Source organism: Mercurialis annua, linkage group LG1-X, assembly GCF_937616625.2.
Source record: "Mercurialis annua linkage group LG1-X, ddMerAnnu1.2, whole genome shotgun sequence".
Taxonomy (NCBI): Eukaryota; Viridiplantae; Streptophyta; class Magnoliopsida; order Malpighiales; family Euphorbiaceae; genus Mercurialis; species Mercurialis annua.
The window spans coordinates 2,808,757-2,948,111 of NC_065570.1; the positions used below are offsets into that span (position 1 = coordinate 2,808,757).

At 33.8% G+C, this 139,355-nt stretch overlaps 8 protein-coding genes, 1 long non-coding RNA gene and 1 other non-coding gene across 13 annotated transcripts; 4 read left to right on the forward strand and 6 right to left on the reverse strand.

Annotated features, from left to right (window-relative positions):
- The first annotated feature begins 4,703 nt into the window (after positions 1–4,703).
- LOC126678772 (uncharacterized) lies at positions 4,704–10,400 on the forward strand. Its single transcript, XM_056104258.1, has 7 exons — positions 4,704–5,148; positions 5,209–5,750; positions 5,902–6,038; positions 6,146–8,380; positions 8,495–9,206; positions 9,504–9,977; positions 10,035–10,400. The coding sequence occupies exons 1-7, from the start codon at positions 4,704–4,706 to the stop codon at positions 10,398–10,400; spliced, it is 4,911 nt and encodes a 1,636-aa protein (XP_055960233.1).
- A 24,550-nt stretch (positions 10,401–34,950) lies between these two features.
- LOC126677743 (F-box/kelch-repeat protein At1g67480-like) lies at positions 34,951–36,085 on the reverse strand. The gene has a single exon (XM_050372547.1). It carries the CDS (start codon positions 36,043–36,045, stop codon positions 34,951–34,953), a length of 1,095 nt encoding a protein of 364 aa, XP_050228504.1. The 5' UTR covers positions 36,046–36,085.
- A 10,019-nt stretch (positions 36,086–46,104) lies between these two features.
- LOC126665657 (protein GID8 homolog) lies at positions 46,105–49,028 on the reverse strand. The gene is made up of 7 exons (XM_050358511.2): positions 48,828–49,028; positions 48,655–48,729; positions 48,079–48,238; positions 47,846–47,952; positions 47,309–47,440; positions 46,945–47,101; positions 46,105–46,437 (listed from the first exon to the last, which is right to left on the reverse strand). Exons 2-7 carry the CDS (start codon positions 48,694–48,696, stop codon positions 46,316–46,318), a joined length of 720 nt encoding a protein of 239 aa, XP_050214468.1. The 5' UTR covers positions 48,697–48,729; positions 48,828–49,028; the 3' UTR covers positions 46,105–46,315.
- Positions 49,029–53,098: 4,070 nt separating this feature from the next.
- LOC126682645 (helicase-like transcription factor CHR28) lies at positions 53,099–62,999 on the forward strand. 2 transcript variants are annotated; one of them, XM_050378387.2, is made up of 12 exons: positions 53,099–53,517; positions 54,061–54,148; positions 54,279–54,698; positions 54,835–56,012; positions 56,963–57,034; positions 57,817–57,894; positions 57,989–58,898; positions 59,396–59,526; positions 59,701–59,922; positions 60,866–61,414; positions 61,531–61,740; positions 62,483–62,999. In XM_050378387.2, the coding sequence occupies exons 1-12, from the start codon at positions 53,374–53,376 to the stop codon at positions 62,585–62,587; spliced, it is 4,107 nt and encodes a 1,368-aa protein (XP_050234344.1). In that variant the 5' UTR covers positions 53,099–53,373; the 3' UTR covers positions 62,588–62,999. The 2 variants fall into 2 exon arrangements, with proteins under 2 accessions (XP_050234344.1, XP_050234352.1); XM_050378395.2 differs by having other exon boundaries at positions 54,287–54,698.
- Positions 63,000–63,748: 749 nt separating this feature from the next.
- Positions 63,749–63,820, forward strand: TRNAQ-CUG (transfer RNA glutamine (anticodon CUG)). Its single transcript has one exon. It is a non-coding gene; the product is annotated as a tRNA-Gln (tRNA).
- A 298-nt stretch (positions 63,821–64,118) lies between these two features.
- On the reverse strand, positions 64,119–65,108 carry LOC126679198 (caffeoylshikimate esterase). The gene has a single exon (XM_050374177.2). The coding sequence runs from the start codon at positions 65,106–65,108 to the stop codon at positions 64,170–64,172; it is 939 nt and encodes a 312-aa protein (XP_050230134.1). The 3' UTR covers positions 64,119–64,169.
- Positions 65,109–65,220: 112 nt separating this feature from the next.
- On the forward strand, positions 65,221–73,765 carry LOC126679183 (serine carboxypeptidase-like 31). Of its 3 annotated transcripts, XM_050374169.2 has the most exons (12): positions 65,221–65,311; positions 67,394–67,486; positions 69,484–69,717; positions 70,453–70,560; positions 70,723–70,818; positions 70,931–71,023; positions 71,214–71,296; positions 71,374–71,661; positions 71,777–71,907; positions 72,940–73,035; positions 73,243–73,348; positions 73,422–73,765. In XM_050374169.2, exons 2-12 carry the CDS (start codon positions 67,480–67,482, stop codon positions 73,572–73,574), a joined length of 1,395 nt encoding a protein of 464 aa, XP_050230126.1. In that variant the 5' UTR covers positions 65,221–65,311; positions 67,394–67,479; the 3' UTR covers positions 73,575–73,765. The 3 variants fall into 3 exon arrangements, with proteins under 3 accessions (XP_050230126.1, XP_055961378.1, XP_050230118.1); XM_056105403.1 differs by lacking the exon at positions 69,484–69,717; XM_050374161.2 differs by lacking the exons at positions 65,221–65,311; positions 67,394–67,486 and having other exon boundaries at positions 68,644–69,717.
- A 141-nt stretch (positions 73,766–73,906) lies between these two features.
- On the reverse strand, positions 73,907–93,371 carry LOC126679178 ((E,E)-geranyllinalool synthase-like). The gene is made up of 12 exons (XM_050374146.1): positions 93,053–93,371; positions 87,849–87,978; positions 87,437–87,696; positions 86,373–86,496; positions 86,123–86,250; positions 85,815–86,044; positions 83,569–83,684; positions 76,355–76,453; positions 76,045–76,260; positions 75,426–75,558; positions 74,777–75,022; positions 73,907–74,415 (listed from the first exon to the last, which is right to left on the reverse strand). Exons 1-12 carry the CDS (start codon positions 93,369–93,371, stop codon positions 73,921–73,923), a joined length of 2,496 nt encoding a protein of 831 aa, XP_050230103.1. The 3' UTR covers positions 73,907–73,920.
- A 16,442-nt stretch (positions 93,372–109,813) lies between these two features.
- LOC126679167 ((E,E)-geranyllinalool synthase-like) lies at positions 109,814–122,511 on the reverse strand. The gene is made up of 12 exons (XM_050374124.1): positions 122,156–122,511; positions 116,298–116,487; positions 115,156–115,373; positions 114,710–114,833; positions 114,513–114,628; positions 114,187–114,416; positions 113,542–113,657; positions 112,948–113,046; positions 112,653–112,868; positions 112,133–112,265; positions 110,853–111,098; positions 109,814–110,600 (listed from the first exon to the last, which is right to left on the reverse strand). The coding sequence occupies exons 1-12, from the start codon at positions 122,472–122,474 to the stop codon at positions 110,109–110,111; spliced, it is 2,499 nt and encodes an 832-aa protein (XP_050230081.1). The 5' UTR covers positions 122,475–122,511; the 3' UTR covers positions 109,814–110,108.
- A 12,530-nt stretch (positions 122,512–135,041) lies between these two features.
- Positions 135,042–135,630, reverse strand: LOC126681999 (uncharacterized). Its single transcript, XR_007641399.2, has 4 exons — positions 135,553–135,630; positions 135,385–135,401; positions 135,200–135,240; positions 135,042–135,096 (listed from the first exon to the last, which is right to left on the reverse strand). It is a non-coding gene; the product is annotated as an uncharacterized LOC126681999 (long non-coding RNA).
- Between the last annotated feature and the right edge of the window lie 3,725 nt (positions 135,631–139,355).

A 139,355-nucleotide genomic window follows, 5' to 3' on the forward strand; every position in this document is an offset into this window, starting at 1 on the left:
AAGATCGCCAAAGCACTCAAAAAACTAAAATCTGAAGAGTTGGACATAGACGATCTCAGGTTGAAAGGATCCCCCCTCTCGCCCGAGATCATGGAGGAAACCATCCCACACAGCATGAAGCTACCGATCCTGCCAACTTTCAATGGGGAAGGAGACCCTCGAGACCATACATCTAGATTCACAGCGACCATGGGGCTACTCAGCATATCAGACGCCATTCTCTGCAGGGTTTCCCCTACCACACTCACGGGCACGGCCCAGAGATGGTATAACAAATTAAAACCAGGCTCAATCAAAAGCTTCGCTTCGCTCTCAACAGAGTTCCTCAATAGATATCTCACAAACATCCCAGCAAAAACCACTACTAGCATCCTAAGATCCTGCATCCAAGAAGAAGGAGAAACCCTACGAAGCTACATCGAACGATTCAACAAGCAAGCTATGAAGATTGACAACCTGAACGTCGACATGGCGACAGAAGCATTGCGAGAAGGGACGCGATTCGGAAAACTGGTGGACAAGCTACTAGTCAATAAGCCCACGACTTTCTCGAACTTAATGGGCATAGCCCAGAAATACTTCGAGCTAGACGAAGGGCGAAGGGCGATCCGTGGAAAGGAAGCAAAAGGAAAAGAGTCAAAAGAGAAATCCAGAGAAAAGACCAAGTCCAAACCAGATGACAGAAGAGGAAGGACAGAGGAGAACAGACGATTCGCCCCCCAGACAAGATATGAACCGAGATATGATCCCAGAGATGACGAGAATAACTTCACTCCGCTAAACACCAGCAGAACTAATGTCCTCATGTGGATCAAAGAAAATGTCAAAAATGTGGTATGGCCACCAAAGATGAAAGCAGAGATAAGAGACACCAGAAAATACTGCAAATTTCACGACGACTACGGACATGAAACGGATAGCTGTAGAGACTTAAAGGTCGAGATCGAAAGGATGATCGACACAGGCGAGCTGAGGAAATTTGTGGCCCGAAAAGAGAAGAGCAATGACAAAGGAGAAAAAAGAAGCAGAGAAGACAAGCCAAAAGAGAAAGAAGACGAACGCCCATCCAAAATAATGGGAACCATACACATGATTAATGGAGGAGGACATAGCAGCTCCACGATCAGGAGAAAGCAGAGGAAAGAAGTGATGAACATAAGAGAAACTCACATGCCACCGGTGATCTTTGATGTAGAAGACTATGAATACGTCAAAGCACCCACAACGATGCTTTGGTAGTAACTACTATCATTGAAAATTAGAACATGGAGCGAATCCTAATCGACGAAGGAAGCGCGGTAAACCTTATGACAAACGCAGCATACAAAATGCTTAGAGGAACGGCGTCAAGGCTACGCCGAGTCCCAATTCCGCTATCAGGACTCGGTGGCCCCTCCATAACTCCACTGGGAGCAGTCACCTTGGAAGTAATAATCGGCCCAGAAAGAGGAATCAACAAGAAATTCATGTCATTATTTAACATAGTAGACATGGAATTAACATACAACGCCATCCTAGGAAGACCATTCCTCCATGATTCGGCGGCAGTGACTAGCATAAGAGCGCTGGCAATGAAAGTACCAACTGAAAAAGGAGTAGTGACGCTGAGAGGAGACCAAGGAATAGCCAAGAAATGCTATGACGAGTCAGTAGTGGATCTCCAAGAGAACAAGACCGAAAAGAAGGAAGAATAGGAAAGGAAAATGACCCATCATCGGTAACGACTTCATGTCTTACCAGATGGCGTCAAATCTATCTTTAATATTATGTATGCCGTCTTTTTATCAATAAAAGTTCAATTTTCCTACTATATGATTAGTCAGACAAACCAATAAAGAAATAAAAATCAATAACAGCCACGAATGATTAAATCAAAGATGAAAGATGAAAAAATAAGTTAAAGATCAAACTCAAGAAAGGCAAAATCACCAAACAAGGCGAATCAACACGAAAGGGCTGATAGCCAAGAAAATGAGTTTAAATTAACTCAAGGCAAATCGCCAAACAAGGCAAATCGCCACAAAAGGCGGATAGCCAAGAAAAACGAGTTTAAATTAACTCAGAAAAGGCAAATCGCCAAAAAAGAGTTTAGATTAACTCGAAATAAAAACAAAAATAAAAGAGTTTAGATTAACTCTATAAAAAAAAAAAGCAACGCCAAGAACAGGGTTTAGAATAACCCTCGAGGCAAGACAAGTACATAAACAAAAAACTGATATAAGGCAAAAGCGCACTTTCGAAGAAGCACGAAGAAAATATATTCATAAATTGCGAATTACGAAAATACAATAAAAAGAAAAACTACTGGACACGGTCCTTAGATATCTTGACAAGAAGGTCACGAGCGATGGCCTGGGGATCCAACCCATTAACTCCAGAAAGATCAATATTAGGATTCTGCTCCAGAAGTTTCCTCCCAATCGCAAGGTGATACTCGCTTATCAAAGCAGAATAAAAAGCCTTCGTATTCAGTAAACGGATGTGAAGACCTTCAACCTCCGACCTTAGCTTATCCCTCTCCCCACCAACAAGGGTATTGATCCGAATAAACTCCTCAATCTCTTGAGTCAAGTCATTGGTTTTCTTCTCGATTACTTTGACTTGGCGATCGTTAATCGCATCCTGCGCCTTAAGTTGCGCCAAAAGGGAATCATGCTCTTCCAAAGATGCCTTCAACTTCGCCCTTTCAGACTCGGAAGTCGCCAAAAGAGAAGATAGACGCTCGACCTCCTCCTCAGCACACTGGCGGCGGTCATTCAATACCAAAACAGATTGAAGAGCCTACAACACCAAAAATAGATCAATAAGGAAACAACAGAATCAAAAAAATATTATATTCAAGAAAGAAAACACTTACAGAGAAACCATGAAAACAAGCCAGATCGGAAAGCTCCTGACCCAGCCTAGAACAAAACCATGTGACATCATCAGGAATCGCCAAGGTTCGGATATATTCCGCCAACACTCTAGGATTCAGCAAACTAGCGGGATCCTGACCTTCGACCCACTGTGATAGGAGTAAAATACTCCTATCTACTAGGGGATTCTAAGGCACTTTTATGCTATTTTCAGAGTGTTTTAAGATGAATTGAGAACCTTATTACGTGTTTTACCTTTTCAGGGCATTTGAGTGTTTTAGAGCGGTTTTGGCTAAAGGAAGCGAAAGAATCGTCAAGAAAGCAAGGAAGCGAAATCTTGGAGAAGCTAGAAGCTTGTCTCGTTCGAGACAGACACTAGGAGAAGTGTCTCGATCGAGACAAGGCCAAGAAAAGGAGCAGTAGCTTTTGGAGAAGCTTGTCTCGATCGAGACACACTCTTTAATGAATGTCTCGATCGAGACAAGGGATATGATGTGGGCTCAGATTTCGAATTTTGAAGAATCAAGACTTAGGCCCACTTCCTTATTTGGCTAAACACCCATGTAATAGGATGTCTTTTATTTCCTCTTTGGGAGTACTATATAACCCCTTTTATCTCTATTTTTAGGTCATTACCTCATTATTGTAAGAATCAACTAAAAGTAGAGAGAATTTCCTTTTGCTCTAGAGAATATTTCTAGTTTTTAGTGTTCTTGATACATTTCCAGATTTTGGGATTTATACCCACTTTAATGCAAGTTCTTATGATTCAATCTTCATTATCTTGTTTATGTTGGTGTTCTACTTTCTAATCAAGGTAATCTATCCTATTTCCATTATGCTTATTAGTCATTACCTTGTGATTAATGTTAGATTAAGTATGGTTGGCTAAACTCCTTGTTTGGGGGTTGTTAATTTAGGTTGTTAGTTGATTGGATTGGGTTTGTGATTGGCTTGTGTTTGTTTTGGCTATGTGCTCTTAATGCCTAGGTTAGTGTGATCTATTAACCTAGGATTTTGGTATAATTAATTAGGCGAGGGTCAATTAATTAGACGGAATTGATTAGTCATGAACCTAGGACCTAATCACGCGAGAGCGGTTTAAGAATTAGGCGGTCTTTTAAGTTTGCTTGATTAATTGTAATTTGCCAGTTTAGTCGATAACTAATTATGCTAGGGCAATTTAGTTATCGGTTGATTAGTTTATTGCAATTTTCCTAGTTTTAGACTCGAGAGAGCGGAACTTAGGGTTTTCGAATAGCTTGACCCAAAACCGGCGCCATCCTACAATCCCGACTCTAAGATACTATCAATTTAAGCTAGCAACCCTTCAACTTACCTTTATTATTGTTTCAAACTTTAAGATAATTAGTTGATTGTTTGGTTGTTATCGATAGATTAATTATTGTTTACCTTATTTTTAGTCCGTAGTTATTAAATCCAAATCATTTGTTGTTGCTTTCCGAATTGGAATTCAAGATCCGTGTTCGTTCATTTTAAACCCCTTGTCTTCGTGGGATCGATTCCGTACTTACGGATTTACTACGAGTTGGGTTTATTCTCAACAAGTTTTTGGCGCCGTTGCCGGGGACAAGGTTGCGTTTAATTGATTGAAAGTATTTTGAAATTCGGTCGAGTTAGCCTTATTTTCTATTTTTACTTTTTGTTGTTCATCTTGCGTGTTTTCGTGATTTACGCTCGGTTCTCTTGTCTTTGTTGTGTGTAGGAATCTACCCTTCGTGTATGCATAATACACGACGTGCTAATCTTCCACTAGAACCTTTCCAAGAGGATCTCGGTAGTTACGAAAGAGGCGTGAGAAGAAGAGCCCGAATTCCTTTAGTTATGGAGGGTGACGGACATGATTATGAGATAGAAGAAGGATTCAATCCTCTAGTGGATGAAGGGGAACAACAATATCCACCCCCTCCTCCACTTGAGAATGTGAATCAACAAAGGCAACAAGAGCGACCAAGGGATATTCGCCCTCGGGTGCAACCGCAAGTGCAAAATCAACCGAGGCAAACTTTGGGCGAGTTCTTCTTGCCGGATGTGGATAATGCCACGTTCGGATGTTTTGCTATGCCGGTTCAAGCGGCGACCTTTGAGATCAAGCCGAGTACTATCCAACTCTTGGAGAACCGTTGTGCTTTCTTTGGGTTGAAGCATGAGGACCCAAATGCCCATATAGCCAAGTTCTTGGGGGTCCTTAACACGTTCAAGCTTCATGGGATAACCGCGGACCAAATCAAGCTCCGGATGTTCCCTTTCTCTTTGAGGGATAAAGCTAGTTTGTGGCTTCAATCTCTACCCAATGAATCGATCCATACTTGGCGGGAGTTGGCTTAAGCTTTCCTTAACAAGTACTTTCCACATGGGAAGACAACAAAGCTAACCAAAGACATTCTTGAGTTTGTGCAATTCGACGGGGAGTCGCTCTATGAAGCTTGGGAGCGCTTTAAGGATCTACAAAGGAGTGTTCCCCATCATAAGCTTAACAAGGAGCATGTGATTCAAATTTTCTATGATGCAACGAATATCACCACTAGAGCCACTATTGATGCGGCTTCGGGGGGGTCTTTGATGCAAAAGACATATGAAGAGGCTCTTGAGTTGGTAGAAAAGTTGGCCATGGTTAGTAGCACATGGGGGCCCATGGATAGAAGAGCATCGGCTACTCAAAAGTCGGTAATGACGCTTGACCAAGTTAGAGAGATGGAAGCTATCAAGGAGAAAAATGTTTCACTTCAAGCGCAAGTGGATGCCTTAAGGAAACAAGTTGCCCCAAGAAATGCTCCGGTGGCCTATGTCCAAGTAGGATGCGAGTTTTGTGGGGATCTCAACCACTCGGGAGGCGAATGCCTAGTTACGGGGCAAAGTATGAGTGAGCAAGTGAACTACATCGGGGGTCAAAGGCAAGCCAATGATCCTTATTCCAACACTTATAACCCCGGATGGAGGAATCATCCAAATTTTGGGTGGAGAAATCAAGAGGGGCAAGGCAATGCTCAAGGGTCAAATCAAGCGGGTTCAAACTTTCAAGGTCACAATAGACCTCCACAACAACAAGGTCCCTACCAAGGAAATCCAAACCATGGGAACAACTATGGTGGTAGACCGCAACACCCTCCCGGTTTTCAACAACCACGGAACACGGATGAGGGAAATGTGCTTGCCAAGGTACTTGAGAAATTGGAAAAAATGGAGCAACGGGAGAAGAACCAAGCTTCCACTATTCATCATTTGGAAACTCAAATTTCTCAAATGGCAATTTCGCTTCAAGGTAGACCTCAAGGGGGATTGCCATCCACTACGGAAAACAATCCAAGAGAGCATCTTAAAGCGGTAGAGCTCCGAAGCGGGAGGAATCTTGAGAAGGCCAATGGGAAGAAGCATGTTGTAGAGGAGGATGAGCCTCAAGTGGTGATTGATGTCGCTAGCTCTAGTCAAGAACTACCTAATGCTAGTGCGGAGGTGGTTACTAACATCGAGGAAGCATATGTGAGACCTCCACCACCTCCACCCTTTGTTCCGAAAGTACCATTTCCAAGCCGGCTAAGGAAGGCACCGGACAACCGAAAGTTCCATAAGTTCCTTGAGGTTTTCAAGAAACTTCAAATCAACCTTAGTTTGGCGGATGCTCTAAGAGAGATGCCCCAATACGCGAAGTTCTTGAAGGACATCATCATGAATAAGCGTAGTTGGGAGCAAGGCGGAACAATACCCCTCACGGAGAATTGTAGTTCTATAATTCAAAGCAACCTACCAACAAAGCTAAAGGATCCAGGGAGTTTCACTATTCCTTGCACCATTGGAAATACTAATGCTATAAATTGTTTATGTGATCTTGGTGCAAGTATTAATTTGATGCCTTTGTTTCTTTTTAGGTCCTTATTTGGTGAACAACCGGTGAAGCATACCTCGATGGTGCTACAACTAGCCGATCACTCTCTCAAGAAGCCGTATGGGATAGTAGAAGATGTGCTTGTTAAGGTGGATAAATTCATCTTTCCGGTGGATTTTGTAATCTTGGACTACGCGGTGGATAAAGAGTGTCCTATGATCCTTGGCCGCCCATTCATGAACACCGGGCGTGCTCTTATTGATGTGCATGCCGGAAAGCTTACCTTGAGAATTGATGAGGAAACAGTGGAGTTTGATATGAGGAGGGTGATGCGGAACACCATCGAGGAAGAAGAGTGCATGAGGGTTGATTTGTTGGATAATCTTGTGGAAGATCAATTGAAAGAGAATGTGGAAGTCATCAACCAAGGAGTTTCACGGAATTTGGAAGAGTTTGACCACTGCAAGGGGTGTCTCGATCGAGACAGCCACCCAGAAAACTGTCTCAATCGAGACACATGTAGCACAAAAGCTACTGCCCCAAAATTTGGCCTAGTCTCGATTGAGACAGGGGTGTCTCGATCGAGACAAGGGAAAATCACTCCTTGTCTCGTTTTGGACCCCTCTGTCTCGAAAGAGACAAGCTGTAATGGGGAAATTACTGATTTTTCTCGAGTTTCAAAGGTTGTCTTCCATTCCGATGACATTGAGGGTGAGTATTCCGAAGAAGAGGAGCCAAGGCCGGAAATCTTGATAAAAGAAGGAGGAGTGACACCCCCATCTTCCGAGGTGCCACCAATTGTTGAAATGAAGCCGTTACCACTTCACCTCCGATATGCATTTGTGGGAGAAAACAGAACGCTCCCCATCATCATCTCCGATAAGCTTTCAAAAGAGCAAGAGAAAAGGGTTGTTCAAGTAGTGAAGAGTCATGTGTTGGCCATGGGATGGCAAATTTCCGACATCCGAGGGATAAGCCCTCAAGTTGTGATGCACAAGATTCATCTTGAAGACGAGTCGAAGAGATCAACTCAAAGGCAAAGGAGATTGAATCCAAATATGAAGGAAGTTGTGCACAAAGAGATTGTCAAGCTCCTCGACGCCGGGATAATCTACCCTATTTCGGATAGTGGGTGGGTTAGCCCGATTCAATGCGTGCCTAAAAAGGGAGGTATAACGGTGGTGGAAAATGACAAGGGAGAGCAAATCTCCACAAGAACGGTGACCGGTTGGAGAGTATGCATTGATTATCGAAAGCTCAACGCGGAAACCCGAAAAGATCACTTTCCGCTACCATTTATCGATCAAATGTTGGAGAGAGTAGCGGGTCACAAGTTTTACTGTTTCCTCGACGGGTACTCCGGATACAACCAAATATTAATTCTCCCGGAAGACCAAGAGAAGACGACCTTCACATGCCCCTACGGTACCTTCGCATACCGCCGGATGCCTTTTGGTCTATGCAACGCACCCGCTACATTCCAAAGATGCATGACCTCAATCTTCAATGATATGATTGAAGATATTATGGAGGTGTTTATGGATGACTTTTCCGTCTTTGGGGATTCTTTTGACAAGTGCTTGGTGAATCTTGAACGCGTATTGAAACGGTGTGAGGAAGCAAATTTGGTACTTAATTGGGAGAAGTGCCATTTCATGGTTGAAGAAGGTATTGTGCTCGGGCACAAGATTTCCGAGAAAGGTATTGAGGTGGATAGAGCTAAGACGGAGGTAATCGAGAGGTTGGTTGCCCCGATCACGGTGAAGGGAGTCCGGGCATTTTTAGGCCATGCGGGTTTTTACCGGCGATTCATTAAGGACTTCTCATCTATTGCAAGACCGTTGACGAATCTCCTAGTGAAGGATGCCCCATTTGAGTTCACAAGGGAGTGTTGTGAGGCGTTTGGGAAATTGAAGGAAGCACTTGTGACCGCTCCGATCATTTCAACTCCGGATTGGAGTTTACCTTTTGAGCTCATGTGCGATGCAAGTGACCAAGCTCTAGGGTGTGTGTTGGGGCAACGTAAGGAGAAGCGAGTCCATGTGATTTATTATGCTAGTAGAACTTTGGCGGGGGCTCAATTGAACTACACCACCACGGAAAAAGAGATGCTCGCCGTGGTTTTTGCTCTTGATAAATTCCGGTCTTATCTACTTGGGGCCAAGACTATTGTTTTTACCGACCACGCGGCATTGAGGCATCTTTTCGCCAAGCAAGATGCAAAGCCTCGCCTAATCCGATGGATCCTATTGATGCAAGAATTTGATATTGAAATCCGGGATAAAAAGGGAACGGAAAATGTGGTTGCGGACCATCTATCAAGGCTTGAGAACCCGGAAGCAATCCCAATTGGAGTGGAGATTAATGAACAATTCCCGGATGAAATGTTGATGGTGATCTCGGAAGTCGATACACCTTGGTATGCGGATATTGCAAACTACCTATCTTCGAATATCATGCCTCCGGATCTATCCCATCATCAAAGAAAGAAATTTTTAAGCGCTGTGAAACGATTTTTGTGGGATGAACCTTACCTATTCAAGGTATGTGGGGATGGGATGATTCGGAGGTGCGTTCCATTGAAGGAAATGATGCCAATCTTGAGCCATTGTCATGAAGCGGATTATGCCGGGCACTATGGGTCATCTAGAACCGCCGCAAGGGTTCTTGAGAGTGGGTTCTTTTGGCCGACCCTATTTCGTGATGCCAAGGACTTTGTAGGGCATTGTGACCGTTGCCAAAGGGTTGGAAACATTTCAAAACGGGATGAGATGCCATTGACCTCCATTCAAGAAGTGGAGATATTTGATGTTTGGGGGATAGACTTCATGGGGCCCTTTCCAATGTCTCACGGGAAGCTCTTCATCTTGGTATGTGTGGATTACGTGTCCAAATGGGTAGAAGCGGAGGCTTTGCCTACAAACGACGCCAAGGTTGTCCTAAGTTTTCTCAAGCATCTCGTGAATCGTTTTGGCACACCAAGAGTCATCATAAGCGATGGGGGGTCTCATTTTTGCAACCGGCAATTTGACGCCTTAATGAAGAAGTACAACGTACATCATCGAGTTGCAACTCCGTATCATCCCCAAACTAGCGGCCAAGTCGAGGTGTCCAACCGTGAGTTGAAAAGAATATTGGAAAAGACGGTGAATGGGTCTCGAAAGGATTGGTCCTTAAAGTTAGACGATGCTTTGTGGGCATACCGGACGGCTTTTAAAACACCGCTTGGTATGTCTCCTTTTCGAATTGTCTACGGAAAGGCGTGCCACTTACCGGTGGAATTAGAGCACAAGGCTTATTGGGCCATCAAAAAGTTGAATTATGATTTCAAGGCGGCGGGTGAGAAGCGCATGTTACAACTCAATGAGTTGGATGAAATCCGATTCAATGCTTATGAGAATGCTAAGCTCTATAAGGAGAAAACAAAGCGGTGGCATGATGCTCACATCTCACCCAAGACTTTTGAGGTAGGAGCCTTTGTGTTGCTCTACAATTCAAGGTTGAGATTGTTCCCGGGAAAATTAAAATCTCGGTGGAGTGGGCCTTTCAAGATTCGGCATATAGCAAACCATGGAGCTTTAGAGTTGGAAAACCAAAAGGGGGAAACGTTTAAGGTCAACGGACACCGTTGCAAGCCCTACTTGGGACCTTTGACGGATCAAATAAGCAAACAAGTCTATCTAGCCCCTCCTTCGTAAGTCTCATGTGATGGAGCGGTCGAGCTTTCGACCGAAAACAAGCGCACTCGGGAGGCAATCCCGAGAGGTTCGATTTTTAATCCTTGTCTTTTCATTTTTTTTTAGTCAATTAATTTTAGTAGTTTAGTTGTTATTTTTTTTAATTTTTTTCGTTGGATTTTATGCCGGGTGTGTTGTTTGTGTTGTGTAGGCTAAGAAAAGAAAAAATCGAATTCCACTCATGTATGGGTGTCTCGATCGAGACAGTCATTAAAAGAGCTGTCTCGATCGAGACAAGAGCAGAAAAAGAGGCAGTAGCTTTTGAGCTACTAGTGTCTCGATCGAGACACACACTTACCCAGGTGTCTCGATCGAGACAATCATTAAAGGGGGGAGGATTAATTTTGTCAAACACAACCACATGGATTGATGAGGTGGCACGATCCTAGCCATTCTTGAGAAACACAAAAGACATGGATTAATGAAGTGGCAACATCTTGGGCTTCCATTTTGAAATTGAAATTTTTCCATAAAAGCTCACCCACCACTTCATCTTCTCCATCTATCTTAGCCATTTTTAGAAAAATTAAAGCTTCTTCATCTCTCCTCCAAGAAAATTCGGCCACCCTATAACCACCACCAAACTTCAAACAAAATACGTTTTCGGATACCCTTTTCGCCACTCTCACTATGGCTCGATCCGGTAAGACCGTTAAGGAAGCCTCCACCGCACCCACCAATGCCGCCACAAGTTCAAACCCTCCCGTTCAAGAACAACCAAGGCCCAAGAGAGCTACTCGGAAGCAATCCGCCTCCGGTGCAAGAGTATTCGGACCTAACACTCCCGAGGCTCTAACAAGACGATTTGAAACTCCATTTCAATGCCGCTCGGTAAAAGAGGGGGAGAGGTACGAAAATCTCCATTCTATGGGCATTGCCAAGCCATTTAAGATTGATTGGAAGGCTATGAAGGAATTGGGGATTGAAGCGGATGTTAAACGGCACTTGGATGTCTTGGGATTGCGTCGCTTGGCGGAAATGCCGCATGATTATGTGGAGGAACTAACTTATGAGGTTTTCTCTACAATTAAAGTGGCGGGCGAACCGGGAGATTTTATGTTTCGGATGAGAGGAGCGGACTACTATGTTGATGCGAACACTTTGAAGACGACATTTGAAATGAGGGAGACGGGATTGACTAGTATGCCGGACGAGTTTGATGCGGATGCCGTTTGGAAGGAATTGTCGGATGAGGACTTCTATGATCCTCACACATCCAAGGTGAACGAGGTTAAGGACACCGCTATTGTGGTGGTCCTAAAGTGGTACGGACATTCGTTCATGGGACGCAATGAGTATTCAAAAGTGGCGAAGGAGGACTTGCTTGCTTTAAATTCAATTTTGCATCCGGAGAATGAAGACATTCGGCTCAACACCGCTTTCCGTTTGAAGCATATGTTATTGGAGGTCCCGGCTAGCAAAACGAAGAAAGTGGGGTTTGGATGGATGATTTTACACCTTTTGAGAACTTGGGATCGCGGCCTCACAAATGAAGACTTGAGTCCGTGGGTAATTCACACTCCGAGGCGCCTTGGGATAGATCATTTGAAATCGGCTTCGTATGTGCACGAGGGTGCGGTGGTCCCCTATTACAAACGTGCGAGTTGGATTAATAGACATGGAACCGATGCGGCGTTAAGAGCGGAGTTTCCAAATGCGGGACAAGAAGCGGATCAACCGATTGCTAGGCCGGTGAAGGAGCGTGTGAGGAGGAAAGGAAAGGAGAAAGTGGGTGGAACATCTCAACCCGAGCAAGCCCCCGAGGGGCCCGAACCCGAGCTAGGGGGGGGCCATGGTCGACCTATGACCATCGCTTCAATGAATTGGCGGAGGAAAATCGCCGGGCTTGGGAGGAGCAAAGATTGATGTTAGAGCGCATGGAAGCGGCGCAAAGGCGTGGAATGGCGAGACTCGAATACAAGCAAGAGCGCTTGAGAGCAAAGATGGACCGCCAAGATGAAAATTTCCGCAATTATGTGAATGGCTCGGGAATCATTTGGATTGACACTCCACCTCAATCTCCCGCCACCCCGGACTTCGACTAGCGAGATTTGCTTTTTCTAACTCTCTCATTACAATTTCTTGCTTTATTTTATATTTCTATGCTTTAGGGACTAAGCTAGAAATAGTGTGAGGAGGGTTATGAAATTGTATCTCGCTTTATCTTTATTGCTTTATGTTTGTGTGTTTTCTTTATGTTTGAGTCTAATTGTAGGATGTTTGAGTCGCCTCCACTAAACTCTTGTACCAAGCTTGAAATGTTGATTGTTTAAGATTAGTGAATTTGGCAATATCTTGAGTAGCATCAACTTTTACTATCTCTTGTACTTAAATGTCATAATGCATTTGTCTAGCTTAAACAACTATTCTTAATGCTTGCTTAATGAAATATGATGGGCATGACATGTTGCGAAGAGATCGAAAAAAATTGACCTTTAGTTGTTGATTCTTGAAAATGATAGCTTAGCTTAATACGGATGCATGATGTGCGAAATTGTGAAAAATTTGTGTTGCCATAATTTGGGCATAATTGGCATGAAAACATAGGGATTGAACAATAGGCATAACACCACATTTTTGTTATTGAGTTATTTCGAGCCTACTTGTCTTTGTGAGTGTTACTTTGTCCGGAATTCCTAGAATTTGCTCGGTGTCCATTCAAAATTGCATTGTTGAGTGATTGATAATTAAATGATTATGGCATTAGGTGTAACCATTCTAGAGACCGCTTAAAAAGCCTACCTTAAACCTTTAGATAGCCAATTTTGAGCTTAGACCTTTGTTGATATTACCATGTTAACAACACAATCCCATTCTTAATTTTCCACTTTCATTCACCCAACTTGACTTGACAACTAGTGTGAGGAGGAGAGGGTAATAGCTTGATGAACATAAAGAAGAGTGAACTTGAACTAAAAGTGAAATTAGTGCCTAAGAAAGAAAAAGAAAGATACAAAAAAAAAAAAATATATGCAAGGGAAAGAAAGATCCAAAAAGAGAAAGATAGAAAAGAAATAAAGGCATGAGATTGAGTTAAGCGTTCAAAAAGAGTTCAAAAATGTAAAAAGTCCAAGCTAGCCCAAGTTCTTATTAATGTTTTAACTAGTTTCAAGTCAAGTTTTAGCCTAAAGTATCAACTTTGATCTACCCTGGCCACGTTGCAACCCGTGCAAGCCCATAAGATAATTGTTGATCACCGAGCTAAGTAGTGGAGTTTAGGACTATGAGCAAACCTATGGGAATTCCGTGTTTGTGTGCTTAAATTTCTTATCCAAACACTTGTGTGTTAGAGTGATACCTAGTGAGGATTTTGATGCCTAGGTTCAATTTTTTATGTTCGATTTGCCATAGCTTGCCCAATATTTTGTTAACCAAATATTCGCATGTCCCGTAGATGATGGCGACAACTTGACTATTCGAGATTGACCATAGACTAATGCGATTGTATTCTCTTTGTCTTCGAAATATGTCATGATAATTGAAGTGCTCATTTGTTTGCATTGTCTCTAGTTGTTGATGTTAGACATTTGCATTTGTGCATTCTTGATGTGGAGATTGATTGTTGATGCTTGTTCATTATTGCCAAGTTGCTAAGAGTGAGTTGTGGTTTGATGCATTTCTTGCTTGAGGACAAGCAAGGTTTAGTGTGAGGAGGTTTGATAGGAGTAAAATACTCCTATCTACTAGGGGATTCTAAGGCACTTTTATGCTATTTTCAGAGTGTTTTAAGATGAATTGAGAACCTTATTACGTGTTTTACCTTTTCAGGGCATTTGAGTGTTTTAGAGCGGTTTTGGCTAAAGGAAGCGAAAGAATCGTCAAGAAAGCAAGGAAGCGAAATCTTGGAGAAGCTAGAAGCTTGTCTCGTTCGAGACAGACACTAGGAGAAGTGTCTCGATCGAGACAAGGCCAAGAAAAGGAGCAGTAGCTTTTGGAGAAGCTTGTCTCGATCGAGACACACTCTTTAATGAATGTCTCGATCGAGACAAGGGATATGATGTGGGCTCAGATTTCGAATTTTGAAGAATCAAGACTTAGGTCCACTTCCTTATTTGGCTAAACACCCATGTAATAGGATGTCTTTTATTTCCTCTTTGGGAGTACTATATAACCCCTTTTATCTCTATTTTTAGGTCATTACCTCATTATTGTAAGAATCAACTAAAAGTAGAGAGAATTTCCTTTTGCTCTAGAGAATATTTCTAGTTTTTAGTGTTCTTGATACATTTCCAGATTTTGGGATTTATACACACTTTAATGCAAGTTCTTATGATTCAATCTTCATTATCTTGTTTATGTTGGTGTTCTACTTTCTAATCAAGGTAATCTATCCTATTTCCATTATGCTTATTAGTCATTACCTTGTGATTAATGTTAGATTAAGTATGGTTGGCTAAACTCCTTGTTTGGGGGTTGTTAATTTAGGTTGTTAGTTGATTGGATTGGGTTTGTGATTGGCTTGTGTTTGTTTTGGCTATGTGCTCTTAATGCCTAGGTTAGTGTGATCTATTAACCTAGGATTTTGGTATAATTAATTAGGCGAGGGTCAATTAATTAGACGGAATTGATTAGTCATGAACCTAGGACCTAATCACGCGAGAGCGGTTTAAGAATTAGGCGGTCTTTTAAGTTTGCTTGATTAATTGTAATTTGCCAGTTTAGTCGATAACTAATTATGCTAGGGCAATTTAGTTATCGGTTGATTAGTTTATTGCAATTTTCCTAGTTTTAGACTCGAGAGAGCGGAACTTAGGGTTTTCGAATAGCTTGACCCAAAACCGGCGCCATCCTACAATCCCGACTCTAAGATACTATCAATTTAAGCTAGCAACCCTTCAACTTACCTTTATTATTGTTTCAAACTTTAAGATAATTAGTTGATTGTTTGGTTGTTATCGATAGATTAATTATTGTTTACCTTATTTTTAGTCCGTAGTTATTAAATCCAAATCATTTGTTGTTGCTTTCCGAATTGGAATTCAAGATCCGTGTTCGTTCATTTTAAACCCCTTGTCTTCGTGGGATCGATTCCGTACTTACGGATTTACTACGAGTTGGGTTTATTCTCAAGGCTACGCCGAGTCCCAATTCCGCTATCAGGACTCGGTGGCCCCTCCATAACTCCACTGGGAGCAGTCACCTTGGAAGTAATAATCGGCCCAGAAAGAGGAATCAACAAGAAATTCATGTCATTATTTAACATAGTAGACATGGAATTAACATACAACGCCATCCTAGGAAGACCTTTCCTCCATGATTCGGCGGCAGTGACTAGCATAAGAGCGCTGGCAATGAAAGTACCAACTGAAAAAGGAGTAGTGACGCTGAGAGGAGACCAAGGAATAGCCAAGAAATGCTATGACGAGTCAGTAGTGGATCTCCAAGAGAACAAGACCGAAAAGAAGGAAGAATAGGAAAGGAAAATGACCCATCATCGGTAACGACTTCATGTCTTACCAGATGGCGTCAAATCTATCTTTAATATTATGTATGCCGTCTTTTTATCAATAAAAGTTCAATTTTCCTACTATATGATTAGTCAGACAAACCAATAAAGAAATAAAAATCAATAACAGCCACGAATGATTAAATCAAAGATGAAAGATGAAAAAATAAGTTAAAGATCAAACTCAAGAAAGGCAAAATCACCAAACAAGGCGAATAAACACGAAAGGGCTGATAGCCAAGAAAATGAGTTTAAATTAACTCAAGGCAAATCGCCAAACAAGGCAAATCGCCACAAAAGGCGGATAGCCAAGAAAAACGAGTTTAAATTAACTCAGAAAAGGCAAATCGCCAAAAAAGAGTTTAGATTAACTCGAAATAAAAACAAAAATAAAAGAGTTTAGATTAACTCTATAAAAAAAAAAAAGCAACGCCAAGAACAGGGTTTAGAATAACCCTCGAGGCAAGACAAGTACATAAACAAAAAACTGATATAAGGCAAAAGCGCACTTTCGAAGAAGCACGAAGAAAATATATTCATAAATTGCGAATTACGAAAATACAATAAAAAGAAAAACTACTGGACACGGTCCTTAGATATCTTGACAAGAAGGTCACGAGCGATGGCCTGGGGATCCAACCCATTAACTCCAGAAAGATCAATATTAGGATTCTGCTCCAGAAGTTTCCTCCCAATCGCAAGGTGATACTCGCTTATCAAAGCAGAATAAAAAGCCTTCGTATTCAGTAAACGGATGTGAAGACCTTCAACCTCCGACCTTAGCTTATCCCTCTCCCCACCAACAAGGGTATTGATCCGAATAAACTCCTCAATCTCTTGAGTCAAGTCATTGGTTTTCTTCTCGATCACTTTGACTTGGCGATCGTTAATCGCATCCTGCGCCTTAAGTTGCGCCAAAAGGGAATCATGCTCTTCCAAAGATGCCTTCAACTTCGCCCTTTCAGACTCGGAAGTCGCCAAAAGAGAAGATAGACGCTCGACCTCCTCCTCAGCACACTGGCGGCGGTCATTCAATACCAAAACAGATTGAAGAGCCTACAACACCAAAAATAGATCAATAAGGAAACAACAGAATCAAAAAAATATTATATTCAAGAAAGAAAACACTTACAGAGAAACCATGAAAACAAGCCAGATCGGAAAGCTCCTGACCCAGCCTAGAACAAAACCATGTGACATCATCAGGAATCGCCAAGGTTCGGATATATTCCGCCAACACTCTAGGATTCAGCAAACTAGTGGGATCCTGACCTTCGACCCACTGCACCAAATCCGGGGCAGAAGAAGAGCTTCCAGGAAGACTCTCCCTCGATGGAGAACCATCGCCAACTCGACGTCTCTTCCTAGACGAAGAATCCAGGTTTCGACCCAAGGAAATCTCTCCCGAATCAGCAACAACCAGCCCATCTGAATTCACATCCCCAACTCCCCCCGAGACAGTAAATGATGCTAGAGGGGGAGGTAGCAATGGAACCGCCTTGTCACCTACTGGATCAGCCAAGTCATCATCATCTACAACAATAACCTCATCACCCGCAGGCAACGCTACCTCGACAGGAGCGATCGGAACATCAGCAGGAACTACATCCACATCAACGTCGTCAGGAATAATGTTGGCGATGTGAGCGTCAGGACCGCCCATCGGGACGTCCAAATCTACTTGAAATCCGGAAAGGAAATCGTCAGAAGAAGAAGACATCCTACAAAAGAAACATCAAAAAGAACTTAAGCAAATTAATATATCTTGAATAAAGGAGTAGCAAAGATCCCCCAAGCCTCGAGGAGGATCCTCCAAAGGAAACCATCGATGCCGAAGATGACTATTAACCAAGACATCTAAAACAGGACGCTGAATAGCACCATAGAAAGAAATGTCGAGAGCAAGTGTTGACTCAGATAAACTTAAAGGAGACGGACAACTCTGAACTTGGTGAGAAGAAAAACCATCTGAAAAATGAAGAAAAGCAAATTTATGGTAAACAATAAAGAAACGCCTCCGCCAGCGACTGGTTAGGCAAGGAAGATAAATACGAGATCACCCTTCTCTACCAAGGGCGAAAACGAAGCAACCATCGCACTTTCTAAAGTCTACGAAATAATACAACACGTTAAGAGAAGGGGCACAACCCTGAAGCCTACACGCCTCCGAAAAGGCGAGCACTACTTTAATCGTACCAGGATAAAGCTGTCCCAGAGCAACCTTTAAATCCCTGCACACTTCTACTAAAAACGAGTCTAAAGGAAACCTAAGACCAGCAGCAAACTGCTCCTCGAAAAGAACCGCCCTACAAGAAGAACCCGGAGAATCGGAGGCAGCCATATCGGCACCAGGTAATATTATCCTATAATCGAAAGGAAATCTATACTTAAAATAGATATCTAAGACTTCACTCCTACGAAGCTTTGATCTGGTAAAAGCCATAGTAGCGCATGCATCTTCCACTCGACTAAGAGGCATCCTAGAACAGGAAATCACAAATATAAATACAGAATAAAGATCAAACAAGAAATATATTGAAGAACACATTGAAGAACACATTGAAGAACACCAAGAACAGAAAAGGAATTTCCAGAACAACGATCATGAAGTACATATACAAGTAAGAAAACCATATTAACATCCAAGTATCAAAAAGGGAACAATACCTGAAGATCTGGATAAAACAAGTCACGAAGAGCCAAATGATCAGACAAAGAACGAAGAGGAAATAGTTGCAGAAATAAGAACAAATTCGAAAAGCAAGTGAGAGGGAAAAGAAGAAATGCAAAGAGATTAAATATGAAGAGTTTTGAATAAATCATTAATCGTTAAATCATTAAATGTTGACACGTGGCAACGCAGAACCTTACTAAAGAAGAAACGTCACCCACAAACATATGAAACGACTCGCCCGGAATACAAAGCGACTCGCCCGTATAAGAGGACTCAGCTCCAAAAGAGCTAAAATCCACTAAGGCATGAATACCAATTACTTCAGCTCACTTGCGGGGGGACTAATGATGGATACCGAATCCTATAGTAAATATAATGGAGCCGAGTCACAGGAGATCCACTCTCAGGTGATACCGGACTCCCCCTGAAGATCCGAAGATATGAAGGAGATGCCGAATCCCTTAAGATTCGGTGATATGCCAATAAAGACCGAATCCCACATGATCCGCCCAAAGCGCGTTAGGTCCGGGATTCGGGTAATCGACTAAGAATGGAAGTATTGTCTTATTCGGACATAAACACTATATATGGAAGGATAAGCTCTACTTTAGGAAGATAAGACTATTTAGGAAGACGTTCCTAAATAGGACTCTTATCAGATTAAGGTAGATCACGACAAATCAGGAGAATCCCTACGATATTGCCGAATCCCTACAAAGTAGGATTCACCTGCCTAATACGACTCTACAAGGTATATTCGACTACTATAAAAGGAGCACGAGGTATGCCTAAAATCACAATTACATTCATATACACAAAACGCTTCTCAAAGCTCTAAAATGACTTTAGCATCGGAGAGTTAATCGGACAACCACCGTCCGGTTAGCTTCTACCTTGTTTTGCAGGTCTTACTCACCGGTTCAGAAGGCAGACTCCATCAATACATACCTGTAATATCCCGTAAAATTTTAAATTTATTTTTGTAATTTCCGACGTGGTTCCGGATGTATTTTGAGGGGTATTTGAAGTTTCGTAAATTTTTTGTGGTTCGATTCATTTTTGGTTCGGTTAAAAAAAAAAAAAAAAAAGATTTTCTTCTTGGGTTGTGGTTCAACCGAAGTGGTTGAACCACTTCTGGTTAACTCAGGTCTCAACCGAGACCTGAGTTATTTTTGTGATTCTCGTTCGAGAATCCAAGGATTCTCGAACGAGAATCCATTTTCAGGCCTAGTCCCGTTCGGGACCAGGCCCTTTCTCGAACGGGACCAGGCCAATTTTGGCCATTCCCGTTCGGGAACAGGTCTGCATTTTTGACCCCTTCGCCCAGCCCGCTTCGTACTCATTTTCGACCCATCTACTCTCGATATTTAAAGTCGACTTCTTAACAGAAAATCTTCACCACTCATCACTGAAACCCTAGCCGTTTTCCGCTTGTCATTTCGCTGAGTATCGAACCTGTTATCACCTGCCAAAGATCGCTGTCCGGTAAGTTTTCTGATTCCTTGGATTTCCAGATTTTGTTCTTGAACGACATTACGTAATTTGGTTCGTTCTCTCTCGTTTCTAGATCGAAATCAGAACCGTTTGATTCCAGACGATCTAGACTCACGTATCTACGTTTTCCTACCTCAATTTCGCTGAACGGTACGCCGTCGATCTCGTTTCAATCGCCGTACGGTTTCCGTTTTCTGTTTTGCCTATTGTCTGTTCTTGGTTTTATGTTTCTGCCGAGTCCTTGTGTGAGTTTTGGATTTGGTTTTTGCTTAGTTTTGGTTATAAATCCTTTGGGTCTTTATTAGTTTAAGCTTTCGATTTGTTTCAGTCCATCATTCTGAGTTTATTCTTCGTAAGTTTGGATCGGTTTCTGCCGTATGTAACATGTGGTTTTGTTCTTCTTTTGATTGGAAAATGCCGTGGTTGTGTAGTAGTTAAATGGTGTGATGTTTATGATTTGGTTTTAATGTAAAATTCATTTTGAATTTGGAAAACTTAAAGGTTCATAATCTATGTTTTTGGTTTCTGTTTTGGTTTGGGCATGGCGGGTCTACTGGTGGTTTGAATTAGGAAGATGATTGGCTAAATAATCATTTAAATCACCAAAGACTTTAACTTAAATCAAATAAATCCTTAATGTAAACTTTACTTAATATCTTGTATTTTATTTTGATTTACAAATTAAATATTGAAAACGATAATTATTATAAATTTTAGTTAATATAATTACTCGGGTAATTATATTGCCTACAAACGTCGTTTTGTAAAAAGTTGGCTAAATTACAATTTAGCCCCTGAACTTAATTCTATAACTTAATTAAGTGGATTTTTGATTTATAACTTTGTACCTTGTATTAATTGTAAATAAAAGTAATTAATTTGATTTTTGGAAATCAAATTGGTTAAAGTGCAATTTAGCCCCTAATTGGCAAAAGTACCATTTAGTCCCTGCTTGGTTAAAGTATGATTTAGTCCCTAAACTTTTATTAACTTAAAATGATTAAGTTTTTGATTATAACTTGGGTTACTTAGAATTGAAGTTATTGAGTTCCGCTTTTAAAATGGTTTATTATTTTATGGAATTATTTTATAAATATAAACTCGGGTTTATTTTTGATAAACGTTTTGAGTCGGATTAGACTTGGGTCATCCGACAAGTGAGGTTAGCTTGGTAGTTATTGGTAACTCGGCAAACCCACTATTTGTAATTTATTGATTATTTAAAGTTATTAAATAATATTTATAAATTGGATTTTAAAGTGAGAACTCAATAGACTTATATTAAATGGGCTTTATTACCTTTTGGATATATTTGAGTTACTTTGGATTGTTTATTTACTACGTGTTAATTGTGCTAGTCTTATGTGGTGTCTAGTACTCTCTAGAGTTAGGGTCTGATTTTAATAATTATGTTATTTGTCTAGACTCGTCTACTGTTCGTGCTTCAGAGGCGAATCAGAGTTAGTTGCTTGCCGGTATTTCACGTGGATTAGCAAGCAGTGAGTTTATATTTACTATTTACCGCTTTATTAAGTAAATTGTTATTTTAATATTAAATATATATACTGTACGTATATTTCGAACTGTTTTTATATTATGGCTCTTAGTTGGAACGTGCTACCTAATGGGCATCATTAGGACTGCGTGCGCACCGGTATTGATCTGGGTAAGGTATATATGGAAATGTGGTAACTCGGTGTGAGCATAGCTCTCGGGACCAGGTAGAGTAACTCGGTGTAGCTCAGCTCTCGGGACTCTGGTATAAGTGTGGTCAGTGGTAACTCGGTGTAGCTCAGCTCTCGGGACCAGACCTATTGGATTATGATTATTATTTAGAATTGTGGATTAGGGTTCCAACTATTATCTGTAATATCGTTATTAAATGTTTTAAACGTTTTAAAGGTTTTCCACTTAATAAATGTAAATAGTGGTATGAACTCATCTCAGTATATCTGACCCCGTTGTTTTCCCAATTTTCCCCAGGGTTATGATCTGAGAGAGTCTGGTGATCTCCGCATTTACTTTTCCTCGGAGGTTTCCTTTTATTTTAGTAAAACAGTGAAACTATTTTATTCTTAGACCGCAGTAGTAACTAGACGTCTTTGTTATTATTATATATTTTGTCGGATTGGTTCGACTGGTTATATTGCTTTGGCATGTTATATTATTTATATTGGTTTATGATAAATCTATTTTAGACTCAGAATTTAATAAGCATGTTATATTAACTGTTGATTATTATAACTGCTAGTTTAGGTTGAAGTCTCGGTTGCCCCCGAGCATTGGTTTTCTGCAGGTTTATGTGTTTATGAATTAATTGAAAGGCTAGCTACGGGTTTCGGTACTACATTACCCATACCCTAGCGCCGGTCACGATTCATGAAAACGGGTCGTGACAAACTTGGTATCAGAGCTTTGGTTTCAAACCAAGGCCAATTGCTTGCTATGTGTTTACTCTGTTAAGTATGGTTGTGTCTTAGGAACTACTGCGGATATAGGATTCTGTCATGTCTTTAAAAACGTCATCTTTTGATTTTAAAACATTCTGCCTACACCAATAGGATTGCGTCGAGTCAGTCATTATTTGTTGATTTGATGTTTTTAATTGTTAATGCTATTTCACTTGGGTGAGTATTTTATTGCTGTTGATTTCTCGGGAAATCCTAATTATTAATTGTTTTGTTTCATACTTGGGTATGAATTATGTGTTATTTATATTGCTTTTGTTCGATCCTTAGGATATGGACAATGTTGTTCGTACTCGTGCTCGTGCTGCGGCAGAGCAAGAAGCTGTGGCTGATGATGCGATTTCCATGGAAGTCGATCAGAACGTACCACCAGTTCCGGCCGATGCTGGACGTGGTAGAGGTAGAGGTGCTGGCAGAGGTAGAGGTAGAGGCAGAGGAGCTGGTGCTGGTAGAGGTGGAGCTGGAGAACGTGGTGCGGCAGGCGTTCAGGCACCGGATGTGCAGCAGGCACCGAACGTGCAGCAAGCACCAGGGGTGCAGCAGGCACCAAATATGCAAGCGTTCGACTTCACTACTTTCTTGGCTGGCGTTGTCGAAATGCAGAATAATCAGGCTCTACTGCAGAATCAGTGTAATATACTGGGTCAGTTAGCGCAGCAACAGCAACCTCAGGCTGGTGTTGTAGCTGGTGTTGGTGGACTTGCTGGTGTCGGTCACATTCCGACGGACAGAGAGTTGGTGATGATCTACTTGAAGTTGAATCCGACTTCTTTTGATGGTACTGGTGATGCTCTTGACTTTTTGGAGGAATTTGAGTACAACAGTCAGAGGATTCAAGCGTCTGATCGTCAATCAGTGATGCTTGTGGAAATGTCGCTGAAGGGTCCAGCTAAGGATTGGTATTGCGATAACATCAGGCCAGTTATGGATACTTTGCCTTGGGCTGATTTTGTGATCAGGTTTAGAGGTTACTATCTACCCTTCTCTGTTACTGAGAGTTTCAGAGAAAAGCTGCTCACTTTGAAGAAGGGGGATAGATCGGTGACAGACTACACTACTGAGTTTGTACGTTTGGGGCGGTTTGCTACAGATCTACAGGGTGATCAAGAGCGAGTGAACGACCGTTATATTAGGGGTTTAGGCTCGGAGTTTCTCCCTTTGCTGATAGGGACAAACATGGAGTTTGCCCGGTTAGTGGATAGTGCGCGGCGGATGGAGAATTCGATGGTTCAGTTTGGGACGATCTCTGACCCTTTCCAGAATCAGAAGGGAAAGAGTGACGTTCCTAGTGGGGGGCAGCAGGCCCCAGTGCAGCATGGTAGTGGGAACTACTACAGTGGCTCTTCTCAGGCCAACAGGGGGAGTCGACGGACTCACAACAAAGGGAGGCATAGTGCTAGGAGTGCTCCGTACAGTTCTAGTAGCAGTGGGAGCAACCGTGGTTCAGGACGCGGGTACAGTGGTGGATCAAACATTCCGTTCTGCCAGAATTGCAGACGTAGGCATTATGGTCAGTGCCAGTTAGCTCCTGGAGGTTGTTTCACTTGTGGCCAGCCGGGTCATTTTTCTAGGGAGTGTCCGACATCTGGGCAGCAGATGTCTAACTCCAGTGTGGCGCAGTCATCTTATCAGCAGCAGAGACCTGCGTTTACACAGTCTGTAGGGTACTCTCAACCTGCAGCATCTTTTGGTGGCCAGCGGGGCCGTGGTTCTGGTGGCAGAGGTTTTGGTGGCCGTGGTAACGGCGGTAGAGGTTCCAACGGTTATGGTACTGGTCAGAGTTCGCAGCAGCAGCCGCAGGGTCAGGCCAGAGTGTTCGCACTTACTCCTCAGGATGCGCGTGCATCAAACGCTGTGGTGCAAGGTACCATCCCGATTTCTTTTACTGATGCTTTGGTATTATTTGATGCGGGTGCGACCCATTCGTTTGTTTCTACTTGTTTTGCTGGGAAATTGGGTAGAGCACCATCTGTTTTGAGTGAACCTCTAGCTGTGTCTACGCCTATGTCTGAAGGTGTAGTAGTGGACGTCGTCTATCCTTCTTGTCCTGTGGTTATTCAGGGTAGAGAATTATGTGCTGATTTGATTGTACTTGACGTTCTTTCTTTTGATGTTATCTTGGGGATGGACTGGTTGTCACGCCATTATGCTTCTATTGACTGTCGAGGGAAGTCAGTTGAGTTCAGGATTCCAGGTGGTCTACCTTTTTCCTTTCAGGGAGAAAAGGCAGAGACACCTAAGAATCTGATTTCCGCCATCAAGGCGAAGCGGATGTTAGGCAAGGGTTGTCAGGGTTTTCTTGCTGTGGTTCGTGATTTGGAGACTAGTAGTGGTGATATGCATAGTGTTCCGATAGTGAATGAGTTCACTGATGTGTTTCCAGAAGAATTGCCTGGATTACCACCTGATCGTGATATTGAGTTTTGCATTGATGTGGTTTCTGGTACAGCTCCGATTTCGATACCGCCGTATCGGATGGCTCCTGCAGAGCTGAAGGAGTTGAAGGACCAGTTACAAGAGTTGTTGGATAGCGGGTTCATCAGACCGAGTACTTCTCCGTGGGGTGCTCCAGTTCTGTTTGTAAAGAAGAAAGACGGTTCCTTTCGGCTCTGTATCGACTACAGACAGTTGAATAAGGCTACTGTCAAGAACAGATATCCTCTTCCTCGCATCGATGATTTGTTTGACCAGTTGCAGGGTGCGAAGTGTTTTTCCAAAATTGATTTGAGGTCTGGGTATCATCAGCTACGGATCCGTGATGCAGATGTGCCTAAGACTGCTTTTCGGACTCGTTACGGACATTTTGAGTTTCTGGTTATGTCCTTTGGTCTGACGAACGCACCAGCAGCGTTTATGGATATGATGAACAGAGTGTTCAAGCCGTTTTTGGATCAATTTGTTATCGTCTTCATTGATGACATTTTGATCTATTCTCGGAGTGAGGAGGAGCATGCTTACCATTTGAGGACTATACTACAGACGTTGCGTGAGCATCAGTTGTACGCTAAGTTCTCAAAATGTGAGTTCTGGTTGGATCAGGTTACCTTTCTAGGACACGTGGTGTCGAAAGATGGGATCAAGGTTGATCCGAAGAAGATTGAGGCGGTCATGGATTGGCAAAGGCCAAGGTCAGTTACCGAGATCAGAAGTTTTCTGGGTTTAGCTGGTTACTATCGTCGGTTCGTGCAAGATTTCTCCAGAATATCTGCACCTTTGACTAAACTGACACAGAAGGGTGTCAAGTTTGAGTGGACTGACAAGTGCGAGGCGAGCTTTGAGAAGCTCAAAGAGATTTTGACTACAGCTCCGGTTTTGGCATTGCCTTCTGGCATTGATGGTTTCACAGTGTATTGTGATGCGTCTCGGATTGGTTTGGGTTGCGTTCTGATGCAACATGGACAGGTGATTGCCTATGCTTCCAGACAGTTGAAGAAGCATGAGGTGAATTACCCTACTCATGATTTAGAGTTGGCAGCTGTGGTTTTTGCGCTGAAAATCTGGAGACATTATTTGTATGGTTCTACTTGTGAGATTTTCACTGATCATAAGAGTTTGAAGTATATCTTTGATCAGAGAGAATTGAACTTGAGACAGAGGAGGTGGTTAGAGTTGCTGAAAGACTACGACTGTACTATTCAGTACCATCCTGGTAAGGCTAATGTGGTAGCCGATGCGTTGAGTCGCAAGTCTTCAGGCAGTTTGGCTCATATTTCTGAGATTGGGCGTAGACCCATGGTTAGAGAGTGGCACAGTTTGATAGCTTCAGGCTTTGGATTTCAGATTTCTCAAACTGGTTGTTTGTTGGCACAGTTGCAAGTGCAACCCGTTTTGATTGATCGGATCAAAGCTTTACAAGCTGAGGATCCACAGTTGAAACGGATTATTGAGGAGATCCAACAGGACAGTAATTCTGAGTTTACTTTTGTGGATGGTGTTCTGAGACATGGTTCGAGATTGTGTGTTCCGGATTCAGATGGTTTGAGGGACCAGATCTTGGAAGAAGCGCACAAGTCTGCTTATAGTGTTCATCCGGGTTCTACTAAGATGTACCATGATCTTAAGGGTACCTACTGGTGGAGCGGGATGAAGAAGGATGTCGCTGAGTATGTTTCTAAGTGTCTGACGTGCCAGCAGGTGAAGCTGGAGCATCAGAGACCATTTGGCTATTTGCAACCACTACCTATTCCAGAGTGGAAGTGGGAGCGGATTGCTATGGATTTTGTGGTTGGTTTACCACGTACTCGACAGGGATACGATTCCATCTGGGTGATAGTTGACCGTATGACCAAGTCAGCTCATTTCCTTCCGATTAAGGTTTCGTATACTGCTTCGAGGTTGGCTCAGTTGTACATCGACAGGATTGTCAGTTTGCATGGTGTACCGGTTTCCATTGTTTCAGACAGAGGTTCTGTGTTTACTTCGAGGTTTTGGAAGGCGTTACAGGAATCCTTGGGTTCTCGGTTGGATTTCAGTACAGCTTTTCATCTTCAGACTGACGGTCAGTCTGAGAGGACTATTCAGACGTTGGAGGATATGCTCAGGATGTGTGTTCTCGATTTTCAGGGTAGCTGGGATACTCATTTGCCGTTGATTGAGTTTTCCTATAACAACAGTTATCATGCGAGTATCGAGATGGCGCCGTATGAGGCTTTGTACGGGCGCAAGTGTAGATCTCCTATCTGTTGGGAGGAGGTCGGAGAGCGTAAACTCTCGGGAGCGGAGATCATTCAGATTACCTCAGAGAAGGTACCGTTGATTAAGCGGAGGTTAGAGACTGCTTTTAGTCGGCATAAGAGTTATGCTGATCCGAAGAGGAAAGACGTTGAGTTCCAGGTTGGTGATTTCGTATTTCTTCGGGTTTCGCCTATGAAAGGCGTGGTTCGTTTTGGTGTCAAGGGAAAGTTGGCACCGAGGTATATTGGTCCTTATGAGATTTCGGAGAGGATTGGAGCTGTGGCTTATCGTCTGGTTCTACCGCCAGATATGTCGTTAGTACATCCTGTGTTTCACATTTCTATGTTGAGAAAGTGCGTTTCTGATCCTTCGCACGTGATTGTGCCTCAGAGTGTTGAGATTGACCAGGAGCTGTCCTATGAGGAACAGCCAGTTGAGATTGTTGATACGCAGGTGCGTAAATTGCGGAACAAAGAGATTCCGATGGTCAAAGTTCTCTAGCGCAATCATTCTGTAGAGGAGTGTACTTGGGAGACCGAGTTGGATATGCGGAATCGCTATCCTTTTCTATTTCCGTGAGGTACAATATTTTGATTTCTGTGACTTTTATGATTTTTACTTGTTACGTGTTGTTCTGATGGTAATTGCTTATCGTGTTTAATTCGAGGACGAATTTTTAATTAGTTGGGGAGAATGTAATATCCCGTAAAATTTTAAATTTATTTTTGTAATTTCCGACGTGGTTCCGGATGTATTTTGAGGGGTATTTGAAGTTTCGTAAATTTTTTGTGGTTCGATTCATTTTTGGTTCGGTTAAAAAAAAAAAAAAAAAGATTTTCTTCTTGGGTTGTGGTTCAACCGAAGTGGTTGAACCACTTCTGGTTAACTCAGGTCTCAACCGAGACCTGAGTTATTTTTGTGAGGCCCTTTCTCGAACGGGACCAGGCCAATTTTGGCCATTCCCGTTCGGGAACAGGTCTGCATTTTTGACCCCTTCGCCCAGCCCGCTTCGTACTCATTTTCGACCCATCTACTCTCGATATTTAAAGTCGACTTCTTAACAGAAAATCTTCACCACTCATCACTGAAACCCTAGCCGTTTTCCGCTTGTCATTTCGCTGAGTATCGAACCTGTTATCACCTGCCAAAGATCGCTGTCCGGTAAGTTTTCTGATTCCTTGGATTTCCAGATTTTGTTCTTGAACGACATTACGTAATTTGGTTCGTTCTCTCTCGTTTCTAGATCGAAATCAGAACCGTTTGATTCCAGACGATCTAGACTCACGTATCTACGTTTCCCTACCTCAATTTCGCTGAACGGTACGCCGTCGATCTCGTTTCAATCGCCGTACGGTTTCCGTTTTCTGTTTTGCCTATTGTCTGTTCTTGGTTTTATGTTTCTGCCGAGTCCTTGTGTGAGTTTTGGATTTGGTTTTTGCTTAGTTTTGGTTATAAATCCTTTGGGTCTTTATTAGTTTAAGCTTTCGATTTGTTTCAGTCCATCATTCTGAGTTTATTCTTCGTAAGTTTGGATCGGTTTCTGCCGTATGTAACATGTGGTTTTGTTCTTCTTTTGATTGGAAAATGCCGTGGTTGTGTAGTAGTTAAATGGTGTGATGTTTATGATTTGGTTTTAATGTAAAATTCATTTTGAATTTGGAAAACTTAAAGGTTCATAATCTATGTTTTTGGTTTCTGTTTTGGTTTGGGCATGGCGGGTCTACTGGTGGTTTGAATTAGGAAGATGATTGGCTAAATAATCATTTAAATCACCAAAGACTTTAACTTAAATCAAATAAATCCTTAATGTAAACTTTACTTAATATCTTGTATTTTATTTTGATTTACAAATTAAATATTGAAAACGATAATTATTATAAATTTTAGTTAATATAATTACTCGGGTAATTATATTGCCTACAAACGTCGTTTTGTAAAAAGTTGGCTAAATTACAATTTAGCCCCTGAACTTAATTCTATAACTTAATTAAGTGGATTTTTGATTTATAACTTTGTACCTTGTATTAATTGTAAATAAAAGTAATTAATTTGATTTTTGGAAATCAAATTGGTTAAAGTGCAATTTAGCCCCTAATTGGCAAAAGTACCATTTAGTCCCTGCTTGGTTAAAGTATGATTTAGTCCCTAAACTTTTATTAACTTAAAATGATTAAGTTTTTGATTATAACTTGGGTTACTTAGAATTGAAGTTATTGAGTTCCGCTTTTAAAATGGTTTATTATTTTATGGAATTATTTTATAAATATAAACTCGGGTTTATTTTTGATAAACGTTTTGAGTCGGATTAGACTTGGGTCATCCGACAAGTGAGGTTAGCTTGGTAGTTATTGGTAACTCGGCAAACCCACTATTTGTAATTTATTGATTATTTAAAGTTATTAAATAATATTTATAAATTGGATTTTAAAGTGAGAACTCAATAGACTTATATTAAATGGGCTTTATTACCTTTTGGATATATTTGAGTTACTTTGGATTGTTTATTTACTACGTGTTAATTGTGCTAGTCTTATGTGGTGTCTAGTACTCTCTAGAGTTAGGGTCTGATTTTAATAATTATGTTATTTGTCTAGACTCGTCTACTGTTCGTGCTTCAGAGGCGAATCAGAGTTAGTTTCTTGCCGGTATTTCACGTGGATTAGCAAGCAGTGAGTTTATATTTACTATTTACCGCTTTATTAAGTAAATTGTTATTTTAATATTAAATATATATACTGTACGTATATTTCGAACTGTTTTTATATTATGGCTCTTAGTTGGAACGTGCTACCTAATGGGCATCATTAGGACTGCGTGCGCACCGGTATTGATCTGGGTAAGGTATATATGGAAATGTGGTAACTCGGTGTGAGCATAGCTCTCGGGACCAGGTAGAGTAACTCGGTGTAGCTCAGCTCTCGGGACTCTGGTATAAGTGTGGTCAGTGGTAACTCGGTGTAGCTCAGCTCTCGGGACCAGACCTATTGGATTATGATTATTATTTAGAATTGTGGATTAGGGTTCCAACTATTATCTGTAATATCGTTATTAAATGTTTTAAACGTTTTAAAGGTTTTCCACTTAATAAATGTAAATAGTGGTATGAACTCATCTCAGTATATCTGACCCCGTTGTTTTCCCAATTTTTCCCAGGGTTATGATCTGAGAGAGTCTGGTGATCTCCGCATTTACTTTTCCTCGGAGGTTTCCTTTTATTTTAGTAAAACAGTGAAACTATTTTATTCTTAGACCGCAGTAGTAACTAGACGTCTTTGTTATTATTATATATTTTGTCGGATTGGTTCGACTGGTTATATTGCTTTGGCATGTTATATTATTTATATTGGTTTATGATAAATCTATTTTAGACTCAGAATTTAATAAGCATGTTATATTAACTGTTGATTATTATAACTGCTAGTTTAGGTTGAAGTCTCGGTTGCCCCCGAGCATTGGTTTTCTGCAGGTTTATGTGTTTATGAATTAATTGAAAGGCTAGCTACGGGTTTCGGTACTACATTACCCATACCCTAGCGCCGGTCACGATTCATGAAAACGGGTCGTGACAATACCAAACACTGGTTTAATGTACGAATAATATATAATAATATATTAGAAATATATCTATTAAAATATTTTTAAAAATGTATATTATATATAAATTATGTATCAATGATGTATCTATTTAAGTATGTTTAAAATATGTATCTACCATGTGTAAATTATGTATCAGCGATATATCAATTAAGTACATTTAAAAAATTATATATATGTATAAAAATTATTCATAATAAAACTTACAAAAGATTATTAAAAAAAAAAGAAAAGAGGATTGAACGATCAAATATGTACCAAAAATATATCAGAGATGTAATAAATATGTGTGAGAGATGTATCAAATATGTATCAAATATATATCAGAATAATGTATTATATATGTATCAGAGACGTGTCAAATGTGGGGCCTTTTTGTTGTTTTCTTGTAATTTTCTCTATATACATTAAGGGGTAAAGATATAAACATCATATATAAATTATGCATCAACAATGCATCCATTTAATACATTTTAAAAATGTACCTATCATGTATAAATTATATATCAGTGATGTATCTATTAAGTAGATCTAAATAATGTATCTATCATTTATTTGTAGCATAAAATGAACACTGATAATAAATAGATGAAAAATGTATCAAAAATGTATCTATCATATATAAAATATGTATAAGAGATGTATAAATATAAAACCGGACCGATCGAATTAGTCGATTGATTCAATTACAATCTATCGAAAATTTAAATTATGTATTAACGATGTATCTATTTAAATACATTTAAAAAATGTATTAGAAAGATATTTATTAAGTATATTTAAAAATATATATATTATACATAAATTATGTATGAACGAGGTATCTATTTAAATACATTTAAAAATACATCTATCGTGTATAAATTATGTATCAACGATGTATCACATATGTATCCGAGATGTATCACATACTTTAAATTACATATATGTTTATAAGATTTTCTAAATATAAAAACGAATCAATTAATCAGTCAATTTAATTAATGTATCAAATATATATCTATCATGTATAAATTGTGTATCATAGATGTATCAAAAATATATTCGAATTACAATTAAATGTAGTCGATTAGAATTTAATAAGCAATAGAAAATAACATTAGCAGCAATAACATATTCAAAATGCACTATCTATCAAAAATTAAAAATTTAAACTCAATTCATTAAAAATAAAATTGAAGATGTATCGAAAATGTATTGCAGATATAACAGAAATGTATCAGAGATGTATCCGCTCTATTAAAAAACTTTCTAACGCCGGTCTCGATTTAAGATTTTGAAAAATAAAATAAAATAAATTCATCTTGCAAGAACTATAACATTAGAGGTATTATACTCATTTAACCGAATAAAAATTACAAACAAAAGTGAAATGAATTTAAAAAATTTATATATAAATAAAATAAAAATAAAAATAAAAATTTATTTTTTCAAGTGCCTTGTTTTATATTTGATTTTTTTACGTTAATTAATTTCACCGCATTATTATTATTATTTAAACTTAATTTTTGTAGTAATTTAATTTTTATAATTGTTTTTTGAACTTACTTTTTATAGTAACTTAATTTTTCTTAATTCAAAAATAATTAGTGAAGTGTATCAATATATCACACATATATTTATTAATAAATATATCATATGAGTGGAGCTTGTTTGGGGAAGTAGAAGAACAACTGTTGAGGCCGTTGTTTTTTGTTTTTAGTGCAAGTGAAATATAACAATTATTTAAGAAAGACAAATAAACATAGCAATAAAAGACGCTTATTAAGTTAGGAAGACAAATAAATTTAGTGAATACGTATAAGCTTGAAATAAAGTGGTGGTGGTTGAAAAGAAATAAGGAAAAGTAGTATTTAAGAAAGAAAAATGGTAATAAAGTAAACAATCTTATTAAAATTGCATTATATGAAATGTGGGGTCTTTTTTCTTACTTTCTTGTTATTTTTTCAAAGTTTTATCATTACTTTGGTATAGAGACAAGAAGGATTACTAATTCTTCTAAAAAAAATATGAATCAAATTCAATTAAAATTATGAATATATATTTTTAGTATTTACAATTAAACTATCATTTTTTTTGAATATTTTTCCGCCAAAATGATATATCCATATATGTGACCAAATTATAACATAAATATCTATAAACAAAATTTTAACAATTTGATTTGTCAATTTTATAAATCGTGACAAATATATCCGAAAAATAAATAAAAATGATGATGGGTCTAATTAATATAAATAAAATAACAGTCTCTTAATTTATTTATAACTAATTAGTTCATAATTAAAAAAACAAAATTAAAATTTATCTATTTTATTTGATGAAAACTTATATATTGGAATATATCTCCTTCTCCTATTATGATTAAAGGTTTATATCTTTAGAAGTTTTTATTTGATTAGAACTATTCTAATTATATATATATATATATATATATATATATATATATATATATATATATATATATATATATATATATGCTTGTAATCAATCTATCATCATTCGATTCAATAATATATTTTCTCTTCTCTAATTATTTCACATGGTATCAGAGCAAAATTGATCCTTGATTTACGCACATATCTTACTATTTTAGGGAGGTGATTTTGGTCACACCTCTTTTAATTTTTTATTTTTTATTATATATTAATGTTTTGTATTCTTCTTCTTTTAATTTTTATACTCTATATGGACAAGGAAGATGTCGCCGCCGCCATACTCGCCGCCGCCACACTTCAAGTCTCCAATGATATTTTTTTTATATGTTACTAGTTTATTGTTGTTTTTTATTTTTTTTTCTTTTTTTCTACTTTATATGGAAAAGAAAGATGTTGCCGCCGCCGCCATACTTGCCGCCGCCGCACTTCAAGTCTCCATGTTATCTTCACCCTTCGAATCACTCGGGTCTTAAAATTAGCCCGGTGGCTCAGAAAGGCAAAAAACTACGAAGAATATTCTTCTACCAATTATTAATTGGGACCGACGCAAGTCCTTAAACTGCAAATATTGAAGGAGACCATCAAGTCTTAAAACTGAAATTGTTACTTGGGACCGACGCAAGTCCTTAAATTGCAAACATTAAAGAAGACCATCAAGTCTTAAAACTGAAAATTATCGAATGGCCTAAACACAAGTTTAGTCTTATTAATGGTCGAATTGTTACTATGTTACTATCCAAGTTGGGCATGATCGATCCTCATGCTCCAACTTAAGGGGGAGTATTGGAATATATCTCCTTCTCATATTATGATTAAAGGTTTATATCTTTAGAAGTTCTTATTTGATTAGAACTATTCTAATTATATATATACATATATATATATATATATATATATATATACATATATATATATATATACATACATATATATATATATACATACATATATATATATATATACATACATATATATATATATATATATATATATATATATATATATATATATATATATATATATGCTTGTAATCAATCTATCATCATTCGATTTAATAATATATTTTCTCTTCTCTAATTATTTCACATATACTATTAGTTAATTTGTTTTATTATTAGAAAAAAAAAAAGTTACTAATATTCTCTCCAAAAAATGGACTATTTCATTATCGAAATAACTAGGATATAAAACTGCATTTTATTTTTATTAATTAAACTTTTTATCGTTTTGTTTGCTTTTTGAATATAATTGTCTTAATTTGAAAAATTGTCCGACAAAAGTGTCAAAGTTATCTTAGATGATAAAAATTGTCAATATAGTCATAGTGTTGGAAATACACATTTATTTTACCTTTTATTATTTGAACTATTTATTAAAAATTCAATCAAGGGTTACTAATATGGACGTTGAAATCCTCATTAACATATCTTTCATTTTTGAGTTCCTCATTTTCGGGTTTTAGCGTAACACAATAACATCAGTTCATCAAAATTTCAATTAGTATTTAAAAAAAATAAAAGCTTGTATTTTAAATTGTATGTGAAAAAATCGAGTTGAAATGGTAAAACAAAACATATATACTATATCGTGATTTTCTTTGTATTTAACTCTAAAACATTATTTATGGTTTTCAATTTGAGTTTCGATTGGAATCAAATAAAAACAAAACAAAACTCCTACCAAAATTTAGTTTATATCTTGTGCAAAATTAAGTTTATATTAATCATGCAATTTGAACAACACAGCAATGGCTACAAAGAACTTTCTCATCATCTTCTTCCACAGGCTCAAAACTTCTCCAAGCATCACTCTTTGCTGATGTGTCAAAACTATGTACCGTTGAGATCATACGTGGCATTTCTTCGGTCATCCGATAACCCGACAAGAAATATAAGTGGCTCCCAATTGGAGCCATAGTCAAATATAATTGCTGAGTTGGTGGCCAATTTCTTGAATTTGCATCTGATGTGGAAATTGGAAAATTTAGGGTTTGTAAATGTGAACCATCAACCACATCCCACATATTAAGCTTCCCATCATATGCTTCAATATGACCTTTCCATGCTTTAAGACAATCCCCTGAGCTAAATAACCTTCCACCCACGGCTAATATTTGATTAGGTGGCACATCTAATTGCCACATCCCCACCACAATTTGCCACCTCCCTGTCCGCGTGTCGTACACTTCAGCGGAGCTACGTTCCATTATAAACGGCTCCGTTTTATCCGAATCCGCCCTACTTGTAAAACCCCCTACCACATGAATCTTACCTTGAAATGTTACACCAACACATTTGTACCTTAATGTGCTCATGCTAGGTAGGTCGGTCCATACGTCACTAATTGGATCGTATACTTCAGCACTCGAAGTTCCTCGAGCACTGTCCAAATTAGACTTTCCGCCCGCGACATAAATTTTATTTTCGCATACAGTGCAGGCAAAATCGTAACGAGGTACACTAATGGACGCGCAATCAAACCATTCGTTTAGTAGAGCATTGTACCGAATAACGTTTGACCGTACTTCAATTTCACTGGATTCGTGAGACTGTGATATTTTCTTGTAGCACAATCTTCCACCGATTATATAAATTGAATTACCCAATGAAACCATTACAAAATCTTTCAAAACATGATTTTCGGCTAGACCCGGGATTTGGCTAAGGTGACTCCATGAATTGTTTGACGGATCATAACATTCTATCCAATTGGACATATTCTTGTGACAAAACGAGGCACATACTCGGAAATTCGACAAGGAAAACTCCGGTAACGGTGGCGGCGACGGTGTTTCCCGGGGAGAAGGTAGGGCACCCATTGGACAGTTGGGGATTTTATTTTTCTGAATTGGGATAGAGATTAAGATCAAATGGGAATTGAGAGTTACGGAGAAATATAGTATATAAAGAAGGTAAAGTAGAGAAAATAACAAAATGGCTGTTTTTGTTTGTGGGATAGACCAAGTAGATTATTAAAATTGGAGATTAAATCTAGGATTTAAGTCGTTGTTGATCATTGATAAAATAACTTGAAATGGTATAATTTTTGTGGTAATTGTCTCTTGCATTGTCACTTTTTTGGGTGAAAGCAAAGTTCAATCGGAGAATTCAAGGCTGAATTAGTGAAAACAAATCAGATTCTAGCTTTTGGAAGTTGGAATTTTCGTTGGTAAGAAGAAAATAGAAAATTGTATCAATTGTAGAACTTTTTTGAATCTATAATTTCAGTGTATGCATTTTAATTTTAATTTTAAATTGAGATTTCAGCTTTTATAGAATATAACAAACAAATTTAGAGCAAAATGAAGTTAGCCCACGATCATAACTCGTTTGACAAAAATATTATAATTTTAAAATTTTATCAAAACAATCTATCATTTTTCTAAATGTTATAAAATATATTCATACTTAATTTGAAGCTAACATAACATAAAGTTACATATGCTAAATAAAAAAAGCTTTATACATGTGGATATATTATATGGCGCTATGTCGGCTTTCAACAAATTGTGGGTATTATTTTGCGAAAATCGAACAAATAATTGATCTAACTGACAAAATCAAATCAAAAATTTGTTTTGGTATAGATGATAGACTTGTCTATATAATATTAAATTAGTAAATAATATGAATACATTTTTTTTTAATCTTGTTAGTAGTTCAATAATAAAAAAATGACTAAAAATATTTTTTTAAAAATGTTAGAGCATCTCCAATGCAATGCTAAAATGGAGTGCTAATGCTATAATTTATCATTAAATCTTAAAATACAACTCCAATGCAATGCTATAGTTTGTGGTAAATTTAGCATATGCTATATCACGCGCTAAATTTAGCAAATATTATAGCATATGCTGAACTACAACAACCAATATCATTTTTTTATTAATTACAATTTTATCACAGTTTGTTTTTTTTTTGCATTTATTATTTTAATATTTTTTTATCTTTTTATTTTTTTCATTTTAAATTTTGTGCTTCAATTTAATTTTCCGGACTCGATTTAATTTTTTAATAGTAGACCATATATCAATATAATAAAAAAAATTATATAATTTATTTTTATATAGTTCATCGATTCTCTTAATTATTTCTTTTAAAAAGCTCATTATTATATCAAAACAAATTACATTAACTTTTGTTTAAAAAATTATCAAATAATTAAAAAATAATAAAATATTAGAAATTAATAAAATTCAGAGATAATTATCTTAATAAATAATTATAACACTTATTTTCAACTTTGTGCATTGGAGGAAAAATTAGAATGCTATGCTATTTATAGCATTTCACCACTTTTTCATGCTAAATTTAGCATAAAAAATAACACTCCATTGGAGATGCTGCACTATTCAATTACGGTAGACAAATTACTTTTTAATTTAAATATTTTTACTTCATATCATTGTGATTAAATTTTTTTATATTTCAATTTAAAATATTTGTTGTAATTTTGTGTCTTAATTTTTGTGTTTTTTTAAAATTCAAATTTTACGTGCTAAACTTTTAAAATAAGGCCCGACTTCGAAAAAGCATTAAAAAAAGTAGTAGCATGTGAGTGAAAAAAGGTGGCATAGGGAGGAAATCCAAATGAGATACTTGGCCATGTTATGAAACACCTATGCAACACTTTTGCTCCGATTCAGCACAACACAAGTTCGGCTCTTGGGTTCCTTTATCAAGAAATATGTACCTTTTTACTCCTGTTCATTCATACTAGTATTAAATTAATTCCATTTTTATACCAACATGTTACCTCCTTGGATCTCTCCTCCTTTTTTACTTTTCTTTCTTTTTAGTTAATTTTTTTAACATTCCTAGGAATCAGTGTGTAAAAATCCAACCAACTCAAATAACCGAACCAAACAAAAAAAATTTGATTCGATTTGAAATTATAGAAAAATATCTAGTAAAGGTTCAATCTGTTTTGAACTGGTGACTCGAGGTCAACTAACTCCCTCTTGTCCATTTTGATTCAGTGAAAACAGTACTCTCTAATTTTTAAATCAATTAAAAAAAACTTGTACAATTCATCAAAAATAAATTGTACAATATGAACATTTTTTAATCAAAATGAATCCGATTTTTCTTTAATTAAATATAGTTCTTCATTGATCAAAATACCTAAAAATGGATTATTCGATCTCGAGTCACAAAATTATACACAAAAAAAAGCCATTTATTCTAAAAATATGAGTTTTTGGTTTGATTTAAACTTTACTTATCAATTAAAATTGAACTAATTGATTTAGTTTGATTTAAAATATTTGTTTGAAATCAGTATAGTGATTTAATTTTAAAAATATTATAAATTTAATTTGATTCGTTTTGATTTAAACTGAATACACTCATATAGTAATGAGAGCATGTGACATACTCATTTTTCATTAATGTTATACCACCTATCAAATTAGGAGTTTATTAGCACAATATCACAAAAATGGAGATTTTTTCTATAAATCAAATAGTGTAATATTATCAATTATTTGAGTGTACAATAATTTTGTTTTGAAACTAGTGTACAATACTTAAAATATGAGTTATTTATATAGTCTATAGATCACACTTGAATGCTTGACCTAGTGACCAAGCAGTTCTTGATGTATCTTGAGGCTGTGGGTTTGACCCATAATTCTTGCAGACAATTATTCGCTTGTTTAGAAAATACACAATACTAATAATGTTATTCGCCTGTTTGAAAAATGTTCAATACTAACAATTAACTTTCGACTAATTTCCGCTAATAACAAGAGTAGGTATCTTCTCTATTAAAAAAATAGTCTATAGATCGATTTAGAGTAATCCACCAAACATATAGCTATAACAATGTTTAGCATACTAGAAATATTTAAATCTATACTATATATAAAAGCACGGATGGGGGGGGGGACAGGCAAATTTACTGAATAGCCCTTTTTAATTTACTACTAATTGATTATCTACTTAATGGTTTTATGGTCATTTAAAATAATAGTGCAGTAATTTAATTTATTGAGTAATTAAAGTAGTCAATTTGATTTAAATGAGGAATTAACAAATTTGATTGAAACAAGGAAAGCAAAAGATTAACAAAATTTCCGTGTTAATTTGCTGAAAATCCTTAAGTTTGTAACTAAAAGTATAATTAGTGTGTTTTTTTTAACAATTAGTTTAAATCTTTGATTCGTTCACTCTAAATCAAGTACCATATCCAGTTCTTCTAATCTTTGCAGTGATCTCAGTCGTTTTTGGTATTGCTTGGTACTTTAGTTATATAAATTCTTTCAAGTTGTTAAATTGCAGTAATTTTATATGTTGAGTCAGATAATCACCAAGCTATTTGATAGTAGCGAAATAAGTTTTCCTCTTTCCTAAAAATATAAAGTTTCATTTGATGATATAATTGTACTGAATAAGTCTTCACAATTTCTTTATTTAAATAATTATAAACATGAACATTTATATTCAACTATAAAATTTAAAGTTAACAAAAAAAACGTTTTGAATTTGGATGAGTTGGAATATAAAAAAAGAAAAAGCTAAATGTACATTTGAACCTTTATAGATTTTTTTTCCGATGAAGGCATTTAATGTTAAAAAAAATGATATAGACCCTCCGAATCTAAAATGCCATATGTCGGTTAGTGACTAATCAATGTGAACAATCGAACTTAATACGTCACCTTTGAGTTGGCCGGTAACTAACGGACATGTGGCCTTTTAGGTTCGGAGGGTCCAATATGAATTTTTTTTTATAACATTAAGTACTTCCATCGAAAGAAAAAAAATTCATTAGGGTTCTGATTCAAAACCAAACCAAATGAGAGGGTCTAATCTGCACATTTATAAAGAAAAATATTTCAGTTAGATTTGTTTCGGTTAATTTGTAAATTCACTAATAATTAAATAAACTAAAATTTATAATTTAATTTATAACCAATTTATCACTTATTATTTTATTTAAAATTTAAGGGTTCAATTTTCTTAATTATCTATCTATACTATATATTAAAACGCGGATGGAGGGGGAGGGATAATCACATTTACGCTAATATCCTTGACGCTACTTTGAATTCTCTTTTAAATTTTAACGCGTGCTAATTACTATTAAATATAAACTATTCATATATTTAAATAAATTTTAATAAGTTCTAATTACTATTAAATATAAACTCTTGATATATTTATAATAAAAGAAAATGGTAATAGAATGACTGTATTAGAAATTTCATAATATACCAACTCTCTCATGTAACTTACTTGGTTAAATTTGGACTTTGTATTCGTGATATATAAATAATTATTATAGAATATTGTGATATACAATTTCTCTATTATTATGTATTTTTTATTATAAGCAATATAAACTCTTAATTGAATTAAGAATATCAACACTTGCGGAACTCATGATTGGATTAGAAATACCACTACATTCTAAACATGCTCTAATTCAAATTTTACACGTTATGTTGTTACTTAATCATCACAAAAATAAATTTATATAATTGTTCATCCCCTTAGTATAATTTTACAGTTTAATTTCAAATTTTGTTTAAACATAACATTTAGGTAGTTATATAATTATACTAAATTTGATAAGATAAAATTTAATTTTTGAAATTTATTTAAAATTAATAATAAATTTAATTATATAATAAATTATAAATAAATGTTATTGACGTCAATTAATTTTAAAAATTAATAAATTAATAAATCTTATTTATTTTTAACAAAACTCTAATTAAATTAATATTGATTATAAGTAAAAGAAATTGAAATTAATTATAATAAATTTAATTAATATATACATTGACGAGTCACATTACGAGCCACGTACGTAGCACGTAATGCGAAACTAGTTATCTCAAAAGTGTAAATGAGGCTACAAATCATTTGGTTAGAGTCATATTAGTTGGGCTCTTATGATGACTTAGCCAAAATATGCTTCTACTTTTGCCCAATTTCAGCTACCCATTTCCTTTTAAAGGAGGCCCATTTGCTAATCAAGTGTTGTCATATGAATGATGAATCAATAACTTGTCATATGAATGATGAATCAAAAAAAAAATAACTTGTCATGTAATGGAAAGTTTGGTTCTTAACACGATCGAATCTACATATAGCAGTAAATAAACAATAATAAATATATAATAAATGCTAATATATGATATTTGTTGCGATCTAATTTTAAAATTTAAAATATTATATATTAAATTTTAACTTTTTGCATTTTTATATTTTATAATTCAAATGTCCTTTCCGACAATTTTCTCATACGGAGTACAACCATTTGATGATAAAGTCGAATCTGAGAAAAAAAAAATTGTCTAAAGCATTTAGGTTATAAAATGCAAAAAAGCGAGAGGTTAAAATTTTGAAAATTTAAACTTTAAGATTAGACGCCATAAACATGATACGTTGGATTTAATATGCTTTCTTATTAATTTTATACAATAAATGTAAAATATATCAATAATATAGAATGTAAATCAGAATTTTGTTCATTTTAAATTTTAATTTTTTTTAGAATTTTATTCACTTCACAAAAGGAGAAGAAAAGAATAAAAAGTTTGAAATGTACAAAAAAAGATCAAAAAGATTATTGATGAGAAATCTATAAAAGGCATACGAATAGGCAACATCAAGATATAGAAGAAAACAAGACGAAAAAGTGTATTAATTTGTGAGAAACAGCTGCTTTATGAGAGGGACTAAACTAAAAATAATTGGACTGACAAAATGAACGTTTTCTAAAATCTGATGATCAATAATTTTAGGGTTGTATTTATATTCTCTATGCATTTAGCTACCACCAATTTGTCTCCACCACTTCAATTAGGACCCTTCATCCATGGCATACTCTGCTTGGGTTCAAAAATGACTCATACCCAGCTGAAGATCGTCTGAACCCACATGATAAACCGGGTCCACTTCCATAAAATGCCAAGTGTCGTAATCTTAACATTTTATAATTTTTTTAAAATTGATACTAATTACGTTAGTATTTAGTTGTTTTTTTTTTTGGATAAATGATAGATAAATTAGCTCAACCACAAAATAGTGGAAGGCAAAAGGCAAATAAAATACAAGATAAACCGATATGATTTCTAACAGAAAAAATCCACACATCGGAATACATCATTTCCCGAATAAGAGAATCCCGAGTTATTCGACTTGTAGAAATCTGTTGCCTTGCAGATAGTCATGAAAACCAAAGAATGAACATCCAGCAAAACATCATCGAATGTCTTTCTATTTCTTGCTTTCCAAAGATGCCACACTCCAAAAAACCAAAAAAGTTTCCAAAGATTTCGATAGTTACCATTCGATAGTTAGTAATTGAACTTTCAGTTTTTAAATCGGTCTTAAACCACTGATCCTACTAAGACTCAAAACCGAAACCTTAAAAATGCATTGGAGCGCCTTAGCCTCTTGAGCTACGCCTCATTGGCAATATAATAACCTTTATTCAACATCAAAAGAAATTATACGTAAAATTAAGAATAAATTTGACGATCTAATAAAAAAAATTATGTTATAGTTTTAAAGGTTTAAATTGTATATTTACCTTATAAAAGGTGAATTAAATAACCGCTTTTAAACTGAAATAAATTATAGCATATACATTTTAAATATCACAAAAAAAATGTTAAAACAACAACTAACTACATGCAAGTTCAAACTAACATGAAAGTTGCTTGAGCAGACCAAAATGTACATTAAAGACAACCGGTTCATCAATAATTGAAATATGTAAACGCTCGAAATAATATATTTTTTGATCAAATTAGAAAAGCACTTTTTTAAAAAAAAAGAATACCACATTACATACCCAAAACACACAACTTGAAATGAGTTATATCTCAGATAGTATAAGCAACTAGCAACAATTTGTTAAGCTGTGAGTTCATTTTCTTCCAAAAATGCTGCTCTCTCCAATTATATAAAAAAAAGCATACCAAAAACAAAAATATGTTCTCATAATAGGAATTAATTCTTCAAAAATAGAAGAAAAATGATATTATATATACCTTTACAATTACACAAATTAAAAATGATTGTTAAGTTATGAAAACTTTAAATTAGTTGAAAAAACAAACTACGAAGATAGAATTAAAAGCCACGATGATGAATAAATTCTTTTGATCGAATGTTTAGTTCATCTCTATCTTCTCGATATCATATGTTTAATTTTCCCTTGATTTTCATAATATAAATTTATTCTTTAAACATAACAAAATGTTATTATATATACATTCACAATTTTTTTTACAGAGATAAAATTTAATCGTTAAATTATGACTACTTTAAATAGTTGAAACAACAAAATGATGGAATTAGAAACCATGATAACAAATGCATTTGGAGACGGGTGTATATTCAGATTTTTTTAATTTAATGTTTAGTTCATCTCTATCTTCTCGATAGCGTGTGTTCAATTTTCCTCCAATTCAGAATTTAATATAAACCGTACTTTAAAAAAAAATCAAATGTTAGTTCGGTTAGGGTTATTTTGCCCTTGGTTGGAAAGGCCTAACGATTATACTACATGATCATTGCCTAATCACCCAGAGCTTATTAAAAACCTAAATACTAGGGGGAATTTAGAAAAATTGGTAGTAAAAAAAACTAGAGGTAGTTACTAGGGAGAATTTATAAGGGGGGGCTTGATGATTGCTGGCAAAGGGTGACAATTCAGAAGGTGAAATGGGTCCACAAGGTTGCATAATGGGGGCTTAGGCTATGAAGTAGAGTTAGAATTATAGGAGTTACAGTTTTGGTAAATGATAGTGAGTGAGACAAATTGGAATTTATTATGAGAATATTTCAAGGCAAAATGGCTTTCAATATCAAGACAAAAGTCTTCAATCTCATCAATTGGGATCTTCTTTTTCTACTTTGTTTTCTCTCACTCTTCCAACCATTTTTTTCTGTTAATTCATACTTCTCATTTGATGTTTGCTTATTTAAATTTTTTAAATTTTTTTATAAGGAGGGGAGAGATTGATGGTTGAAAAGAATGATGTAAATGTAATCATGTTTATTTAGATTTTAAAAATTGATTATTAGGAAAAGTGAGAATCTAACCAAAATTCTTTGATTGAATTATAACATGTCTATCACTAGACTATACAATTGAAGAATCCTTAGATTTTCTTTCATTATTTTTAGTGCATACTAAATTATTTTGTCTCTCAAATTTGACATAAACAATCAAAATAAATTAATGACTTTTAATAAAAATACCTTATATATAGTCATTTTAACTCGTTTTACTTCTTAACTGATGACATGTAATTATTGGAGCGTATTATATAAATGAATTTTAAAGAAAATTTTGCTTAAAATGTACAAATTTAAATTACTACTATGCCATTTATACATAAAAGTATGCAATTTAACCCAAAAATTTAATGTTTTCCTTTTTAGTTGGCATAACAAAAATGAATGACCAATCTGCAATATTTGACAAATGCAGTGGATGATGTGTTACATAACCGTTATTTTAATCACCTTACTTAATCCAATTCAGAAGATTAAATCAAAAAAGAATCGCATGATTATAGGCTGAGAAAATATTATAGAAAATACTAAGTCCACCTAAATCCTAATTATTTTAGATCAAATACGGAATTAGTACCCACTAAAAACATGCACCTTAAACAACAAAACAACACTATAGTACAATTCTTCCTACTACAACTATATGATAGTGATAGGACTATAGATATAGCAACAAACAAAATTATAAACAAATTATAAATAATACAAAAATATTGGCTCTCTTCCCATTAAAAAAGCCTCTCTTTTTTACTGTTTTTTCTCTGTTTTCTTCCATTAGTTCATGGAATTTTAGCATCCCAATGAAGCTTTTTTGCAGCTTCTTTTAAAACCCCAAAAGATTTTCATTTTTGGTGTTTCTTAAAGCTGGGTTCTTTTTGGTAAATTTTGATAATTTTGGAGAAATTTGCATTTTTGGGTGTCTGGTTTTTGATTGAAAGTTTGGATCTTTATGCTAAAATGGGGTTGATTGGGAGATTGGAGTACACTAAGAAGAAATGCAAGGGTTTGTTTTGGAGAGTGAGAGCTGAAGTGAAGAAGATAGTGAAGAAAAATGGAGGAGGTAAGAACCAGGTTAAATTCCAATATGATCCTTCAAGTTATGCTCTGAATTTTGATGATGGTGGTGGTGGTTGCTGTCAAGGAAGAGAATATCAAGTGAATTGTGGAAAGAATAAAACTGTTTTAATTTATGTTGTCTGGTTAGAATCTTGATGAGGTAGAAAATAAAATTAATTTATTGAATTTGCTGTTTTTGCTTCGTTTCTTAGATTAATCTTTTTTATGTGGCATTAATTAGTGCTGCTTTTGAATGTAGGTTTTTTTTTATTTGGTAAAGAAGATAAGTGATTTTTCTAGATTATGATTTGTCATTGTTCTATTTTGGTTGTGAATTTCTGTTGTTTTTTGAGTTTAGTTCTGCAATTAATGTTGTTAGGTACTAACAAGTTCCATAATTCATGGGCATGAGTCCTGAAAAATGGCACAGCAGTTCATAAATGTGTCTAACAAAGCAGCAACAGTCTTAATCTACGTTGCACTAAACGGAAATGCTATACTGAAAAACAGAAAAACGTATGTTTTGCAAGAATAAATTGTAGATATAAATTCGTAAAATTTCATAAGCATTTACGAAATATAAAACTCGACAAGTTTTCGTGCTGAGTTTTTATTTTCTTGTTCAAGACCTTACCCTTTGCTGTAACCCTTTTTCAATTCGCACAATTCTGGATTCTATGAATTGTACATAAGGTGTTACGGTTTCTTCATCAGATTCACTTGTAATATGCAACTTTAAATTAGGCGAAATTTTAAATGTATTGTGTGAAATCTTAAGCTGAAGAAACAACTGCACATGCAAATTAAATTCAGAAATGGATTTCGACCATATTCGAAGAGAATAAACGCCAACCAAGTTCTGATAATAATCCAACAATAAAGTGCCTAAAGTCTATTTGATAGCACTGCACAAATTTGAAGATTCCATTAGAGTAAGACTATGCGTTCAATCAATGGCAATCCTTAGCTTCCAGGAGACTTCCTAGCTTTTCAAACTGCTGGATCCTCAATTGTGGCGGTAATTAGATCGTTTATCCGAGGATAAGCAGCTTTTTCGTCGAGTTGGTTCTGAGCCCATATCAGCATTTTTAGTAAACTTGGAAGCTTTGGATCTGGTAATAACAAATTGGAAATAAAATGCAACTAATTAGATTGAACGATTAATTGGAGTACATAAAGGCTTAGGCATAATATTCAACGGAGACCCTGTCAAATAAACTTTTAAAAGACACACATAGCAGCACAACTCAAGAGATGATAGATTTAAATGATCAGACAACATATGCAGTTAGATTAAATTGGTAGATTTTGTCGGCTAGACTGCTGAATTGGCCTAAAGAGAAACTTAATTTCTCCGAAACCCCTTTTCCTACTTCGGTATTCAACTAAAATCCTTAATGCTAGATCTAGAACGAAGCTTTTGCCTCTACCTACATCAAAGAAGACATCAGTAAATTTTCATTATTCAACTTGTTACGACGAGCTGAAGACTAGTGCAACTCTCATTGCAGCAACTCGTGCAATGTAAAATAAAATTTAGTGGTACAAACTACCTATGATGCAAGGTAGCCAATAGAAACAGATTACTTAGGATATTATAGCAACAGTCAGTCTCTAACCTTTTTCATGACTCTGACTAGTTAGGATAGCCGCATTCACTTCACTTGCTGTCTTTAGCCGCTGTGAAATATCCAGGAGATCTCCAACAGGGCAGTTGGTAATATCTTCAAAAGCTAACAGGGCAATCGTCCTTTCCAACTCTTCTAAGAAACTATGCTGTAAGAAGCATCAATTTTTCAATCAAATATAGTCATCAAAGATACGAAGTTTAATGCTGAAACATGGTGATAAAACCATATCATGATTTAAAAATAATAATACAGTCAGCTATGAAGTTTACTTGCAATTGAGGAAGTAAGATAACACTGATTAAGGAACTTAAAACGTAATATAGGTATGACAGTATGAATAATCCAAAATTACATTTTCTTCTCCTCTTGGCGCAAGTTCCTCTTGAGCAAATTCCAAAGCCTCTTCTATTTTTCCATCCCGTATTAATTCTATTAACCGTTGTTGTTGGAGATGGAAAAACAGTTGAGGATTTGTATCCAAAATCTGCAAACCGAATCATTACATTAGGAAAGCCTATATGAAAGAAATATTAATAAGCAGGCCACTGACACTATAAGAGAATAACAGACCACACAACAAAACCTATAGGCTATAACCTCGGCAGTGATGACTTAAAATATTGGTAGTGTAAACAAGGAAGTGAAAGTTATATAATAGTGCACAATATAGCTTACTTAATAATCCTAGATGTAAACAAGAGGATCTAAATATATCCAATTATCCACAAATAAATAAAGCAAACTGCAGAACTCTTTTTCACACTGAGATTAGTACAACGGTGAAACTAGCTAGCGAAAAAAGCATTTAACAAGAAAATTCTGATAAGCAAAAAACTATAGACACGACAATAAGACTGTTACCACAAAGGCACAAAGTAAAGCATCACACCTCAGGATTTAAATCATTAACTTTCTCAATCGCATCCTCAACATTTCCATTCTGCACAGCCTTCTTAACAGCCATGCGATCAGTGATTGTTGCGAGATCAATATCTGCTATATTCTCAATAAGAAATTAACACAGCACTCACACAATGTACCTAAGCCATCATTGTATCATCAAAACCAAAACAAATCATCTGCTATTACTATTACTAAGGCAAACGAGAAAATAAAGGATACGTTCAGTTCCGGATTCCTTACGGAACTTCTCAGCAGCATCCACATAACCTTCCGTAACAAGAAAATTCATCACCAATTTATTCATGTCTTCTTTCCTAATCTTCACATCATTTAGCTTCTTTTCCCAATCTTCTCTTGTAATCACCTTTTTCGACATTGCCTGTCCAAATAATTAAAAACATAAACGTTTTCACCAGATAACAAACAAATTCACAGCTTCACATCTCCATATTCCGCTTCTAATCAGTCAAATTCAATAAAATTATAAATAAGTATCTACACAAGTAATATCACTAAAAACCTAGAGAATCAGCTCTATTCCATAACCTAACTAATATCACTAAAAAAACACAGTATCAATCATCTAATCACAATATCACATCTTCATATTCCGCTTCTACTCAGTCAAATTCAATCAAATTTAAAATACTCTCTCCACAAAACACAACTAATATCACTCCAAACCTAGAAAATCAGCTCTATTCTATTCTCTAACTAATTAACTTAAACAAACTAATTAAACTTCAAAAATTAATTAAGAAGTACTAATAATCATCGAGTTCGAACTATTATTACCATTGCTTCTACGAGTTGACGAATAAACCAGAACAATGGCATCAGTGCACAAACATCATTGTTGATAACGCGAATCTACGTGTCCAAACAATGAAACAAACCGTTAGAAAAATTATGAACTCAGCAAAACATAATTTAAATAATATAAATATAAATATATAAACAGACATTACCTAATGAAAGAATTGAATTCAACGAGATCTTGTATACAGTTTACTGTAACTAAATATAAACCCTAATTGTGATGCCAATTGACGAGAGAATTTCTCGAGTTGCGGAGGTTGTATTCGATTATGATACGCGGTTTGGTTTAGAATTCAATCGGAGTGTTATTTCAGGTGTTTTCTTCTCTATCACGATCTCTCTGGTGAGGTATTTGGGTGGTGGTGGTTTGGATTTGGATCCGGTTTGTGATGGATGTTGTGGATAATGGGTTTAAGGCCCAGTAGAGTTTATGTAGATTTATGTGGGCTGGGCTAGAATATAATCACTTTTTTTCGACCCAGGCCTTGTTTGAGGCTAAAGTAAATGAATTAATAAAGAGTAAATTAATAGGGAAGTTTAGCAAAATACTAAAAAACTAAAAATATTTGCAAAGCTTAACTCATAAACTGAAAGTTTGCAAACGTACTTAAAAAAATTTAATATTTATTTTTTTATTCCGCAGTTTCAAACAGTTGCAAACAGTTTCAAAAAACACAATTTGAAAACCGTTTTCAAAACTTTTCGCATACAGTTTCAAAAAAAAAAAAATACAATTTGAAACTGTTTTATATACCGTTTCAAAAACAGTTTATAATAGGGGTTCAAATGGTTTATAACGGTTTATTAAAAAATAATTTGAAACCGTTTTCAAAAACAGTTTCAAATAGAGTTTCTAAAAAACAGTTTCAAACAGTTTACATAGTATTTTTACAAATTTTCAGAGTAAATAAATTTTTGGAAAAAAAGGTAAAAAGATAAATTTTTAAAAACGGAGTATTTTTACAAATATTTAAAAAAAAAACGGAGTATTTTCTGCAATTTTCCAAATTAATATGACACCTCTCACCAATGACAGAGATAGGGGGAGACATGGAAGTGTCATGTCCCTCTCTAAAATTTCAAAATTGTTAAAATTGGCACCATTTTTTTTTTTACAATTTAACCCCCCCAATTTTTAAAATTGTCTATTTCATATATTACATATTGCAATTTGACTCTCTATATTGAAATCCTAGCTCCCTCACTACCTCTCACATTTGATATAATTTACAATTTAGTCTCTTTTATTTGAAAATCAAACGATATAACCCCTCACTTTTATTTCTGTCTACGATTTAATATTTCTATTCATTTTGGTGTCAATCAACAAAGTTAACGAAATTATATGTTCTCTCATTTTTTTTATCAACGATTTCGTCCTTCGTATTCAAAAATTAATTTACCACTAAATCCTTTAATTTTATGGCTAATCACCAAAAAAAATCCTCACCTATTAGCCGCTTTTCAGTTGCACCCTGACGTTGCAATTTTGTCAGTTGCACCCTAATTCGCACCTTTGGGTTTCAATTCCACCTCAAAATCAAATTGGACTTTTTTCACTCGGAAAAAATTCATAAAAACCCTTATAAAGTACTCGTTTGAACTCTTTTCCACATAAAAAGTTAAAAATAGATGACTTATTTTAACTTTTTTCAAATGAAAAAGAGATCAATTTAGTACTTGAGGGTGGAATTGAAAACCAAAAATGCAAATTAGGGTGCAATTGACAAAATTGCAACGTCATAGTACATTTGAAAAGAGTCTAAAAGGTGGGGGATTTATTGCTGATTAAGCCTAATTTTATTAACTAACGCTAAAAATAGACAGAGAAACTAAACTGTTAACGGAAATAAAAATAAAAAGTATATTGTTTAATTTTTAAACAGAAAAAATTAAAATGTAAATTATATTAAATGTGAGAGGTCTCATAGCTAATTAAAAAATAACAATGGAATAAAAAGTGCAAAGAACGGCTACGGAAACCGGAAAGTAAACGAATCAGTTCCTTTGTAGTCGGTTACTTAATGTCTTAACCCACGAAATTTTCAATTACTTTCACTTTTTACCTAACGTGTTTTTACACTCCTCTGCAAATTAGTTGCAGACCTATTACTATTAGTTTAATTTTTTACTTTTTGGATAAGGCACTAGATATGATTGTGTCAAACTATCAATTAATAAAACTCTTTAAAAAGCTTTTAAAATATATTCTTAAATCAAAATTCGAAATGTAGTTGAGAATAAGAAGCTTTTGTCATTCCATTTTGACTCGTTAAATGTTTTCAAAATACAATAATTTATCTCAAACAAAATATACAATAAAAATTGTTGTAGAGAGAAATATAACCGGTCCTAATTTCTATATTTTATAACATTATAAACATTACTTTTTTCATCTCAATAGAACGTTTAAGTTAGATTGAATTTTTTTATAATAATATGATGGAATATTTTATTAAGATGTTTGATAGTACTAGTTTCGCATTACGTACTACGCACGTGGTTCGTAGTGTAACCCGCCAATTTATATTAATTAAATTCATTATAATTATACCAATGTGTTTATTTATAATCAACATAAAAATTAATTAGAATTTTTATTATAAACAAAATAATACTTCAATTTATTGATTTTAAAATTAATTGACGTTGATAATATATTTCTTTTAATCTATTATATTTTTCAATATATTCTAAAATATAATTAATATAAATTTAGTTAGAATTTTTGTTTGTTTATAAAACTGATGATATTTTTAAATATGATTAGTCTATTATAAGTAATTTAATAAGCAAACTAATTAAGTAATCTTATTATGTTATTAGTATTATATATATAAAAAATTCCTAATTCTCTCGATTTTTCCTTAACAATGAGTATTCTATTATAAGTCATTTACTTAAGTTTATTATTATGATATTACTATTACATATACAAAATACCTAATTCCCTCAATTCCCAACTTCGTAAATACAGTGTACAAAATTGACAACACCGCTAATTAGTAAAATTAATCTATCTCTGGTTGCTATTGCTATGGGAGTTCATTAAGGAAAATGGTAATCAAACATTTTAGAGTTTTTATTCACTTAGAAAAGTTTAAAGTTTAGATTATTAAGGATGCTATATTATAGGAAAGTTAATATCGTATTTGGATAAGGAAGTATATTATGAGTTGAATTAGGATTGTATTAATATAAAATATTAACATAATTTTTAAGTTATTATTAAGGACATTATCGTAAATGTGCTTGTCCCCCCCATCCGTGCTTTTATAGATAGTATAAATTATCATGTTTATTTCAGTTTGATTTTCTGAAATCTGATTTTATTGAAATAGAGGACAACTCTATTTGAACAGAGAGAGCTGTAAATTGTACGACACCTTAGGTAAATGACATCGTTATTTTGCTAACATCTCCTGGCAATATAATAAGTTAAAAACAGAATCAAAACTGATATTTTTTTAAGGTCTAATTACTTATAAACCACCCACCTTATAACTTTTTTTTTCATTTATACCATGATCTAGGAAAATGTTCATTTGTACCCTATTTTCGATTTTTATGTTTCATTTGTACCCCAAAATTAAAATTTTTGATAATTTAATTAATTTAATGATGAAAATACTAAAAACAAGATACATAAATGATTAACATTAACGTTTTATTAGAATATATGTTAAAAATGAAGGACTAATTTAAACTCTTTTTCAAAAGAAAATAGGTCAATTTACTAATTTAAACTCTTTTTCAAAAGAAAATAGATCAATTTAACTCATTAGGTAGAGATGAAACATAAAAATTAAAAATAAGGTACAATTGAAAATTTTCCTAGGTCATAGTATAAATGAAAAAAAGTTACAAAGTTGGTGGTTTTTAAGTAATTAGGCCTTTTTTTTAAATCCAAACCCTGATAAAAATTACTGTTTGTTAGTGAGATTTAGTCCAAGTGGCCAAGACTCTCCAAATATATTATCGAGGTTTTGATTTCGAGCCTATATAAGATTAGTGGTTTAAGACCGACTTTAAAAAAATATTAACACACTAACTATTGACCTAATTATATTTTATATCTGTTAAACACTTTTAAGTGTTAATGCCAAATGTGAACACGCAGTTGGATATGATGATAATTTTGATTTGCTGATGAAACATTGCATGCAACTTAATCTACAACACGCGTGAACAAAACCATTCATTCCTTACTCATAATTTCTAACTAAAATACAGACAAATTTCACTCAACCAAACTCAAAAATACAGATCCAACGGTCAATATAAAATCTTGATTAAGGTAAAACTCCATTAACCTTAAATTGTCGTATTATCCTTTTCTAATCAGGATTAAAAAAATTAAACCAATTACTAGCATTCAATATTTAAACCTCCGCCACCCGCATTTTTCACGATTCCTGACTTTTGTGTGCTAATTTTTCTTTGTATATACAATAAAGTAAGTAAATTTAATTTAATTATAAAATTAGCCAACACCCTTCAATTTTGCTCGTCCTTTATGTTTTGAAAAGTCGCAAATAAACAACAATTCAGTCCAAGAAACTTCTCCGATATTTCGTGCTCTTTAAAATTCTTTGGCTTTGATGTCTGAATCGAACCGATTTTGGGTTCAATTTTGTTTGTAGCGTGCTGTGGAAGTAGTTTACTAGTGGTGGGTTTTTACTTAGGGTTTGGTGAATGATTTTAATGGACGACGGTGGCTGTGGTGCGTTTTGGGGGTGGGCGGATGATGAGATTAAAGGCGGCGATGGAGGAGATAATATGTTGTTTGATCTTGATGAGTTAACAAACTTGCTTGAAGAGCAATTTGATCCTAATCAGGTTAATTCTTCCTTAATTTGCTTTAATTTTCTATGAGATAGTTAAATTTAGTTGAATAAGCAAATAGATGAAAGAAAGTGATATTCTTTGAACTTTGAATTGATTTTTGTAGATCAATTAGGTTAGCTTCAACTGGTTTTTTCGGCTTTAGCTATTAGATTTGCGTTAATTCATATATCGAATCGTATAATGTTGTCGTAATGGACAATTTCTTGCAAATTGGGGAGAATCTAGGTAGCACGGGCTCGGACACGGACATGGTGAAACGGTGTTATTTTGAGGCTTTTTAAGGAAAAAAATGAAGTTTCGTTCCGAAAAGTTAAGTGTCTGTAACGTTTTTGAAGCGGGACACGTCGATTAAATGAAGTGTCTGTGCTACTGGGTGAATCCTTTAACTACTAAGGATGAGTTATACAATATATGGGAGATGCATTTTCTTTTATATTGACTTGATAGGTTTCTAATGATATTTATGGATATATGGTTTAGTTGATTAGTTGCTTTCTAGAGAATGTTACTTATTTGGGTAATACCGAATTGCAGAGTAGTGAAGATGTTTATCCAGATAAGAACTGTAAGGTTGAGCCAGCTACTAATTCTGGCGATCCAAGTAACTTTCAGCTTCAAAATGGTAATAAATTTTATACAATTTTTTTTTTTGAGATAAATGGTGGAATAATGTTGCTTTCTTTAGATTGTGGGGGGTTGAGATGCGAGATTTTTTTATGGATTTTAACTGATTTTGATGGTATACTGTTTAGGGTTTCAGATGTTTGATGGACGATCTGCATTGCAATCTGAAACTAAAGAAATTGATATGTTTTATCGGACGAACAATCTGGATGCAACAACTGGGGATTTGCTTTCTTCTTTTGATAATCCAGGGAGCTCTATCACAGCCTTTGATGGTGCAAATATGGATCTTGCATCACATGTTAGCTATCCTGTGCATACCTGTCCTGGAAGTTTAAAACAGTCGGTTTCGCCAGTTAGCAGGGATCAAGAAGAAAAGAGGGTTGGTGTCCTGCAGTACGAGATTCCCAGTTGCAGTACAACATCTAGCTTCGCTGAGGGTGAATTTACTCATGTTTCAGATGATACTGGCAATTTTGATTTAAACTCTTTTTTGGATGAAACTGGAACTCAGCTCATGCATGCAGGAGGGAACAACCACTCCATAGGTATGCATACTCTTTACTCCTTTTTGGGTTCCATTGTGCATATCATATTTAGACTAACAGTTTGGAAATTTAATATGGATTGATGCAATAACCGCCAGAGGTACCTACTTTTTTCTTTTTCTTGTGGAAATTACAGATACTTCACATGAGCGTTATTTGGACATGTTGGATGACAAGTCAGGATATGATGATGAAAATAGCTTAAGGTGTTCAGGCCCTGAAAGTGATATGTATAGATCTACTGATACGTCCTTGGAGGACACGGATCTTTCTTTTCATGATGTAGCTACTGCTCATTCTACCTTTTATCCTAATTCTGGCGTTGATAGTGAATTAGATGTGCATAGTTCAGCTGTGCAGTATGGAATCAATTGTGATGATACATATTTTGTGAATTCACCATGTTATAATATGGCTGAAGATTTCAGTTTTGAGTTATTGCCTTGCAATGAAACAGAGGTGCTTCCAACTGAAAGTTCATGTTCTGCATCTGAGATCTCAATGATTAATTACTGTAATGACAAGAGATTGAATTTAAATAGTAAAGGTACTAACTGTATGTCACCCAGCAGTGGGAATTTTTTGTCGAATGCTGATGATAGGCTTGTTGATGATAAGTTGACGGGAATGCCTTTCAGAACCTGTATCCAGTCAGCCATCAGCAGGCAACCAGTGGTAATAGAGGATGAAAAAGCTGCAGAAGCAGTTGCGTCTAGAAGGAAGATGAACCATGCTAATGTAATGACTAACAAATTTGCCAATAGGAAATTTTTTCGTAGGGAGGAAAGTACTTATGTTGAGGAAGATTTTAAGCAATCTTCTTCTGTAGTTTCATCTTCCATTCCAAGCCGGGAAAAATTTATCCAGGCGAAGGAGGATAATGCATTTATGAGATCTCAAGTCAATGGAATTTCTCGAAAATTATATCTTAATGGTGCTTGTTTGAATTCTAATGCTTCACAACATTTTCTGTCTTGTGCTGAAGAATCAAATGTAAACAAGCATATGAGCAGTGTTAAGCATGAAGGAGATATTAAACTTATTCAACCAAAGCGCTTGGGTCATCTATCAAGTGTTAGCCATGAATCAGTTCAGAGTAATTTGTCTGGTAGCAAAGTCCATGTTGATGATGACTCTGACATTTATATTCTTGAAGATATCAGTCAACCTGCTCGCTACCATTCTCCTGCTTTAGGAAAGGTCAATGCTCCTATCCAACATTCTTCATATGGTGCTTCTAGTCAACACACTGGAATTGTAACTACAAGGCCTAAGACTAATGACGAGCGTTTAGTGTTTCGAGCTGCATTGCAGGTTAGATTTTGTGTTGGATGCCATTGCACTAACTCTTCGACCTCAAATTCTTTGAAGTTTCAGGAAGTTTGGACTTTGAAGCAATTGCCTAGAGTATTTGGAAAATTTCGCATTGAAATTAATTTAATTTACAGTCCAGGAGCATTATTTTAATACAAGAAACTCATCCTGCATAAGTCCTTGGAAAAATTATAGGGATGATTTCAAGCTTAACTGGTTATGCATTCAACATAGGTTTAAAAAATATAAAGCATTCTACATTTTTTTTGATAAGGTACTTATTATTCATGCATGTTAATTTTGTTCGAGACTTGGTGCAAAATTTGATGTTGACTGGGAGGTTTAAGGCCCGAGGGCAGTCATTTATGTGAATGTATTGAAGGGCAAAAAAATTTCTGTTGGTGCCTTTTACCCTACTTGTTGAATTCATAATCAGTTGTTCCCTTTTCTCTTTATTTTGGTTGGGGGTTTGATTTTTTTATTAGTTTCTGAACATCTACAACATCATAGTTGGCTTTTATTTCTTTATAGGTGATATTTCCTTTCATTTTGGTTAGTTTAGGGCTTGTCTTTTTTCCAATTATTTATCATCTCTTCAGCAAAAATTTGAAGATAATCTCTTTTTCATGTATCTTTGATTCGCTAATGCGGTCCCCAGTCCAATCAATTCACATGTAAAAGAAAAGAAAAGAAACGGAATTATCATATAGTAGAGTTGTCTGGGTCATAACATTTGATACAAAAAGCATGTTCAAGCCTCTTTGTTTTTTATTGTTGCATCTCTTGTTATACTAGGACAACACAAAGTCTATTGTAGTATTATTCTTGTTTAATGCAAGATGAATTTAATTTGCTCCATTGTAATTCTGCCCTTTCTTGATGTCTCTGTTATAACAGCTTCTCTAATTACTGAGTTTATAATTAGACTAAGACTCTGACATGCATAACAGGATATTTCTCAGCCAAAATCTGAAGCTAGTCCGCCAGAAGGTCTTCTGTCTGTACCTCTTTTGAGACACCAGGTTTTGAATTGTTCATTAATTCCTCACTTGCTTTCTGCTTTTTTTTTTGGTTGGCATTTGTTGTGTTTTTTTTTCTGTGGTGAGTTCATGAAATTCATTAACTGGCCCAATAGCAATGAATTTATTCGAGTTGGACCTGACTTCTGAAAGATAGTTTGCAAGATTTAAAAAAAAGGAACGTACCATTTCGATGTATTGGAGACATCACAAGAAGAATCATTATAAGAGTCTTGACTGTTTTGACTGGCTTATTTATGATTCTGATTTACTCTGTAGTTTAGAGAAATAATTACTATTTGATTCAAAAGCCAGATAATCTATTTCCAGTTACTGTGAGCAAATTAAAGAAACTACAAATATATATATATATATATATATATATATACATATATATATATATATATATATATATACATATATATAAAAGCATTGAGCTGCAGACTGTCTCCCATTTCAACAGGATGGTGTGTGAATTGGAGAACTGCTAATCTACAATATTTTATGTTTTAAGTCTATTTTATATTTTCTCTATCTCTTACGAATATCCATTTAATCCAAGTTAATATTGGCACAACTAGTTAATGTGGCTTTTCTCCTTGCTCACTTTTTTTTTTTTTTTTTGCTACTTAACTATAGTTATTCTTACCTTGGTCTGCTATGCTGTGTTTTTCTTTTCCATCATCATAATTCATATCTGGTTACTATTTGTGTGATTGATCTTATGTGCCTGTCCGAAAACTTGTTAATGAGGTCTCAACTAATTTTCGGCATTTCATGGGCAGCGAATTGCTTTGTCTTGGATGGTTCAGAAGGAAACTTCTAGTATGCACTGTTCAGGAGGGATCCTTGCAGACGATCAGGTGGATTGTATTTTCTTAACTTGCAAAAACCACTAATCTTTCTACTTTTATGGAATTTAGTTAACATCTGGGCTTGTTCAATGATCTCTTGCAGGGATTAGGGAAGACTGTATCTACAATTGCTCTTATACTAAAGGAAAGACCCCCATCTGTTAAAGCAGGTGTGCAGGTTATTAAGAAAGAAGAGTTTGAAACGTTGAATTTGGATGATGATGATGATGAGGTTGCTGAGGTTGGTAGAATAAAAGAAGTGGCTGACAGTTGCCAAGTTACGCCATATCCAGGTTTGAAAAAAAGTACAAGTAACTTTGGGAAGTCTGAGAGAAAGCCTCTGGCAGGAACTCTTGTTGTTTGCCCAACAAGTGTTCTACGGCAGTGGGCTGAGGAGTTAGATAAAAAGGTAACCAGGAAAGCTAATATCTCTGTTCTGGTATACCACGGAAGCAATCGAACAAAGGATCATTGTGAGTTAGCCAAGTATGATGTTGTTCTAACAACGTATTCAATTGTTAGCATGGAGGTCCCAAAGAAGCTTCTTGGTGATAAAGATGATGATGAGAAAAGAAAAGAAGGTGATGATGTAACATCCATGGGGCTTTCATCTTGTAAAAAACGGAAATATCCTCCTAGTTCTGGCAAAAAAGGTCCTAGGAATAAGAAGGGAATGGATGCAGCGTTACTTGAGTCTGCTGCTCGACCCCTTGCAAAAGTGGTATGGTTTAGGGTCGTTCTTGATGAGGCCCAGAGCATCAAGAATCACAGAACTCAAGTGGCTAGGGCCTGTTGGGGTCTTCGTGCAAAGCGTAGGTGGTGCTTGTCTGGAACTCCTATCCAGAATTCAGTAGATGATCTTTATAGCTACTTCAGATTTCTCAGATATGACCCTTATGCTATCTACAATTCATTCTGCTCAACAATAAAGATTCCAATTCAAAAGAGTCCAACAAAAGGGTTCAAAAAGTTGCAAGCTGTTTTGAAAACAATAATGCTTCGCCGCACGAAAGGTGAGACTTTGTATGCATTTAGTGCACTAGATTTGTCATTTCCTAGTCCTGTTCTGGAAATATTATGAATTTGATGCACCTCACTTCCTTCTTTAGTTTATATCTCCTTTTGTTGAATGATGTAGGCTCTTTTAAGAAGAAGTTCTCTAGATTCTTTTTGAGACTGAATGTTTAGTTTATCTTCCAAATTATTTTACTCTCATTTGACAACTAGTTGCTGATTAATTCATCAAAAGGAGCGGCTTCAGTCACGTACATGCTTTATTTTGCCTCTTTTTGTTCATTGAGGTTCTTACTGTATACAAATTTTAAAATTTGTTGATGTGCAAACTTTTAAAGTACCCGATCTATCTGAATGTTTTAGGCGCAAATGTTCCATGCATGAGCATGCTTGTGTATGTGATTTCTAGTTTGATCTATACTTGATGATTTTTATTTAGATTTAGTGTAGAGTTGCAGTTATTTATGCTCATCCCACTTTTTTTTTTTTCATTCAGGGACTCGTATTGATGGGGAACCAATAATCAACCTACCGCCCAAAGTAGTAGAACTGAAGAAAGTGGATTTTACCGATGAAGAGCGTGACTTCTACACACAACTAGAGAGTGATTCACGTGCACAATTCAGAGTATGTGTTGCCTAGATATTTAATGTGGATAGTGTTTTATTTTTTTTCTAAAAGATACCGTTTTACTTTGTCCCCCCGCCATCTCCTATCTCTCCTTCTCTCTTCTTCATCCCTTCCTCCCATCTGTGTGAGTACGGCTAGCAACTCTGATAACGATACACGTTTTTTCATCAGGAATATGCAGCTGCTGGAACGGTCAAGCAAAATTATGTGAACATCTTGTTGATGCTGTTACGTCTTCGTCAAGCTTGCGATCACCCCCTTCTTGTTAGGGGTATAGATTCAAATTATTTGGGGAGATTTTCAATAGAGATGGCAAAGAAGCTTCCTAGGGAAAAACAGATGTGCCTTCTGAATTGTCTGGAAGCATCTTTGGCGATCTGTGGCATCTGCAAGGTATGTCCTACCCTATTTGTTATCTATGTGTTACAATGCTCTCACTTTTATTATCATTTTTTATTGTCTATGCTTTCGTTAACTGACGATTGGAAGGGGGCGTCATAATGGTACGGATGATGCTTGTACTGACTCAATATCTTAGGTTAATTGCTGTACTTCAGATGAGAAATTTGATAGATTGTAGACCAAACAACGAGAGCATACATTAAGGCAGTGTTGCAAAGAACTGTCATGGCACTATTATAAATGTAGACTAATTGCAGGACCCAGATTTTTACATAGATGTTAGGAGTTGGGATATGAAGCATTGTTGTTTCAGCTAGTAGGTGTACAGTAATTTTGCTAGGACAAAATACTCAAGACTCCATTGCTTATAACTTTTTATTTGAAGTTCCATTAAGGTGCCATAATTTTGAGATTTCCAAATCAAAACTAGACAAGAATGTTTTTCCTTTCTTTTTATGTTGTTGAATTAGCTTCTGTAGCTATTGCTTTCTTAAGTCCTATTAGGGATCCAATGTCTTTGTAGATGACTCGAGAAAGATGTCAACTGTGCCATGGAAAGCATGTCCATGTCTGGTTGTGATTTCCTTCCCATTTACAGCCTAATCTCAACTATTACTAGACTTGATTGATAAAATGTGATGTTTTCTTCTCTTTTCTAATGCCATCACCAATAAGCTAAGGTAATATTGTGGTCTAAAATAGGTACCAATAAGCTAATGTAATACTATGGTCTAAATAATTGGCCGATCAGACATCCTCGGGTTGACTTTGTCTTTAAGTTCCCTCTATGAAAATCGCACATTTATACACTCAATGCATCGTTGTGCTACTATGCTTGCCTTACATTGTACTTCCTTGGGTGTCTGTATGTCCATGTCAATTGGCTTATCAATTTTTATGCATTTTTTTCTGAAAACTCTGTTTATTTCTGTAGGATCCACCAGAAGATGCTGTTGTTTCAATTTGTGGTCATGTTTTCTGCAATCAGTGCATATGTGAACATCTGACTGGTGATGACAACATATGCCCTACTTCAAAATGCAAAGTTCGACTGAATACATCATGTGTCTTTTCCAAAGCTACATTAAACAGCTGCCTTTCTGATCAGCCTGCCCAAGATGGTTTTGGCTCTGAACTTGGGGGGGAGCCCAAGCCTTATTCAGAGGATATTTCATATGACTCTTCAAAAATTAGGGCTGCACTTGAAGTCCTGCAATCACTGAGCAAGCCGCAGGGCTATAAAGCTACAAATGGTTCCTTAGATGATGAAACTGATAAGAGAAATATACTTGTGGATGAAAATGTTAATGGTTTGGTAAAGGTAGTTGGTGATAAGGCCCTAGTGTTTTCGCAGTGGACAAAAATGTTAGATTTGCTTGAAGCTGGTCTTAAAAGTTCCTCTCTTCAGTACCGAAGACTTGATGGAACAATGTCAGTTGTTGCTAGAGACAAAGCTGTGAAAGATTTTAAGACGCTTCCTGAGGTTTGTGGAAGATTCAAATATTTTTAAGATGAAAGGATATTTTTTTAGAATATGACCTTCTTAGGTATTTCTAGTAATTGTTATTTATTTCAAAATTTGGCTTCTTTGCTTTGTAGGTCACAGTGATGATTATGTCTTTGAAAGCTGCTAGTCTTGGACTGAATATGGTTGCAGCTTGCCATGTTATACTTCTGGACTTATGGTGGAATCCAACTACTGAAGACCAGGCAATTGATAGAGCACATCGCATAGGGCAGACTCGTCCTGTTACTGTTTTGCGTTTAACTGTGAAAGATACTGTTGAAGATCGTATTTTGGCTCTTCAGGTGAACGCTCTTTTCGTGTTTTATTTATTTGCTTGTTATGCAAAGCTTTCTGATATATTTTTAGTAGGATTACATTAGGATGGATAAACGAGTGTATGTGAGGGTATTTAGTTTCATGACTTCCACTATTAGGTATTTGGCATGTTAATGATATGATCTTTTGGGATTAGTGAAGCTGGAGGAACTTTATCTCATGATCAACCATTGGTCTCTTTATTTGGAGAGGCATTTATGTTGGCAGAAATAATTAATCTGTGGGAACATTATTCTATGCAACTGTTGTACCCCATCATTTGTACAACAAACCAATAGGATTTATCAAATGTTGGAATTATTTTTATTATAAATATACGATCATTGAAGATTACAACATTCCGCACATCCTATTGGTTGGTTGTACAAATCTAATCTATGGCAGATAATGTATTTGTTTAGACTCTTGAATTGTTTCCAGTGATGCTTGAACTTTTAGTTTCTTAATTCATGGCAGCTTTGAGCTTTTAGTTTCTTAATTTTGAAGTATATGAGACTTGAGAGATTAATAGCAATGACATCTGTTGCAACATCCAAGCGACTTACATAATAGGGGTCGAACAAGTGGATTTGGGTTTCCTAACCCGTGCAACATTTTCTAAATGCTATTGCCCAGTGTTTTGACAGTGGATAAATATGTGTGATTCAACCTGAAATCTACCCTTCTTCTGGTGGTAGTATGAAAAATACTTTATGTTCTCTTTTGCAGCAAAAAAAGAGGGTGATGGTTGCGTCTGCATTCGGAGAGGATGAAAGCGGCGGTCAACAGACTCGATTAACAGTGGAGGATTTGAAATACCTTTTTATGGTGTGAAAAATAGAGTTATACATTTTAAGCGAACATTTAGGGATTTTAAGTTTTCAGCAGCATAGATATTACATACATATATATGCTCTCAGCTGTCTGCTGCTGAGTAGTTTCAGCATTGGTAACACCGGGAAGCCGTTTTATTTTTTCCGCCGGGCACGGAGATAGATAGCTGCACATATGCTGATGAAGATGATCCATTCTTTATCCATTTTTTGGTGGGTCTAACAATTTTTTTTTCTTTTTCACCCATCACATTGTTAGGATCTGGAACACTAATAGTGAAGATACTGAGTTTGATAGGTTATCATATATAGAAAAGGGTATTTGTTTTAACAAATCTTAATTTTCCCCCAATTGTATATATTTGGATATTGGGTTGACTTTTTGATTAAATTGGATACGTTTGTTTTTCTCATTGTAGAGAGTTTATGAAGTGATAGGCTGATAGCTTTCTTGGTTAATCAATCATGTTGATCACATCTCCTGTTATTTGGAGGGAACTATCTACAATTATGGTCATTGTGTACTTATGCAATTATGTGATATTCAAATGGCAAGAATACATCATGCTTTACCGGCAAGAAATAGGCTAGTTCCTCGGCTCGAGTTTGTTCGTTAAATGAATGAACTTGGACTTTATTTTTTATTCATTTGTAGAAACAAACCTAGTTTGAATCTAATATTGTCGGTTTGTTTATATTTACAAAATGACTCGGTATATAAGCTAACAAGCTAAGATGGTTCGATTACCAGTGCGTGTGAGCTCGATTAAGGGATTATGATATAAGTAAAATGAGATAATTTCAATTCGTTCTTTAATGTTAAGTGAGCTTTTAGTCTAACTTTGTACCTTTTCGGCATAAACCATATACTTCAGAGAGATTGTATTTCTATGAGTTCGTAGTACCAGAATAGTTTCTTTATCTAACATGAATGACAAATTCATATCCGTCTATTTAAAAATAGTGTTAAACGAGCTGCTCTATTCGTTTATCACTTAAATGATTGAGTTCGACTTAACTAATTTAACATCTAAATGAATGAACAATAGTTGAATATAAATACATTAAAACTTTTCTATTTTTTCAAAGCCACTTAGAAAAAAATAGCCTTTAAGAGCAAAGATTTATATATGTGAGATAAAACAGTATGAAGAACACAAATGGTTCTATGGTCTAGCGGTTAGGACATTGGACTCTGAATCCAGTAACCCGAGTTCAAGTCTCGGTAGAACCTTCCTTTTTCCTTTTCAACTCTCTTATTTATCCAAGACACGTGTCAAACTGCAACTTGTCAAGTCCATTGTCAAAGGTTTTGCTTGCCATGTCACCAGCATACGTCTTGTTAACAGGTAAAATGATATACGACGTCGTATGAACACCCCTCATCATCACAAGCCTGTTTTAACATAATTCCGTCGGTCACCGGTCGGAAACTTCCATTAACACCAAGCTAGTAAAAACAGTTCATAATTCATCATAAAACTCATCATTACACACAAAAAAAAATCACCAAATTCAACAACAAATCAAGCTTAAGATTTAAAATTCAATTAAAATTCTTAAATCGACACTGAAAAATTTCATTAACATCTATCATTCAACCAAGAAATAATATCACCCCTTACAATTTCAATATTCTCATCCGTTTCACCAAACAGTAAAGAATGCATCATCCCCTCATAAATTTTAATCGTTTTATCTGAACTTTTTGCTTCTTCATACAAAGCTCTGCTCACCGCCGGATCCGTTACCTCATCGTCACTCCCATGTAATACAATAAACGGAACCCTAATTTCCCCCAATTTTCCCGCCAAATACTCCGTTACTCTCAACAACTCCACCACCGTACCCAATCTCGGCTTCTCGCGATATCTCATCGGATTCATCTCCCCGATTCTCTTCTTCTCCTCGACTTTTATCGACTTTGATAACACATCCGGCGTCGGCACGATCGGGAGAGTCGGTAGGAATTTGGCGATTAGGGTTAGGACTTGCGGAATTGGCCATCTGGGTTTTATTTTATCGGAGATTTTACACATGGGTGCGGCGAGAATTGCGCCGGTGAAGTCATTTGGATTTTCCAGGTGGATCAGAAGACAAATTGCGCCGCCCATTGACTCGCCGTATAAAAACGACGGTAACCCATTAATTTGGGGATCTGAATTCTTGATAGATTTGAAGAACGATGTACAATCTTGAACTACGAGATTTACATTCGGTACGTAAGCTTTTAAGCCTTGGGATCGGCCGTGTCCTTCGATGTCGACGGCGAAGCAGGCGAAGCCGTTCTGCGCGAGGAAAATTGCGGTGGATTGGAAAGTCCAGCTGATGTCGTTGCCGTATCCGTGGACCATGCAGATTATGCCACGTGGAGGGGAGGGTGGTAGAGGAAGCCATGATCTGGTGAAGAGTTTGAGGCCTCTTGGTGAGGTGTAGAGTGAGTTGGATGATTTGATTCCTTGTTGGGTGTAGTACTCTTTCTCTGGGGTTTTGCCCCAGAAGTGAAGCTCTGGTTCTTCCATTGTGGGAGAAAAAAATTAAAAATGTGATCTTTTTGATGCTGCTGGATTCTGTGGTTGATTTTGGATATGGGGTTATGAATTTTGTTTTGTTTTGGATTGATTATTGATTGTTTAGGGAACTGAGTTGGGTTTGACTCGGTTTTGCAACTCAGTTGACTTGTAATATTGTAAGGCTTGACTGACTCTTATCTCCAAGTTAAGAGGTTAGTGCTTTTATTCCTCGGCTTTTATCAACATTGTAGTTTCTGTATTAGTTACGTGTGCCAATCAAATGACCAAACCAATCAAATGTTGAAACTTTTTTTTTAATTTCTGACATGTGATTGGTTAGTTCTATGAAAACGGACTTGGTTTAAATAAGAATTTTCTGTAGTATGAGACTTACATGCTGAATTAGAAATTTAAAGAGTGTTCATATATTTGATTAAAATTTGAAGTTTAATACCATTCATAATAGAGATGATTCTGTGTGTGTTGAAAATGAAAGTGTTTTTCGCTTTGTTACGTGGTGCATGAAGTCTACTTTTTTTTTTCTATTATAATGCGGGGAGGGAAAATCGAACCGGGACTCGTACAATGTTCCCATCACTTGACTATGTTTGTGGGGACATGTGGTACAAAAACTTAGAATATGTATAATGAGAAATCTAACTAATCTACAATGTACAAGGGAAAAATCTAATTATTCTTTATTTGAGTACTCAATATAGGAACTCCTATTGGAGGAAATATTGGTATATATTCCGATAGGGCTTTAAATCCTTTTCTTAGGAAAGAAATCAAAGGAAAAATATTGAACTTTCAATTACCTTGAAAGTTGAAGTACTTTAGCTTTCTCAGTGGGAAGAATCTATGTAGCCTGGCTCAATGCTTACCAATGCTTTTAGAAGTGATAGTAATCTTTCAAAAAGCCTAAAAGAAGAGTGAATATGATTACTTTTGGCAGAATTTAGGAGAAATTCTTTCATGGACTTTGTCCGCCACGTTATTCATAGACAAAAGACAAAGCTAATGATATTATAATATCATTTTTCTGAAAATTTTAATTCATTAAGCTGTTGATATCATTTTAATGATGTATTTTAATAACTCTGTCCATGAATGACGTTGTGGACAAAGTGTGTGTAAAAATTTCTCAGTATTTAGACACATTTAGTCGTAATAGGTTGGCTCCTTTGGTAAGCTTTTATAATTGTATATCATACAACAATAATATGAAGAATGTGCTATCTGAATAATGTGAATAACAAAACAGTTGACGACTTCTAATCTGATGATTAAATACAAGTTTTTAAGAAGCGGAGTTGATGAATTTAATCTACTCCGAATGTTCTATGTTGATGTTCCTATTTTATTTATGACTTATTTTCTGTGACCTTAGGACAAAAAGGAGAATAGCTTCACCCCGTCCCGACTTCCCCGACTTTAAAGGGATAATGAATATTTGATAGCACAGAAGAGCCAGTTGTCCCCAATTCATCGATTTCTCATCAATTTGATTGCCTTCATGAAGTTGATAACTGATTGTAATAAACTCCTGAAAAAGAAAAGGAAGATGCAATATGCCAATATCTTTTGCATTAAGTCTTTCTAGTCATAGGATCAATTATCATATCCTCTCTAAGATATGAATATGAACAAAAAATTAATTCAACAGAGAGTTTATCAGAATCAGCTTTGTCGTCAATATTTGAATTTTAAAACAGTTCTGTTCCATATGCTCTTGTGCCTTCTCATGCACCAGAAGGGTCAGTCAGCTACTCAAATAGACAAGGAAGTAGGGGTTAGACAGTAGCTTAATGGCCAAAGCACTTGTTATTTTTTGTATATTTATATATGTATGTGTTAAATAACATGGTGAAGTCATTGGGTGAGGAACTTGTAGACTAATCAAATAATTCCGAGGACTAAACTTAGGTTTCTGATAAATGTGGATACCTAGCTAGTTAAGGTAAATGTTAGAATATGATCCTTCAGGACAAAACTTAGGTGTCTGATATACTACTGCTCATCTGAGTAGCATGTACACTTTATTCAATCTACGTTTCCGTTTTGGAAACGTGCCAGAAACTTAGCTTTTCGAATACAAAGCTTCACTTTTAATATATGAAACCTTCAAATAACACCGTGTTTCCATATTCATATCCAAGTGTCCTGGTTCTCCATAACCGTGTCCGTACTAGAGAGCTGCTTATCATTCTTCATAGGTTTAGATATACATGATGAGCAATTTTCTTATCCTATAGTTCTAGCACAAATCTTATAAGAAATCTTCTCATTTTCAGGAAAAAGACGAAAGACTAATAGTTAGTGTGTTGAATGAAATTGGAAAGTAAAAGTGGAATGAATAGCGGAAGCAGAATCACAGAGAATGCATGGTAATGGTTGGGCCTACCTCTTCTTTTACTTCTTTGATCTGACATGAAGAAAATCTTATAGCAGTTCGAATCTTTTAACAGTATGATGATAAGTGTATTCGTCTTACACTCTTACTGCTGAACTAGCACAAGCATGCTGATTTCGCCTTTTTTTCCTATGAACAAATTTTCTATAAGGTGACTCCTGAAACCATTTAGCAGTGATTGAATACTGAACCGGTTCAATCGGTGGTTTGATCATGAACCATACAAGCTAAGTCCATTTTTTATTCCTTTACTCAATCGGTTCAATCGGCTGTTGAACCGGTTGAACGAGAACTGGTGCTCATACCGGTTCAGCTTTTAAAACACTGCTATTTAAGAAGCTGCATTATTTTTATTTACTTATTTAAAGCTTGAACTCTTTGTGGATAATTAGCCTTCCTTATTTAAATATAGAGAGCCAAACTAAAAAAAAAAAACAGATGTGGAAGCTGGACATAAATTTAGGATTTGTCCATTAGTAAAGAAAGCTACTTCAAGAATTGTGATATAGGTCAACGTGTCCCCATAAGGTTCATTGTTGTTGCTTAACAACCGGATTGGCGCACCCGAAGTCACACTCACTCATAACATATTGGTGTTGCACTCATATTATACTCTGCTATTTGATATTGAGATTAGACAGATTTGCACTTTTCTTTGTTTACATTGACCAATCACTCACTAGTAGTAGTGGCTATGAAAATGAAATGAACCGAAAAGGGTAATTACCTAATAAGTTTACTAAGTGATTGGGTGGACATACATTGGCCAATTTAGAGGTGGAATTGCTTTATGTAGAGTCTGAAGTTGATAGAGCAAATCCTTTGCTAGTTGCCATTTTCTGATTCTGTATAGTTTGTAGGTATAGGATCATACTAGATGACAACTTTGTTATTTATGTTCTTAAAATGTTGCTAATGACTAATTTTGTCAAATACAAGCTTTTGATAGTTTGAATGATGTTGATGATGGTTTAGATTGAATAACTAAGAGATGATTTCCATCTCATTATTCAACTAAATAAAGTTGGAATCCAGGTCATGGTTCAACAACCAACTTAATTAGTTCCTTTCATACGCACCTAGAGTCCATCATCAGATTCAACAGTCGTAGATGACAAGGTTCGCCACAAAACTTAAATTATCAACTTTGTGATAATTTCATTCTTAAATAGTTTACTTTTTGTCTATATTAGAGGTACCACCACTTTGGAATAGTAATACATGCCCACATTTGTCTTTTCCACTTTGGCACTTTGATGACATGATGACTGACAAGAATATCAGCACGTGCTGTAACTTTTGTTTAACCTTTTCAAGATCATGAAGTTGATATGATGTGTTATTATGTTGACTCTGTAATAGTAGTATCACATTGAAAATGATTCTGCTAGTCTTGATTTTTTTACATATGGTGTGATATGAACTTTAAGTTTTTTTAGTATTCTGAGACTTTGAGCTTTAGAGCATTTAGCATTTGGTTTTTCTCGTTTTCAATGATTATATACCTACCAACTTACTAATGTTTTGTCTCTTTTGACTAGGTGTGGATTATAAGAATTCATTAGAAGAGATTTAATCCTCCAAAAAGAAAATGTATTTGACCCAGAAAACATTAATAACATAGTTTAGATAATATTGTGTAAGGATTTTATGTCACATAGGCTTAACAACCCACAGTCACAACAAATGGAGGCTCCACTGAGCCTTCTCATGCAAGAGTACTCTAGAAATTGCCTAACATCCATGTCAGATGCTGTAAGGTTGCCAACTTAATAATAATCATGATACCACGTAGGACTGCATGTTTTTTCAAAATATTTTATCTCCCTCCAGTAGTATAAATAGACATGGAAGTTGTTCTATTGTCATTCAGTTCTGCGTAAACCATTTCCTCATTTCCAAGTATTACCAATAAGGATTTGGCGTGCAGGATGACAATTTTACTCATGTTGGTTCTTGTTTCTGCAATAGCTTTGAAGCCTGGGGTTAGTGTTAGGCATTCACCTTTGATTGATTACGAGCGAGTGAATTCATTAAACAATGATCACCTTGTAACGAACTTGCCTGGCCAACCAGCTGTGAGTTTTAGGCAGTATGCTGGTTATCTAACGGTGGATGAAAAGAATGGAAGGGCACTCTTCTATTGGTTTTATGAGTCCACAAGTCACCCTGATGAAAAGCCTCTAGTGCTGTGGCTTAATGGAGGTAATCACATTAAACCAATAGCATTTCGATAGTTAAATTTCATTCTGTTTTCCTGTCTTTTAAAGAAAATGAAACAGATGCATATGTATTTTCCAAAATATGTCCTTAAAATTGTTGTTTGTGGATACCTGGGGAGAAGAAAGTAAACAAAATATAATTATTGCTACATGGCGGAATCAGAAATCCTAGAATGGGCCTGGAAAAGATTAGTCAGGAAGCGGGACGGAGGAGAAAGAAAGACCGTTAACCATTTTGGGGCGGAACAAGACGGATAAGACGGGAAAAGGTATAAAGGGGGGGGGGGATACCGAATAATCGATAGTCGGCGGGAGGTATGGGACGGCCAATGGTCTCTACTACAAGGAAATGATGAGTGCTGGTTGGAGCAATTTGTTTGAGTCTAAAGATATGGTCTTGAGATCTGATACTATTATCTTGTCATCTTGATATTATCTATATGTCATTTCATGTAGATTCCAATACTAATCTTTGTTGACCATATATATAAATTCACATGTTCTGGATAGCAATGGTTTATCTTTTCACAGGGTTTTTATGCTTCCTGTTCCTTGGACATATCTGCATTAACAAACAACTATTTATAAACAATTGTTTAAATCGCTCAAAAGACATAAAATAGATGTATTTTTTAGTCTCTTAGTGGAACATTTGTCTTGTTATTGCTTTTATTTCATGTTCTCAAATATGGTGACAAGATTCCTCTCCATATTTCAGGTCCTGGTTGCTCTTCTGTGGGATATGGAGCAACACAAGAGATTGGCCCTTTCTTAGTGGACAATGAGGGACATGGACTTAAATATAATCCATTCTCATGGAATAGAGGTATTATGAGGGGTCCACTTTCTGGAGTGCACTATCCAATACTTTTCAGCAATAATAATAATAATGATATATGCCTTGTAATGAATGCACTCACATGATGGTCCATGATGATTATAAAATAGAATTCTGAATTCTTTATCTTTTTATATTATGGTGATGCAGAGGCCAACGTGTTATTCCTCGAATCACCGGCTGGAGTTGGTTTTTCGTACTCAAAAACCTCGAGTGATTATGATTCTTTAGGCGATGATTTTACTGGTGCGTTACATGTTATTTATGCTACTGTTTTTGCTATGTTTGAATGCTTTGTGACAATCTACAATGAGCAGCAGAAAATCCTGAAACTGATTGAATTATTTTCGTCTTTCAGCAAATGATGCTTATGCTTTTCTGCATAAATGGCTTCTCAAGTTTCCATCGTACAGAACACGGCCATTTTATATTGCAGGGGAGAGCTATGCAGGTTTTTGATCCCTGCAACACTTTTCTGCAATAACTGTGCTTATATATGTTGCGTAGAAACTTGCCGACTCCTACTTTTGGGCGCTTCATTTCTATTCTCGAAATTTTCTTATATTTCGGTTATTCGAATATAAAATGTCTTTTCGCATGTTTTCTGTTTCACCTTTCCTTTTTTGTATGTGCATTAACAGGAAAATATGTACCAGAGCTTGCTGAGCTAATACATGACAAGAACAATGATCCTTTCCTCCATATTGATCTCAGGGGTATTCTGGTATGATCCGCGACATAAATTTCAATCGGTCTATTTTTAAATCAGTTCTGACTAAGAACCTTCTTTTTATATTGCAGATGGGTAATCCTGAAACAAGTGATGCTGAGGACTGGGCAGGTATGGTGGATTACGCTTGGAGCCATGCTGTTATATCGGATGAAACTCATAGGTTAATTGGAAAAAGCTGCGACTTCAACAGTAATGATACATGGAGTAATGATGACTGTAATGAAGCTATTGAAGAGTTATTCAGACAGTATAAGGAGATAGATATTTACAGTCTTTACACTTCAGTTTGTATTGGTGATTCAGCAAGTTCGGATGATAGATATATGCAGGTCAAGTTCACTCGTACATCTACAATGGTGAGTGATAATTTATGGAATTATGACTCTTTATTTATGAGGTAAAGCCAAAATGTAATAATTATATCGTCTTTCAAATACAATTGCCATGATGGTAAGAAACTTAATTTTGCAGATGCCACGGATTATGGGTGGTTATGATCCATGCCTGGATAATTATGCAAGAGCTTTCTATAATAGACCTGATGTTCAAAAGGCCCTCCATGTCAGCGACGGTCTCAGGCTCAAGAACTGGACCATCTGCAAGTAATTGAATTCTCTTTCCCTCTGCACTTTCAGTTCTTCCATAACTTTTTGGCAAAATGCGTATTTGAGTCTGTCAAATAATCATTCCACCCAGAAGTTCAAGCTGTTGGGCGAGGCTTTAACAATAGTTATATCTTAGCACACCCCCTCATGCTCGTGCTCACTGGGCTTAAAACCATGTCAAATAACCATTCCACCAAAAGCTCAAGCTTTTGGGCGAGGCTTTAACAATAGTTATATCTTAACACTAACAGGATCTATGAACTTGTTTACCTTTTAACATTGAATCACTTTTATTTGTTAACATTAATTCCCTATACTTTCAATTTTGTAGACATCATGTCACCCCGCATGTACTTCACGTGCTGTCAGTGCGACTGAGATAAATTTTTTTATTTGTTTTTTACTTTAAATTTAGGGTTAATTTCATAAAAAGTCGCGACCTTTACACAAATTTTCATTTTAATCACGACTTTTAAAGTTGTCATAAAAAACCATGACCTTTTATTTTTTTTCAAATCTATCACCGGCTATTTTTTCCGGTGAATTTTACCTTTCATTTTTTTTCAAGGCTTCCGGATTATGGTGGCCACGTCATCAAAAATACACAGAAAATTGATTTGGTGATAGATTTGGAAAAAAATGAAAGGTCGTGGTTTTATATGGCAACTTTTAAAAATCGTTATTAAAATAAAAATTCGAGTAAAGGTCGTGATTTTTTTATGGAATTAACCTTAAATATATTATGATTTAGTCCCTTTAAATTTATTTTTATTGATATTAAGTCTCTAAATCTTTTTTCTTTTTGGGCTTGAATTGACTTGTGTTAACACTTTTGTGAGAGGGACATAATATCTATAAAATTAAAAGTGTAACAAATAGAAATGGAAGGATCAATGCGAAAAATAGGACAAAGTACAGAGACTAAAAAATGCGTTATGCTTAATTTTTTTAATGTTTTTTAATAGTCGTAGTGAGTAGTTGAAGTTTATGCAGTAATCTTAACTATCTGTTATACAATCTTGAATTTAGTGATAAAATATTCAACGACTGGAATTATTCAAAGCAATCTGTTCTTCCTATCTATAAGAAGCTGATCGCGGCCGGACTTAAAATATGGGTCTACAGGTTTTGTGCATCAAATTCTTTACTTTTAGAGGCAGTAAGAGAAGGAAAATTCTTGCCTAGTCCGGGTTCATGGTGCACCAAAACTCCAGAATTTAAGGGTAGTGGAGTTCTTGTGAGAGGGGGTTCATGAAGACTCGGTCTAGATAAGAAATTTCCGTAAAAGAAAATTCTGATTTAAGCTGATGATATTTATATTTGGTGGACCAGTGGAGATACAGATGGAAGAGTTCCTGTACTATCAACAGAATACAGTTTAGCTGCTTTGGGGCTGCCTATCACTAAATCGTGGAGGCCCTGGTACCACCAAAAAGAGGTAATTATAAAGCTCATCATTCTTTAATGTTTGGTATGGCTAACCAAGATATATAAGTGACTTGTTATATCAGGTGAGTGGTTGGTTTCAAGAATACCAAGGACTTATGTTTGCAACATTTAGAGGAGCTGGGCATGCTGTGCCTATCTTCAAACCAAGTGAATCACTTGCATTTTTCTCAGCTTTTCTTCTGGGCGAATCTCCGCCTGCTTCGCGGCAACTGTAAGCAATGGATTTGATGCATGATTTTGCTCCTAGTGGTCTAGTTGTATGTTTTAGGTAGCACAAAACAATTAGGATTACTAAAATAAGAAGAAGAAAAATCTATGAAATTGTAGACTTGGACAAGTTTTTGTGCAACATACAAGAACTATATATGAGAAAATGGTCCTTTCATATTGGCCAAATATTAACATATGTATGATTTCGATATAGATATTAACCATTTCTCTTGAAATAAAGGTACATTTTTATATAATTTATTCCATAGTTAGAAATAGATAACTCTGTTTATTCCAAAATAAACTTAAAATGACCGAATGATTGCGTTCTTCATGAGCTCAAGACCTTAATCATATGAAACATAGTTTAAAGCTTAATGGCATAGACATAGCCATGGATTGATGTTTTTTATGAGGCAAAATATTACGTTTTGAAGCATAATTAACATTGTAATGGTTGAACCGCTGATCAAGATGGCGATAGGTAGCAACTGTTCGTAATCTCTTTGGTGCGTCGGGAATTAGGTGTAATGGAGGCTTTGGCTTTTTGACTTGTATAGGAAGATAAATTGCGTTTTGAATGTCTTGAAGCATTTTTGTGGTGGTAGAGTCATATCCGTTGCTAGAGTCGAAGAACATTTGAAATACTTTCAAGCATGATAAGTGAAAATGTCTGAATTCTTTTGGTAATCCATTAATGTCATCTTTTAGAGTTTGCTCCATGAACTCTTTCTTTTTTTGATTTATTATTTGTTTCACATATGCAATTGAATCTTCAATTTTTGCTTCTGGATTTTCTTTCATGTGTAGTAAGACCATGTTTATTTTCCCTTCTTTCATTTCCTTCTGCAATATTCAATTGATCATACATTAATAATTAAACCAATAGTTATTATTATTACTTACATATTCCCGCACGAGACAGACTCAACAATAGTTATTATTATCACTAACACATTCCCGCACGCGAATATCTATTAATAAAATGTGAGTTATCTAGGATCAAACTCTAGACTTTTCGACAATGGAAACTCTAATATTATTTTAAATAACTAATTCACTCAATAACTCAAGTTGTTAGTGTGACTAGAATAAAAGTATCATGTCTAACACTAGCTAGGTACGCATTTTTGTTCCGTTCATATTCTACGAGGACCCGATTAACAGGAGAAATAAAAAAAGTCGAAAAATTAGTGATGGAATTTACCTCGTAACTCTGAATGTCATTCAATAAACGAGGGATAATCATGAGCAATCTAGTAATAGTTTCATTTTGGGTTGGATTGAGCTTCATTTTTGGCAATTTTTTCTCCAAGAAACAAGAACATGGAAGAACGAGAGTATGTGTAGCAATAGATATCATGCCAGTTTCTAAATATTCTTGTGTTGATGGTATAAATCCACTTTTGTTCCACTTAGCTTCGGTAAACCATGCATTGAACGTTTCGTACCACTTCATACACAAACAACAAAAAGAAATTTTTATTATAAAAAAAAATAAAAATTTCTATAGATAATTAATGCAAGAATTAAAATAAATTGATCATTAAAGTATAATGTTTTTACAATATAGATACCAACTTTTAAATTCTTACATAATTAAACTTTAATTTTCAAATTTACTACTGATAGAATGTCACTAAATAAATTTTAGCAAAATAAAATTACGTGCTGGCGGAAAAGTGCATGACTTTCTATTTTTCATTTCTTTTGAAAGTTAATATCTGTTTTGAAATAAAGTATTTGATTTAATAATTTTGAATAAAAAGAATTTTTTTCAAACAAATAAAAATAAATAAAAGCAAAAAAATAAAAATAAAAAATCAACCCATCAAGTGAAAGTGGTAAAATCTTACTATAAATTGAAAACTATTTGTTATATCATCGGTTCTTTGTTCTTTGAGGTATTTTGCTGACATTTCTCTTACAAGATCATCAAGAACATTAAAAATCGTCCTACCATAGCCGCTCAATCCTTTACCATCCCATCTATCAAATTCATCAACAAAACAAATAAATTTTTATCAGTTATAACCAATTTTTTAAAAATTATAAATTTCTATATATAAATTATAAATATCTTATCTTTAATTTTGATTTTAAATAAAAGTATTTAATATTTTAAGACAAAAGTAAATAAATGTAGCAATGTTTTCTAAAAAATAATAATCAAATAAATAAAAGTGGCAACAATAAATATATTTTTAGAATTGTCATATCAACTGCCATATATGCTAGAAGCCATTTTGAGAAAATGACAATTGACAAACGTGATACAATATGTTATAAAAATATGTTACAGGAAACTGTCACGTCAACTTAATTTGGTTGAAAATACTATTTGTTTAACTGAAACAAAAATTAAAAATACAATATCAAAAAGATGCAAATTAAAATTTAGATACTAGTTTGAAACACACAATAGAGTTTCACCACCACTCAGATACTTAACCCTACGAGTAAATTTTTATGTACCTTTGAATTGCATCCGTCAATTTTTCCAATTGATCTAAAGAACCTTCCGAATCATAAAAATCATCAGCAACAGTGATAATTACAGCACTCTTCGCAACCATAATTCTTACATCAGAATCATGAGGCAGTGAAGTACTTGCAGCAACTGCAAAGTAACAATATGTTGTTTTTTCTCTACCAAATCCCATTTCGGTCAGACCCCAAAATTTCGACCACCTGCCCGATAAAAATACGCCATTAAATTATATTTCAGCGCAACGTAATTAATTTTCTTTACTCTAATTGATGAGAATACTTTGTTGAAATGTACCTTTTTATTTTCTCCAATTCATTCATGTAAATAGATTGCCGAAATTCGTAATTTTTTACTGCAAGTTTCATTAGCTTGTCGTCGTCAAGGATTGAAAACCTGAATTCATTAGAAATCATACTCAATTTCTTTTAGTCCCTTTCTTGTTGTTAGGATTTTCCAGTAGCGGAGCTTGAAATTTTACATAAGGGGTCAAATTGTAATATACATCACATATGATGAGATAAATTTTAAAATTAGAGGACCAAATTGTAATATAATTTAATTTTCTATACTAGTTTCAACAATTTTGAAAAATTAATGGGGCCGATATCATCCCTGCCCCCTGAATTATTTGCAAATTAAATTCGACCTTTCAACTTTCTAGCAATTTAAACACGACATTTGTTTAGCAGCCTTAATGGTGGATTACATCACTATCTTCACAAGGATTCAACCAAGTGTGTATTTGTTGGTACAAATTGAACGCGCTTCACGCGCGCCTGTTAAACTTCATCTTCTCAGATGAAGTGCTTAAAGATGTTCCGGCTTAGGGAAGATCAACGATGCCACATGGCACAAGAGTCAGGCTACCTGATATCCTTTTTCTTGATCCTTACTAAACACTCAACCGACGCTTCGAAATCAAAATCACAAGTTTATATTACTTTCAAATCCTACCATCCCTATTTCATCACATATTCAACTTTCATGGCTTCGTCCTCATCTTACCGACCTAAAAAACCATCTTACCCTTCCATTACTGAGCTTACTGAAAGAACCAAACACATGACTGTCTCAGATCCTATCATCAACCTCCAACCAGATAATGAAGCTATACCCACACAATATCAATGGACCTTGCTAGGGAGAATCCTTACTAAAAAAACCTTTGAAGCTCCTGATGTGAATGCTTGGGTTCTACAAGAATGGCAGCCTGCAGAAACGATCTTAGTAGAAAGGGTGTCGTTCAGTTTATTCTCCTTCTCCTTCAAATCCAAAGCTGATCATGATCGTATACTAGCACAGAGACCATGGAATATTGAGCATCAACATGTAGTACTCAAAGAATGGCCATCTCACAAAAATATCAAGCATATTCAGTTCAAGAATACTGTTTTTTGGGTGCAAGTCCATGGCCTACCTAGAAATCAACTTACAGAAGCCAATGCCATTAAAATGGGATCCTTTTTCCATAAGTTTCTGGAGGTAGACTTTGATATCAACAATCCCATTTGGAGGCAACAGTTTCTCAGACTAAAGGTGGAAATCTTAGCTAACAGACCGTTCACAAAGGGTTGCTACATCAACAGACATACGCCACATGAAGCTTGGGTGGACTTCAAATACGAAAGCTTCCCAGACACATGTTTTTACTGTGGTAGAATGGGTCATATGATCAGGGCTTGCAGATATCGTATAGATAATGAGGCTAGAAGAATATTTCTCAAAAATGGACAACCGCTTCCATATGGGCCTTACTTAGGTGCACCTCCAATGATACATAGTTCTCTGGTGATCAACAAGGGAGAATATGAAGCTCATTTTAATAGAGATGATCGGAGACCTCAGCATTGTCGGGTGACCCGACCTCCGGTAGCTTCCACTTTAGCTCAAAGCTCAGTTCTGATGGATACTGCCATTCAGCCATGCATGCAACAGTATTCCTCAACCACCACAATCCCAAATACCGAGGTACAGGAAGACATTATGATATCACAGCCGCCAGAAATCTTAGTGTCAGAAGAATTATCAGTACAAAATCAGGAAAAACGACTTTTTAAAGGTAAACTCCCTATGACACCTTTCTCCTTTACTGCACCTGCAGCAACACATGCACACTCTTCTACCAAACATAGCACTACTTTGATATCCAAAGCCATCCTAGACTTTTCCAAAGGCATCGTCATCAATCCCACATACACAACAGTCCCCACCACAAGCCCATTACTCCAGGCCCAAAACCCTAGCCCTTTGACACCCAACAATCCACCTAAACCTGTTTACTTGCCTAAACACTTAATCCAACTATTAAGCCCACATCTACAAGCAAAATTCCAACATGGAAAACCAAATATCATGCTATCTGAGCTTGAGCAGGTTGAAGTATGTCTGGATCTGCTGTACCGAAATAACCCATATCATCCACATGTTTCCCCTGATCACAATGAAGGTTACCAGGAAGAAATACTGAGCTTGTTGCAGGAGGCCTGTGTGGATGATTACACCAAACACCCAATTCTGGGGAGTGCTCTACAGCAGAAATATTGTATTCCCACTGTCTCTGCCAATGCCAAGGTCCAGCAGCAGAACACATGGACTAGGTTCGTAAGAAGACAAACAGACACCATGTATCACACAGACTCTCACACCATGCGTTTGAATGAAGGAAAACGCAAGCTGGAATGGATTACAATCTATGAAGAAGAACAAACCAAACTCTTCAAATCTGTCCACAACCAAGAACAAAGCTGCAGCACTCTGCCAGAGTTTTTCTTGCCTTCATCCACTACACCACTGATAGAGGAGGAACTGGAGGAACCGTTCAATCCAGATTCTTTCTTTAGGGAAGAGGAGACCACCCCTGAAGGGTCTCCAGAGCATCCATGAAGCTGATATTCTGGAATTGTCAGGGGTTGGGGAATCCCCTGACAATTCAACAATTACACAGTATGTGTAAAAGTCATTGCCCAGATATGGTGATCCTGGTAGAGACAAAAAACAACCTTAACAAAATCCTCAAACTGACAAAGAGACTAAAATTCAAGAATCATTTCGCTGTTGATCCTCAAGGGCTTTCAGGAGGCATGCTTCTTCTCTGGAATATGGAAGTACAAGTAAATATTCAGCTTTATGATTCTTTTTTTGTAGCTGTGTCTTTAATAGATCAGTATGATGCATGTTATGACATAGTTAGCTGCCATCTTAACACAAGGCAATCTATTAGAGATGGTCAGTTTCAAGTTTTAGCTAGTTTGAAATCTAGTCTTTGTCAGGCTTTTGTTTTTGTGGGGGATTTCAACGATACATTAGAGGCTGCAGACAAATTAGGAGGCCTCCCATTTGACCCTTTGAACCATGTAATCTTTAATGATTTTCTTTTTAATATGAACCTTCATAGTTTAAGCTATATGGGGTGTGATTTTACATGGAGCAATAGAAGAACATACCCAGATTTGATTCAGGAAAGAATAGATCGGGTCCTAGCCAACACCCAATGGCTTCAACAATTTCCTCATGCACAAGTGCAACACATTGATACAATTGGATCAGATCATTGTGCCATGCTGATCACAACTGATTCCTCTGTAAGCAAACCAAAATCATCCTTCCATTTTGATAAACAGTGGATCCATAACCCACACATCACTCAAATTATTGAACAAGAATGGAGGAACAACTTCAATGGATCATACATGTTTCAAATTCACCAAAAACTAAAAGCCTGTCGTCATGGAATTGTCAAATGGAATACCCAATACAAAACGAATGCAAAGAAAAACATTGATCTAATTGAAGACCAACTTGGGAAAGCTAAACGACAAAAACAAGCAAACATTCATTGGCCATATATCAAACAACTCGAACAACAGCTTTATGAAGCAAGAAAGCAGGAGGATGCTTTTTGGAGTCAAAAAGCTAGGCAGTGCTGGCTACAACTAGGAGATAAAAATACAAAATTTTTCCATACTACAACCATTCAACGCAGACGCAGAAACACAATTCTTGGATTACAGGATTCAAGAGATGTATGGCATTCAGATCCACACATAATCCAACAATTAATCCTGGAGCATTTCATAGAGCAATTCACATCTACTCAGCTTCCCTCGTCAACAGAGGTAATCCCACAATTTACTACTCAGATAACCCAAGATATGAATATCTCTCTTTGTAGACCAGTTACGGACTTAGATATTGACAAGGCAATATTTTCAATCAATCCAAATAAGGCTCCAGGGAGTGATGGATTCACTTCAGTTTTCTTCCATCACTACTGGTACTTTATTCAAACTGATATCAAACGAGCTATCAAACACTTCTTCCAGGGAGGCCACATGTTAAAGAGCCTTAATCACACTATCATTGCCCTGATTCCTAAAATTCCCAAACCACAAAAAGTGTCTGACTTCCGCCCCATAAGTCTATGCTCTGTTTTCTACAAAATAATCTCCAAAATACTTACCTCTAGACTTCAACATATCATTCCTACCCTTATTTCCCAAAACCAAAATGCATTTACAAAAGGCAGGTCAATCTCTGATAACATTTTGTTGGCTCATGAAATGCTTCATTATTTAAAAACAAAAACCACAGGCAACAGCCATTTCATGGCACTTAAACTAGATATCAGTAAAGCCTACGACAGGCTGGAATGGACATATATTAGATCAATTTTACAAGCATGGGGATTCCATCCTATCTTTATTGCTTGGATTATGGAGTGCATCCAGACGGTCAGCTATTCTATTCGTATCAATGGTTCCACGCATGGTTTCTTTAACCCAACACGAGGAATCCGTCAGGGAGATCCACTTTCCCCTTTAATCTATGTACTATGCTCGGAGGGCTTAACGAAAATTCTCAGTGAGGCAGTGGCCAACAAAGCTCTCCAAGGTATCCGGATAAATCATAGATGTCCAGTTATCACTCACCTTCTCTTTGCGGATGATACTATTATATTCTCCAAAGCAACCATGCCAGATATTTCCACCATCCAGCAGCTCCTTCAGCTTTATGACAGTCAGAGTGGCCAATTTATCAACTTTCAAAAATCCTCAGTTTTTTTCAGCGCCAATGTTGATAATTACCAAAGAGTTCTTTTCACAGAACTACTTGGTATGCCACAAAATGCCATCCAGGAAAAATATTTGGGTCTCCCCTTCCAGATTCTGAGGTCAAAAAAACAAACCTTTGCAAATATCATTTCCATTATTTCATCAAAGCTAGAAGGTTGGAAGGAGAAGTTCCTATCCTCAGCAGGTAAGGAAATCCTAATTAAAGCTGTAGCAACTGCTATACCCATTTACGCTATGATGTGCTTTATGTTGCCAAAATCTCTGTGTCTGAGAATCCAACAGCTAATTAGACAGTTTTGGTGGGGTCAGAAGAAACATGAAAAGAAACTGAGTTGGATAGGGTGGGGAAAAATGATACAAAGCAAATGGGAAGGGGGATTAGGATTTAAAGATATAGGTCATTTCAATCAAGCACTACTAGCAAAACAATTTTGGAGAATTATGCAAAACCAAAACTGTATTCTTTATAAGGTGTATCAAAGCAAATATTTTCCCACATCAACAATTATTGCTAGCAGACTTGGTAGTCGGCCTTCATGGGGATGGAGAAGCTTAATTTGGGGAAGAGAGCTGCTGGTTAAAGGTCTGAGATGGCAGATCAACAATGGCGACAATCTTCCTTGCCATACGGAACCCTGGATTCCAAAAGAATATCCTTTTACCCCGACATCCGCTTTACAAATCACTGACACTACTGTATGCATCTCAGATCTGATTGATCCTGTGACTAGAGACTGGAAAACGGCTACAATCTTGGAAATGTTTGTTAGGGAAGATGCTTTGAAAATCCTGGCGCTGCCCATACCATATTGGCCGCATGAAGATAAATTAATATGGCATTACAATCCAAATGGGAAATATACGGTAAAATCAGGATACTATATTGCACTGCATAATGGATACCGTGAATACCACTCCCTAAATCACAACTTAGCCAAATCAGATTGGAAACAACTATGGAGTTTATCAATTCCAAATAAAATTAAGGTTTTCATTTGGCGATGCATCCATGATGGCATTCCCACAGGATCAGCACTACATCATAGATTACAAATACCTCCAGATTGCAAATGGTGTGGAAAGCAGGAAACAGTTCTGCATCTTCTTTTTTTATGCCCCTTTGCAAGACAGATTTGGTTTCAATGCCCTCTGAATTTCAGGTCAACATGGGGATCACATACAAGTTTTGCACAGCATTGGCAAGCAACGATATCACATTTAAAAGAGATTGGCGCAAGCTCTCAGGACATATCTTTGTACTGCTTCACCTTGTGGCACATTTGGAAAGCAAGAAACAACCTCATCTTTAGGGAAGAAGAACCAACAATGGATGACACACTAAGATACATCATAAAGGACGCAAATGAATTCGAGCAGTCCCAGATTAAACAGCACAGTGTACCTCGACAGCACCAAACCTTCCAGACACCACGGTCTACTGCCAGTATCATACCTTCAGGCTTCATGAAGTTAAACTATGATGCAGCAGTTGACAACCAGAAGAAACGAGGATTTGTTGGAATAATAGCTAAAGATGACCATTCCATCCAAAGAGGAAAATTTTCGGCACAATTCATCTATATCTGGGATCCGGGGATTTTGGAAATGCTAGCACTTCGGGAAGCAATGAATTGGGCCATCTCACAACATTGGAAGAAAGTTATTTTTGAAGGTGATGCCCTTCAAGTATCCAACATCATCAATTCGAGGCAGTGTTCTAATGCGGCCTTACAGGGTATTTGTGAAGACATCTGGCATCTTCAAAATTCCTTCATTACAACTTCCGTCCAATATATACCTCGTACCCAAAATGCGGAAGCACACCACTGGGTACAAACAGTGAAACATGGTATCCTTTAATGTGATTTTGAGGGAGTCTATGACTTCAAAATTTATGGTTCTGGTCTTTTATTCTTATTGTACTTTGTAATACTTTTCTTAATTAAATCTACCTCTGTTAAAAAAAAAAAAAAAAAAAAAAAAAAAAAAAAACACGACATTTAAAAACTGACATTCTACTCTTCTATTTTCATTTTGCGGCATTTTTGTTCCAAAATCAATTTTTTTTTCTTCACCAAATCACTTGTTTTAGCAGTTTTGTAATAAATGAAACCATGCGGTATTGTAGCGTTGGGCCAGAAATGCCAAAACTTTGTATTTTTTATAAAAATATCTATTTTCAGCTAATATTTATAAAATTACGCTCTAATCTTTTCTGTTGCAAATATATGTTCTTTTAGTAGACTATCGGTATATTATTGATAGATTGAAAACAATAGCATATTTTTGCAAAAAGAAAATTAAAAAAAAATATTTTTACAACTGAAAAAAATCATAACATATTCTTATACATTTTTTTTTACTAAGAAGCGTAATTTTCTCAATTTTTTTATTACCAAATTATACTTGAAATTATTTTTACTTAGAGTTGTGTACCTAATGAAGGAGGCCTTTCCCATCCATAAAGCAGAATTATTTTTTTCTTCGATCCAAATTCTGTGTTCGAGGTGATCTAATCGAGCCAGCCATGGAAACCTCAACTCATGCTTGATCTGTATAAATATACATTTGAACTAAATTTTTATAAAATAAAGATTTGATGGGTTTTTAGGTTTTTTACAGTGTTTTGATAACTGAACTTTAAATTTTTTCATTCAATAAACCAAAAATCTATTTTCCCAGCAACAATATTCATCATATCATTATAAGCTCTCAAATATGATTAAGCAATATATTTTAGGCTAATCCTCTTAAAACCCCCCACCTTTTAGCCCCAATTCAATTGTACCCTCACGTTGCAAAATCACCAATTTTATCCAAATTACTACCTTTCGATTTCAATTGCACCCTTAAAAATCAAAATCCACACCTTTTGATTTCAATTATACCATCAACTAGGTAGCACGGACACGGACACAGATACGGGGAAACAGGACACTTGGACATGGCGAAACGGTATAATTTTAAAGTTTCCTATGTAAAAAATAAAGTTTTGTGTTCGAAATGTCGAGTCTCCGAAACGAGAAACGTCGATTGAATGAAGTGTCCGTGCTACCTTGACCATCAAGCATCAAATTGACCTTTTTTTAATACTTTAAATTTTAACAAATATTATAAATAGTCCTCAATGTTATAATTAAAACAAAAACACCATCTTCCCTAAACTTTTAAAAGTTAATAATGTTTTTTTATTAAATATAAATCAATTTAATATATCATTAAATAATTAAAAAATATATAAAATTAAAATTAAATTTTTAATATATAAAATTAATTTTTTAATTTTAAAAAAATTGAAAAAAATTAAAACTCGTTCGTCTTTCTTGAAACAAACGGATTTCAATTTTTTCATTTTTCTTTTATGCGGATCGTCTGGTTTATGCTACATTGTGAATCCCTCGTGCATGCCTCACCTTTATCAAACAAATCATTCATTAATTAATTTAACTAAAACATTTTTTTATCAAAAGAAGTGAATCAATTAAATAAAGGATTATGAGCAGACAAAAGACCAGTTGAAGAGTTTTGGTAAGGTGCAATGGGTACAGATTCTGTCCATCTGTGGAATCCATATATCTCCAAATCCCATAATAACATAATAAATTAACATCAAGAAAGGAAAATGAAATCAAAGTCACTAGCAAACGACAGAGATCTACCTGAAATAGAAGATAAGCAAACAACAGAAGATAAAATCGGAGAATAAACCAGACGATGTGTAGCAGAGAACGGATCTGTTCTTCAGGGAAGAACAGATCCAGCCTGTTCTTCCCTGAAGAACAGGTCCGGTCTGTTCTTCGAAGGAAGAACAGTCTTCCTTCGAAGAACAGACCGGTGAAGATACCGGAAAAAAAGATCAGATTTTTTCCGTCGCACAGTGGAGCACACGAGAAGGAGCCGAATTAAAAAAATTTAAAAAACTTGCCGGAAAATATGATATATTAAAAATAAAATTTAAATTTTATAAATTTAATTTTATTAATAATATTTATTTATATTAAATAAAGATACTATTAAGTTTTATATTTTTTGAAAAGAAAAGCTTTTTGTTTTAAATATAACATTGAGCATTAGTTAGAATACATGTTAAAATATAAAGTATTAATTTGAATATTTTTCAAATGAAAAGAGATCAATTTGATGCTTGAAGGTGTAATTGAAACCGAAAGGTCGTAATTTGGGTAAAATTGGTGATTTTAAAACGTGAGAGTGCAAGCGAATTGGAGGTGAAAGGTGGGGTTTTTTTCCAGGGGATTAGCCTATATTTTATCTCAAAAAATTTATTAACTTTTAAATGATATAACAAAATTGAGAAGACACCCACCATAAATTGACTTAGTTGGTCCTGAGTGTGGACAGTTAGTATGAGACTAAAAGAATACTACAGGTTCGAATCTCATATATTCAAAATATATAGAATTTATTGAAATCATTTGTTGATGAATTGTTTTTTTTTTTATAATTTGTTGATGAATTGTTAAAAGGACCGTATTCAGTGGGAGGTCCGAGGGGCGAAATGCCGAAACTATCCACCCCGAGAGTTTACGCAGGTGGTTAGGCTCCGCCTCTAAAAAATGATCGAACTCCACCAAAGGTTCCCTCGTCAACAAAAAATAAATAAATTGAGAAGACACATATTTTTCCATCGCCCACATAAGCAATATATCACCGGAAATAGTTACCAGATTATGAAAATCGAGGAATGGATAGTTCATTTGAACCTTTGGTTCCATTGGTATGCTTTTTTCAAGTAAGTTTCTTGAAAATAATTTAGCCTCTTCAACTTCATATTCCCCAGGAAACATAAGATCGGTTGCTTTGTGAACATTAAGCATTACACTTGAAAAAAATTCACAATTCTTTTGAATATGATCTTTAATTCCCTCATCGTGTAAAAACCAGCAAAATATCCCTGATAAAAACAATAATTAATTAATAAAAATAATGATTAATTAACATAATAATTGAAAAACTTAACGAACAACAAAACAGTAACTCGTACGAGGTGATACATTATATCCATGCATACGGAGAAGCCGAAATGCCAAAGAATCTTTATACAACTTTGATGCCACTGAAGTAATTGGTTTTGGTCGTGAATCTTGATTCATGTAATTCCTAATAAAAATCTAGTTAAGTTAATTATAAAAAAAAATTTAAAAATTATCAAAAAAAAATCTAGTTAAGTTAATTGTAATTTTTTTAGCAATTAATGGTCATACATAAATTAAAATAATTACCTGTAAACTTGTTTTAATACTTGTTGAATCTCTTGATTGAAATGCTCACCCAAACCTAGCTTTTGTATTTGGTTTGCCATGCTAAGTTTTATGAGCTGTTCATCAATTGGATACGTTGGTGGCACTGTTTCATGAGCAATATTTAATCAGTAGTGAAGATTTTTCTTTACCAAATTTCTTATGGTTTTCTAATTTACTTTATATATAAATATAATATATGTAAAGAGAATTGACCGGTATCTATGCTAAGCATTAGCAAAAATGAATGCATGATGTTTGATATTTGTTTTTAAAAAAAAGATGTTATTTTAAAATTTTGAGTTATTTTTTTATCACTAAACTAGTAATAAGGTTTTTAATAATTTTTAACTTTATTGATAAGATTTATCTTTTGAACTCCACATATCACATATGTATCACTACTCACTATAGTATACACCATCATCATTTTCTCTACTGGTATAACATTAGAATTTAAGTAAATATAGGGGTTATTTTTATAATTACAGCATATCCCATCGATTATAAAGAAACAGTTAAAAATAACTGATTAATATATTTTTTAAAATTAAAATATCAACCGAAAATAAATAAAAGTTCAAACAGTAAAATAGTAAGTTCAAAAAGTTCGGACACCGCTCACAGATTATTTCCAACAAATATGAATATCCAATAGAACAAATTTGAACAAATGGTCAACGCGCCATCTGAATTTGTAATACGGAGTCATTAAATTTAATTTATATTTTTTGAGCAACTTGCTCCAAAACTCATCATTTTTGGGTCAAATTATCTCATAATTGTATTTTTAAAACGTGTAAAATACAAATCGGAGGTAAGAGATGCGAAACAAATTTAGAAAATTCCTTAATTGTTGTGATAAAATTACCCTAAATCCATTTTTTGCAATAAAAATATAAATTATCGGGTAATCTGACCAAAAAAATGAAGAGTTTTGAGGTTAGTTGCTCAAAAAAGTATAAATTGGGTTAAATAATCTCGCATCACAAGTTTAAGGGGCGCGCTGACCTTTTGTTCGAACAAAGTTAGTATGGAAATCTGACCTCCATTAGGGCATTCTTGGACTAGAGATTGCATGTAAGCCAAACATTGTTTATTTCCAGTAGCCATAAAAGCTTGTGCTGTAGCAGATGGAGATTGAAATAGTGAACCATCTTGGCACAAATTCTTGGCAACAGCCTCTTTGTCAATATTACAAATTGGTGAGGTTTCCAGATAAGATAGCAATGGAGGGTAATATTGGTGCTTCTCCACAACTTCCTCCCTGTACATATTGATACGACGTGCATACATGAAATCGTGTCTCCGATAATAAATTAAAACAAGTTAAATTTCGACGTAAGTATACAAAACACGCTAAAATTTATAATTTATTTTTGTTACTGGACCCTTCAAATTACATAGTTTAGGGATAAGTATCTTTCAACAAATTCTTGCCTTTTATAGAATACGTGCATGAGAATGTCTAGGCCATTTGCATGTGCTAAGTCCAGCATTGCGGGAAATATAATGGCAAACCAACGAGGACACGAATCGTAAATTTCTTCCACAAGATTTTCTGCATTAGCTCGAATAAAAGCCATACCTGAAATATGGGTATAATACACATCCATTAGTTAATAAATAAGGTATTTTGGGTAAATAATCAACTAGGTAGCTTTAAATATTTAGTTTAATTGATGATTCTTTAGGGCTATTATCCTGTGAGGTGCCAAATCTTCACGCTTAGTAACAATTTGATACTGAAAACTTCAATTCGTATTAAAATGGCCAATTAATTTAATTTACATTTTATATTTCAGAGCATGAGTGTGCAAATAGTTTTTTAAAGTTGCAAATAGTTTTAAAAAACAATTTATAAAAAGGCAAAAGGCTCACTTTAGCCCTTAAGGTGAGAGCGAAAGAATTAATAAGACCCTAAGGTCGAAGGTTGCTCACTTTACCCCCTGACTTTATCCAAATTGGCTCAGATCGCACCACCGTTAGTTTGTTCCGTCTAACTGATAACGTGGACTTTAGGAAAAAAATTCAAAAACATCCTTAATGTTTAAAATATTTACCAATTTTATATTTATAATTCTTTTAAACTATTTTCACCATCTTTTTCATTTAAATATATATAATTAAATAATATTTAAAATCAAAACATTTATTGAAGCAATCGAAATCCAATTAAACACTTTCAAATATAATTAAACGTTTCAAAATTCAATAAAACCAATTAAAATTCAATTTAAACTTATTAAATCTAATTCACCCACCCGCCGAATACCACCTCTGTAATTTTTGGGAAAAATATTCCGAACAAAACTCAAATGAAAAAAATAAAAAAATTTAATAAATCGAAACAATATTTTATAATTCCAAAAACCGAACGGTCCGTCAGACCCACTGTCGGTGGGTGTGCTCGAAACCGGAGCAGACCCACCAACGATGGATCAACTCTAAAATAGAGCGGATCCACCGTGGTGAGTTTGCTCTATTTTAGAGCAGAACCACCACACGGTGGTTCTGCTCTTTTTGAAAGCAGACCACTGTGGTGAGTCTGCTTTAAAAAAAGAGCAAACCCACCAACAGTGGATAAGCTCTAAAACACGGTGGGTCTGCTCTATTTTAGAGCAGAATCACCACACGGTGGTTCTGCTCTTTTTCAGATCAGACCCACTGTGGTGGGCTGCTCTATTTTAGAGCAGAACCACCACACAGTGGGTCTGCTCTATTAAAGAGCTGACCCACCACACGGTGGTTGTACTCTTTTTTAGAGAACACCCACCATGGCGGGTCTCCGTTTTGAAAAAAAAAAATTAGACGTTTTTCGGTGATGGATCGGTGGTCGTGTCTCCAATTAAAATAAATTTGTTTTCGTAAAAAATAAATTATTATTGAATGTATTCTCCGGCGATCGATTTGTTTAATTAGATTTCAATTTGTTTAATTAGGTTTCGACGTGTTTAATTGAGTTTTGATTGTTTAATAAACATTTTATTTTAAAATATTATTTAATTATTGATATTTAATGAAAAAGAGGGTGATAATAGTTAGAAAAGTTATAAATATAAAATTTGGTAAATATTTTAAACAATAAGGATGTTTTTGAATTTTTTTCATACATGCCACGTCATTATTTAACTGAAAAACAGACGGTGTAAAATTTTGGTGTGATCTGAGCCAGTTTGGACAACGTCAGGGGGCAAAGTGAGCAACCTTCGAGTTTAGGGTCTTATTAGTTCTTTCGCTCTAATCTTAAGGGCTAAAGTGAGCCTTTTGCCTTATAAAAACGTTTCAAATGATTCTCGTACAGTTTCCAAAACAATTTCTAAAAAATAGTTTCAAATAATTTATACAGTTTCAAACGCTTTCACACTATTTTCAAAGTTTTCAAACTGTTTTTAAAAAGAATAGTTTCAAACAGTTTCATAGGTCAAAACAAATTCTCTGCATGTAAAATCATAAAAATGATGAATCTGCCGATTTTTTTAAAAAAATGCTAGAAAAAGTGCTAATGTCATAAAAAATATAAAAACGTTACTAAAACATTACAAGATAATATATAATCATGTAATTAAGAAAATGGATGAATTAGTTGGATTTTAAATAAAAAATTATAACAAAGAGAGAGAAAGAAAAAGAAAATGCAAAGAAAAAAATCAGAAAAAATGATATTGAAACGGCTAGAAAAAAAGATATCTAGATGAAACACATTCCATATAAGACCTCGCTTGGTTCGTTTTATAGCAATTCCTGTGAAGTTAACTTCCCGAAAAGTATAGTTCCTGAGAAGTTAATTTCTCAGCAAGTTGATAAATATTGCTTGTTTTGATTTTTACTTCCCGGAAAGTACGAAATTAATTTTTAATTAAAAGATAAAAATGTCATGTGATAATTTTTATATTATTAAACAAAAAAATATTTTTTTTAAATCGAGCAATAAATAATTCAATTTTTACTTATTAACTCTTATTTTATGATTCAAGTATTATTTGAGAGAGTTTTTAAATATTAAAATTTAAAATTTAAAAATTATATTTTTTTATTTGAATTTTATATAATATAAAATATTAAAAAAATAAATTTAATTTTATTATAAATAATAATTATAAAATAATATAGGTATATTTTTTGAAATAAATAAAAATAGTTTTTATATAATTTTTTTGAAAAAAAGAACAAAAAGTTAAGATTAAATTAGAAAAATACAACAAAAATGTTAGGGAAGTTCTATTTCATTGGATTTTGCTAGGAAAGTTGCTTCCCTAGTTAAAGGGAAGTCTGACATCCAACTTTCCGGAAAGTAGAATGTATAAACTGAACCAAGCAAAATTATTTTGCTACTTCCCGAAAAGTACAACATCCCTAACCTATTTACACCCAACCAAGCGAGGTCTAAAAAGAAGATAAATAAAGTAAGAAAAAAACAATATGCAGATAAAAAAAAAGAAGAAGAGAACATCGTATATATTTAAAAAGAGTAAAAAGTGTAAACAAATTTACTTAAATAAGAGTACAATTAAAAAAATCAAATTTTAAATCGGAAGTATATTTTATAAATAAAATTAAAAACAATATATTTCTAATAACTTTTTTAAAAAATTAATTAAGTTCCAATACTAACTGAACAGAGATAACCAAAGTGATAAACCAATTAAATAAATAGACCGACTTTTTTATTCACTTTGTAAATTTTAATTTGGTTCAATTTTTAAAAAGTCAAACTTTTACCTTTGATTTGATTTGAATCGAATGAACACTCATATTTCGCATTACGTGCTATGCACGTGGTTCGTATTGTGACTTGTAAATTTATATATTAATTAAATTCATTAGAATTATATCAACTTATTTTATTTACAATCAATATTAGTTCAAGTTTTTGTTTGAAATAAATATAACATTTTAATTTATTAAATTTTAAACTTATTTGACAGCAATAATATTTATTATTAGTTTTAGTTAAATGTTTTATAATAATATTAATACATTTTATGTATAACTATATTAAATTAGTTAGAGTTATTGTTGAATTATGAAATATCTATATGAGTTGGATTAAGACTATCAATTATAATGGTTACTTACACTAATAATTAAAATAGTAGTAAATATAATATTATATTTATTATATTTATTACAATTATACTAATATATTTTAAAAATTTAATCGATATTATATAGTTAGACTTTATCTTATAGTTGAATATATATAAAAGATTTCCTTTTTAAATAATTAAGCCTCTAATATTTTTATCTTATTATCTTTTTATTTAAATTAAATTTTAATTAGATCTACTTTTAAAAATTAATTAAATTAATTATATATAATTAGGACTCTAATTATAGTATATAATTTAATAATTATATACATAACTTTTAATATTGATTAGTATTGCTTTTTATCATAAATAGTAATTGTCTATATTTTTGGCTAGAAAAATAGTCAAATTCTAACATCAAAAAGTATTATTTGTTTATTTAAATAAATAATTTTAATGTCAATTAGACTTAGTTTACATAGCATTTATTAAATTCTATAAAAATAAATTATATTCATTTGTAATTAAAATACTTAACATTTTATGCTAGAATGATCTATATAACAAAATCAAACTTGAGCAAATAGTCTAGGTAAGGAGATATAAATATTGGTCAACATATTGAGAAAATATTGAATCGTATTAGTCAACATATAAAATAATAGTGTTCTAATTAATATACTCTAATTATAATATATTTATAATAATTAATTAGATATATAATTAATTAATGATTATAATTTTTTTATTTAATAATAAATTAAAAAAAATTATTCAGTAAATTTGAATTTTCTTTTTCTATCCTTGCTTTTAAATTTAATATAGATAGATATATGTTGATGCAGAATTTAAAGATGTCCTTATCATATGATACATCAACATGTGCATCACTCTGATTTAAATAGGTTAAACCTACGCGGAGGTTCCTATATTGTACTCACTCCATTCTTAAAATTGCTTAAATGTGTGTCCTTTTAGAATAACACAAAAATATTTATAAGATGCAATTAATATATACAAAACTTCCTAAACTATTTTTATTTTTGAAAAAGAAAAAAAAGAGACTTGTCCTTTTATCATAAGGTAAAAACATGTTTTCTATACACTTGTCAAGTAAAGATTGGTTCTCTCTTCTTCATGTATTTAGGAATTACAAGTGTAATAATAACAAAACTACTTTTAGTAAAAATAAATTTTAAAATTTAAAGTCATACATTATGAAATATTTTTAAAACTCTAGAAAGACGTACATTTAGAATTAGAGAGAGTACTATTTTTATTTAAAAAACTCTGTAATACTTTTAATATAGTCCTTCTAATTATTTAATTCGATTTTCATGTTTATTTTTAGTTTTTCTAGTCTCTTTTTTTTTTTAATCTTTTTTGTTCCTCCACAATACAAAAGGGCATAAAAATCAAAAATTACGTAAGTAGAGAGACCGAAAGAACAAAAAAATAATACAAAAACTTTCTAAACAAAAATGATATAGTACAAGAGCTTTGTATGAGTTTTACCTTTGAAATATAAATTAAATTTTATATTATCAAATTTGATATAAATCAAAATTTTAGTATCAAATTCAAACTAGGAGCACAAATTTAGTACCATAAATAACCCGATTAATTTACCTCTGCCAATCATTTTCTGGCCAACGTTCCATTTCTTGAGAGCAACCATGCAGGCAACAGTAGCAGTAAGGCACTCTATAGTGGGCTCGCCATGGCCATCACACTCTCCCCAAAACCCATCTTGGTTCTGGTTGGTGAGCACCCAGTTCAAGCAACTCTCGAACATGGGCTGCGATGGGTCAGAATTGTCAGGAACCATGGCTAGCCATGCAGTGTCATAAGCAGACGTGGCAATAAGGGTATAATGGTCCACGTCTAGGAAAATGTTTTCTTTGACATCTTGAACTAGAGCTTTAATGTAAGCATGTGAATGTTCCATTTTCTGAAGAAGAAGATGAAAATAAGAGATTACTAGAAAAGTTGGTTTGGTGTACTTTCATGCAAACTTATAACTTGTTGATCTCTCTTATATATAGCACTAAGGATGAACATATTTTAATCAAATCGAACCGGATTAATCGATCAATTTTTGGTTAATTTGGTTTAATATTATCGGTTAATTTTATAATTTGGTCGGTTCGGTTTGATTTACAAAAAAATTAGTTTGCTTATAGTTAAGGAGCTCCAAATTTGGTTAACCGTATTAATCAAATTAACTGATTTTTTTTAATTTTTATCAGTTTAACCAAATTATTCGGTCAATTTGGTTTTGAATTTTTTAAAATTTGATAATTCGGTTAATTGTGTTAATTCCATCAGTTCGATTTAAATTTTATTAATTTGATAATATAGTTAATTCGGTTATGATTAATTCGGCTGGTTCGATTAAAGAGTTAAAATAACTCAATTAATTTGGTAAAAATAATTCAGTTATTTTTAACCAAAACAACCGAAGGCTCACATCTAATAGCGTTATTATGAGAGTTTGCAAAAATCGAACCAAACTGAAAAAATCAAAATGAACTAGTTCATTCGATAAGATTAGGTTTGATATTACCAAAAAATAATTTCTCAGTTCAATTCGGTTCTAAATGTAAAAAATAGTTAAATTTTAATATAAATTGAACCAAAATAACTTAAATGAACCAAAAAACCAATTAAACCAATTGATTTGATTTGATTTAACATAATATAATTACTTGCATTTTTATTCAGTTTGTTTAAAAAAAATAAAAAATTACTTCGATTTAATTTAATTTAAAGTGTAGTTTGATTTATGCACACCTTCTTGCTATTGAAAATTAAGCACCGTACAGTACGAGTTATACGTAAAACATGTGTTGAGTTGAACAGAATCTTCGAATAAGTAATAGCCATAAATACAATAAGAAAAAAGAAACGAGCTTTTCAATAATAGAAGTATTAATTGGATAACATGAAACAAGCAGGTTCTCAAAGAAAAAAAAAGTCAAATAACTTGCCTTATTGAGTAATTTACATGTTTTTATAATTTAAATTATTTTTTTTATTTTTTTATAATACTATTTCAATTTCATTTTTGCGCTGCGAAAAAATCGATTTAATTTTGCTCATGACACTACTAGTTGCGATCTGTGACAAATTTAGCGACGGAAATAAATTTGCCAAATCCGTTGTAAAAGAGTCTCCAAAAGAAATTCAAATGGATGGGCCATTAAGCGACGGAATTAGTATGTCGTTAAATGGCCCTCTTCTGTCTCGGAAGAAGGTTGTTTAGCGACAGACCTCATCCGTCGCCAATTTGACCATTTTTCGGCAGAATTTTGCCGTTTTCCGTTTTTCCCTGTCGTTTCAAACTTGCTAAATACAATAATTAAAATTTATTTATAGATCACAACCAATTGAAAATGAACAATTAAAATATATATAAATAAAATATCAAATTATACATATAACGTCGTCTAAAAGAAAAAAAGAAACATAATTTGTTCGTAAACTAATCAAACACGACACTACGAATCTGTAGTGTCGTCACCGTCTGGCGGGGGAGCGGGGGAGGGGACTGTGGCCGATACTTTGAAGGAAGATTAGACATCATCCTTGCAATCTCCTCACGGATAAGCTGTGCCATGTTCGCTTGCTGCTGACGCTGTTGCTCCGCAAACCGCTCCTCCACTTGCTGCAGGCCCTCCTGGATGCCGACCTGCACATGGCGCTCGACCTCCTCATCCGCCTGCTCTGATGTCCTAGAAGAGCTGCCTCGCTACGCCCTGCTACTCGGGGATGTATACATGCTGCTCGCCGAACCCAGGCCGTACACCCGGTGCTTCTTGTTGACGCCCTCGATATCCAGAAACACCTAGGTCTCTTCCACATCCACTGGACTCGTGGAGCTACCCTCTCCGATCGGCAACTGTTTCGTGGCTGCAAGTCTCTGAGCGATGGCTTCTTACAAAACAGTTAAAAAACATATCATCCTATAATATATTCTAATTTCTAACAAAATTTCGGCAGCATTTTCTTTATATTATGAGCATCACCCATTTTTCAAGGAAGTCCTGCAAGCAAATTACAATATATAACTCAACCAATAAAATATTTTCAATCTAATTACACAAACGTCGAGTCTACACAACCTATACAAATTAACACTTATAAGCCTAATATACATCCTATAATATATTCAACACTTAGCCTATACAAAACTTATAGAATTTCAGGTTTATAAGGACTTACAATCATGTCCTGAGCCCGTTTGTCGACCGAATTCTTCTCAGGCCTTCGTGGAGTGAAGGCGACTGTACAGGTCTGTCGCACTCGGCTTCCGGCCGAGCTCCTTAGTCTATAAAAAAGAAAATACAATTTAATTTGTATGAAAATAAAGCAAATACGTAATTTAAGTAATTTAATTACTGAATCTAGAAACAAACCATCACATCCATATGCTTGGATATTAAACTCCCTGGATCACTATAGTTATCGCTAATTACAGAAAGGTCACTGAACTCAATTTTATTACAAAAGTGTCACTAAACTAACCATTTTGTTACAACGGGAAGTCACCCGCATGAAACTCAGCGTTTTTGATGACATGTCTTGCCGGATTTGTCCAACAAAGCATTTTCCTCCCACATTATTCATGTCTCATTTGCCACGTCAGACGATATTTAATTAATAAAAGATTAAAATCATATTTATTCATAAATAAAAAATCAGGGACCTAACTTCATCTTATCCAAAATTCTTAAACATAATTAACCTTAAATATAATTCACCCTAATTTATCTCATTTTCTTCATTTTTCCTTCACCGTCAGCTTCTTCTCCTCCTCCATTCACCATCACTGCCTGCCATCACCTAATGCGTAGCAGGTCCATTCTTCTTCATTCGTTCACTAATTTGGGTTTTTCTGAACCTCACTATAAACACCAGTCTTATCTTCACATTAACAAAACTCTTCAATGGTTGAAACAACAAAATCCCTCATTAAGAAAAATCATTCTGAACATTACCCAAAAGCACTTACATTACAAGAAACTTCATTTCTGTGAGGCATTTTATCAAACACATGACGTGCTTCACTAATCAATCCATTACTACAATACCCACTAACAAGATCAGTCCAACAAACCACATTTGCCTCCCTAATATCATCAAAAACTTGTCCAGCAAAATCATCTTACTAAATTTAAAGTCCGTTTTAATAACAAGACTAACAACATAAACTTCATATTTGAACCCGGATTTCAACAGAAACAAGAACAACACTTAACCAAACTAGTAAAAGTGTGGCTATTTGGTTCAATTATCAAACTACTCATGTGTGCAAAAAGTGAGATACTTTTTTTAGATAAGGAATTTTTAAAGAAACCCAAAATCATAGAATTGAAATCCAATGCATTGGGTGATGAAATTTGATTAAATACAGTGTGCATAGTTTATGTCTGAGACGAACCCAAAATCATAGAATTGAAATCAAATGCATGAGTTCATCTCATAATAGATCTCTGAGACGAACCCATCTGGGTACGTCTCAGAAGAGGAAGACGAGCTTCGTCTTTCTCCTTTGAGACGAACCCAGATGGATTCATCTCAGAAGAACGTGTTTCCGGATATTCAGAAGATGATGAAGGGTACGGCGAGTTCAGAATAAGGTGAAGGTTTTGGTGAGTTAAGAATATGGTGATAGGTGCGGCGGGAAGGAAAGTAGAAGTGGTTGCCGGCAACTGAAATGATTCTTTTAGGGTTTTGGTTGATTTCTTTTAGGTGGAGGGGAAGAAGATGGAAAATGTAAAGAGTCCAAAAAGATCCCTAAATTTTTCTTAAACTAATATTTAATTAGAGATATTAATTTATTGACGTGGTAAATAAGACATGGATGACGTGGACAAATCCGGTAAGACATGTCATCAAAAACGGCAATTTTTATGCGGGTGACATCCCGTTGTAATAAAATGGTTAGCTTAGTGACACTTTTATAATAAAATTGAGTTTAGTGACCTTTCTGTAATTAGCGATAACTATAGTGATCCAGAGAGTTTAATATCCCCATATGCTTTATAGCGGAGCGAGATCTCCCAGTATGGCGGACAGGTCCACTGTCGGCCCCGCTGGCTCGCTCATCCGGTTTGCTCGGGCTGCCATTGACTTCTTCTTCTCTGCCTATGTGGCCCAGAAGGCGTTCCATGCCTCCCAAATCTCCTGGCTCACAAATATATGCTTGGCGTTTGCTTTTCTCATCTTGTGAACGTTGTCTTTGTAGCGGGTGGATGCGTGGTTCATGAAGACCTGTAATTGTTCTGTTGTTACATATAATTGTTCTATTATTCATATAATTATTCTTTTGTTCATTCTATTGTTTTGATGCTATTGATTTCGTACACAACAAATTGATTTATGTTCTTATGGTATTTTTGTGGTGTTTTTGCTATAAATTCCATAAACAACAAATTGATTTATGTTTTATGGTGTTTTTACTATTAATTTCGTACATAATAAAATGATTTATGTTTTTATGATATTTTATGATGTTTTTGTAATAAAAAAACCCATACAAATATTCCATAAAAACACTATAAAAACACCATAGGTAAAACACCATAAAAATCATAAAAACACTATAAAAATACCACCAAAAAATATAAAAAAAATAAAAAAAATTATAAAAAAAGAAATAAAACATTAAAACAGTAAAAAATGTATATTTGAAATCAGAACTTTAAATCACATACCTCAGATAAATAAAAAAGAATATGGCATATAATAAGTTGAAAAAAATACTGAGATAATTATATTTACAAAAAATACTCTGAACACTTTCTTATAATAAATACTATACTAACACTACGACATTGTTCGGTCGCTTTGGTATATATATTACACTGCAAGAGCAGCAATTACGAATTGGGATTTAAACAATTTAGGAACGAAGGATCACTTTACCCCAACTTGGCACAAAGTACTAAAAACGTCCAAATTGGCAAAATCAGATCACTTTTACCCCGAACTTGTCAAAACCGGCTCAAAAATCCCCTATGCTGATGTGCCGCCTTAATTGGAGAGTGAGTTTTATAAATACCATAATTTACTCTAACTAATTATAATTAAACTCTAATTAACTATATTAAAACTCTAATTAATTTAGGAGCCTTTTTGCACTTTTTCAAAAAAATCAATTTTTTTTGCTTTCCGACAAGGAGGAGGCTCCTCCTCGCCGGAAACCTCTATCTGTTCTTGATTCTAGAACATATCGTGGGATCTGTTCTTGAGACAGGTCGTGAGATCTGTTCTTCTCAAGAACAAATCGTGAGCTGCTGCTCCTACCGGACCAGCAGCTCCTTCTCAGGCAAGGAGGAGTTCGACCTCGCCTGAAAACGAATTTTTTTTAAAAAAAAAATATTTTTTTTTGTTAAAAATAAAAAATATGAGGGTTGATTTTATGTATAAAATTTTAAAATTAAGAGAACTAAAGTGTGTTTTTTTTAATTATTAGGTATTCATTCAAAATTTTTAATAAAAATTTGGACCATTTTAAACTTTTTATTATAAAAAGACCACCCTAGAAAATAAAACCACTATCAAAACCGGAGAGTGTACCTCACTCTCTTAAAGTGAGAGTGGGGAGGGGGGATTTTGTACCAAATTTGACAAATTCAGGGTAAAAGTTATCCTGTTTTGCTAGTTGGGACGTTTTTGATTCTTTGTGCCAAGTTCGGGGGGTAAAGTGATCCTTTGTTCATTTAGATTCAAAGTACATGTTCAACCATACTATATAAAAATAAAACATGTTCATGTTAGAATAGGATTTGGCATCTTCATATTCCTCTACATATCAAGAACTTCCTTTGTTCCGGATTTCTTCCGACTGTGTTAGGAGTAAAATTACTCCTTTTATACGAGTCTATTTGCATCGCTTTATAGCTTCTATCGTGCATATTTGTCACTTTAGATACCTTATTTTGTGTGCAAGCGTTTCAGGTACAAAAGAGCGGATGCAGAGCTAAATTGGACCAAAAGTGCAAGGAATTGATGAATTCAAGAAGTGGATAAAGACTTAGATGAAAAACTGAAGTGAAACATAAAATTTACTCATGTCTTGATCGAGACATAAAGAAGAAATGTGGCAGAGGTTTTTGAAGGGCTATTGTTATTTCGAGAAGCACCTTTCTCGTTCAAGAAGTGCAAAAATTTCAAAGGTCTCGATCGAGAACCTCATATCTCGATCGAGACATGACTTATTTGTAATGCTGAAAGCGACATTTTGAAGCATTAAAGACCGAGGGACCACTTCTTCTTTTTGGGCCAACCTTTGACTTGTACTAGGAGGGTCATTTCCTATTTTATAAGCCATATAAGACACCTTATCTCAAAATTAGGTAGACACTACTCTTAGCATATTACTACCAACTTTTGTATTGCTTGGTTAGTAAGAGAATATTTTTAGTGCTTTGAGCCATCTTCTTTAATGAATTTCCAGCACTTTACAGTTTCACCATTATTGAGATCTTTGAAACTTTTCTTAAGTATTTGAACAAGTTTTATGTTATTGAACGCAAGCTTTGTTATTGGGATTAATCTTCTTAGTAAGTATTTTTTTACTTATAATTAGTTATTTTTAATGCTTTTTAGTTTAATATTTAATATGTGTAGCTAAGCCCCCAAGTTGGGGGTTGGTATGAAATCTTAGTAATTGTATGATTGGTTGGTTCTAGTTGATTGAGAAGCATGTTTTAATCCTTGTGCTTAGTGTTTGTTTGGAATTAGCTATCCTAAGCATGTTTAGGTTTTGATTAACTCATTGAGAGATGGTTAATTAGAATGACTAATAGGATTAGAAGTTTAGATTAGGGCACCGCGAGAGGGGGTTGGGATATAGGTGGCCATTGAGTTGGATGATTAACTGTTGATTGATTGATTGTGTTTAGTGTCACGAGAGTGAATTATACATCGATTAGTTGGTTAATTAGCGGTTTGCTATTCTTTGAGACTCGAGAGAGCGAGAACGGCGCTTTAGGCTCGACTGGCCCCTTGTAGTTTATAGACTTGTCCACATCATGAATGCATGAACTAGGAATAATTACTGACCCCTAGATGTTTCTTTTATTGATTAATTTCGCAGTTTTTAAGTTTGTGTTTGATTGAGATTGTGTTGATTAGTAAAGTGACTTTGTTTAATTAAATTGCAATTGGTAGTAGCGTGATTGTTTTTCGAATCAAATCATTTTCCGTGCTAAAAGAATTGAGTTTTTAAGTTGTTTTCATTCTCATCGAATCTCTCATCCTTGTGGTACGACATCCCGGACTATTGTCACTCTATTACTTCTGATGACTCGTATACTTGCGGTTTTTATCAACAGACTGCTGAGGCTCTTGCGCGTAAGCGAGTCTTCATTAATGCCCAGGTCTTTTTATCAACAGACTGTATATTTTTCGTTACTGCCCCTTCGCGTTAAATTGTTGGAGCTTTGCTAGATGCTAGTGATTAATGCCCAAGTCTCGTTTGTCGTGGAGTGGTGTAGGAATGGTTGATCAATCTTCTGATGAAGCTTGTCTGTCGGCTTCTATATATTGGAAAATTTGGTGTAACAGAAAAAACAAGGTCTGGTCGCAGAAAGCAGGTCTTCCTGCAGGTGTTATCTGTGTTGGTGAACAGCAGTTGACTGCATGGAAGATTGCGCACCACGACAATATTGATCTTCAGTTAGGCTCAGGAAGATGGAGTATGTAGATGGCGACCTCCTGATGTGGGGTGGATGAAGTGTAATGTGGACGCTGCGTTACTTAGGGAAGACATCGGCATTGGTTGTGTTGTTCTTAATCATGAGGGTTCTGTCATTCAGGCGAAGAATATGGTTGTTCGATTTTCTTTCTCCCCTAGAAACACTGAGGCTATTGATATCCAAGAAATGTTGTCTTGGTTAAAGGAGTGGCCTAAACAAGTTGTAGAGTCAGATGCTATGGAGGTGGTTTTTGACATCAGGAATCCGCTTAGAGAGAGTTCAGATGTTTTCAGTTATGATTGTGCTAAATTGGCGAGACAGTTTCTTAATTTAAAGTTTTGTTTTGTTAGGCGAGCTGCTAATCGAGTCGCACATATTATGGTACAAAATGCTAGGTACTCTTTAGCTCATCAGGATTGGTTTTCGAACTTTTCTAAATTCCTTTCATCTGTAATTGTTTTTGATTTGTTGGAATAACGTTTATCTTTGACCCTAAAATGCTGTGGAGGTGGTTTTGAAAACTCTAACTTACATATTTTTCTATGTTCACATTATTAGGGCATCTCCAATAGTTGGAGCTAAAATGTGTGAATTTCACACTAAAATTCCACTGCTACAGTGTTTGATCTCCAATAGTTAATTTTATTTTTTTACACCAAAAAAATATTTTCAGCATATTTCTATCCAATAAATTATTTAAACATTTTACACTTACACCCATAAATTATTCAATACTTACAAAACATATCTATATATTTATATATAATAAAAAATATTTTCAATTTTAATAATATATTTTTTAAATATGTCCATATACTTTTAAATATAATATATATATATGTATATATATATATATATATATTTATTTATTAAATAATGAAAAATATTAATATATATTGTGTTTGTAAATTATTGAATTAATTAATAAAATCCATTTTATTTAATATTACATATTCAAATTTTTGATTAAATTGAACATGTTTATTCGGAATATATGGTAACAAAAACTAACAAATATTTAATAATGAAATTTATAATAAAGATACACTATAAGAGCATCCCCAATGGACTCTCTAAAATTGTCAAACTCTTTAAATTAAAGAGTTTGACAATAAATTAAGAGTCCAATGGACTCTCTATTCTTTATATTTAGAGTAGAGAGTGAAAATGGCTCTCCACATATAGAGAGCCATTTTCACTCTCTACTTCATTTTTCAAATAGTAAAATTTTAAATTTTAAAAATAAGGTGGTTATTTTTACTTTTAAATATTAGAGCATTCCCAATGGACTCTTTAAAATTGTCAAACTCTTTAAATTAAAGAGTTTGACAATAAATTAGGAGTCCAATGGACTCTCTATTCTTTATATTTAGAGTAGAGAGTGAAAATGGCTCTTCACATATAGAGAGCCATTTTCATTCTCTACTTCATTTTTCAAATAGTAAAATTTTAAATTTTAAAAAATAAGGTGGTTATTTTTACTTTTAAATATTATATTTTTACTTTTAGTAAAAAAACTGAATAAAAAATTAAATAAAAAATTATTTTATTAATATTTAATATTTTATTAATATTTAATATTTTATTAATATTTTTTATGAAAACAAAATAAAATAAAATTTAAAATTAGAGAGGCAATTAATTTAATAATATTATTATTTAATACTTTTATTTTATTATTAATTATTAAAATTATATACAATAAAAAACTGATATTAAAAAGTCCATTGGAGTAAAATTTTAAATATCACTCTTTATCTTTAAGATGCTCTTTATTTTACAAAAGATACTCTTTATTTTAAAGAATACCATTGGGGATGCTCTAATAGAGTACTCTATTTTATCTCCAATAATACTCTATTTTAAGGTTCACTATAATAAGGTGACTCCATATATAGAGTAAAAAAATAAAATACACTATAATAGAGTTGGATATAGAGTAATATTGGAAGCTCCTATAGTGTGACGGGCAGTGTGTACAAGGCCCGGGAACAAATTCACCGAGAGAATTTGCACACTAAATTGATAATTTGGTGTGCTATTGAAGATGGCCTTAGGTGTTTATTTTTATATTACTTCATCCATCTCATTAAAAAATTAAAATTAATTTGGAGACGATTTTCTAATAATTTATAGCTAATTTCTATAATATTTTTTAAGTTTGTGAAAATAAATTATTATCAAGTCCGTATATTAATATCCATACAATAAAATTACTACTCCCTCCGTCACATTCTAATTAAACATATATTTTATTTTGAACGTCTCATTGTAATTGACAATCTCTATTTACAGAATACTTTTTACACTATATTTTTTACACCCTCTTTAATTAATGCATTTAGAGAGCATATTTTTGAAAAGTTAGTGATGCATTTAATGAAATGTGAGGATATAAAAGTAAAGTTACTAATTTTTTTTAAATAATGTGCAATTGGTACCAACGAGCTATAACTCAAATGATATAAGCGTTTGGACAGCAAACTGTTAAAGTCGTGAGTTTAATTTTTTACACAAACGCTCTCCCTTTACAATTATCAAAGAAATATGCAATTGGAATTTTCTCAATTAAAATGGAATGGAGGGAGTATAAACTAATAATGTTATCTTTAATTAACATTAAATATAATAATTGTGATGGTATTGTTATTGTCACGAACTTAAAGTCTTCAATAAATATATGTCGTTATAATTATAACAAAATTGTTGTAGCGTACCTGCAAACTTAATTTGCGATGGTGACCTACATATATCTCTGTGTCCATTAATATTGCACATGCATAATTAGTAATCAAATCAAAACAAAAAATATATGAATCATCAAATTATGATAACAGGGTATGTTAATAATTCCATGATCAAATCATAATAACAAGATTTGACATAATATTTTATTTTCCTTTTTAAGAAAAAGGATGTGCATATATTTATAGGTACACTATAATCTTTTTATGTCAGTTATCAAGAATTATTTTACGTCAGTGGTTTACGGATTTAAATTGCAATGGTGACTCCACGGCCAGGGCAGTCTACGAACTTAAATTCATCGGTAGATGTATCTTGTTACTATAATAAAATTGATATAGCGTACCTACGATTTTTTAACACAAATAAAATATATATTAGAATAGATCAAAATACATAGTTTAGGAATACATAGGGGTGTAAATGAACCGAGTTGCTCGACTTGATAAGAGTTCGGTTCACGTTCGTTCATATTTTAAACAAATCGAATTTGAGTTTGATTTTATGTTCTTTAATTTAAACGAGCCGACCATAAACATAGTGATCTTCGGCTCGTTTAGATTCACGAACAACTTAATTAGTAGTTCGTTAACAAATTTGTGAACAAACTCGAATAAGAGTTCGTGAACGAGTTCGAATAAGAGATTGTGAACAATCTCGTTTAAAAACTCGATTAGGTGTTCGCAAACTCACTCATATTTAAATTAATTTATATAAATATTTTATATAATTCTAAAATTACATAGGATTAATAAAACTACAGTTTTTATAGGTTTAAAGAAACTAACATAGTTTTGTGATTGCGAATTTTATTTGTAATAACCCGCAATTTTAAATAAATAGAATATGTTACGAGGTCTAACTTGGATAATTAAAAATATAAAAACAATGTTTTGAGGTTCGAATATTAAGGAAATATTCATAAAAGACCTATTTTAATTATCAAGAGATAAAAGTTTTAGTCATTAAAAGTGGGTTAATCGGGACTAAGGAAAAATTTATAAATTAAATTAAAATAAAAAAATTTATAAGTCCCGAGCAAATTTTTTAAAATTAATATTCGCGATATAATTTTAAGAAGTTATTGTTAAAATTTCATAAAATTTAGACATAATTTAAATAAGTGATAATGTAATAAAAATTCACCAACTTTATATATTTTCTCAATTTAATCACGTTCTTTAAAACGTCTTATAAACATACACCAACTTTCATTTTTCTCAAATTCATACACGGTGCTGACGTGGCACTCATTCATTGGTGCAATTTGTTCAGGTGTAAGTCATTTTTAACCATTGAATGAGTGACACGTCATCACCATGTATGAATTTGGAAAAAATGAAAGTTGGTGTATGTTTATGAAAAGTTTTAAAGAACGTGATTAAATTGAGAAAACTTGTAAACTTGGTGAATTTTTATGCCATTAACCCTTTAAATAATTAAGTGGGACTGAGCGGGATCTCAGAAATCATTAAGAATTAATATAAAATAAAGTATAAGTCCCATGCCAATAAAAATTATATTTTTATTCATTTTATATTTATAAAATTTTTGGATAAATTTTGGGTTTTTGATATTTGGGTGCCTCAAAGGCATCCAAAATTCTGGTTCGGTTCCTCTTTTGGAATTAATTCCAAAAGAGCGTCAGGGCCCACATGTTCCGCATTCCTAGAATGCGGAACAGGGGAGGTTCCGCATTCCTAGAATGCGGAACAGGGGAGGTTCCGCATTCCTAGAATGCGGAACAGGGGAGGTTCCGCATTCTTAGAATGCGGAACATGTTAATCAGCTGATTAACCGAGTTAATCAGCTGATTAAGCACGTTCCGCATTCTAAGAATGCGGAACGTGCTTCTTCCCAATGATTGGGGAGACAGTTTTGTCTCCCCAATCATTGGGCTGCAATGATTGGGCATTTAGTGCCCAATCATTGTTGAACTTTATTTTTTAAAAAAAATTAAATATTATTTAATTTTTTTTAATAAACACTACAAATTAAATACAATATTAAAATAATTTTATCAAACGATTTAAATGCTTGTTTGATTTAACTACTGATTTTAACAAACGCTTATAAAAAAATAACAATTTTAACAGACGATTTAAATATTTGTTTTATTTAACTAATGGTTTTATTTTAACTACTAATTTTTTTTCTGCCCTATACTCTCATTTTTTGCTCTCTTAAAATTATATTTGTTTTTTTTAAGTAAGTAAAAAGGGTTTTCAAACCCTTTTATAGGCAACCGTGGGGAGCTGGTCTCCCAACGGTTTTAAATGCGTTCCGCATTTCTTGAATGCGAACACATTTAATTTACCGTTGGGACACGGTAACATTGCAGTGTTCTGCATTTCTAGAATGCGGAACACTGCTAATCAGATTTAATTATCTGATTAACATGTTCCGCATTCTAGGAATGCGGAACTCCACATGTTTCGCATTCATAGAATGCGGAACATATGGGTCCTGGCACTCTTTTGGAATTAATTCCAAAAGAGGCACAGGACTGGAATTTTGGGTGTCTCATAGGCACCCAAATATCAAAAACCCTAAATTTTTGTGAAATTAGGATTTAGTTTCCGTAATTGGTACGGACGAATAATTAAAAATTAGGGTTAAAACGACTCGTCAATCGCAAAGACCAAATTGTCTTTTGAAAAAGACAATTTATATACAATTGAAATGAAATGGAAGCAAGCAGATCCCATTTCATTTCAAATCTTCTTTTCTTCCTCTTCAAATCTTCTTTTCTTCCTTCTTAACGACACTTAGGACGATAATTAGGGTTTTGCTCCGTTTTTCAAATTTCTCATTTCTAACTCCGATCTTTTTATAATCTGCATGTATACGAGGTAATAATCGTTAATTTGAATTCGATTATTTATAATTTGAATTAAAATGTTAAATGTATCAAATCGATTAAATTTGTATCGATTTAACGTTTAAATTACAGAATTGAATTGGATGTGGTATAGGTATTCAAAATGAATTCGAGTCGTACACTCGATTTTGATTCTAATTGGCTTCGAAACTTGAACTACGATGTTTAACAGGTTATAACGAATATCTAAAGAAAAAGGTGTTTGGTACAGTAAGCCTATACCAAGAACGGTATAAGGTTTGAACGAGAAGTTCAATATCGTGAATGAGTCTAAATTATAAAAGAGCCGTTTATAAACGGGAATTTGATTAAAATCTATAGGTTATACAATACGAGTGAAATCAGGGATTCATTGTCTGATGTGTTTTAACGTTTGAATCCCAATTAGATTCGACAACGAGTCGTCGATCTGCTGAGTTAGAGCACTAGGGTGTTTGACTAACGGGCTAACAGGGGCATATGTTTTGGCTATAGTGGAGTCTGTTAGTTTACATCTTTTGCGTATTAATATTCAAAGCTCTTTGTTATATTGTTATAGAGAATTCATCGCATATTATATTGCATCATATATTTTGATTATTATACAATGATTTCGTATTGTAGTTGAAAACTAGTATAGATCCGAGAAAGCGCACTACCTATCGGGTGTTAATAGGACTGTGTGATCACGGATGTTGATTTAAGTCTTACGTATCTGTATTTAGTGTATAAGAATGAAAAGTAAAATTGGATATTGTAAGTTAGATATGAGGTAACTTGGCTGAGGCTCTCGGGACTGAGATCTAGGTAGAAATTTCTCGGTACCTATATCAGTGTTTTAAAAACCGGACCGGACCGGCTGGTCGGACCGGTTGAACCGCGAACCGTCCAATGGTCCGGTCTGAAACTGCAAAAAAACCGGATCTTCTGGTTGGACCGGGCTGGAGCGGATTGGACCGAATTGAACCGGTAAAAATCGGATGTTGAATCGGATCGGACCGGAATGAACCGGTAAAAAACCGCTGAACCGTAATTTTTTTCAAATTTTTTTAAATTTATCAAACCGGTTGAACCGGCCAATGAACCGGTTCAACCGGTTTAACCGGAAACCGGTGGCTTCGCCGGTTCGGCCACCGGTTCGGTTTTTAAAACACTGACCTATATCTAATGAATAATTCGGTAGAGATTCTCAAGACTCAGAACTTGGAATTAAAAAATGGTGTTGGTAACTCGGTTGAGATTCTCAGGACCTTGCCACATGGATTGAACTGATTTGATTAGATCTCTGATGTCTATATTCATAGATTTAGTATAAAAATAGTGTCTGTAATTGGAATTAGGGTTTTGATCGGATCCAATATTTGGTTATGATTATAAATGATTTTTATATGTGATCCTATTTTATTTAATATGCATTAGTAATAGTGAACTCACTCCGTTTTAACTAACCCCCCCAATGTTTTTCCCTTTATAGGTTCATAGTATTACCAAGTGGCTAAGCTTCTATATTTTTTATTCTAGAAAAATATTTTTAAATTATGTAAAAATTACTGATATTTATATCTAGAGCTGCAGTAGTTGGGTAATATGTGAATTTGTTATCTCTGTTTAGTAGTGTTCGTCCGAAAATATATCTAACTCAATCTTTAAATTTATAAATGGGATCGGTCTGAGTTCTGATGCTTTAACAAACTTGCGAAAAGATATTCACAGGGCTTTTTGGTTAAAAGACTTAACCCAATAAACTAACAAGATTAATCTGGGAGTTAAGAAACTCAGGCGATATTAATATCAGAACTACTCCTAAATTAAAACAATATGGAGATAGCGGGATAAAAAGCACTGGACTTGTTTTTTTGATTATTTATAGCCCTCATAAAAATAAAGTCCTAATATAAGTCCAACTATTATTCCTAAAAAAAACAGTCCTAATCTATTTTTAGTTGGATAAAAAACAACTAAACTGAAAAAAAAAATTATTTGGGCCCTATGTCTTAATTTAAGCCCGTTTTATTCATCTGGGCTCCTACTTTTGGACCAGTATAAACAATGCCCCAAATAAATCCTAAAATATTATTTATGGGCTTGTTTCTGTGGGCCCGGTCTCTTTCTGGCCCAAGGCGTGCACATCTATTGACCTTTCGGTACCCCCGAATGCCATGTCAGCACTGTGAGCTCACTCCACTAACCCATGATGTCAAGTATTAATCCCATGAACTCCTCGATTACTCTCACATTCACTTTTAAAAAAAAATTACAAGTCATTTTTTCATTACCAAAACTTTTGCAACTTTTAAAGGTGGCAATGATTCCAGCATTAGAATCTTAGTTCTCACATTAGAAAAATTCTCATTCAATCCTTTTAAAACTTCATGACTCTATCATTTGATTGATGTTGCTTTATCACATTCAATAAATCACAAGAACATTTTGGATTACATGCACAAGTAGGCAATGATCTGATATTCAGTAATTCATCCCAAAGAGACTTTAATTGAGTATAATACTCAGTTACTGATTTAGTATTTTGCTTCAAACTATAAATTTCCTCCTGAGTATACCCCATTCTATAGGCATCCCTTTGAGAAAACCTATCCTTAAGATCAATCCAAATCTCTAAGGCAATATCAAGCTTGGCTATACTTTCAGCAATTGTAGAAGAAACTGCTCTATATAACCATGACATTACTAAAGTATTACATCTTTCACATGCATTGTATTGTATATTTCATCATCTATATCATGAGTTATTTTAGATCCATCAACAAATTTATATTTATTCTGAGAATTTAAAGACATTTTCGTCGATTTATACCAACAATCGTAATTGCTACCACCAAAAAATTTAGTAACAAGATTGAGCGAATTAAGGATTCTCATCAGGATGTACAATTAAAATATGGACTAGAAAGACATTCCTCTGGTCTCAATATTTGATTCTCCATTGTTATGCTTTTGCAAGCTCAGCAGATTTAGATTCAACACAGAAACTGGTAAATTCCAGCTTTGATACCATGAAGATTTTAGAGAGAAAAGAAAAATTTATTAATAATAAAATGACCGTTTTTGTTACAATGATTTAAAGCTAAAAGAGCTCTAATTATAGAGCTCAAAATAAGCTAAGAACTAATCATACATCTAATTACACAGGATTAACTCAGCTAACAAACTCAAAGAATTACATGCACTCCATGCTTTCTTGATGAGCCGGAGGATCTCTAAAACTACTTTACTTGGATTTGAAGTAACTGATATAACCGTATTAAAAGTTCAAATTGTTATTTTTTTTTATCTAAAACTACAAATTTAAACTTTTTTAATCTTTTATCCCAAATTGAAGGAGCTAAATGATTGCATTCTTGAGCTTATTAATTTATATGAAACATAGTCCAAAGCTTAACGGCATAGCCGACATAGCCACGGATCGACGTTTTATACTAATATTACGTTTCGAAGTATAGTTAATATTGTAATGGTTGAGCCGGTGATCAACACGACGATAGCTCGCAACTGTTTGTAATCGCTTCGGAGCTTCAGGAATAAGCTGCAATGGAGGCTTTGGCTTGTTGACTTGTATAGGAAGATAAATTGCATTTTGAATGTCTTGAAGCATTTTTGTGGTGGTAGAGTCAAATTCATTGCTAGAGTTGAAGAACATTTGAAATGCTTTCAAGCATGATAAGTGAAAATGTCTGAATTCTTTTGGTAAAATATTAATGTCATCCATTAAAGCTTGCTTCATGAACTCTTTCTTTTTTTGATTTATTATTTGTTTCACATGTGCAATTGAGTCTTCTATTTCTGCTTCGGGATTCTCTTTCATGTGTAGTAAAACCATGTTAATTTTCCCTTCTTTCATTTCCTTCTGCAATCAAATGGTCAAAACATTAATTTTAATATAATTTCTTTTCACATGACAAACATTAATTTTAATATAATTTCTTTTCACATGACAAACCATGTTTATTTTCCCTTCTTTGTTACAGTTTTGGATATATATATATATATTGATTAAAATAAATTTTATCTAGCCAGCTAGGTAAGAATTTCTCTAGATTTCACAATCTATGAGGACCAATTAACAAGAGAAATACAGAAAATTTGTGATGGAATTTACCTCATAACTCTGAATATCATTCAATAAACGAGGGATAATCATGACCAATTTCGTAACAGTTTCATGTTGGGTTGGATTGGGTATCATTTTTGGCAAACTTGGTTTCAAGAAACAAGAACATGGAAGAACCATAGTATGTGTAGCAATAGATGTCATGCCGGTTTCTAAATATTCTTGTGTTGATGGTATGAATCCACTTCTGCTCCACTTAGCTTCGGTTAACCATGCATTGAATGTCTCGTACCACTTCATACACAAACAATAACAAAAAAATATTCCAAGGTTAATGCAAGAATAAATTTAAATTGATCAATGAAATGAATATTTAAAATTTACGATTACAAAATTATACTACTATTTTTGCAGTTTGGATATCGACTTTGAAATTATTACGTACATTTTAGTTGATAAACTTTTAATTTACTAACAACGGCAGGTCACTAAAAGATTTTTCATACAGAAGTTACTTTACTTGACCGACGGAAAAATGCACGTCTTTCTCTTTTATTTTCATTTCTATTTTGAAATAGAATTGTAAACACTACAATTATGAATGTAAGATTTTTGAAGATGTATGGGAAAAAGTGCAAAAATGACCCCCATGTATACCTCATGTATCTTATTGGCACTTCATGTATTTCGGATCTCAAATATGACCCTAACGTTGCGAAAAAGTATCAAAAAAACACAAAACATGGACGACGTTAAACATAAATGTGTACGGCCTTAAACGGAAATGTTAACGGAAGGGTCATTTTTGACACTTTTTCAAGACGTTAGGGTCCTTTTTGAGATCCGAAATACATGAGGTGCCAACATGAGACACGGGCTATACATTAGGGTCATTTTTGCACCTTTTCCCAAGATGTATTGAAGCTTAATAATAAATAATTAAACTAATTAACAGTCAAAGAAAAAATCGTCCAACCTAAGCACTAAATCTATTTACTTGATTTTAATTAGTGATGATCATGCATTAGAGCTGCGTTTTTCACTATCATAGAGGTTACATGTTACAAAAATATTTAATTTAATTGTTAATTTTGAAGTAAATAAATATGGAGAATATTAAGCGTCCGTCGTCCATGTTAAAAATAATTCATCGATGTTCATTTAGTAACACATGTATAAAATTAAAATTTGATTTTTAAAATGTAAGTAAATAAAAATTAATAACTATTTTGTAAGAACATTATATAGTTTATGTTAAAATGAAAAACACTATAGTTTGATAATCGGAAAAAAAAATTAACTCATGAAGTAAAGTAGAAAAAGCTTACTATAAATCGGAGACTGTTTGTTATGTCATCGGTTCCATGTTTTTTGAGGTATTTTTCTGACATTTCTCTTACAAGATCATCAAGAACATTAAAAATAGTCTTACTGTGGCCACTCAATCCTTTACCATCCCACCTGTCCAATTTATAGGAATGAAATAAGAAAAAAAAGGATAAAATTATTACTTCAATTTAAATGTTAACGAGTATAAAGGGTTAAATATTTAAATGGGACCTAAATTTTCTTATAAAATTCAAATTAGTATACAAACTAATTTTATATCTTTCTAATACATGATCTTTAATTTTCTTATTTCAACCAAAAGTACCTCGATAATTTTCAGTAACGTCACCTCAACTTGGTTTGGTTAAAAATACTAAAATACATTCAGTTGAAATGAAATTTAAGGATATAATTGAAGTTTTGATATTCGACAAAAAAAGTTTAGATATCTATTTGAAACATACAATAGACTTTAGGAACCTTTTAAATAATTAATCCTACGAGTAAAAAATTATGTACCTTTGAATTGCATCCGTCAATTTTTCCAATTGATCTAAAGAACCCTCAGAATCATAAAAATCATCAGCAACAGTGATAATTATTGCACTCTTTGAAGCCATAGTTCTTACATCAGAATCATGAGGCAGTGAAGCACTTGCAGCAGTTGCAAAGTAACAATATGTTGTTTTTTCTCTACCAAATCCCATTTCAGTCAGACCCCAAAATTTCGACCATCTGTCCGATTAAATTATACTTCAGCACAATGTAATTTATTTGATTAATTCTAATTAAGAATCATTAATTAAAAAATTACCTTTTTAGTTTCTCCAATTCATTCATGTAAATAGATTGCCGAAATTCGTAATTTTTTATGGCAAGTTTCTTGAGCTTGTCATGGTGATGGAGTGACAACCTGAATTCAAAAGAAATCATATTATTAATTCGACGTAAATTTCATTTAGTCTATTTCGTTTTATTATCAGGATTAATTTCATATAAAGTTGTAAATTTTTGCATATTTTGCAATTAAATTATGGACACCAAAAGAGAGGGGTTTTTTTTTTGATCTGATCATGAGGTGTCCTGAACGGGTTCCAACTATGAAACGGCACCTTTAAACCTTCCACATTCAGACTAATCCCCACTCGAGCCGGGTAGGTCCCTTGCGGAAGGCAAAGCTCTGACCCCAAGTTTTAAACGGCTGCATACATGAGTACGGTTCGAACCCGCGACCTCACTTAAGCTAGAAGAGCGCCTTATCAACTCATCTACGCCTTGGGGACTTCAGTATGTGTTTGAAATTGCTTAACTTAAAAATGAGCGTCGTAATTGTAAAATACGTTAAATGTTTTAACTTTATTTGTAATTAATTTTTATTAATACATGCTTTTTTGTAAGAGTTGCGTACCTAACGAAGGATGCTTTTTCCATCCATAAAGCAGAATTATTCCTTTCTTCAATCCACATTCTATGTTCGAGGTGATCTAGTCGAGCCAGCCATGGAAACCTCAACTCATGCTTGATCTGTATAAATATGATGCATTGTAAATAATTTTAAACTAATTTTTCATAAAATTTTCGAAACTGTTTTTTGACGGGTAAACTGTTTTTCGATCATCAAACTATACGAAACTGATGAATTTCAAAATTTTTCATTCAACAAATGTCTATTTTCTCAGCAAGGAAGTAGGATATTTGTGGACAATAGAAATAGAATATTTGTCATATCATAAGGTCTAAAATATTATAAAATTATATATTTTATATCAAAATAGATATTTACTTTGAAATTACATGCCAAATTAAACTGAGAAAACACACCATCGTCTATATAAATAACATATTATCAAAAATTAATAAATCGCCTAGAAAAATAGATGTTTGGTTATGTAAATACAAATTTTTGGAATTCAATTACTGAAAACACTATAATTTGGTAACCGCATAAAAATTTAATCTATTTTTTTTTCTTCTTTTGAAACCTTTAATCTCAGAAACGTTTTTCTTTTTATTTTTATATAATTTCTATTGTGAAGGTGAAATATATAGTTACCACATTATGGAAATTTAGGAATGAATAATTCTTTTGAACTCCGGTTTCCATTGGTATGCTTTTTTCAAGTAAGTTTCTTGAAAATAATTTAGCCTCTTCAAGTTCATATTCCCCAGGAAACATAAGATCAGTTGCTTTGTGAACAATAAGCATTACACTTGAAAAAATATCACTATTCTTTTGAATATGATCTTTAATTTCCTCATCATGTAAAAACCAGCAAAAGATCCCTGATAAAAACATTATTAATTAATGAAACAAAAATAAATCAATATCCTCAATTAATCAAATTAAATATGTACTAAAGAAAATTAATTAGTACGTACGAGGTGATACATTATATCCATGCATCCGAAGAAGCCAAAATGCCAATGAATCTTTATATAACTTTCGTGCCACTGAAGAGATTTGTTTTGGTCGTGAATCTTGATTCATGTAATTCCTAATATAAATAAAATTAAGGGCTAATTAAGTTTAATTTCTAAATTATTAAGCAAATGATCATGCATAAATTTGTAATTACCTGTGAACTTGTTTCAATACTTGTTGAATCTCTTGATGGAAATGCTCAGACAGCCCTAGCTTTTGTATTTGGTTCACCATGCTAAGCTTTATCAGCTGTTCATCAATGGGATACGTTGGTGGAACTGTTTCACGAGCGATATTAATTTCTATGTAATAATTAGTACATGCATGAAGCCTAACTATAATTAGCTTCATATTCTAAAAAATTATTCCCTCTTATTCATAATATTTATCGTTTATACGCAAGTATTTCCTTTGCATGCATATATCATCATCATTTTCCTTACTTATATGAGAGTGGAATTAAAGTAAATATAGGAACCATTTTATATTTTAAGCACATGATCAATATCGTTTGATATATTTTTTAAAAATAAAAATATTAGATTAAAAATAAATAAAAATTCGTATGCTGAAATAGTAAATTTAGTATGGAAATATGACCTCCATTAGGGCATTTTTGGACGAGAGATTGCATGTACGCTAAACAATCTTTGTTTCCAGTAGCCATAAAAGCTTGTGCTGTGGCAGAAGGAGATTGAAATAGTGAACCATCGTTGCACAAATTCTTGGCTACGTCTTCTTTGTCAATATTGTATAGTGGCAACGTTTCCAAATAAGATATCAATGGAGGGTAATGCTGCTTCTCCACAACTTTCTCTCTGTACATATTGATACGACGTCGATTCAAAATTCAGATATATTTGAAATCGAGTATCAGACTATAATTAAAGAAATTTTTGTTTTAAAAATCGGACCGGACCGGCTAGGCTAGTTGAACTGGTTAAATCGGAAACCAACCAGTAGTCCAGTGTAAAACCCCAAAAAACCTAAATTTGTGGTTGAACCGGGTTGGAACGGATCAAACCGAATTAATTAAACCGATTATTGAGGCCGGTTCAACCGGCTGAACTGGTGACCTCATGGTTTGGACACCGTTCGGTTTTTAAAATACTGGTTTCAATCATTAAAAACGTTAAAACGACATCGTTTTGAAAAAAGCGCTTTTCTGCTAAAAATTTCAAAAAAAATAAAATGTTTGATCTTTTCTAACAGATTATAGACGTTGTGATTAAATTGTTATAAAAGTAAAATGTTGTAATTTTATGTGCAAATAATCCAAATAAATATCACAACTTTCACATTCTTTTTAGGCATAATTATCAAAATTATTTCATTTTTTTTCCGATTACAGTATCACTTTTTAAAATCCTCAATTTTAACCGTTTTTTAATTATAGCCATTTGTTTAAATTAGAGAGAGAAATGGTTCAAATATACCCTTTATATTGCTTCATGTTTAAAAAATTTTATAATGAAAATGCAAATTACAACAATATGAAGCAATATAAAGTATAAACGATATATATATTTGAAATTTTTTCCACTTCAATTTGAATAATTGTCTACAATTAAAATTTAAAATTGAAAAAACTACAAAAATTAAAGATTTTAAAAGATAAGACCACAAGTAAAAAAAGTCAAAAAATAAAATATTTTTGGATAATTAATCCATTTTTAATCAAAAAATTATTCATATATTTGAAATATAAAAATATTTATGATTTGTTTACAATTAGTAAATACCTTTGAAAGATTTCTTGCCTTTTATAAAATACGTGCATGAAAGTGGCCTTTAAGTGATCCGAAAAGACAAGGTGAAGACCATTTTCATGTGCAAACTCCAGCATTGCCGGAAAGATAATGGCGAACCACCATTCATCATATATTAATTCTTTAACAAGATCTTCTGCATTAGCTCCAATAAAATCCATACCTGAGATACGCATCCATTAGTTAATCGTTAATTAGTTTAATTAATAATTCATTGCTACTATCAAATCTGTACTGTTAAGCATCAATCTGATAATGAAATTTCAATTCTGATCCAAGTCACAGTAAATTTAGTTTATGTTTCAGGCAGCAGGGATATGCAAAATTAAACCAAGCCGGACCAAATAATTGAACAGGAAAATTTGGTTCTATAGGATTAAAAAATTGGCTTAATCACCAAAAAAAATCATCACCTTTTAGCCCCTTTTCAGTTGCACCCTGACGTTGCAATTTTGTCAGTTGCACTCTAATTCGCACCTTTTGGTTTCCATTCCACCCTCAAAATGAAATTGGACTTTTTTCACTCGGAAAAAATTCATAAAAACCCTTATAAAATACTCGTTTGAACTCTTTTCCACATAAAAAGTAAAAAATGAATAACTTATTTTAACTTTTTTCAAATGAAAAAGAGATCAATTTAGTACTTGAGCGTGGAATTGAAAACCAAAGGTGCGAATTAGGGTGCAACTGACAAAATTGCAACGTCAAGGTGCATTTGAAAAGGGGCTAATGTTAAGATTTATTAGATATTTGTGTTTAGATAATAAGAGACCAAGTCAAGATAAGATTCTAGCTAGTTTGTAGGAATTGTGGTTGAGGATGTTCACCACGTTTATTTTTCAGTTCCTAATAATCTGCAGTAGTTGATTTAGTTGTTGGGTTTATTCCTATTTAAACTGTAAGTGTGTTTCTTATTATAAAGTAATGTGAGCATCTTCCAATTTGAGTCTCTACCAAATCTCTTCTCTTCTTTGTTATTTTTCTGTGTTTTTAACATTTGGTATCAGAGCCTAATAGAAATATGGCTTCTGAAAATAACGGTTTTGTGCAGCCAGCGATTCCACGCTTTGATGGTCACTATGATCATTGGAGCATGTTAATGGAAAATTTCTTGAGGTCGAAAGAGTTCTGGGACATCGTTGAGAATGGGATAGCTGAACCGGCTGACAGAGAGATACTCACTGAAGCTCAAGCCAAGGCTTTGGCAGATCGAAAGCTTAAAGACTTGAAAGCAAAGAATTACTTGTTTCAAGCAATTGATCGTTCAATTTTGGAGACTATTCTCCAAAAGGATACTTCCAAGCACATATGGGATTCCATGAAAAAGAAGTACTCTGGCACAGTTAGAGTGAAGCGAGCACTGCTTCAAGCTCTAACAAGAGACTTTGAGACTCTTCAAATGAAATCAGCAGAGCCTATTACTGATTTCTTTGGAAGAACAATGGAGATTGCAAACAAGATGCGCTTTCATGGTGCACACATGGAAGATGTAAAAATTGTTGAGAAAATTTTGAGGTCGTTGACACCAAAGTGGAATTATGTAGTATGTGCTATTGAAGAGTCTAAAGATGTTGACTGTATGTCTATTGATGAGCTTCAAAGTTCTTTGCTTGTTCATGAACAAAAGTTCAGTCATAAAAATGATGTGGAGGAACAAACAGCTCTCAAAGCCTCTACGTATCTTGAATCCTCAAGCACCAGAGGAAGGGGTCGAGGCAGAAGCGGACGAGGTCGTGGAAGAGGCGGTCGTGGAAACAGGGGCGGCAGAGACAATAGAGATGATGGCAATTCATCTTATGTTTCCGAGAGAGAGAATGACTCTCAAGGAAAAGGAAAAAGGTATCCAGACAAGTCTAAAGTTGAATGTTACAGATGTGGAAACTTTGGTCACTACAAAAATGAATGCTATACAAAGTTATCGAAGGAGAAGGGTGAGAAGTCAAATTTTGTCGAGAACAGGGAAGAAGAGACACTTCTAATGGCCTTTCATGCATTGGAGGAGCCTGATCAAGAGACCTGGTATGTTGACACCGGTTGTAGCAACCATATGAGTGGCTGTAAGTTTTCTTTTCTTAATTTAGATGAAAGTTTTCATTCCATTGTCAGTTTTGGGGATAAATCAACTGTTAATGTTAGGGGGAAGGGAGATATACAAATCAAAACCAAGAACGGTTTCATTGAAACCATTTCGAATGTCTTTTATATTCCTGATTTGAAAACTAATCTTTTGAGTGCTGGACAGTTACAAGAAAAGGGATATATGATCACAATCTTTAAAGGAGAATGTGAGGTTTATGATCCAAAAAGAGGCTCTATTGCTATTGTGAAAATGACTTCAAACAGGTTGTTTCCATTAAAGATCACGACGGTGCAGTCCTGTTTATTTGCTAAAGAGGATAACTCATCATGGAGGTGGCATCACAGATATGGTCATTTAAACTTTAATGGCTTGAGGACCCTTCATCAAAAGCAAATGGTTACTGGACTTCCAGCAATCACTACTCCATCAAAAACTTGTGAAGAATGCATTATTGGAAAGCATAAAAGAGATCCATTCCCAAGTGGAAAAGCGGAGAGAGCTCGAGGTGTGCTTGAATTGGTTCATTCAGATTTATGTGGACCGATCAATCCAACATCAAACGGTAAAAAGAGATACTTTATATCTTTTACTGATGATTTGAGTAGAAAAACTTGGGTGTACTTTTTGCAGAATAAATCAGAAGCTTTCTCTGCATTCAAGAGTTTCAAGGCTCTTGTTGAAAATGAGGCTGATAGAAAGATAAAGACTCTAAGAACAGATCGAGGAGGAGAGTTCTGTTCAAATGATTTTGATGCATTTTGTGAAGCAAATGGCATTCGGAGACAACTGACAACTTCACATACACCACAACAAAATGGTGTGAGTGAAAGAAAGAATAGAACCATCCTCAACATGGTTCGCAGCTTACTTGCTACCAGAGAAGTTCCAAAACGGTTTTGGCCCGAAGCGGTGATGTGGTCGATCCATGTTTTAAATAGAAGTCCAACTTTTGCAGTTAAAAATATGACACCTCAAGAGGCGTGGAGTGGAAAGAAGCCTTCCGTTGAGCATTTCAGAGTATTTGGATGCATTGCATATGCACATATACCTGATGAAAGAAGAAAGAAACTTGATGCCAAGAGTGAGAAATGTGTATTTCTTGGAGTAAGTGAAACTTCAAAGGCCTACAAGCTGTTTAATCCAGAGTCAAAGAAAGTGGTGATAAGCAGAGATGTGGTGTTTAATGAAGAGGCCAAATGGAATTGGACTGATGGCAAATCAGTTCCAAATCAGATACTTGACGATGATGTCTGCGATGACGAGACAGCAGAAAATTTTGAAACTCAGGAGCAGCAGGCACCTCCACTTGTTGCACAACCTGATCAAGAAACTCAATCTGATCAACAATCAGAAGAAGAGCATGGCTATAATTTGAGAGATGAAAACATAAGAAAGAGGCCAGCATGGATGATGGATTACGATTTCGGAGATTCAAACTCTGATGATGATGATGCTTATTTTGCATTATATGCAGATAGCGACCCCATCACATATGATGAGGCTGCTAAAGAGAAGAAGTGGAAGGAGGCAATGGACAAAGAAATTGAGTCCATTGAGAAAAATCACACCTGGGAGCTGACAGATTTGCCCGAAGGACAGAAATCCATTGGTGTCAAATGGGTTTTCAAAACAAAGTTGAATGAGAAGGGAGAAATTGACAAGCACAAAGCTCGTTTGGTAGCAAAGGGTTACAAGCAAAAGCATGGTGTTGATTATAAGGAAGTGTTTGCCCCGGTTGCACGGCAAGACACAATCAGGTTGGTAATTTCATTAGCTGCTCAAAATTCGTGGAAAATTTATCAATTGGATGTAAAGTCAGCTTTCCTGCATGGAAACTTACAAGAAGAGGTGTTCATTGACCAACCACCTGGTTATGAGAAGAAAGGAAAGAAAGAAAAAGTTTACAGATTAAAGAAAGCCCTCTATGGACTGAAACAAGCACCACGAGCTTGGTACAGTCGCATCGACGCTCACTTTGCCAAGCTGGGATTTCACAAATGTCCCTTTGAACACACCCTTTACGTCAAAACTGAAGGAGGTAATTTGCTTATTGTGTGTTTATATGTCGATGATTTGATTTTCACCGGCAATAATGTTCAAATGTTTAATGATTTTAAGATGTCTATGATGAAGGAGTTTGAAATGACTGATCTCGGATTAATGCGTTATTTTTTGGGATTAGAAGTCATACAAACTACTGTTGGTAATTTCATTTACCAAAAGAAGTATGCACAGGATATTCTTGCAAGATTTAAAATGGCTGATTGCAAGCCATCTGGAACACCAACAGAGCCTGGTCTAAAGTTGTGCAAAGACAATGGTGGAAATGAGGTGGATAACACCTACTTTAAACAAATAGTAGGAAGTCTCATGTATTTAACCTCCACGAGACCTGACATCATGTATGCAGTAAGTTTGATTAGTAGATACATGGAAAAGCCATCTGAGATGCATCTTAATGCAGCTAAACGAATTCTTAGATATGTACAGGGTACAATTGATTTTGGTGTTCTTTATAAAAGAAATAATGGCTCTGGTTTTGTTGGCTATACAGATAGTGATTATGCAGGCGATATCGATGACCGAAAGAGTACTTCTGGTCATGTTTTCATGCTCAATTCTGGTGCAATTTCGTGGTCCTCCAAGAAGCAGCAGATTGTGACACTCTCCACAACTGAAGCTGAGTTTGTAGCAGCAGCTTCAAGCTCATGTCAAGCCTTATGGCTTAGAAAAATGTTTGAAGTGCTTGGTAATGAGCAAAAGGGTCCAACAATCATTTGTTGTGATAACATGTCGACTATCAAACTGTCAAAGAATCCAGTCATGCATGGGAGAAGCAAACACATTGACGTTCGTTTTTATTTTCTCAGAGATCTTTGCAAGGATGAAAAGATTGAGTTGCAGTATTGTAAGAGCGGAGAACAAGCTGCAGATATTTTAACCAAGTCTTTGAAGCAACCACCATTCGAGAAGTTGAGGAAGATGCTTGGAGTATGTTCAGTTCAAGACATTAAGGAGAAGTAGCAAACTAACTCTAAACTGTTTCCGCAGAATCAGTTTAAGGGAAGGTGTTAAGATTTATTAGATATTTGTGTTTAGATAATAAGAGACCAAGTCAAGATAAGATTCTAGCTAGTTTGTAGGAATTGTGGTTGAGGATGTTCACCACGTTTATTTTTCAGTTCCTAATAATCTGCAGTAGTTGATTTAGTTGTTGGGTTTATTCCTATTTAAACTGTAAGTGTGTTTCTTATTATAAAGTAATGTGAGCATCTTCCAATTTGAGTCTCTACCAAATCTCTTCTCTTCTTTGTTATTTTTCTGTGTTTTTAACAGCTAAAAGGTGGGGTTTTTTTTTTTGTGATTAACCCTAAAGAATTTGATCTTTTAGTTCGATTCGGTTTTAAACATTACAAATTTTTATCTATTTTTTAGTACAAACCAAAACAAAATAGCAGTCTATATATGCGAAACAACGTGAATACTTTAGTTCAATCCTATTTGAATCGAACAGATTTTCCTCGAGATAATAATGTGGAACTCGAAAATATTTTTATTACCTATAAATGATATCTGCCCTTGATAAAATTTTTTTTTACAGTAGTAAGATTTAAAAGCGTAAAATTTCCCTTTTGAAATGTATGTAAACTGAAAAATACAAATTAAAATTTTCGACAACAGATTAAAAGTTTAAAACTAAGGATAAAAGTTAAATACCATACGAGTTAATTAATAATCAGACTAAAATTACCTCTGTTAATCATTTTCTGGCCAACGTTCCATTTCTTAAGAGCAACCATGCAGGCAATAGTAGCCGTAAGGCACTCTATAGTGGGCTCGCCATGGCCATCGCACTCTCCCCAAAACCCATCATGGTGCTGGTTGGTGAGCACCCAGTTCAAGCAACTCTCGAACATGGGCTGCGAAGGGTCAGAATTGTTAGGGACCATGGCTAGCCATGCAGTGTCATAAGCAGACGTGGCAATAAGGGCATAAGGGTCAACGTTCAGGAAAATGTTTTCTTTAACATCTTGAGCTAGAGCATTAATGGAAGAATGTGAATGTTCCATCTTATGAGGAAGAAGAAATAAGATTAATTGAAAAGAAGGTATGGTGTTTTTTCATGTAGCCTGGTGATGTCTCTTATATATATAGCTCTAGGGGTGAGCGAATTTACTCGAAACCGAATTAGCCGATGTATTTCGGTTAACTCGGTAAAGGTTTTTGATTAATTCGGTATATCGGTTCAGCTTAGTTTTTAAAATCAGTTGGATTATGGTTAAAGGGTTGGTTAACCAAAATATCCGAATCAATAGAATAGTAATTATTTTTACAATTATTTTTATCTGTTTAACAGAATAAACCAAATTTAGCTGACTTATTTGGTTAGTTCACTTTTAATATTTAATTTTTTATGATTCGGTTAATTTGATTTTGATTAATTTGGTTGATTAGGTTGGTAATTTAGTCGAATGGCTAAAATAATCCGGTTCTAATTTGGTAAGGATAATTAGCTTCAGTTATAACCAATTAAACTGGATGAATACTCACCTCGCTATTGGTAGAGTTTGCAAAAATTGAACCAACTAAAAGGCCAACTGAACCGGCAAATTCAATTCAATTTGGTTTGATTTTGTTAAAAATTTGATTTTTCAATTCCATTTGATTTTAGACTCATAAAATTTTAGTTATGTTTTCATATAAATCGAACTGAAATAACCAAATTGAATTAAAATATTTGATTTGGAAATTTTTAATTATCTAATATTTTGATTTTGGTTCATTTTGGAAAAAAGAAAAGTTCAATTTATTGCGGTCAAAAACAAAGGAAAGCACCTGTAGCTTTCGTAGTGTGAAGGACTTGTTTGAAAATACAACCTTTTTAGTTTTTACGCTAAACATGTGTTGTGTTAAACGGAATCTCTTATAATTAAGAAAATACTACACGAACTTTAACGTTAATAATATATTAAATCACAATTTAAACATAATTTATAATTATAATATGAATTTTAAAATTTAACAATATCCGTTCCTAATTTTTATTTTTAGCAAATTGAACACAGACAAATCATACAATATCAAAAATATTGACATGACTATATATCATAATGTATCGTTATTATTTTTTAATTCACTATTTTAATTTGGCAAAAAGAAAAATTAGTGACTGACATTGTTAAATTTCATTCGTGATTTAATTTTATTAATCCTTTATTATACCACTTAATGTAGCGGTTTCTCATTTGTTCAATTTTTTTTCAAAAGTGTATTGTCAAAATAATTAATTAAAAATATTCAATTTTTTAATGCCGCATCAAATGGTATAATAAAATGGATTAAAAAGTTAAATTAGATAACATATAATTATTAACTATACAATAAATTTACATTAAAAGAAAATGAGTTTTCAAATAGTAGAAGTATTAATTATATAACATGAAACAAATAGGCTTTAATAAAAATTAACAAATTAAAATTTATTATCATTGAATATTAAATAAAAATATATTATAATGGGATTGCAAATTAATTCACAAATTTTATCCTGATTTGCAATTACAACACGAATTTTAAAATTTGACAAATTAATTTGTACACCAACTTTTATTTTTTTGGTAAATTGGTACACTAAACTTGATAAACACTAACGTGGACACTATAATATACAACCATGTGTTATTGTATGATTAGTCGGCAATACCAATTTACCAAAAAATTGAAAGTTGGTGTACCTATTTGTCAAATTTTATGACTTGTGTTGTAATTACCAACCAGATAAAGTTTATTTATTAATGTACAATTAACCCTTTTATAATTTATTTTCACTAAACTGATTTTGAATGTCAACGAACTTGTGCATGGCTTTAATTTAAGAGCAAATAACTGTGAGAATCCCCATATATGTCGTAATATACAGTTTGATATCTTTTGTTTGAAAATCAAACAATTTGTTATCTCATTTTCAATTCCGTTAACAATTAGGGGATTTCGTTAGTTCCGTTAACAATTTCATATTCATTTTCAAACAAATTGATACCTCACTTTTCATTATGTTAACGATTTAGTACCTCACAATTAATTATATTAACAATTTAGTATCTCATTTTTAAACGATTTGGCCACCTCACTTTTAATTCCGTTAACTATTTGATACCTAGATTTAATAGAAGGTTGTAATTGTTCACAAAATTAAAAATGATATACCAAATCGTTTGATTTTCAACAAGACATAACAAACTGTGAATTATAATATATATGAAAAGTCTCATAGTAATTTGCTCTTAATTTAATTACTTTATATATACTTAACATTTTGAAAATTTTAAACAAAATTTGAGTCTTGAGTAATATTAAAATGAAAAACCACATATTATATATCAAAAGATTGTGTTGAAAAACTATATAAATTATTTTATGATATTATAATTTAATTATTTTAAAAAATTAAATTAATTTTTTTTCTGAGCAAGCTCGCATTTATCAATTTAATCAATTAAGTGATTGGTTAAAGGTTAAGTTAAAGCTTCACGTTATTGATCAAGATTCAAGATTTTTTTATCATCGTTCGAAGTATCTTAACAGCGGAACAAGTGGTTAAAAAAGTTACCGGATACGATTGGTGTCAAGGAATTTTTTTACACTTGAATTCATCCTATTTTTAATCACCTGACAAATCTATATTCAGATTTTTTTTGTTTTTTATAATTTTGATCTACGATGTATTTCGACGGTAGGGTATAATCTGTTTATTTATATCAATATTACTATTTTTTGAACAAAAAAAGCAGAATAATAAAAATAAACTTAATTGTTTGGTCTTTCATTTTATAGATAGTAATCTTCTTGTTTAAATGTACTAACTTTAGATTTCAAAAAAAAAGGCCTAATACCTTAAAACATTTCGACCCGACCTTATAATTTCTTTTCGATCCTACCCTGACATTGAAAACTTGTCAAGTTTATTTGATTTTGCATTTTATCGTTTCAGTTGTATCCTAAAATATTAAATTGACGTCTTTTTCATTTGGAAAAAATTCAAAAACTTTATCCATGTACAGCATATATTAATTTTACATGTTTAAAATTTATTTAGATTTAGTTAAATTAATTAAAAATTTAAATTAGCTTTAATTTGATTATGAATTTTAGTTAATTTTTATAAATAAAGGACTTATTTATATTTTTTTGAATGGAAATAAATTTAATTTTACCTTTAAACATGGTTACTTGAATATTTTCATCATTTAAATAAACAAATTAATAAAAATTGAAAAATTATGGTACAATTGAAACGATAAAATATACTCACTCCGTCCCATTTTAGAAGTCTCATTTGATTTTACACAAAAATTAAGAAAACATTAATTATTCTTGTCTTTTCATGTTTTTTCATGTTTTGCCCCTATTAATGATAGTGGAATTTTCCATAGAGTTCTTTTAAGATAACTAAAATAAGGGTAAAATAGAGTATTTAATGCAAAATTATTCTAAAAATAGTAATGAGACTTTTTAAATGGGACATCCCAAAATAGAATATGAGACTTTTAAAACGGGACGGAGAGAGTAAAATAGAGTAAAATTGACGAGTCTTCAACGTTAGAGTAGAATCGAAAAGGACTGTAAAATTGAAATTTTTTAAAGTATTAAGCGAAAAAAATGTACTAAATTTAAAAGTTATGTTACCATCAACATAATAAATACTACACCGACGCTACGGCATTGTTTGGTTACTTTGGTATAATATTACACTTCAGGAGCATTAATTACGAATTGAGATTTAAACAATTTAGACTGCATGTACATCAACTGTACTGTAAGAACAAAACATGTTCATGTTAGACACATGTTCTTGTAAACTTTAGCGTACACGTTTTTATATGTTCACATTATTAGGTTTCTATTTTTACATTACTATCTCAGTTTCATTAAAAATAAAAAAAAATAACTGAATTTAAAACAAATTTTTCTATTAGTTATAATTAATTCATTAAAATGTTTTTATAATATCTTTTAAACTTTTAAAATAAATTATTATAAATTAAATCAGTATATTTAATGTCCATAAAATAAAATTATAAGCTTATTGTAATAGTTTTATTTTAAATTAACATTTTATAATAATTGTGAAGGTGACACCACGACTATATTGTCTGGAAACTTAAATTCTTCTATTGATATCTATTGTTATAGCGTACCTACAAATTTAAATTGCGATGCTGACTTACTAGTATCAGTGTGTCCATTAAAATTACATATATGTTAATAAAAAAAATAAAACAAAAATCATTAGGATATGGTAGCACGATATGTTAACAATTCTTAAAAAAATTCAGTGACCAAATTATAATGACAAAATGTGTCAATTCTTTTTCTTTTTTAAGGAAAAAAAATGGGTGTGTGTATATTTATAGATACGCCATAGCAACTATTTTATTATGTCACTTGTTATAAAATATTTATGTCTGTGGTTTATGAACTTAAGTTGCAATGGTGACACTAATATGATATAATTCACATAAATTGTTAGGCCGTGAACTCAATTTCTTTTACAAATGCTCTTTCCTCTTCAATTATATACCTAAAAAAAATAGTGACATCATGGCCATACTTATAATTATAATAAAACTGTTATAACATATTTAAGAATTTAAAAGGCGATGGTAACACCATATATATATGTATATATATATATATATATATATATATATATATATATATATATGCGTGTTAGTCATTAATTTTTTTCAAAATATTTTTATTTGATATTTTTTTATGTACGTTAGTTGTTAAGAATCTTTTTTAACTTTTTGACTTAATTCTTTTTCAGTTTTTTTGAGTTCGTAGACCACCATCGCGTAGGACGATTCCGATCGAGAAATTTTGCGATAAAATTACATATACATTAGAAATTAAAATAATTAAAAAATATATTACTCATCAAATTATAATAACAAAAAATGTTAATAATTTCATGACCAACTTATAATAATAAGATTTGACTGAATATATTTGTTTTCTTTTTTAAGAAAAAAAGACGCGCATATATTTATAGGTGCACTATAAAAATCTTTTTACATCATGTTGTCAAGAGTTCTTTTACATCAGTGGTTTATAAATTTAAATTGCAGCGAGGATACAAATTAAAATTCTTTTGTAGATATATATTGTTATTATAATAAAACAGTGACGTACCTGTGAACTTAAATTGCGATGGTGACACCATAGGTATTTGGAGTAACATAATGCTATTTATTTAGATTTTTTTTACATAAACCTAGTCCACATGTAATATTATAAATAATACATAATACAAATAATTCATAATTAATTGACGAGGTTCATGTAAGGAGAGTGTGCATTAATCGGATAAGCTATCAAATCGATCATGCATAAACACATCAAAACCGATCAATTTTATGGTTAGTATTAAAATCAAACCATAAAATACTAAAAGATCTCAGTTTATTCCGGTCGATAATTAACGTATTAAATAAGACAAAATATAATGCGCAATGCCGGTAGAGTAGAGACACACGAGGGGCAGGATTTCAACTCCACCACCAAAGTCTCCGGTGAAACTGACGGAGGGTGGGGTGCATGGGGCCAACTCTCAAATGGAGTCGTTGATGGGGTTGTTTTGTGGTGCTGATTTTCATCGTACAAAATTCAAAAATGACCTATTTTAATTCGTGGTGAGCATGCAATTTCTCTCGGCATGTTCCACGCCAGTGGAGAAAAGAAATGAATCCCCTTACCCTACTCTGCTGCCAAAATAAGACTTAGCATGTCAGAAAATTAACCATTAATTTCTCACTATGTGGATTGGACCCTAGTGTATGTGTATATCACCAATTGGCATTAATCTATTGAGCTAATATAAATTAGTTCATAATTGCAAAAGAAAATTCATAAAATTTTAACAATAATCTATGTCATTTTTCAAATTGTTATGATTTTAAAGTCATAATCACTTATGAATTTTTATATTATTATCAAAAGATTACGAAGTGCTTCTCTAAATTTAGACTAATTTATTATAAAATTAAGAGGTTTTTCTTTCATGTGGATATAATTGATTCAAAATAAAAATTTATTGGACAAAATTTCTTCTCTATTTTCTATTCTATTTAAAACTCTGTATATTTTTTTGTCCTTATTTTTTATATCTTTTTTTATGAAATACTTTTTTTTTAATTTCATAAATATTTCTTTTTACTTTTTAATGATTTATCCTCCTTTTTTATAGATTTTTTTCTGCTTTTTTTTTGTTTTTATTGTATTTTTAGTGTAATTATGATGTATTTATAGTGTATTCATTGTATTTTTATAGTTTAACAATAGTGTATCTATTGTGTTTTGTAGTGTTTTTATGGTGTATACCATAAAAAACACTGCAAATGCACCATAAATATACTAGAAAAACGGCATAAATACACCAAAAATATAGATACACCAAAAAAACACCAAAAAAACACTATAATACAATATAATATAAATACATTATAAAAACACTGCAAATACTTCATAAATAATATTAAAATAAATATAAATCTATAAATAAAAGAAAGACATAACAATTATATGAATAATAGAAGAATTTTATAACAAAAAAATCATAGATCTACAATAATTTATTTACAAAATATTTAAATAATCACAAAAACGTAAAAAATTACAAAAAAAATTAAAAACGATGTCGAGAAATTCATAGCGCGAACGGAAAAACGACCCGAAAAGCGCGAACGGAAGAGACGAACGGAAAAGCGATCGGAAAGAGACGAGAAATCCACTGAAAATAGACGAACGGAAGCGCGAACGTAAGAGACGAACGGAAGCGCGAATATAAGAGAGGAACGGAAAATCAAACGGAAAAAAATTATGGGAGAAAGAGAGAAAAAAGAGTGGTTATTAAAAAAATTAACTTAAAATGAGATAAATTTTTTATATATAATAGGATATTTTTATAAATATGTTTGTTATAAGTATATAGTGTGAAATTATAAAAATTGTATATAAAATGATAAATTCTTTTCAAAATAGTATATTTGATAAATAATTTTTAATTCTTTTTCTTTTTACAAAAAATAACCCCTAATTCTTTTGCAACAAAAACAGGTAAATTGAAAAACATAAGCGTGCAACACGGTCATGTTCCTACAATGTAAGGGACTGAGCCATTGACCAACCAATATGTAGAAAGGAGTAGTACTTCTTTGAAGTTGAGCCATTGACCAATATGAAAATATAAATAGCATTTTCCATATTTTATTTGTCTTGTTCGAACTAACTTTCTTAATGTGGTATTTTAAAGGGTTTATTATCATAAAATATCAAAATTTTATAAATTTTGTCAGATATATTTATATTTTTAAAATTTAGTTCATTTAGTTTATTTTAGCATATTATACTTTTTATGGTCATTTTTAATCGAACCGAGTTTTTGTCAATATATATGTCATATCACTGACAACTCAACATATTTTTGACATGGAAACATTATTCATCTAACCAAACTACATGACAAACCGAACCAAGGTCAAACAAATTTTTTAAATCAAATTAATTATTTATATTATTATAAAATTCATATATATTTAAAAATTATTAATATTTTCTAATTAATTTTCAAAACTAATTTATTATTCTAATTAAATTTAAATTTCAATCAAATAAGTTTATTTAAATAATTTATTAAAATTAATTTAAAATTTTAATTAATTTAATTAAACTAGGTTTTATTTTAAATTTTTCATATTTGTCCCAAAATGACAATTTTAAAAGTTTAAACTCCGGCAACCTCTGTTCCTGCCGCCGCCTATCCCACTCCAAAAATCGCCCTCTCCCACCGATGTATGTTTTTCTCATACGAAACCAGATTTAGGTTCGTTTGAGGAAAACAAATTTGCCAATTGGGCTCGTCTCTCTTCAGATGAACCCATGAAGGAAAGATGCACGTCATTCGTCTTCTCAAAGAGAAAAGAAGGCGTCTGTCTTTCTCATATGAACTTAGATCTAGGTTCGTCTGAGGAAGACGGACATTGGCGAGAGAGGGCATAGGAGAGGACGGCGGTCGGAGTGGGAGCAAGCGACAATGAAAATGGATAATAGAGGAGTCTAATATTTTGGGATGAATATTTTCTTGGAATAAGTATGAAATTTCAAAATAAATTTTATAAATTTATTTTTCATTTTGAATGTATTTAAACTTTATAATCAAATAATTAATTAATTTAATTTAAAGATTGATTTTAATTTGGATTGGATTATTATGTGGTTCGTCGTGTGGTTTGCTTGGATTAAATGTGTTGCCACTTCAGCAAGTCGTTGAGTTGACAGTGACGTGGCAGATATATTGATAAAAAAACGGTTCCATTCAAAATAATGGGTTATCGAATATTTTAAAAAGGGTTAAATGGACCGATTTTTTAAAATTTTGTATATAATTAACAAAACTCGTAAAAATTTTGTATTTTTTTTTGGAAATTAAGCCTATTTTAAATGATACATTTTATTTTTAATTTAATTTTTTATTCATTTTAATTAATATATTTTAAGATAATTTTTAGAAATATAAAGTAATTTTTTTAATTGAGTGAAATGTAGAGTATTTAATATAATATAAAAGAGTATAAAATTTAATTTTTTTTAATAATTATCCAAAATAATTACTTGAGAAATTTTGTCAAGTTATAATGAGACAGATGAATCAGCTTATGAATATAAGTTCAACTCATTTAAAATGTTTATAGAATGGTTAAATTGATTTGATAGTCAAAATAGTTTCAAATGTTAAACAAATTGTTATCAAATTCTCTTGAAGTGGGGGGTCTAAATCATTGGCGCAAGCATGGAGACACAAAGTAGCCATGGTCACTAGTTCTACAATTGGGTCCTTCAAGTATATTCTAACTTTTGCAATTGGGTCCTTCTAAATTCTTCTAATCACGGCAAGCTAACTTTTATCTTCGTACTGTTCAAAGATAAAAAAATTAAGATTTTTTTCCCTCAGATAGAGTCAGGTGGAAAGGAATGTGAAGTTACACATTCAAAACATGCGACAAAAACCTATAATGGTTCCTTTTTGCTTGTAGAGGCAAATTATATGCGTCTATGCTGTTCTTTCTATCAATGTGCCGAAACTTGTAATTTTAAAAGAGCGATAAGAAATGCCAAATATCTTGACACGTACCTCAGTGGTTATACGAAGAGTAAGAGTAAGTCCCTGCATTAATGAACCGAGCAACAAGAATGATATCGCCCTCAAAAATTACATGATCCCACTTGAAAAGCTCCAATACATGGGTTCTCGTAATGCAAAGAATTAGGGGTGTGCTCGGTTCGGTTCGGTTCGGTTTGCACACCCCTAAAACCAAATTAAACCACTCTTAAAACCCCTAAACCAAATTTCCCTATTTTGGAGTATGGTTATTTCGGTTTTCATCGGTGAACCGAATTAAAAACTTAGTGAAATTAAACATTTTTTCATTAATCAAATAAAACTTTGAAAAATATTACCCTTTCAATATTTTGAAACAGTTTCATAAAATTACAAACTGTTTATCTAAAAATAGCCTAACTTGCAAATTTACATATCAAATTAGTAATTACAATTACTAAACTTTACAAATCATACAGGTTATACAAAAAAACTGATTCAGGCATTCTAAAAAACTGCAGTGAATCAAAATAGCAAAAAAATAGTTCAAAAACTGCAAAATAGTGCAGTATGCATTTCAAATGCAATGAATACTGCAATCAATCTTGATTGCTTCTAAAATATGCCTCCACCAATCAGTTTGCAAAAGAACACATTTCCTGCAAGTACAAACAAAAAACCAGAACAAGTAAAGTGCAATAACAACATACAGGAACTGAACATACAAAGAAAAAACAGAAAACAAGGCTCAGACTTCAATTTTTAAGTCATATACAACTCAACTCTTTTAAAAGGCAACATTTTATGTCGCACAGTTAATGGTTAAGGATATTTACAACTTTTAATGGTGGAAGCTTCATCATAGCCTTAAAAGACATAGTACTGACTAATGATAGACTAACATAAGAAAGTTTCAGAATCATAACATAATAATGATCCAAAACAAAAAGGCAAAGATAGATCTCATCAATGTTAATTGCTTAAGAGGGTTCAGATTGAAAAGTATATCAAACAAAACACTAAAGGTCATAAAAGGTGGCAACAATAAAAAATAAGTGCCTCAACAGTTACAACCTATAGTATTCAAAGTCATTGACAGTGGAAGCATCATCATAGCCCATAAACAAAATATAGAGAAATCTAACAAGGTCAGCCTAATCACATGCCAATCTATCATTTCAAGCAGCACTATTCTAACATGGAAACACATAAACTTAGTAAGAAAGTTCATCACAGAAGCAGCAAAGGCTTCCACCAAAAGAATAGATCAGAGAATAAACAGAGAATAAACAGAAGGATAAACAGAGAGTAAACAGAAGGACTTCAAGACAAACTATTGATCATTGAGAGCATTAGCTGGATCTTGAAGACCTGAGAAAAAAAAATGGAACCAGTTAGTGAAAATTATAACTACAAAAACTTAAGAAAATCATGAGAAAATTAATTAAATTTTACATTCTTCATGTTTTCTCCAACTCTTCTAGTGTCTCCTCAACAGAGACTTACTTTGATGGATCTCTTAGCCAATCCTGAGTACAGACCAATGCCTCCACTATTTTTGGAGTCAAGCAACTCCTGAAGTCATCAAGGACTCTTCCTCCAGTGCTGAAGGCTGACTCTGAAGCAACTGTTGAGACTGGTACTGCAAGAATATCACGGGCCATTCTAGAGAGGACAGGGAACCTCTCAGCATTCAGCTTCCACCATCGCAGAATATCAAATTGGGCATCATTAGCAACAACTGCCTCACTTAGGTAAATATCCAAATCAGTTTTTTTGCTACCACTCACACCACCAGTCTCTAGCATTTGCTGCAAATATCTTTCCTTCAGAACAGAATTAGCTTGGGAGGATTGGCCAACAAGTTCTGCTGATTGGCCATTTCCCCTAGTAGTGGCTAATTCTTTCTTGTAAACCTCCTCATAATCATTGAAGAGTTCAACCAGATCCTCCATCAAACAAGTAAACAAAAACTTGCCCTCACTACAACCATACATTTGAGTCAAAGTGTACTCCATGTATACAATTCTATCTCGGGGGTCTAAAACATTTGCAAAAAAAATCAACTTGTTCATTACTAAAGGATCCCCCCCCCCAATACTTATCAAATTTTGCTTTCATTTTAATGGCCATTGAACTTAGACTGGAATCAGGAGACATAATCAAGTCTTGCAAAATAGTTGACAAGTCAGAAATTTCATTCAAGTGGTTATTAGAGGTCACATAAAGAGAACTAGAAATTCTCAATGTCATTTTGTAAAAACTCTCTAAAAACACACATAACTGCCTAACATTATCCCAATCAACCTTGTTAGGCACATCATCACCTAAATCTTTTCTAAATGAAGCTTCCGCATCATCATATTCCTCAAATACATACTGATACATACAAGCAGTGTGCAACATCAAGTATGTTGAATTCCATCTAGTTGGGACATCTAGACACAAAGAACGCTTACATTGAAAATCAAGTGATTTTTTGCATTCTTTAAATTTGCTAAGTCTAAGGGGTGAGTTTTTAATATACCTAACTGCTCCTCTAACCCTTTCAAAAGATGTACCAGACTCTTTTAAACCATCAGACACAACAAGATTGAGAATATAAGCAATGCGTCTCATGTGAGCATACTTACATCTAACAGTTGTAGTGCCCCAACTCAACATGTTTCTCATAAAAAATCCCATAGCAGTACTATTATTCTCAGCATTGTCTAAGGTAACAGTAAATATGTTTTTTAACCCCCACTCAAGCAAACAAGTCTCCATGGTCTTAGACAGATATTCACCCTTATGCCTAGAGCATGTAACAAAGGATATAATCTTCTTATGCAACTTCCAATCATTATCTATAGATGTCCAAGAATCGCTTGTAAGACTAACTCTTTGACTCTGAGTTTTAAAAAATTGTTTCAGTTTTAACTTTTCCTCAAGAAACATGGCATAACAATCCCTATTGACAGTCCACCTAGAGGGCATTTTAAACATAGGACAAGCAAGACTCATGACTCTCCTAAACCCCTGCTTTTCAACAAATTTGAAAGGTAATTCATCAACTATAATCATGTATGCAATAGCCTGCCTAACTACTTCTTGGTCAAATTTCCAAGTAGCCACAGAAAACAAATTATCAGTAGGAGCTTCCACATTAACAACAGGTTGAAAAGAGAGTAATGCCTGCCTAGTTTCTACACTATGTGGGTGCTTGGTGCATCTGATCAAGTGGCTTCTCAAAGTAGAAGTACCATTTTTTTGGCATGACAATTATACAAACGAGCACAATAACGACACTTAGCTTGCATAATTGTACCTTTAGCATCTTTGATAGTGTCAAAATGCTCCCAAACAACTGATCTCTGATGACTCTCCTTCCTTTTTTTAGGATTTGCTTCCACAGCATTTGGTACAGGATCACCAACAGGGTCAATATTGGCTTCCACATTGCCAGGTGAAGCAGCAGCTTCTTGACCAACAGAGGATTGGCCATCAACCGCTGCTTCTGCTAGGACTTCTAAATCACTCAGTTCAGGATCCATCTACACAAATCAAAGTAGACATGAATCAATAATATTATATTTATAATACATTGCAAGTAAATCAGAGCTTTCACTAAAAAAAAATAGCATAGAAACATATTACCTTAGTTATAACTGTAACAGCTTCCACCAAAGCCTTTTTTCCTAATATAATCCAGCATATGTTCATGCAAAACAGAACATAAACCACAATTTAGCACACAATTCCAGAACAAATACACAACCAGCCAACAAATTACAAGTAAATCACAGAAAATCAAAGGTACAAGTGATAGAAAAAACAAATACCTCTCAATCGATATGAACTAGCTTCCACCAAGAGAATCCAGCAATTGGTTCATGAAAAAAAGAACAAAAAACACAATAAAGAAGACAAGTAAATAACATTTCCAGAAAGCTATCAAATTGCATAAGAGAACAGACACAGAATATCAAAGGTCCATAGAAACAAAATACCTTAAAACTCAATCGAAGGTAAGAGCTTCCACCAAAGCCTTGTATTTTTATCAATAATCCACCATTGGTTCATAAAAAAACAGAGAACAACAATCAATAAGCAAAACCCAGAAAAGTAAACATACAATAAAACATAAACCGCCACTATTTTACCTTAAATCAAGACTTTATCAGACAAATATCCAGATCCCTCTGAGAAAAAAACAAGAAATGGAAGAGAAGTGTTAGAAAATAAACTTTAAAACATTTTTATAATCAAAACTAAAAAACTGGAAAAAAGAACCTTGATTATACCTTAAACTAATGTCGATTAAACCTCTGAGCACCAAAATCCTCATATGCAACCATGGCTTCCACAGATTCAAATGTTTTCACAACCAAACCACTGCAAACCAGAGGTTCACAGAGAGTCGACACAAACCAGAACCAGAACCTTCGAGAGGAAGATGAGAACTTCGAGAATCAAAAGAGCAGATGAGAGGTTGAATCGACAGAGAATCAAGAGAAAGATGACAGGTTTAATCGACAGAGAATCGAGAGGAACATGATGATTAATAGATGATGAGAGGTTTAATCGATAGAGAGGAAAATAATTACAGGTTTAATCGCCATTGAGAGGAAAAGGAAGGGGAGATTATCAGAGTTTCAGAGAGATTAGGGTTAGAAAATTAGGTTTTTAGAGAGGGAATGAATTATCAGAGAGAAGAGAGAGGCGGCTGAGGAGAGAAATGAGGGTTAGGGTTAGAAAATTAGGCTTTTATATCCGGGGGTAGATGTTAGGGTTACAAATGTTGGGGGTTTTTGGAGACTTTTACCCATACTCAAAACGACATCGTTTTGAGTATCGGTTTTCGGTTCGGTTAACCGAATCCTGAAACCAAATCACCTCCACAAACCGTTATTTTTCAAACCCTTGCACCAAATCACTCCAATTTAACCACTTTAACCACTCCACAATTTTTTCCGATCCAATTCGGTTCGGTTTTTCGATTTGGTTCGGTTTTTGCTCACCCCTACAAAGAATTCTAAAATACCCGAATTCCAAATTATTTCTAAATATGGACGAAAACTGCCTTATACATTTCCTTTCTAAGTTATAAGCTAATGCCTGTAATGGCCCCAAATTTCAAATTCTTACAAGTTCCTACATCATATCATATTGTGATTAGATTGTAGTGGATCGGAGCATCCTATAATTGACTTCAAGAAGTTGCGAGCTTAAGTCGCGATTGTGATGGACTTGAGCTCTTGAATTTTTTAACAAAGTCATAAACAATTTAATCAAATTTAATAAAAAATAACAAAGATAAAATAATTGTTACTAGATTATCTAAAATTTTGAAAAGTAATTAGTAAGACATACAAGATATCCAAGTGTTATTAGGTTGCAAATGATATGGGCTACTTGCAATATACTGCAAAACAATTTAAAAACAATCAAAATAGACTAAAAAAGTATAAGTTGAGTCCTAGCTCAAACGATTCAAATTTCATTCCAAATTTAGCTAATGTAGATTATGATCTTAATTGGTCAAATTTTATATTTTATAATAAAAATATTAAAAACACATCAATTTTTATATTTCTTACGTGTCAACAGAGTTGTCCAGTTTGCTTTTATCACAAAGTTTAAGAAAAATAATTATTGTTTATGGATTCTGTAAAAAAATTCTTATTTTTCTTGTTATACCCTTATTTAATATAGGATTCACTTACGATTTACTCATTAGTGGATTTTAAATAGGGGTAATATAAAAAAATTGAGTGTAAAAGTTAATTACTTTTTGAAGGTGGACAATAATTTTGAGATAAATTTTTTTTCTCAAAGTGGACAACGCTATTGAGACGGTGGGGGTATTTTTTTTATTTTTTTTATAGAGTTAAAGTCTAACTCAATTTCGAATAGCTCGAAAACTTATAAAGGTAAACCAGTTCGAATTTAAGTTCAAGCCAACTTTATATTGATTTATTTACACAAAACACGGTAAACACCAACTTTAATCCCACAAATACAATAGCAGTTTTTCTTTGTAAATTTTACTGTTTTTTTATACATTAGCTTTTGCACAGATATTACTTCTTTAACTTCCTATTTCAGCCAAATTCAATTTCTTTATCATTTCAATCTTATTATCTTCATTTTCATCTACAGCCGCTCGGTCCTTTTTTTTCGAAGTCGATCGCCTGCTTCTGTCGGGTCTTTTTTCTCTGCCGCGGGTCCACTTCTACTGCTGCTACTAGAATTTTTGATCTTTCTTTCCGTCGCGAGTCATCTTCATCTTCTTCTAGCAATTCTTCATCTTTTAGTCAGATCCCACAGCCGCTGCCGTTTTTGCAAGCTACCGTCGTCGCACACCATTGCCACAAGTCTATCGTCGTTCGTTTCAGTCAGATCTGAATCAGATCTAAAACCAAAGCTGATTCAGATCTGGCAATCCAAGACAAGACCAGTAGATAAGGAACGATTAGACGACGTTTTTTTTAAGAGGGGCTTCTAGCTTCGCCGGAGCTCGAGAGGTTGATGTCGCCGTGATGGCAGTCAGTGGTCATCTTTTTTGATATTTTTTTATTTTATGTATCTGTAATGGTTTTGGTGTTGGTTAACTAGTGGTTTGCTAATGGTATTACCAATAATTTTATTTTTAGTACATTGTCAGTAAACGCTGATTATCCGTTCGTAAACTTGTAATAAATGTTTTTTGAATATATCGTTAGTAAACTGTTGGTAAATTTTAATTGTGTATTTTAAACAAACTATATTTTTTGTTAAAGAAAATTAATAATTTTGATTTTAAAATACCGTTAGTGAACATTAAGTAAACCGCTAATAAATTTATAGTTAATTAATTTTTAATATATCGTTAATAATTTTTTAATAAATTTAAATTATGCATTTAAAACATAAGCTATTTTTTAATATTCCATTAGCAACCTATTAGTATACCATTGGTTAACAAAATCGTATTTTGAGATTAAAAAAATTATTTTTGAGAATAATAAAGGTTATTTTTGTAAAAAAAGTATAAATTATATTTTTTTTAATTGGCGTTGCCTTGAAGTTTACTTTGGCTGATTGGGAATTGGGGTCGAACATTGGACTCCAGATTAACATATTGGGCTAAGTTATATAGTCAGCCCAACAAATGTAATCATCTCTAGTCACATTAACCATTCCTTTATTGTGGCCTCCATTGACACAGCTTCACTAGTCTAAAGCCCATATTTCTTCATTAGGAAAATAATCTAAATGTGATTTTCTTTTCATTAATTTAATAATATATTCTAAAAAATAAAAACTTTAATTTAATTATAATAATGATTTAATTTACCAAAAAAATTTCATACAATTTAATTATGTCATTAATTTAGGCAAATATCTTAAAAAAGTTTCTAGAGGGTCCTTAAAGCACAAGAGAAATGAGATCATTGAATTGATATATTGATGTAATATATTTCCAAAAATAAGTAATGATGGTAAAGTATCATTAGAAAGTCTTTCTGATCTCTTGCTCAAGAATAGAAAATAATTAGAGGGCTTAATTAATTTGTCACTATTTTAAAGATGTGATGTGATATTCCTCTTGGCCCATAGTCAACTATCCTGCACCATTCTGAGGTATTTCTTCTTCTCATGATTTATATGACACTTTCGTCACTACCATTAGATTTATATCCCCCTTTCCTCTCTTATTTTTAATAGCATAATAATGGATCAAAAAAATCAATTTTTTTTAATTTATAATAAAATTTTTAAAATTTTAGTCTAAATTTTAAACGAGTAAGGCACTTTTAGCCAATTCGCT

Bases quoted from the DNA above. Each gene is read 5' to 3' on its own strand.
- LOC126678772 (XM_056104258.1), top strand. From the start codon at position 4,704: ATGGAGGGTGACGGACATGATTATGAGATAGAAGAAGGATTCAATCCT. The intron at 5,149-5,208 runs GTTTGTGGCTTC...AGTTGGCTTAAG, and splicing joins CTCTTTGAGGGATAAAGCTA to CTTTCCTTAACAAGTACTTT. The intron at 9,207-9,503 runs GTGAAACGATTT...CAAGAAGTGGAG, and splicing joins GAAAGAAATTTTTAAGCGCT to ATATTTGATGTTTGGGGGAT.
- LOC126677743 (XM_050372547.1), bottom strand. From the start codon at position 36,045: ATGGGTGCCCTACCTTCTCCCCGGGAAACACCGTCGCCGCCACCGTTA.
- LOC126665657 (XM_050358511.2), bottom strand. From the start codon at position 48,696: ATGCCATTGTTCTGGTTTATTCGTCAACTCGTAGAAGCAATG. The intron at 48,239-48,654 runs GTAATAATAGTT...TTATTTGGACAG, and splicing joins GTCAACTCGTAGAAGCAATG to GCAATGTCGAAAAAGGTGAT. The intron at 47,441-47,845 runs GTGTGATGCTTT...TTCGGTTTGCAG, and splicing joins TTAATGATTTAAATCCTGAG to ATTTTGGATACAAATCCTCA.
- LOC126682645 (XM_050378387.2), top strand. From the start codon at position 53,374: ATGATTTTAATGGACGACGGTGGCTGTGGTGCGTTTTGGGGGTGGGCG. The intron at 57,035-57,816 runs GTTTTGAATTGT...TTTCATGGGCAG, and splicing joins TACCTCTTTTGAGACACCAG to CGAATTGCTTTGTCTTGGAT. The intron at 61,741-62,482 runs GTGAACGCTCTT...TCTCTTTTGCAG, and splicing joins ATCGTATTTTGGCTCTTCAG to CAAAAAAAGAGGGTGATGGT.
- LOC126679198 (XM_050374177.2), bottom strand. From the start codon at position 65,108: ATGGAAGAACCAGAGCTTCACTTCTGGGGCAAAACCCCAGAGAAAGAG.
- LOC126679183 (XM_050374161.2), top strand. From the start codon at position 69,444: ATGACAATTTTACTCATGTTGGTTCTTGTTTCTGCAATAGCTTTGAAG. The intron at 70,561-70,722 runs GTATTATGAGGG...ATGGTGATGCAG, and splicing joins TCCATTCTCATGGAATAGAG to AGGCCAACGTGTTATTCCTC. The intron at 71,024-71,213 runs GTTTTTGATCCC...GTGCATTAACAG, and splicing joins TGCAGGGGAGAGCTATGCAG to GAAAATATGTACCAGAGCTT.
- LOC126679178 (XM_050374146.1), bottom strand. From the start codon at position 93,371: ATGGAACATTCACATGCTTACATTAAAGCTCTAGTTCAAGATGTCAAA. The intron at 75,559-76,044 runs GTACATAAAAAT...TGAATTTGATAG, and splicing joins TTGACGGATGCAATTCAAAG to ATGGGATGGTAAAGGATTGA. The intron at 74,416-74,776 runs GTAAATTCCATC...TGAATATTGCAG, and splicing joins ATGACATTCAGAGTTACGAG to AAGGAAATGAAAGAAGGGAA.
- LOC126679167 (XM_050374124.1), bottom strand. From the start codon at position 122,474: ATGGAACATTCACATTCTTCCATTAATGCTCTAGCTCAAGATGTTAAA. The intron at 114,629-114,709 runs GTAATTACAAAT...TATTTATATTAG, and splicing joins GTATTGAAACAAGTTCACAG to GAATTACATGAATCAAGATT. The intron at 110,601-110,852 runs GTAAATTCCATC...ATTTGATTGCAG, and splicing joins ATGATATTCAGAGTTATGAG to AAGGAAATGAAAGAAGGGAA.